Below are 130,000 nucleotides of genomic sequence, written 5' to 3'. Positions count from 1 at the left end.
TAATTAGTAAAAACTCCTAAATTCATTGTATAGTCACCCCAGTTTCAATATATTTGAAACTTTATCTTTTGTGTTTAAAACTTTGGTATTATCAAAATCTAATTTAAACAAAAATATAAAAATGATAAACATAAATGCTATTCCAGTGATAAGGTAATAAATATAACTATTTTAGACTAAATGTATTTATAAACACCTCATTTATAAGTTATATAAAAAATGTCACAAATATATAAAGAAAAAATTATAAATATTTTGTAAGGTCTTATAACTAACATCATATTTAAAGCATTTCTAATTTAATGCAGCTTCATGTGTGTTATAACTAATTCATTTTGAGCGAAACCAAGGAAAATTTTTAGCTGGTATCTTTTTAAAACAGTAAGAAACTGATATATATTAAAACCTTTCTTCTACTCTTTTTTTATTGCAAGAGTATATCCCCCTGCTGATTTTTAAAACTCAGCGTCAATGTAATACAATAAGATTATCTAGCCCTTATTTGAAGGTGTTGTCGTGACGTCATTCCGAACAATTCAAAAAATAAACTTGTTTTTGAAAAATGTATAAATACAGCGGATGAATACTTAGAGGATAAAAATAAAAGTTCGGTACAAGACTTGTTGCATCAATATAGTATCAAAAGCTATATCAACTTTGAAAAAGGTTTGTAGTCTCTGCCTAAAGTTAGGTAACTTTGTCAATTTACAGGTGTATACTAAGTAAAATTTTTAGTTTTTTTCAAATGTTTTTTAATGTTAGTTATCGAAACTTATTTTTCATGTCATTTTGCATACTTATTTGAATAAAATTTAGTTTTTAATAATTGTGTATTATGTGTGTATTTATTTGATTTCCAATTAATGGCGTCAATCGGTGTAGTGTCTTTCTATGCTTTGGTCATATTACCACTTCAGATAACTTTTTATCAACAGTATTTATAAATTTTTCTGACTTCTGGAACCTTTTTTAGCATAAACTCGTTTTTTGTGGATTGAGGTTTGGGTGGTGGTGGGGCAAAATGCTCGTGTAAACCATTTTGGTAACAAAATCAAAAACTTTTTTTTATAATGTAAGCATTAGTCATCATGTTTTTTAAAATACGAAGTTAAAAATGAGGTAGAAAACTATATACATATATATATAATTTTATATACTAATTATAATATTTTTTTATTAACTTAAAGTAATAAAATTATTAACCTGAACCCCCGTTGTCATAGGCGTTAAAAAAGTTACACTTACAAAAATTACAAAAGCATCACCAAAATGCAGCAAAATACAACGTAACAATAGCGTTTTTAATAAATACTAATAAAACAACTTTTAGTATAAATAAAAATAAAATCCATAAATCATGCATATTTAATTGAAAAAGTCGGATTTAAAAGAAGCTGTAAATTTTTTAGTGTAACTCATACTAATTAAACTGAAATGTATTACGGCTAAGCCAATTAAAATGGTTTCTTTTGATTATAACAAAATATAATCGCCATAACAACCTCCGCGTTACTAAGTCAGTTATATCTTTAGTTTGTGCTTCTTGTCACTCTAATTAGTTACTTAATGTAAATAACTTCATTTAAAAAACATAAACTAATTTCGCTTTTCTTAAAATAACCTAAAAGCAGCATCTAATAGTAATAGTAATTAATTTCTTATAATATTAGCAGAGTTATATAGAAATGGAGTGGCATTCGAGTTTAAGCCTTTTGGGAAAATAAAACGTCTAATAGTTCAAAATCATTTCAATTCAAATCAAACTTTGAAAAAAAACTTGATATTCAAACGGAAAGTTATCGAGTAGTTAAACATATTTAAAACACTTATCAAACATTAAACCAAAAAGGTTAATCAAACTAAATCTAAAACAGTGACCAAAATATTAAAAACGTTTTGATTCCACGGCCATTTTGAGGATGGGGGTAGGGGGTAAGGGGGCAGTCGACAAATGTTAGTCAACGAGGACTTTTTTTTTTTTTACAGATTTTAGTCGACAAAATATTTTTTCTCGGCCTTACGCAGCAAAAAACAGATACTTAACCACCCCCTCCGTCTTTAAGAGTTTATTTATTTATTTAAAATTTAGCTAACATAACTATTATATATTTTTTATCTATCTTTGTTAAACTATTATTATTAAAAGCTCATCAATTTAACAAGGTATAAATTTCAGTAATATTTGATTTTATCATTATTGTTGTTAATATTAATAATAAGTATGATGAAAATTTATCTTTTTGGAGCCTTTAAAAAAAAAAGCAAGTCATACCCAAACTGACCGATACCATTTTAAATAAAAAATCCCAATAAAAATGTTTTATAAATTGAACTAATGTCCTTACTAATTCTAATTAGTTGTGTTTAAAATGAAAACATGAGGCCAGGTGAATAAAAAAAGCATTTGCTCTTACTCAGCGTTTTTGGAGTAATTGTTCAGCTTTACGTGAATAAAAATGTAAGAAAAAACTGATTCAAATATTTATTCACGTAAAGCTAAGCAATTTACTCCAAAAACGCTAAGTAATTGCTTAGCTTTACGTGAACAAAAGTTTGAGCAAAATCCATGAAGTTTTTATTTACGTAAAGCTGACCAATTACTGAGTAAAAGCAATTGCTTTTTTTTTTATTCTCCCGGCCTATTAGTTCAATTTATAAAACAAATCTTATTATGCAGACAATTTTTCTATCATAAACTTATAAAGAAATTTTTTCTTGATGTATTTGAAGTTATTTTATCAACAAATAATGATAAATAATAAATATTTTTAATCAACGAATAATGATAGTATATATTTTTAAATATTTAGAAACACTTGACGCATACTGGAAGCTTTACAATCATCACTCATAGGTTTTCAAAAGTAACTCAAAAGTTTACAACTTTACTCAAAAGTTTACAACCATCAAGAAGATATTTCGAGATCTGCAATTTGAATACAAAATATGTGCTTCATAAGGTTCGTTTTATGTAAAACTGGTTCAAACCAACATGAGGACTTTAGCCATCCTGACGACGAAGAGCCAACTGGAGATGATGACGAAATTACTATATAAAAACTAAATATACTACTTGTAAATATTTATTAAATTAAGTAAATGACATTTTAGCGCAATTACATAATAATTAACAAAGATAAAAAAAAAGAAATTTAGTATTTTTTTTAAATAAAAAATGTCTTGGTTACTGGGATAAATGAAAGTGCAAAAACAAAAAAATTTTGTTAACTAAACGCCTTTGTTAATGTTTGGCGATGTTTTGTCCAATGTATTATAAACAAAATTTTTATAGGTTTATTTAAAATATTTATCGGTTTATTTAAAATATTTACAAAATATTTATAAGTTTAGTAGAATTAAAAACTCAAAATGCTTTAACAACTTAGAATGAATCACTAAAAGTATTAACCGGTTCTGGAATGACTAAAGAGTTTAAAAAAAAATTTAATAGGGTTTTGCTCCGATGGAGTAATAACTATGCTCGGATGTAAATCAGACGTAGGCACAAGAATGCGCAATGATTTTCCTAACATTATTATTTGGCACGTTTGAATCATAGATTATAGTAATATACACCTAAATAACGTTTGAATCATATATTATAATTATACCTAATTAACTAAAAAAAAAGTATTAGACACCTTTAAGATTTAATGAACATAAATAATAACAGAAAACGACCAACCAAAACTATTCCACCTATTCCTAACCAAAAAATCAAAATTCTAAAGAAGTAAAAAATCAAAATTCTAAAGAAGAATTTTTGTAATATGTAATACATAAAATAAACATTTATTAAAAATAAATTTACTGGTTGAAGAGAAGTGGTGTATATATATATATATATATATATATATATATATATATATATATATATATATATATATATATATACATATATATATATATATATATATATATATATATATATATATATATATATATGTGTGTGTAAATGTAAATATATATATATACACAAAAGTTCGTATTTTATTCTTTTTTTATGCATCTAAAGTGGTTGAGTGTTTATGGATAAATAAACGATAAACGCGTGTTTATAGATAAACTATTCTAAATCGAGGTTTTGAGGTTACAAAAAAAAAGACCTGATATCATACTGATTTAGGGAGAACATGTAAAGGAGTGCTGATAAATCGACTTATTTAGGGCAAATATGCAAGGGAATCATGCTATGTCGACTGAGGGTTTGGATTAGAACGGGTATAAATTAATCAATGTAGCAGCACTTTCTTACATGGTAGTTGGCTTTGAGAGGGGGTAGACGAAATCATGGGCAAGTGTGTTTACTGCTTCTTTGATGAGATATTTTTCTCATCAGCGAACTATTTAAATGCTTGGATTTGTCTATTTCAATGTCAAAGTGATCTAAGCAACTAAAAAATATTCTACAAAATTATGTTCAAAAGTCGAATAATAACAATATTTTCTTTTTTTCTTTATATATTTCGTCATGTTTATAATAAATTATTTACAATATTTTTTAGTTACGATGTGACGGGGGCAGGTAGGAGACAAAAGTCTTATCAACTAGCCCTGTTGTATCATTTACATATTAAACAAATATAATAATAAGCTATCATAAAAAAAAAATATTACAATCTTGGTAAAATAATGTTAAATACTTTTAAATAAGTAGTGTTACATTTTTTTAACAATAATATATTTTTAATTACAGTTGTCCTTAGAACCATATCATAAAAATGGAAAATAATCAGAAATTTTGTTTAAGAAAACAAAACAAAAATACAAAGGTCTAGTACTTAGGTTATTTTAGATGATTGAAGCGCTTAACTTCACTTTTATCATGGAAGGGTATGGAGGCGTCCCCTTTAAAAATATTATTTAACTCTTTAAATCGAAATTGCAAAAATTTTCCTGGCTTTGAATTAAAGAGTTAACTAATGTTTTTAAAGGGGGTACATTGATACCATTCCACGATAAAGGTGAAGTTAAGCAATTCAATCTTTAAGCTAATAAACCTTCAAAACCTTTCAGCGTCATTAAGTTGAAAAATCAATTTTGAAAAATTGATCAATTGAGTTTTAACTTTAAAAAATTTTAAAAATCCTTTTTAAAACAAAAATCTCTAAATAAGTAAAAGAACGATTTAGATTTTGAAAGTAAAAGAGGTTTCTTAAAAAACAAACTTTATAATATAAAGTTTGTTATTCAAGAAACCTCTTTTACTCTCAAAATCATTCTTCTATTTAATATTTAGAATTTACAGAGAAAAACATATTATATTTCTTGTGGTTCTCTCCCCTTTTTTATCTGCTAAAAAATATACTTTTTTGTATGCACAACCATTAAGATAGAGGGGTGTAGGGACCGCAGAAGTTTCCAGCATGGAGCCCCGTTTCAGGATGTGGGGTTTTGATTGTTACTATACTTAATACGTTCTAGTTAAAACTATTAGATGATTTTTCACTTTTCAATCCCGCGTATACCGGCGTAGAAATTGATTTCTTATAAACATTATAAATGACAAAATGACTATTGTACTTATCTTTTAGATATTTCAAGAATCAACAAGCTCAAAAATTGATAGTTTTTAAAATATGTATAAAAGCGTGGCAAATAAAAATAAACCAATTCATTTGTAAATGAATATAATTCGAAACTGAATACATAATACGAAACTGAACAAAAAACAAAAAACATAAACGTAACTTATAGTTTTGAATATCAAATGTGGGAGAACCATTGCAAGAAATGTGATCTTAATAAACGTATGCTACTAGAAGTATTATAACCAGCTGAAAAGTCTCGCTCGACTTCTATGTTCATATAATTACTTAAACACAATAACGCTTTTTTTTTTTTTTAAACATCTTCGCTTCCAACAAGGCTGCAAGCAACCACTAATTAAAGTTGGAAGTTACTAGAAGAAAAAAGACGAAGACTGAAGAGCAAGATAACGATTGACAGACGACTTGCAAATTATATGATTTGCAAATTATATGACTTGCAAATTATATGATTATTAACGATTGCAAATTATATGAATCACGAAGGAAAGGTGAAGGAAACGAATTCCAAAGAAACTAGACGAATAAGTCAAGATAAATAAGAGTTTTTGGAGTACTTAGGAACAGTTACAGAAAAAGGATGAGACTTAATTGAATGACGAGTAACACGAGAATGAATTTTAGATCTAAACTATTGTGATAACGATTAGCTGAAAAAAATTAAGTTTTACCTGTATTGAAGTTCATTAGCCACTGTGAGCCCCATGCTGCAGTAGAAGTAAGATCCTTTTCAAGCTCAAATATTCCCTCCAAGCAATCAGAGAGTTTTGGCTTCTTATCACAAAAATAATAAATGGTAGTATCATCAGCAAACAATGCCACCTTAGATGTGAGAATACCTGGTAGATCGTTAATGTAAATTAAAAAGAGTATAAGGTCAAGGATTGAACCTTGAGGAACCCCTGAAGCTACAGAGTAAGAAGAAGAGTGCTGTCCATCGAGGATAACTTTGTATTCTACAATTGGAAAATAAGAATTCAATAATTTTAAAGTTCTTGTCAGATATACCGTAAGAAAAAAGCTTATGAAGAAGACCAGCATGCCAAACTTTATCAAAAGCTTTTGAAATGTCAAGAACGATGGCCTTAATCTCTCCACCTTTATCTAATGCACAATAAAACCTACCAGTTATTACTGTTAGCAAATCAGCTGTAGAATGAAAAGATCGAAATCCATATCGATGATCAGAAAGTAAGTTATTAGATTCAAGATAAGAGTTAAGTGTTTGTTAATTAAAGATTCAAAAACCTTGCTTATGATAGTAAGAAGACAAATGGGACGGTTGTTAGACGAATCAGATCGCTCTCCAGAATGTTTGAAGATAAGGATAATAGATGTCGCTTTCCAGCAGGCTGGAATACAAGACTCAGGTAAGAACTTGTTAAATAGTTTTGAGAGTATTGACGACAGCTCGGAGGAAAACTTCTGCAAGACTATAACAGGTATGTTGTCCGGACCACAAGCTGTAAAAGGGTCTAAGCAGAAAATCACTTTAGATACAGAAGCTGTAGTGATACAATGTCAAGCAATGGATCAACCTGTTTGACGGTTATATCAGGTAGAACGTAACTAGTGGAATCAAGAGATAATATTGATAAAAAGTTTTTAGCAAACAATTCAGCTTTGTCTTTAGGTGAGGTGACAAAGTCTGAACCAATACAAGAGAGGTGGAATAACAGATTTGCCCTTATTATTGATACTATTAAAGATTCTCCAAAAGTCACAAGAGCCTAACTTTTGTGATGAAATACGAGATTTCATGACCTGAGAATAGCCGGCTTTAGCGTTAGACAAAACCTTTTTACAATCTGTTTTCTGGAGAACTGCTTTGCTGATAGATACGAAAGTAACGGTTTCGATTGGCAATTGCAACAGCACAATGTGAGGAAAACCATGGAGTAGAGTGAGGCTTGACCTGGAATGGTCGAGAGGGAATAAAAAATTCCATGCCAGTCTGAATCCGCGAAGTTATGTAAGAAGCACATTTGTCGACAGGAAGACGAACGTTTTCTACCCAAGTGCCATTATGAAGAAAATCACGGAAAGAATCCCAGTCAGCTTTAAGGTAGTTGTAAGAGGTACGATAATAAGGGGCTTCTGATAAAGGAGTATAATGAGATAATAGTTTTAGAGAGATCAAACCGTAATCAGAAGCGCCTAAGGGTAAATGTGGATAAACTGAGCACTGACTAGGATCAGAAACAAGACATCGGTTGAGTAGAGAAGGTAAATGATTCGGGCTGTTTAGAAAGCGAGTTGGAAAGTTGACTATTTGAGTAAGAGATTGAGAAAGGCAAAAGTTGAAGGCCTTAACACCAGCAGAGTCACTGGCACTAGAGCCAAGCCATTCATTGTGATGAGCATTAAAGTCACCGACAATAACAACAATATAGACTGATGGATAAAGAGAGAGGGCTTGGTGCACTCATATTATTGAAGAACTTTTTAAAAAATTTTTGTTTACATAAAAATAAATTATTTTTGTACATAAATAAAAGCGAATACATAATAAGATTGTGTTTGAAACTTTCTGTATGCTAATTAATCAAATGGCATTATTGAAGGATGTAAATTCACCAAACAGCAACACACTTTCACAATTTTATTAATAGTCAGTTCCTGGTCAGTCTTCTTTTTTTTTAAGAATTCCAATTTTTACAAATCCGATTATTCGCTCTACGTGTATTCTAACAGAGTCAATTTTTTTCTAGTATTTTCTACTTCTATTGGGTGGAGTTGATTTTTTCCCCCGAGTAATATCAGAAATGGCAAGTTTAGCTCTGTAAAACTGGACTTTGTCATTTATTTTAAATTCTCTATCTGTTATCACAATATCTTCTGGTAACAAATTATTAGGCCGACCACTTTCTTCAATGATATATCTTTCAGATGATCATCCACCCCAACCTTCTGATATGAAACTGATGGTACCTTGGGATGTGATACCTATCAAAAATTTCACTGTCTGGTTATGTTTATATTGCGAGTAAATGTGAATCTGATCTGCAGCTCCAGAAGGTTTCACTGCAGCAACCTAAATACAGTCCACAATATTAACAACTTTGTCATCAAACTCTTTGAAGCACATTGTCATTGTTTGTCTAAGTTCTACTTTTCCAGGCCATTTAATTAAATATGACAACCTTACAATAAGTATGTTTAAAGTTCTGTGAAAGCTTCTGTGAACTGTTGCTTCTAATTGATTTGCAATGTCTTGGAATTGGTAATTCATTTTAATTTCGATTAGACATAATAGAAATTCTTGTTCTTTTGTTATGGATGTTGTTGAATCTGTCACATGTGGACTGATGTAATCCCTGAATTCAAAATTAAAAACTGCTAATGTTGGCAAACCTGTATAAAAATTGACTAGATGGTTATTTTTTACACAATTTTCTCTTTCGTATATTGATAGAATTGTTCGTTACATACAATTCTACAAGAGTTAAATCTGCCTGTACAGAAACCCCAGTAGAAAAACGGTTGTAACTAAAAGCCAGCCCGGCCCAAAAACCTAAAACCCGGCCAGGATAAAAAAAAGTCTTTTTTTTTTTAAAGAAACAAACTTATATAATTTTTATACCAAGTTCACAAGGGATAAAAAAAATTTTTGTTTGAAATTTTTTTAACTAAAAATAAACAGTTTTAAACAACATAAACCGATTGCATATCATTTATTTGTTCAAACGCATTGGCTTTATGAAAATGTCGCGTGAGAAGATTGACGCGGCGCGAAGGCATTATGACGCCAACAATTGCACTGATTGCATTGTGACCATTTTAAACGAGCACCACAGGGTTTAACACAAAACGGAATGTCACATATGGTATAACGCCACATCTTTCGGATCTACAAAGTGTCCACATTGTTAGTAACAGCTCCTGCAAATATTAGCTTAAAACTCCGCAACTATTTCCATTGAGTTGTTGAGGTGAATTAAAAGCAACTTTGCCCCAATTATTTTTAACGTGAAGAAGCAAAAAAATCTTGTGGTACTTGCATAGACGGACTTTTTTATAAAGCCGTTCAAGGGTTTTTTTGGGCCATCGTTGAGCCAAAAAAAAGGTAGTACATAAAATAAATTGCGCTTTTTAGCCTTGTTTAAGTCCACTTGCAGATTAAGAATGTAACCAGGTAAGAATGGATTACAGCATCATTTAACCACCCATCTGAACTTAGTGTTGCTAAATCTTCATTGTTAATTGCGCAACTACCAATAACAAAATTTTCTTGGGGTAACACCCCAGCAACTCGCAATTCAACGTTCAAGTATTCCGTCAAAATTTTTTACATATGTGATGCAATGGCGTTAAATTCTTCATGGTTCATTGAAAAAATTACTATTTTTACATTTTTGACACTCATGTCATCAGGAGCCGCATTGACATCTCAATCTCCAATTATAAAGAATGGTTGAGCATGAACGGTAGGTTCCATTTGGTCTCTGTTATACTCTAAGCAAATTTCCTTCTTGTATTAGTTTCAGTACTTCCTAGATGAAACATTTAAAAGGATTTTTTAAGTTTTGTATAAAATCAACACATCTACTTAATGGTTTCAGTAATTATCTCATCGCTTCTAATAAAAACCGTAGAACTTTATAATATGGACACTATAAATAATTTTTTTGTAACCAATAAAAAGGTAAACAAATGTTTTTCTTTTGCAATTACAAAGATTTTCAGTCAAATAAAGAAAAGTCGGCTTTAAGATTGGGCGGGGCCGGGTTTTATTCTTCTGGGCCGGCCCGGGCTCGGTTTTAGGCATACCTAGAAAAACTGCCTAAAGTATCTTGGTTATGCAATTCTTCACCTCCTATATGAACTTCTACTTCTACATCAACATCTGAAACATTTTCACCTAATTCTTTTCTAATTTTTCACTCTTTTACAAGCAGTATATGTGGACAATTCATCAGCAAATTTTTTCTTTCGAGCAGTCAGTCTTAAATATTTTAATACTAAGCTTCGTCTCGCTGATTCGTTATTACAGCTGGTATACTAAAAAAACGTACTTTCAATTCTTCTGGGACAATTTCTTGAGACTCATTTCTATTACTACAATTATAAATTGAACATATAGGCATAATGAAGGTGATTTATATCAAATAGTCGGAGGATGCTGTATTTTTTTACTGTCGTTACAGAGTTGTTTGAGTATAAATATGCCGCCGAGGTCGACCGCAATTCTGATGACGTCACGTAAAAACAACCAATTACAACAAAACAAAAGACTTAAGTATTTTAGTAAACAATTTTTATGACGCAAACGCGCAAACTTTTTATTTAAATATATTTTGATGGGCAATATTCTAAAAAACGTACACCTAAAGTTATTACATTATTCAATACACAATCTACAATACATTATACAATAAAATATACAATAAAATATACAATAAAATATAAAATAAAATATACAATAAAATATACAATAAAATATACAATAAAATATACAATAAAATATACAATAAAATATACAATAAAATATACAATAAAATATACAATAAAACATACAATAAAACATACAATAAAATATACAATAAAATATACAATAAAATATACAATAAAATATACAATAAAATATACAATAAAATATACAATATACAATACAATATACAATACAACAGGGGCGTGGTGGCACCTGAAAAGCAGGTACGAATTTCCAGAAGAAGGGCCCGGTGAAGTACTTTTAACGAGAGACAAATACGCGATCAAGGAAAATTATATTTATACAAAAAAAAGTTTTTAATGGATACAAAATATTGCGTAACTCATTTGTATCAGCATAGTTTTTTATTATGTCTGAATGCGTCAAATTCCACATTTTCTCATGTTCCATTGGCAAGAGAATACAATCCCCAACATACTCTAATGTCAACCGATTTGCTGGACGAGTTTTGACAAGTTTTAGTTTGCTGAAAACTCTCTCACACTCTGCTGAATTTGTTGTAATTGTACTGAATATCTTGTATAGAACTGCAACTGAGCATCTAACAACTGCAAATACAGCATTTAACATAATCTTCAGCATAAAATTGTAAATGGTGAGGAAAGAAGGCAAAGTTTTGTTATCCTTCTCAGCAGCCTTTTTTTTTTATCTCCACAAAATCAACCATTTCAGTAGCGAATTTATTTAAACTGATACCAATTTTGAATTTTTTAAGCACTGATTGAATTTTTTCTTGTGAATTAGAGTTAAGAATATTATGACTAATATCTTCAATCATATTCCTCAATAAAAAATGTCTATGCTTTCTAAAAATTTCCGCTGTGAAGAAAATTTGTCAACAAGAATTGCAGTTGCTGAATCCATTTCGGTATAAAACACTTCTGCAAGCCACTGATCTTTAGCCTGAGTAAGCTTCATCGAAGTTCAATCGTTTCTTTTTGCGAGTCCTTTTTTCAACAAATGTTTGCTGTTCAAGCTGAGCTTCAGTTGAACAGTAACTAAAATAGCATTTTGGCTAGTACTGTCCCTTAGTACTTGAAGCTTTTCCAGTGATACATCGACAGACATTATAGCTATGGAAAAATCAAGTGTTTCACCTTGAAGAATTTTATTTAGGGGACCCAAGATAGTAAAAACTTTATTTGAAGAGGTATAAGTCACAATTGCTTCTATATGACTGAAATCGGGATAAAAGACCTTGTGCTTCACTTCGAATATTCATTTTAAATCCTATGTCATTTGAAATTTGTTCAAGGCAATCGATTACTGCAGGGTATAGTGTCAGCAGTCGGTCTGTTGCATTTTATAAGGAACTGAAACGAACACTGTGGGTAGCAGCCAGTTCAAGAGACTGATCCACATCCTCAAGAAGAGATTGTTACTTCTTAAATATATTATTTCATTTCCTTGAGTTTCTGTATAAAAAAGTCTTCCATTTCTGTACATCACCAGGCTTGTTTTCTGTACCAAAAAGGTTAACAGAAACAACAGAAGATTTTGCACAAGCTTTCATAACCAGATTTGTTCCATGAGATCCATAATAAATATTTATTGCCGTGGGAGAACACTGCATCAAGTGTGTTGCAACTCATTTGTTTATTCCTTGCATATTGCTTGCAACATCAAAAGGCATACCCACACACTTTTAAATATCTACGTTATTTAATTTGAGTTCATCTTTGATTTTTTTACTTATTCCTTCACCAGTTGTTGTTTCAGTTCCAACCATTGAAATCAGATGCTCCTTTACAACGGCCTCTTCTGCAGCAAGCGTAAAATAACGTAATACAATAGAAGTTTGCTCACAAAGTGTAATATCAGTGGTGCCATCAGCTGATAGTGAAAAGAGTACTGAATTATTTACCTCTTCTGAAATATCCTTCTTGACCATCTGTGTCATAGTATGAATTAGCTTTTTTTGTGTATAATTAGAAAGAAACATAAAAAATTAGAAATTTTTTGCATTATTTGGATTGCTTTGCAAACAATGCAGAAAACTTTGTCTAGTGATATAGAGTAGGTTAGCCATGACCTTTTCTGCACAAATTCAATGTCATTAACTTTAACTGATTCAGTGTAATACTTAGATAACCTTGAATGTTTTGTTGGCTGATTTGGCCCTAATACAATAAATTGCATTTTATCAATCATCTTTGCAATTTTTAGTTCTAGAAATTTAGCTGGATCATTTTCATTGACATTTACAACGTTGTCTGGTTACTTCTGATAATCTTTTCTGCTAGAGTTAGGTCCATCGCTGCAGTTACAGGCACTTCATAATTACCCATTTCTACAGTCACTTACTTAGTTTCAGTAATTTTTCAGTTTCTGAATGTTTCTGAATATTGTAGTTCTACTCCTTTATCTGCTGCAATTATGACATCTTGATTATTGTCTGTTTCTTGTACAGATTATTGGTCACTAATCTCTGTGATTGGCTCTGTTTCAATAATAGGCTTACTTGTGATATTCACAATGGATGTTGATGTTAATTCTACATTCTCTGTTGCTGTAAAAGATGTCCGAGATTTTTCTCTGTATTTGTTGCACTTGCATTGACGCGAGACCTGCCGTTAACTTTTTATTGTTATGGATCATTACAAGCTGCTTTCAATTCACCAGATTTGTATTTCCATGTTCCCTCTTTCTTTTTTTCCCTTTATTTCAGCTGAAACATAAATAAATATAAAGTTAAAAAAATATCCTATGATAGAAACCAGGGCATTGGTTTCTTTGAGTTATAACTATTATCGGTCCATGGAATTTATAAATAGTAGCACTATTTATAAATTCCATGGACTGATAGGGAGTGGACTGGAGCATATTGAGTAGTAGTGAATGAAAGTAATAGCAAAAATTCATTAGGCACACAACTTTATTTATCAAACATATATTAACCATATTTATCAATGCAAAGCAAATGAATTCATGCATTTTATATATTTATTGAATTTTCTCTTTTTTCTGTTCATGGGATGGGTAATTTCATCAGATAAAGAGGAGAACATCGTTTAATCGTTCGTCACTACAATGCTTGTTACCGGTATCTTTTTCGTTTAGCAATACTGCCTAACCTTATTCTGTTTCAACCATCCTTGCGTCAACATATCGTTCTCTTCGTTTTTTTAGCCGAGATGCTCGTTGTTCAGCTGATTCGTTTGCTCTAGCTCGAAATTTCCGTTCTCTTTCTCGAGCAAGACAAGCTAATCGATTAATTTCAGTTTCAGCTTTCTTTTTTATATTTAGCTATCTTCTTTATATTTCTACGTTTATAAGATATTTACTTTAAAAACTTTATTATTTTTAAATACTATTTATAAGTAAAGATTAAAGCATTACTTACTTTTTTACAGTATAAAATCTATCAATTTCAAGTCAACAACGTTTTTTATTATTATTATTTCACAGCGATTTTATTTATTTACGCTAAACAAAGTTTTTTGTTTTTTGTTTGTTTCAATTACTTTCCTTAACGAACGTTTTATTTACGCTAAACTAAAGTTTGGCGTATTTCTTTTATCATTACCGCTGACCTAGTGTTTGTTTTGCGCGGACACCAAACAAACAAACAAACCGACGTGAAAGCAAGTTAAATTAAATAAAGTTGTAAAAAATGTCCTGATAGAAACTTATAGAACTAAAATATTTTCTCTTTGAGGATTGGGGGCCCAATTTCTTTTTAGGGGCCTAGTTTCCTGAGCCAAAATCAGGGCCCAGTACAAGTCCTCGTACCCTCGTACTGGGCCACCACGTCCCTGCAATACAATATACAATACAATATACAATATACAATACTATATACAATAAAATATATACAACAGGCCGGGTGAATAAAAATGAGCAACTGCTTTTACTTAGTAATTGGTCAGCTTTACGTAAATAAAAACTTTAGCAACCTTGATAAAACTTTATTTCACGTAAAGTTAAGCAATCTACTCAGTAATTGTTCAGCTTTACGTGAATAGAAAAAGAAAAAAATTGCTGAAGTTTTTATTCACGTAAAGCTGACCAATTACTGAGTAAAAGCAATTGCTCGTTTTTATTCACCCGGCCTAATATTCTAAAAAACCTACACCTAAATTTAAAACTTTAAAAAGTAAATTAACTGCCATACACAAAAATATTAGTAGTGTAAACAAAAATTTGACAAGCTAAATGAGTTTTAAATAAACCGTAATTACTAGTTTAGTAAATAATATTTCGCTTTTACAACGCTTCACAAACGCAACATTTCTCTGTACTCGGAGTAGTTAAGGCGATTTATAAATTCTCTTATTTGGAATTAACATAATTTTTTCAGTGTATTATGTCCAAACAAGAGCTTTATAATTGAATCAGTGTTTTTAAAAGACGTGGGTTTGCTCAAAACTTCTTGAACAATTCTGCCCTTTTAAAAAACACTGATTCAATTTTTTTTGCTTCAAGTTTTAATAATGCTTAAAGAAACTTTTTTCTTTATAAACAATTTTAAAAACTTTTTTATTACCCCTTATTGTAAATCTTAAAAACACTATTTTTAAGTCTTGATCACGCTGTAAATCAATTCTGCTCAACAGCGTTAACTTAATTTTAAATAAAATTCTTTTAAAAAATACCTTAATCTACTATAGATTCTAGCTCGAATCTGTTCTAGTACATGTTAATTGAATATAAATGTCAAAACACAACATTTCTATCAATTTTCACAAAAAATATTAGAATTCCGACCAAGAAAGAGCTTAAAATTTAATTAATATATTTGTTCCATAAAAACGCTCCTCGGTACCATTTTCGCATACCAAAATTTGTATGCGAAAAAGGTTGTTGGGTAAAGTTTTCATTTCAAGATAGTAAGATAAAAAGGTCTTGATTTGTATAGCATTCCTATATTTCTAGCAATTTTATTCTTTAGGCTGTTACGTGATTTTTCCATGTGAGGTTTTTATCAATGCAAACACCCAAGAAATTAGTAACTTTAGCTCTCTTTATTTCAGTATTATCAATATACAAGGAAGGTATATTCGAAAGAAATTTTTTTTTTGAAGCTGGGTAAAAGAGGATCCATTTAGTTTTTTCGATATTTATTGATTATTTGTTTGACTTAAACTGGTTAGAAATTTTAATGATTTCACTATTCATTTTGTTGAAATAATGTTGGTAAGTTATTTTCAGTTAAAAAAAGATTTGTGTCATCGGCAAACATCGTTTTAAATTAAAATTAAAAACTAAATAAAAAACTTTAAAATTAAAATTAAAAAATTAATTAAACTTAACAATTTCCTCTTTATCGAGCAAATATTTTCACATTTCTTTGTATTGTTGTTTCAAATTAAAGATGTATTTTACGAATGAGTGAAGTTTAAGCATTCTTTCTGCCATTAAAAACTTGGAGTGCACACGAATTTCACTGAGGACTTTCTTTTTTCCAACTTTTTTATTAAATCGGATATTGAAGTGGTGTGTTCAATAGGAGAACACGTATTATTGTTTGACATAACCATTAATTCAAATTCTTATGATAAATTTATAGATACTGTTTAGAAAAACTTTTTATCTAGTATAAGGCATGAAACCATTACTTCTAGGTTTCAATTAAGACATTCCATAAAATTTGTTGTATTGAGAAATTTGTGGTATTGACAAATTTGTTGTGTTGTCAAATTTAATGAACATAATAAAAATTATAATAATTAAATTTATTAGGAATTCATTAAAATTCATCTAAACTTGAGAACTTTCAAAAAATATTTATAACTTGTGACAATTAGGTAATAAAAATGTTTTGCTTGTACCTAATATTTACCCCCAATTTTTTTTTCTGAATTAAATTGCGATTGGTTTTTAAGCAGAATAACTCAATCAAAAACTGCTGATATTTTATACTAAATACATAATTAGTTAATATTATTTTATCTTTTGAAAGAAAAACTAAAGCGATAGTTCAACAAGATATATATTCAAATAAACAATATAAATATAAACAAAAACTTTAAATGTCTAATTTATAAAATGTAATTGCCATCACTGTAAATATCTGGGATTTCATGAGTTTAAAACTTAATAGTTTACTAGTAATTACATTAAAAAATAAATGGAGGTGTTATATAAAGGAAATCCGAAAAAAATTTCGCACGAAACATTTTTTTTAAAAATCTGGAACCATCTATTTTTTATAAATTAGTTTCACATGTATAACATGTACAACATTTTAACAGTGTAACATGTACACCAATTTAAACGGCATAAAGCTTAATGCTGCCAAAACTTTTACTTCCCTGAAAAAGACAAAGAATAAACTGCACAATATCCCTAGACGACCATCAAATTATAACTTATGAGAAACTTAATCATCTTGGCTTTACTTGGGATACAATAAAATCAGTTTTTGCTTCACTTAATAGAATAAATATTGACAGTATGTATCAAATTTCCAGGCAACGACGCAAACTCTGATTCAATCTGGAATCCGGTTTGCACATCCAAGGTCTATTATCCAACTATATAAATCATTAGCAGTTCCGACGCTAACCCACGGTCTAGAGCTCTGTAAAAATAAAGAGTCAATAATGAAAAGACTCGACACACTTGGAAGGAACGCAGTTAAATCGCTTGTTAATATCTCCAATTATAGTAAAGACTATATACACTCTCTATTTAAAATTAAGGAGATGTTAAATTATATACACCAAAACAAAAAAAACTATTTATCCGCCTTTTAAACAATAAAGTAACCTTTGAAATCATTATTTCCCAAGTTAACTACTGTTCACTTAAATCTTCTTTTTTAGATGATATAAAATAATTATGTAATATTCATAAACTGAATATGAAAACATTAATGCTGGTTAAAAAAAAAAGTAAAACTTAAAGACTCAGAGAGTGTAATTCCTGAAGCTACTCTTCATATTTTGGTACAGGCGGTTCAATGTTGGAATGTAAAATAACAGTGAATAATTTTTAAAAACTTGAAGAAAACTTTTTTATCTCTCTAAAGAATACTTTTTTATCTCTCTTTTTTCTTAGTTTGTATTTTTACCTTGTAAATATATTTTACAGAAGGTGATTAATAAAATAATAATAATATTAATAACAATAATAATAATAACATAAATGTTTTGTATATTATATAATTCACTACAATTATAAATTGAAAAACCTTTCTTCAAAAAACTTAAAAACCTAAAAGTCGATGGACTTTAGGGGCAATCCATTAATTATGCCAGCAAAATAGGGAGGAGGGGTCTGAATTTTTTTGACAATTGTTGACATTTGGGAGGGGAAAGTTAACACAAGTTGACGTCAAAAGTGTTACTTTATAAATAAATTTAATTACTTAAAAAAAAGAAAATTAGGTAGGGTTTTCAGTCCTGTGTTACACACTTGTATTTTAATAAAGCTACTAATATTCCTACTTTTTGAAAACCGTGTTGTGAATTAAAAAGACCCGACACATACAGAACTAAATAAGCATTTTTAAAGATGTTTACACGTAACATTATTATTTTTTCAAAGTTGTTGTTGGTAAGTCTATTGTGCAAACAAAAAAGAAAGCGGCAAAGACTGCTATGAATTAAGTACACGGGTAGTATTCTAATAATACATATTACTTTTTCCTGTAACTTTGGCCATGAAACTTGCATGCATTTACATGTTAAATTAAATAAATTTATAAATTTCAGAAAGTTTTATGAATTCCTGCAAAAAGATTTATTGTTTTTAATATGTTTAAACAGGAAGAAGGGGCGTTTTAATTTACCGAGAACTGCACAAGATTCTAAACAAAATATTGTAGGAAAAACTTCAGGAGACAATGCCAATAATATTTATCAAGCACAGACTGACAAAAATTCTGAGGTAGACATGAATGTGCAACTTACAAGCAATGATGAACCAGTGACCAATAAGTAAGTCTAATATATAATAATAATGTTAACTGTACATATGAAAATATGTGTCACTCAACTGTAGTTGCGTGACTTTATCAGTATTATGTATTGTTGCTTTTAATATATATTATGTAGTGTTGCTATTAATCCCTCTCGATCGACCTAGACCTCATTCCCCTCAATCATCCTCCTCTAAATCTTAAAAGCTTTGTAAACTTTTTTGTAAAATGTTTTTTTATTTGTAATTTTTGGTTTGTTTTTACGAAAAAGCAATTTTGACATTAATAGGCTTAGAAATCTACTATTATATCCTTAGTGAACCATTCTTAACCATGTATTGTTTTTCTTCTAGGGATCAAGTTCAACAAACATTTAAGAAAAAATCAAAACCTGAAACCTTGCAAAGTAATAAAAAAAACACACCAAACTAGTAAAATTTATACAAGTCGAAAAGGAAAGCAAATACTGAACAAGGTCATTTAAACCAAAAAAATGTAATGATGGACATTGCCGTAACATAAGTTACGGAAAATTTCATCATTTTACTTTTTTTCGTCTTTTCATGATTCACAGACAAGATTATTTAACGGAAATGTATCCTAGTCAGCATAATATCATACAGACGCTATAATATTTTAAAATCGCCTTAACTAAACCGAGTATATCAACCAATAGTACCAACGTTTTTCAATGAGCGATGCACTTTTTTTTCACTAGCATATTTTTAATTGGATTCGTTACGCAAATAAATTTTAAATTTGATTTTTGCTGTTTTTTTTTGTTGTTGCTTAAAAGGATTGCGTGATTTAAACCCTGCAAATCATGCGGATGCCGTATTAACTGATGCAACTGATGATTGAATGCACTAAAAATAGCGTAGGATCATGCGCGATCGCGGTATTCTACTTTGCGTGATTGCAAACCTTAACTATAAATAAATCATATAAAAGCAAGACAAATAAGAAAAGTAGACAAACATACACAGATCCCATAACACTAATGAAACTTTCAATACTTTTAAAAGTAAATTCCTTGAGTAGATTAATAAAACCAGTCCTCAAGAGGTTATAACAATTAAAAAAAAAATTATGGCTAATATTGGATAAATTAACTGCTGGTAAAAAATATCTAAAAAACAAACAAACAAAAAAAACACTGGTAATAAAAAAATATACAAAAGTTATAAATATTTTAACTAGTTTTTGAAAATCCGTATTTTGATATTCGCCGAATTCGGTTTTTAGATTTTTGATATCATTTCTTTAACGATAGAGTTGCTTCCATTTCGAATTCAATACCAGATGATGATGTCATGCAGCAAAGCACAAACTCTTTTAAAAAATAGCTTGGACAAATACATTGAACAAAATTTAAACTTAAAAATGTAACGAAACTGCAAAATGAAAATGCAGTCCCGAAGTTACTATAGCTTTCTCATTCTTTAGCGTTTGACATTGTTGCCTGCAACAGATGAGATACTTTACACAAAAATAACAATAAAACTTTTTTTGTATGTAACTTAAGTTACTAATAACGACGTTTATGTATCATAAACTCGATTATTGCATCTGCTGATGACAAAAAAACATCTTGTCAACAAAAAGAATCAACAGCTAATTTTATTAATTTAAGAGCATTAACCAAGTTAAATAAAAGGGTGAAGTTCAATTATGTCAGTATATCAACTTTATTCAACTCAAGAACATATCAACTTTATTCTCGAACATTTATAAGACGTCTAACCATATCAATTAATGAGTTCCCTCTTTTTATGTTTAGTTTGAGCTCTAAAGAATGTCCTTCTCCCATTTCTAACTTTTCATTTTCAAAAAAAAATAGCCAATTTTACTTTTTTGATACTTGAATATTTATTATAATTTCAAATTCAACTTTTGAAGAACCAATATGACGGACCATTACCTTCATCTTTATCTTCAAAACAATCTTCTTTGTGACTATCAACATCCTATTCATTTAATGTTGCGTTATCATTATCATCATTGTGTAAATCATTTTGTGTAGGTTACAATTTAAATATATTTTTATATAAAGCCAGAGGGCACAGAACTTAAAAAGACGTCTTTTGTACGCTCAAAAGACTTTCAAAAAATTCAATAGACGTTTTTAAGGTGTTCAAAACTTTTAAGAGACGTTTACAAGACGTTTTTTTACTTTCTGTGCCCACCGAGTTGCAAACAGCTAAATGTATGCCATGGTTGAAACATAGCTGGTAAATTATTGGACTCTCTTTGTCATACTTTATCATTACAGGAGCACCACCACCTCCACCCTCCACCACCACAAGTTGACGCTACGATATCTTTTTTGAAAGAAATGTTACAGCTTTTTAAATAAATTTTAAACTAGATCAACAAAGTCAGATGCAGAACAAGATCCAAAAATTATACATAGCATTTCATCGAAATGCTTGTCAACTTTTCTAGTGTAATACTGAAACTTCTATTTCTCTTCAGATTTTAAATTATTATTGTACTTGCTCTAGCCAAAAAGTCCTATAGAACCTATAGGATTTTGGAACAACAACAACAAAAAGACAAAACTTCGATAACTATAAACATTTTTTTTCTAAATTCTTATATGATCCTATAGGAATTTTTGACAAGGGTAGTGAAACCTTTTTTTAATAATGAATTTTGTTAATAAGTCCCATGGCACCGAACTCATTTAATGGCAGATGTTTTGTGCATTTGGTAAATTAAAACTAAATGAATTTGTGATTGCAACTGTGACCAATATGGGAGCCCATCGGTAACCCTCCGGATCTTGGCCGCGGTTTTCCTCTTGGGTCCATATGGGTATGCCCGCTGGGTATCCCGTATAAGTCCTACTAAGATTAACCATTGCAAATCTTGCAAAACTACGTTTAAAATGTTTAAAACATTATAAACGTAGTTTTGCAAGAATTTTTTTTTTTTTTTTATGTTTCTTCTTTTATTTCTTCACAATAATTATTACAATAAAATAAATGAAAGAAAATGCATATTAATAAAAAGTTACAAATTTTGTTGCATATAAAATAAGAACGCGGAGACTTGCAGAAGATCAGATGATCTTGTCATTAAGAACCGCCTACAATCGTTACGTGTTAAAAGAATTTTATAATGTGTATAAAATAAATAAGGCAGTCAAATAAAGTTTTTGAAAACTGGTTGAAGAAGGAAATTATCATTTCTTAAATTATTTTTATTTTTTTCTATTAAGGAATATTAATTGTGAAAAGAAACCGGAGCTGTACGAGTTTTACATTTAAACATAAAACACAGTACATTAAAAATATTTAGTTGAAATATGTTTAAAATATTCATTTCAATAAAAAGAGGCTTCATGTTTCTGTTGGCGATGAAGAGGTTCTAATTTACTTTTATTAACACTACCCCAAGCTGCATTCGCATAGTTTATGCGGCAATGATTGAATGAGAGGTATAGTTGGGTTAAAATATGTTTATTTAACATGCTTCTTGCTTCATATAATATACCTATACTTTTCGAAATTTTGCAAGTAATGTTTTCGTTATGTTTTTTCCATGTGAGATTTTCATCAATTGAAACTCTTAAAAAGTTTGTACATGTTGCTCTCTTAATTAGAACGCGATTAATAAAAAGAGGAGGAAGCTCGATTGGAAGTAGACGTTTTTTAGAGTTAGAATGAATAAGAGACCATTTTGTTTTTTCAATATTCAGAGAAAGTTTGTTTGATTTAAACCATTGAGAAACTTTCATTAATTCTTTCACAATATCTCGTTTCAATATGACCTGTAAAAAAATTAAACTGTTAGTCTTAAATTTTATAGTTAGCACATGCATTAATTTTAATATATTATAAAACTCTTATGATTTCTCCCCAACACTCCAGATAAAAAATGTAACTTTTACCATAATTGGTAGTAAAATATATTATAAAAAATATTTATAATATTCCTTTAGTTACTGATAAATAAATATAATAAAACTATAATATAAATAGAATGTTATACTTATATTCTATATATATATATATATATATATATATATATATATATATATATATATATATATATATATATATATATATATATATATATATATATATATATATATATATATATATACATATATATATATATATATATAAATATATATATACATATATATATATATATATATATATATATATATATATATATATATATATATATATATATATATATATATATATATATATATATAACGGGTAATAACTTTGAAGGGGCATAACTCCCTTGGTTCATGAGATAAAAAAGAAATAATAGTATTTTAGGTGGGCAATTTATTTGCATATTAATTTTTTTTAAATCAAAGCATTGCGTCTTACATAGTCTAATCGGTGCCGAGTTGACTGAAAAAGGCGCTGTACAAGAGATTTTTCCATTTTAGAACGGCAATACTTTATTCTGTTGCACAATTTCTCGAGATTATGAACTTTCCAATTATTCTTACACACTTTTTCTTTGAGAATACTCCAAAAATCCTCAATAGGACGACATTCAGGCACATTTACAGGGTTATCTTCTTCTATCTTTATTAAAGATTCTTATGATCTTTTTCTAATTCATATAGTTTTGTTCAGATTTTGCGTAATGAAACAATGCCAGATCAGGCCAAAATATGTATTCGCCATCAGAATGATGCTTTTGATAAATGGAATTAGTGTGTTTTTGATGCAATCATTTTTATAGACTTCTTGGTTGATTCCAAAGCTACTTTTTCTGAATATTGGCGAATATATTCCTTTATCGAAAAAGCAAATCCAAACAATTAATTTCTTTTCATATTTTGCAGTGGGGTTGAATTTGACACTTGTTGGTGTTTAAGAAACATCACTTCAATAAATTATAATTAACTTCATTATTTGAAGAGTGGTTAAATGTGAAGTACGACTAGTCGTTGAGGATTAATAATTTATTGGCAGAAATTCAATACAGCTGACCACACTTCGTTCGAGCTGTCTCTATTTGGTCACAAGTTCTTAATCAAAGCTTCTTGTTCTTCCTTGACCTGATTAAAGACTTTGTTTTTAATGTTTTGCTGATATATACTTGGGTCCACTTAAATTTCCGAGCTGCTTGTGTTAGCAATATGCTTTCTTTGTGGTCGAACAAGTCTTTCGATGTTCCATTTTATCATTATTTTAGCAATCCTACCACTTATTATTTTCAGCGCGTTGAATAATGGTATAAATGGTGTTAACAGGAATTTTTTCGGCAAGAAAGTGATCAACTGTAAACTTTTTCCCATTAGATCAACTTTTTAAATAAAAACTGTACAAACATTCGTCAACGGGCTTCTTGTTTTATCTTTAATTTTTCTTTTCAAAAATAATAAATATTTAAAAATAATTATTCTCATTCAAAATATAACAAGTTTTGCAAAGAATTGAAAATACTAAAAACAACGTAGGATTGCAACCATAATTAATATAAAGTATGTTACATAACTTTGCCTTCAAAGTTGTTTCCGTTTTTTAGTTATAACCTGTTTTATATATATATATATATATATATATATATATATATATATATATATATATATATATATATATATATATATATATATATATGTATATATATATATATATATATATATATATATATATATATATATATATATATATATATATATATATATATATATATATATATATATATAGTATATATATATATATATATATATATATATATATATATATATATATATATATATATATATATATATATATATATATATATGTATATATATATATATATATATATATATATATATATATATATATATATATATATATATATATATATATATATGTATATATATATATATATGTATATATATATATATATATTAGGGCTGCGGAAATTAACGATTAATTAATCGATTAATCGCTAATTTGTTTAATCGATTAAAATTTCTTTAATCAGTAATATTTCGATTAATTTTTGCCGGTTTTCCGTTACTTATTTTTTTTTTTTTGCCGTACGTATATATATTTACAAGTTTCGTAATTTATAATAGTAATATCTACAAGTTTCCTTAGTCAAAATATATAAACGAGATTATAATTATAATTAAAATAGTACAGACAGGACTTCAAGAAGATCGTACTGATCTTATCACGAAGCCCTAACAAGTGAATAATATATATTATGTTCAATATAGGTAATATATTATATATTAAGTACAACTAGTTGTATTAAAACTACTCGAATATTAAAGTTAACTTTAGTATTCTTCAATTAGAATAAACTCAAGATTACCTGTTTCTCTTATATTATATTTATTAACGTTATTTATAAAGAAATTATTTGTGAAGTGGTATGGTACTTGGCCTAATTTAAATTTTAGCATGAACAATATATTTTGATATCTGTTAATTTGATAAATGTTAAGCATAAAAATTTATAAAAAAAAATATATCGTTTTCATATAAATCATTCGCAAAGAAGTTATTTTCAGTTTTAAAAGTTTTAAAAACGTCTAAACGCAACTTTTCAAAATCAATTGTTTCAAAGTCATTAGCCGTGACGAAAAAGAGTATTAAATTTAGAATTTTTCAATAGAATTCGATAAATATAAAAATAATTTTGAAAGCGCGTATCTTGAAAATCTCGACTAAAAATTTTGTCATATTTTAAAATACTTACTGACCTGGGAACATTATCTTACATTTCTATATCCGTTTCTAAAGTAAACAAAGTTTGTTTTGCAAATATGGCTGCGGCAACTAATGAAAGCAACGTTTCTGTCAAACATTTAACTGGAAAGTTAAGCAAGCATTTTGTTTTCAAGTTGAATGCTGATGGTAAAGTAGACGAAGGTGACAAAATATACTGCGTTCACTGCAATAAACAGTTTGCTTTCCGTGGCTCAAACACATCGCTGACTTATCACCTTCAGCACAAGCATCCTCTGAAATATCAACAGGTTGTCGACAGTGAACGTAAAATGACCCCTCAGATAAAATCAATCACCAATTTATTTACGTGTCAGTCAAACAAGCCTGTCAGTGAAAAGGTCTCAGCCGACCTGAAGGTGGCAATAGCTCATTGGATTGCCAGTTCTGGACGTCCAACAGCAATTGTAGAAGATGCTGGACTAGAGGCGGTGCTTCGTATTGCCCTTCAAAACCAGACTTATACTTTGCCCAGTCGCCGTACAATCGACACTGTCATTGGAGAGATGTACAACGAGAAGTTGAGTGAGAACAAGAAAGCTCTAGAATGCATTCATAGTATTGCTCTAACTACTGACTTTTGGACCTCCACCAACAATGAATCGTACTGTGGGATAACAGGTCATTGGATTGATTCTGAGTGGAAACTGACGTCTGTCGCTTTAGCTTGCATAAATGTTGAAGAAAGGCACACTGCTGATAATGTTGCCAGTTTCTATGAAGAGTTTGCCGCAACGTGGAACATTGCTGAAGAAATTAGCTGTATCGTAACGGACAGTGCACAAAATATGGTTGCTGCTATAGGACGGACGGATTACCGCCATATACCGTGTATTGCACACTGTCTTCAACTGAGCATACTAGCAGGTTTGAAAGCAGCTGATTCATCTCCTATTCTGGCTAAATGTCGACACCTAGTTGGACATTTTAAGCGCAGTTCAAGGAATACATCAGAGCTAAAGGCCAGCCAAGCCAGTACCTCTAACAGGTCTGACGATGTGAAGTTTCACAAATTGCAGCAGGATGTAGCTACGCGGTGGAACAATACCTACCTAATGTTAGCCAGATTGCTGGAAGTGAAAGATGCCATTAAGCAGTATCATATTGACCATCCCGAGAATTACACTGGAGATAAACTAAGGGAGTTGGACTAGGAGAAAATGTCAAAATTTGTCTCGGTATTGGGTCCACTTGCAGATGCTACTGAGTATATTGGTAGTGAACAGTATGCTACATGTTCGGCTGTACTTCCGTTAGAAGCATTTTTGCGCAGACTTCTGCGGGTTAATGATGACGATCCAGGGTATATAGCACGTTTCAAATCTGCAACACTAAATGACTTCTCAGGTCGCATTGAAAACATTGATGCATTGCCAACGTTGCAAATGGCTGTGGCATTAGACCCACGTTACAAGAAACTCGGCTGTCTCTCAAGAGAGAAACGTGAAGCAGTTTGGACAATACTCTCTAATGCATTTCGGGTGTACTGTAACCAAAGACAGAGAGCTGAACGTGAAACTACTACCAGCACTGGCGAGGCATCAGAACCTGTGCGTAAGAAACTCAAACTTTCTCTGTTGGTCAGCGACTCGGAATCGCAATCCTCATCAGATGAATCACAAACAGTACATGGCTCACTGGCTGAGCTTACACGATATCAAGAAGAAGGTGTAATTCCAGAAACTGAGAATCCCCTCATGTGGTGGCAACTTAACAGGCATCGTTACCCTAACCTGAGCAGTTTTGTGCAGACAATTCTGTGTGTACCTGCCACTTCTGTTCCTTGTGAAAGACTGTTTAATTCGTCAGGGTACATTGTCAACAAACTGCGATCTTGTCTACTTCCAGAAAACGTTAACGTCCTCGTTTGTTTACGTGACTGGCTAAAGTGATGCCTACTTGTACTTGTCAATTAAACTGAATACAGTATAGCAGGCATTAAGTGTCTTGTTTGTTAACGTTTGTGAATACTGTAGTTAGTTAACGTTTACCGATAACAACTTCACCTCACCAGTGGTGAAAAGCAGGTTATTCTGTCGACTTCAGAATTAATCTAAATTAATCGATTAAAATTTTAGACGATTAATCGAACAAAAAAAAATTAATATATATATATATATTAAAAAAAAATTAATATATATATATATATATATATATACATATATATATATTGATATATATATATATAGATATATATATTTACATATATATATTTACATATATATATATATATTGATATATATATATATATATATATATATATATATATATATATATATATATATATATATATATATATATATATATATATATATATATATATATATATATATATATATATATATATATATATATATATTAACCAAGAGCGAGATCTCGTTCTCGTTTCTCGTGAGAAATGGGACTTCTCGTGAGAAACGAGAAATAGAAAATTCTCGCGAGAAGTAGAACGAGACTTAAATATATTATTTTCCAAATTAAAAATTATTATAATTTACAAAATGCTTAATAATTTGTTTTTTAATTATTTAATATTTTGACTCCGTGATTTTAATAAATCTAATTAAAAATTTAATTTGTTTTTGACAAAAACAAATTAAATTTTTAATTAGATTTTTTATTAGATTTTTAATTAGATTTTTTAATTACATTTAAAAAAAAAACTAATTAAAAAATTTTAATTAGATTTTAAATATTTTTAATTAGATTTTAAATACAAAAATTTTGTGTATAAAATGGTGGACTTTCCACTTAATTTCATTAGTTTACCAGTGGAATTCAACTTGACACATATTGTTCATATTGAAAAGAAATATTCTTGCCTCATTTCAACGATCAAAAATGTCACCAAGAAAAAACAAAATCTGGAGATATTTTCAAAAAACAAGTGACGGTGCTAAATGCAAGGCATGCAAAAAGTCTTTGAAAACAAAAGATGGAAACACAAGCGGACTTCATCGTCACCTCGAAATAAAACACAGCCAAGATTACGTTGAGTATTCTGAAAAAACTGACGACTCTCTTCTTCCTCCTCCTAAGAAGAAACAACGAACCACGGTCGAAATGCTTGAAACAAAGTCCAAATATGACAAGACAATTCCATTCAAAAACAGTTTGACTCTGCAATGCTGGATTACTTTTGCACTGATCTGACATCCTTTTCAGCAGTCGAAGGAAGAGGTTTCAAGAAATTGTTTGACATTGCAAACCCTAAACTGAGCCTTCATCACAGAACAACATATTCAAGAAAGCTTTCAATTCGGTCAAGAGAAGTTCAAGCTGGAATGAAGAGCATAATAACGGAGATTACGCCAAATCTAAAAAGTGCTGCATTTACTTCTGACATTTGGACTGCTAGAGCTCAGGACAGCTACATCTCTTGGACTTTTTATGCTATTGATGAAAATTGGAGACTACATCACTGGAGACTACAACACAGGTATCTTAATTGAAGGAAAGCTGGATTCTTTCTTAAAAGAATTAAATCTACCTGCTGATTTGCCAATGTACTGCGTGAACGACCAGGCAAGAAACATGAAACTTGCAGTCAAATTTTCAAAGCGCCTTGACCAATACTTGTGCAACAATCATATTTTGCAATGTGCAGTTGGAGACTCATTTGGAATGACTGCTGGAATGGATGATGCGTTGCAAACATGCAAAGATTTGGCTTCTTTAACTCACCAGTCAACAATTGCAGGTGAGTTGCTTGAATCAGAATCAGACGCTCAAAGAATCAATTTTAGACAGTTATGCCAAATTGTTGACACAAGATGGAATAGTGAACTGGATTGCATGGTTTCTGTCCTACGTCTAAAGAGTGCAATTATCAGCTTATGTGCAAATGAAGATACTTTTTCTTCAAAGACCATCAGTGCATCACAGTGGAAATCAATCGAGGGAGCAGTAGAATTTTTGGCACCACTTTAAGAAGCTACAGAAACGTGGTCGGCTGAGTCTATTCCAACAATTAACACTGTCGCCGATTCTCTTTATTTAATCCATGACAAAATTGATCAATTTATTGAGACGGATGGAAGAAATGGCTACGGTGTCTTGTATGCAAAAAACTTGAAAAGCTGCATTGATAAAAGATTTCCTCTTTGTCACACTGGAAACTTATTGAGTGCTGCAGCAAACTACTTAAATCCTGCTTTAAAAGGACTTCACTTGAAGCTCTTCAAAAAGAATGGTTAGCCTCACAGGTTAAGGATAATGTTGAGTGCCAACCTGTTGCCAGAGTCCTTTCAGTAGATTTGTCCCCTAATTCAAAACTGAAGCGCAAGTTAAACGTCAGACTTGAAACATAAGAGCCAACATCTGAACTGAATCCTATTTTGAGCGAAATGTGCCAGTATGAATATCTCCCTGATGTCAAAAAAGACTTTCCGATTCTTGATTAGTGGAAATTGCATTCAAATACATTGCCAGAACTCTCTTCATTAGCTAGACAAATTGTAGCTATTCCAGCAAGTTCAAATAAATCAGAGAGAGTTTTTAGCTCAGGTGGAAATGTCGTCCGATCATCCAGACACAACTTACACCAGAAAAAGTAGAACAAATCATCTTAATCAGAGAAATTATTGTCTTGTTGGAAAAGCTTAGCAAAAAAATTCTGAATTAATATTTGAAAAAGTTGTTTACATTTGACCAATGTCATTTGTGTCTATTTGTCAAAACCATGTTTACATTTTTTTTTTTTACTTGGATTTTAATAAATTTGTTTTCAAAAATTGTTAAATTTCTCGTCTCGTTCTCGGTCTCACGAGAAGAACTAACTTCTCATCTCGGTCTCGTCTCGGTTTGAAAAAACCTAGTCTCGCTCATGGGTAAGCTGAAGATTTAGCAGAAATGATATCATATATCATTTCTGATATTTTAGATCAATTATTCTAAACAAAAAACAACCATTAGCGAAAAATAACATATTTTCTTTCCTCCTTTAAATTTTCGTTTTATTTTCTCCTTTAAATTTCCTCTTGAGTAAGTAGTTTTTCAAAACAAGTTAAAATTTTCGAGTCTTTTCTTTTGACCAGCCGTGGCGCAGTGATTAGAGTTCTGGTTCAGAACCTAGAGGTCCGAGGTTCGACCCCAGCTCTAGCCTAACAAGCAACATTGGTATAGAAGGAGACGTGAACTTCCTGTTAAATGCTCTTCCGCGGTGCTCTGTGATAAGACCGTAAGGACTTCTGGGAGCACCTAAATAACTACAAAAAAAAATAAATATATATATATATATATATATATATATATATGATTTATTTATTTGATTCAGACAACAAGTACAGTGCAAGGTCCATAGTTAAGATAAAAAAAATAATATTAATTAAAAGTTCTGTTTAATCTATACACAACTGCTGGCACAGGTAACTAACTGATTTGTAAGACTATGTCTGTAATCTAGATACTATGTAAAGTATCTAAATTAGGCAAGTCTAGTTCCATAAATATATTTGTAGCGCTTGAGTACTTGTCATACCCAATAAACATTTTAGCACATTTCTTGTTACAAGAGTCAAGCTTTCATATAGTATTTGCACTAAAATTAGTCCATAGCCACATCATAAAAACAGAGGCAGTAGATCTTAAATAGCTGCACTTTTACCTTAATTGAGCATTTCTAAAATCGTCTGATTAATATGTTTCTACGCGTATAAAGATATTTTATCTCTCGATTTATATCAGCATTATCAAACAAGCCATTTTCTATTATGTGACGCAGATACTTGAATTTTTCAATGAAAACTAATTCACATCGAGCTAAGGTAAACAGTGGAAAATTGCTTGACACAATCTTACATCTCTGTTTTGGGTTAAATAATATACGAACCATTTTTTTTGTATTAAATGACATATTAACGGCAGTGGCTTCAACATTTAATGCAGTTAATAACTTTTGTAATGCAAACCATGACGGAGCAATTGGTACAATATCGTCGACATATGCCAAAAGATTCAAAAAAGTTCCACGTATGTTACATCCAATATGCATATTCGTATTATTGAAAATCAGTGTTCTTATATAAAATATGAAAAATAACTGTGAGAGAATTCCACCTTGCCGTACACCATAGCTTATGTTAAAGCTATCAGAGTTTACTTTCTGCTAGCTGACAAACATAGTTTGACTCTTGTACCAAAATGCAAGTAGACAGACAATAATCTTGGCAATACCTTGATCAATTAATGTAGAAAAGTTTTTAATAATGAACGCTATTAAAAGCTTTGTTAAAATCTATAAAGCATGTGAATAGATGACTTCCTCTAGAAATATAGTATTCAACTGTCTTTTTTAAATAATATGGAATGATTTTTCTTGAAACCAAACTGAAAATCATCAGCATTCTCATGAGATTCGATTCTTTCTAATAAAATACGTTCAAGTATGTTAGAACGAGCGAGAGAGATTGTGATTGCTCTGTAATTATTAACATCTGTTAAGTCTCCAATTTTAGATTTTACTAGAGGTATTATTGTGGCTTCAGAAAATGTTGATTGAAAATGTCCATACAACAAGCATAAATTAAAAAAATACTTAGATAGAGAGACAGTCTATGTCCTCCATATATAAATAATTCCATAAACAAATTATCTGGTCCGGCAGATTCTCTTTTTTTGCTTATTCAAAGCATTTGTAGCATCTAGTGAATAGCTCTAACGGGTATATCTAGCAACGAAAAATACACTTTCTGTACAAACTGTATTCTATGTTGGTTATCATTATATATATATATATATATATATATATATATATATATATATATATATATATATATATATATATATATATATATATATATATATATATATATACAGCTATGCGCAAAAAGTTTAATTGAGATGGTAATTTTAATCAAACTTTTCGGGTTTTTTTTAACTAAAAAAAATCAGAAAATAAATTTAACTAATTATTTTGTTTTTAAAAGAACAATCTATTAGCTATACAATTAACATTAATAAGATAAGTTAAAAAAAATAATTCAAAAAAATTAAATAATAATTATATAATCATAAAAAGAGTTGCGTAAAAGTTTAATCGAGTTAAAGTTTAGAACACAAAAAAATTAAAAAAATGCAATTTTAATATTTAAAGTGTCCTTCTTTGGCTTGATAGCAAAGAAGAACTTGTCTCTGCATCGATTCGATTAATTTCATGCACACCTCATGTGGCACTTTTAACCAGCACTTGTTTAGAAGTTGCTTTGAATACTCAGTTGATTGAACTTGATGGTTTACCGATTGAGTCACGATCCATGACCAAATATTTTCTATTGAGTTGATATTTGGTGATCTAGGACATCAAGGCAACAAATTGATCTTCTGTGTGGTAAACCAGTTTGTTATACTATGTGTTATGTGTACTGGAACCCTATCTTGATGAAAGATGAATTGCTTGCTTCTGCCGTACAATTGCCAATTGTCGATGGAATCAAACCTGTTTTAAGTGTGTTCTTGTAGGTATATTGGTTGATACGGACATTATACAATTCACAAAAACCAAGGTTTTTGTGGGAAAAACATCCCCATACGCCTACTGAGCCTTCACCACCTTGTGGTCTTGCTTGTAAATAGCGTTTCTCACTTGCAAATCTTTTAACGTATATTCTTCCTTTGCGGTTTACAACCTGAAAATTTGACTCATCGCTCCAAATCACTTTTGCCTTATCTTCAACTGCCTAATGCAAACGTTCTTTGCACCATTTTCGTATTTTGTATCGGTCAATGATTGACAGGATGGGCTTTCTTTTTGCAATTTAAGACCCAATACCTTTTTTGCTAATGTTCTTCTAACAAGTTCTTTTGCTTACATTTCAATTAGAAAAAGATTAGTTGAATATTTAAGCTAGCTTATTGTTGCTAAGCCTAGGATTTTTTCTACTGGTTCTGAATATGCTTCTTTTGTCACGGTCACTAAGCTTCAGTGGTCTTCAAGAACGAGGCATGTTAACAACGTTACCTGTTAGTTCAAATGTCAACTACGTTGCCTGTTAGCTCTCAGGTTTTCACTGTTTTTCCCACACAAAATTCAAAAACACCCTTAAGTTTACTAATTTCAACGTTGTTATGATTCTTTTATTTGACCAGTCTAATAATTTGCCATTTGATGCTCTCTGACACTGCTTTTCTACCCATTTGCAAGCAAGTTGAAATTTAAAGTATTGCAGTTTTTCTTTAGATTTTCATTTTTTTGTAATTTTAAAACTATTTTTTTATTTAAGAATCATGAGTACTCTTCATATTTATAATTTATAGCGGTAATTAAGTATTAGAATTAGTTATCAAGTGTGAAAAATATATCATTAACTCCATTAAACTTTTATGTCATCAGTAAAATACACTGTATAAAGTTTAATTAGATTTACGGAAGTAGTATAGTATGTGTAAAAATTTTTTTTTGCAATTGCAAAATAATTATCACCATCATTTGCTGCAACAAAATACTTTAAACCATGATAATTTTTAAATTCTAAACAGTGTCTCAATGCAATGGTTACTAACCCACAAAATGAGGAATACTACACTTCTGTTTATCTTCTTGTACTTGTTTATTTAAGCAACCCTGCGGTCTTTGAACAAGCATTTTTAATTGACAAAAAAAAAATCATATTTAAATGAGGAACATAAATCAAGTACTTTAAATTTAACTGCATCATCTTTTATATGTAATAAAGAATGGAAATTGTAAACTTGTTGATCCTAACTATAAAGTTTACCGAATGACTGCACAAAATAAGTAACTGACAAGCAAAATCAACATATTTTTTCATAAAAAAAAGGCTTAATAGAATTAGAACTGCGACTGAAAAATCTAAAAAGTTCGAATAGATTTTTGGCCTAATCAATCCCTTTAAAACAACTAGCACAGTGTATATTAGATGTTCTGTTGCTTTCTATTTTTTAATATCTAATAAAGACTTTGGTTTTTTAAAAAATTCTTTCAGAATGTAACAACGTATCTGAAACAATAGGTCAGATAAAGTATTGATTGAAATCTGAGACAACTTACAACATTTGTGCTATTTAACCCTAAGTTGGCAAATCTTCGCATTCGCAAGGAAACTTCGTTACCATGTCAAAGTTTAATTCAATTAAACACACCAATAAACACACATTTAATTCCATTTAACACACCACAAAGATGTTCAGAATGCTTTTGATGACAAAAATCTGAATCAGTGCTTAAAACTGATGAAATATGTAGGAGTATTATATTGCCGCACCACTCTCCTTTCTGAACACAACACTCACGTCAGTTATAACCATTGTATCCCTTAATACACTTAACAAATGCTCTAGAGGGGGCATCACATATAATAACAGCAAGATTGATTTCGTACTCAATTTTTTCATAATAAAACCATCTTTTGCAAGAACTTTTAACTCTACAAAAAAATAAACTAGAATCTAGTATCTATTATCTAAGATAATCAAAAATGAAATTAGGTTTTTGAGTACCATTTTTCAAACAAATCTCTAAAAACCCAATTTTGGGTCCCCCAAAATTGCAAGTGCTAGGCCTTGGCTCTGACAGGAACTTTTATAAACAGCAACAACTTTCTGCAAATTTTATTTAAAATTTTTTCATATGTATACTTAAATTATGTCACTATTTTAGATTTTCATTGAAAAATTTTCTACATGTTTTTTTAAATAATATATTTATGGAGTATTATTCTATTTTACTATCAGCTATCAAGCTGATTAAATTGACTTGATCACCTTTAGCTTTAATCTGAATCTGATGAGTTTAAAGCTGAAGCTGAAATATCAGCTGCAACCACTACTTTATAGACAACATAGTTGTTTTGATGTATATACTTAATCATAATATAAGTGTTTTTTTAAACTAAGGTAATATTTACTCTAGCCATTATATTTGTCCCCAAACCTCATGCAATTCTATCATACCTAAGTCTCACACTAATTCTAATAGTTATTAGTTAATGCTGTTATTATCATAACTATATTTACTAACCTGTCATAACTAATATTTATCAAAAATACATTCTGGTTGTTGAAGTAACTTTTACTCATGCAAATATTGTCAAGCAGAAATATTCTTAAACATGCAGCAAAATACAAGATATACATAAGATACAAACCTATTTTTGTTCCTTTAATTAGCAAAATAATATTTTTATCCCAACATTTTAAAATTAAGTTATGGAAAACAAAAACGGTGCTTAATTTATTATAACTCAGTTATAATAAATAAGCATATGGTCATGATCTATATAATAACTATTATCTTTTTTTAGTTATCATTTTTTATGTTATGTAGTTAAATTTTTAATTATAAGTTTTATAATTAATGTTTGAATGCAAAAATCTATATCAATAAATAATTTTTCAGTATTGTAAATATAAGTTAAGTATTATAAGTATTTATTACATAGCGTTCTCTACTACAGGCCTATTCATCGCGCAACCGGATTTTTTTGTGGAGGCCTACTTTTTTACGGCAAAAAAAAAATAACTTTGTTAAAGCTAAAAAAATAACTTTATTAAAGCTAAAAAGTATTTTTAATTCTCTGTATAGCCTAATAATTTTTTTTTGATAAAAAAAGAAAAAGAAAGAAAAAATAATCTTAAGTAATAAACAATGTAAATAAAGGGCAAAGAAATTTTTTCTATATTAAAATTTCACACATTTACATAATTATATACTTTCAGCTTTAGTTTCGGCTTTAACATCTAAATACAAAATTGATATTTTTTTATATTGAGTAGAAATGTTATTAAACCAAACAAAGAATATTAGATAAATTTTGATTAAAATTGTTAACAAAATCTAAAAAAAAAAAAAAAAACTACTATATGAAACTTTTACAGATCTTTTATAAAATAGTTTTATAATATAAATATTTATAATATATATAATATAAAACTTTTACACTATATATATATTATAAATAATAGACAACTAAGTAGACTTCTAAGAGATTTTTAATACTTTTAGTGCAGGTTCTTTGCCAGATCTTGGAGTGACAGTGGTACATAAATTTTTTAAAAAAATGTTGCTCAATATTACACAATGATGTTCTTCCATATCCAATAAATAATAGTCTGATATAATCATAAAAATACTGCTTAAAGATTTTCTGCAAACATGATCTTTAACTATTTGAAAAATTACAAAACAAAAAAATGTCCATTGGCACAAATTATCAGTTGGAATTTTTAATCCACCACGATCCAAAAATTTAGAAAACTGACCATATTTTTGATAATAGAACGTTGTTTGATCTAAAAGTTCATAATCAGTTCGTTCTTTATCATTTCGTGAAACATAACCAGCAATGTAAATAAGTGACATTTTGACATCATCAGCAATAGAAGATTCTAGATCTTGCAAGTTATCAAGAATTTCGCAGCAGTCTTCAGACAATTTGTAATGGCATAACACACATTGATGACCAGACTTCACATTAAAATTGTCAATACCTACATTTAATTTCAAAAGTAAAGATGCATGTTTGATACGTAATTTTTCAATAACTTGTTGAACACTAAGAAAATAAGTACCACCAGATCCTTGACGAAGTATACTATATTCTTTTTCCAGGTGATCTGATGTAAATTGACCCAGAAGTACATAGTTTTGCGTAGTGTTAAGTAAATAAATCTACTAGTCCATAACAAGTTTGATGTATACAAGTTGCAGTATCTTTAGAAAGCTGTTTAATACGCTTACCTTTGGGACCTGCCATTTTAACTACCATATCACCAAATTGTAGTATTAAATTTAAACGGTTGTCATCAGGATTATTGATAACAGCCTGCAAAGGATCATTATGCCTTGTATCAGCACCAATAGCTTTGACATTCAAAATTTTCCACCAAATAATAACTTTATTGATAAATATGGCAGTGTCGTTAACATCACTATGAATCATGTCAGGATGTTGCAAAAGAGCAGCGTAAGTTTTTTCAGAAAATACTCTTAAAACCGTCAATACACACTGTCGTTCAACAGGTTTAGGAGAAATAGAAATTTCATTCAGGTCAGATAACTTTAGAAAGCTTCTGGATTCTGCATTATAAAGCTGCTTTAAATGAGTCCATTTTGCAATCCTGGTTACTCCGTTATCGTCAAATATTAATTCCTGAGTTTTTTCAGTTAACCAAAGATTACGAATATTTTTTATGAGGTGTACAAAATCATAAAGTAAATACTTTCCATCTACTGTTAACCATGGTTTTCCTGGAACGATCGTGTACATTTTAAAAAAAGCCTGATTAACACGATTCCCATCACATATAATAGCTTTTACATTTGCACTGACTGAATCAATTATTTGATTGGTTAAATTAATCTGTTCAAACAAAAAATCAGATCGTAATTTTGATATTGGTATCATTTTAATTAACACCTTTGGACCACCGTTTAAACAAACAGCCATAATCTCTAACAATGTTTTGGACAATTCCACTGGGTTATCCTCCGATCTACCAAAAATAGTTCCACCATGGTAAAGCAAACTTTTTTTAACATATATTTCATCATGTAGTATGATACATAATTTCTGCTTATCCGGAAGAGAGTTAAAAATTGAATAAATAAATTTGTTTTCATTAATATTAGAAATTTTTGAAGTAATTCGAGTCAGTGTTGAAATAGATGGAAGTTGATAATCATTTCTTAAGCGATTATATAATGCCCTTGATGTTGAAAAATATACAAAAGAGCGTATAAGTATTTCAGGTGTATAAAGTTTATTTCCAACTGTTTTTGGTCCCATAACTGAAATATGTTGCATAATTACTTCTTTTTTATTGTCTGTTTTCAAGGAGCTTAAAAAACGAAGTATCTCATCAAACTTAGACCAGGTATCAACAGTTATGATTCGATTTACTGTTAAGCTAGAAATGTGACACTTAATCCCATAATGAAATGTTTCAAAGGTAAGACTTTCATAAATTTTAATTACAAAAAAAGGAATTCCATTAAAAAATTGCAAAGATTGTATAAAAATACAGCCATCAACCATAAACGATAAAATTGGATATTGGTGATCATTGCTATTGATAAACTTGTTTTTAATGTCACAAAAAGTAGCTTTATCCCTTTTAAAAAATGTGTCTAGCTCATCATTTAATGTACTTCTAATGCCACTTAAGGATCTTTTGGTAGTTCTTTCAGTTGGATTAGAAGTTGGAATTTGAGATAAAGGTATTCCCAGCCAAACAGAAGGAGGATTTTTTGGTCGACGTTTTCCTCCACGCACTATAACTGTATCAAAATTTGGAGGCCAGTGTAACTCACAGATAACAGTATACTTTTTAACAACTAAACCAGAGTTTGGAATAGCTTTTATCCATTTTTCACGCTCAACGTTATCACTTGGAAACCGATAAACTGATATTTTATTAACTTTACTAGATATATTGTTTTTTTCACTTTGATAGTTGGTGTGACAAGCATACACACAACATTTATTTGGCATGATGATTTAATCTAAATTTTTATAAATATTTTTTTATAATTTTATAAATATATTATTCGCTTTGAATTAAATCTGAAACTCCATGTTTAAATTACATAAGTTCATTAATATTGTATTATATTTCATTATTTAAATATATATCACAAACAACATGACATTTTATCTGGTCTGAACCACTGATCTCAATAATAACTGATCTCAATAATAACACTGATAATATAACTGATCTCAATAATAACAATAATATAACTGATCTCAATAATAACAAATCACTGATCTCAATAATAACAATTATTATTGAGATCAGTGGTCTGAACGTGGAGAAATAATATTTCTTGCCGTAAAAAAGTAGGCCTCCACAAAAAAATCCGGTTGCGCGATGAATAGGCCTGTAGTAGAGAACGCTATGATTTATTAGTATAAGTATTATAAGTATAAGTTATTATAATGTATATTATGATATTATTGTTGATATTACAAGCGTACAATTTTAAATCAAAGTTAATCAAATATCAATGATTTAAATTTTTTTACAATGTATACAAAAAACATAATGCATAAAAGTTAAATTTTTAAATTGATTTCACGCACAATTCTAATTGTAAATGGCAACCATCGAGTAAGTTTTGTAATGATTTTTTAATTATTAGTTTAAACCTTTTGGGAACTTTATGGGAAACCCGTCAAATCCGCAGATTTTTATTAGATCCTTCTGCCCTGATAAAAACCAGATAAAACCCAATCAAGTAAATTTGCTGGATTTTTTTACCATATGGGACCCGTCCGGAAACCAAAACATTTACTCGTCAAAATCCCGTTCCCGTAAGCCCAGTCAAAAACCATACGGTGCCCGTTTGTCAATGTTGGCTGGGAACTGTAACCTAATTATAATTCCGAAAATCTCACTTGAATTTGCTGAAAATTTTTTTCTATTACCCTGGTGCAGGACTCGATAATGATCTATTATAATGATCCATATAATGATAATGATCCATTAGAATTTAGGAAAATCAACTCATTGATTAAATTTAAAAATAAGTTAAAAATCTATTTTAAATAAGTTTTTTTTAAACATTTTTAACAACTTTATTACTTCAATTGATTTTACTTTTTATTTTAATTTATAGCAGGACATACATTGATAACGGAATGTTAAAAATTCTGAAGTAATTTATCTGTGTCTTTTTCTGTGACTGTTCCTAAGTGTTCCAAAAACGCTTATTCATCTAGTTTTTTCCCTCGAACATCATCTCTTTGGAATTCGCTCCCTTCATCTTGCTTTCCTTATTCATATAATTTGTAATCCTTTAAGTCATCCGTCAATTTTTATCTTACTCTACAATCTTCATCTTTTCTCTTTCAGTAACTTCCAACTTTAATTAGTGGATGGTTGCAGCCTTGTTAGAAGCGAAGATGTCAAAAAAAAAAAAAAAAAGAATATTCGTCAAATAAATAAAAAAAAACAATATTGTATTATAAACTTTATTTTTGATTTTGTAATTAACTTTTCTTTTTTTTCCCTTTTATTAAATTTTATTTTAGATACCCAAGAAGTCCTTAGCAATCATCCATAAATTACGTAACGCAAAATATATTTATAAAGCAGAAGTAGGCGATATTAGGCTCTTTTACGTGGCGATTTTCATTAAACTTAAAGTGCTATTTTGATTTTTTATTTAAATTAAGACTGCGAGGGAAAACTTTTATTTTTTTAATTTCGTTTATTGTGAAAGTTTGCGTGACGTAATTTATAGACGATCACTTACGGTCTTCTCACGGAGTATTTGAAAGGAAGTTCACACCTCTTTCTTACTGTTGTTGTAAAACTAGCCTAGAGGTGGTGGTGTTGAACCAGGGATCTCTAGCTTCTGAGGCAAGCATGCTAACCATTGTACTACGGCTACTCCTTTTCAACAACTTTTAACAAAACTTTAATTTTAACAAAATTTATGTAGCATTTTCAATATGTGGAGGTCAACAGGCAATAACGTTTATATTCATTCTTGCAATTAGTGCAGCAGCTCTTTATCTATCTTTTACTCTTATGTGCTTAATTACAGAGTTGAGTAAAAATAAAGGGTCGGTGAATTTTTTTCTAGATTAAACAGAAAGGTAAAAGAAGGAGAGGATGATCTTAACGGGTAAGTAAGAATTTTTAATTTTATCTGCGCTCTATTTAAATTTTTTTACTGTTTTTTTCTTTCGGTAAATGGTAAAAAATTGATAAACAGAGTAGGAGATTAGGGAACTTAATAATTATATGAATAAGATGCACGGCACTTTTTCTATTTTGGACCAAAAAGATAAAAAAATATTTTTTTCTATTTTTCTCTTGAATGCTTTTAAACTTTTTCCATCACTTAAGTGTTGATATTTTACTAATTCATCGGAACTTTGATTAAAGTTAATCATTTTTTCCAAAGTGTTACTGTTCTTTTTAAAACCTAACTAATGTTTGTGTTCGATAGTTTATTTTTATTTTTTTCAAAGCTGCTCAACTTACCCTTAATAGACTCAAAGTGGGTTGAAAAATTTTGCGAAAATTAATATAGGCCACCCGTGTATTAGTTTTTCCTTCTTTCATTAAGGTGCTCCAACGGTCTTATTACAGAGTACCGCGGAAGAACATTAACTAAAATGTTTATGCCTCCTTCCTTACCGAGTACACTTATTATTATCAGAGTGCATTTCTAAGTTGGTTTTATGTCACTAATGAACGTCATGCATTTAGAAAAAAAAATTTTTTTTCTTGTATGAAAAATAGAAGAAAAAACTATTTGTTCGTTTAAAATCCGGTCAGGGTATGACTCTTGATAACAAACGACTTAATGCCAATATTTAATTTAGACATCCTGACTAAACTATGCCCCACTGTGAGCTAGAACCATCTCATCTACTACAATGAACTGATTTTATGTTGTAAAAATAAAATCAGTTTTACTGTTACTATATCAAATTCTATCAACAATATTTACAAAAAATGAAGCAAAAAAATTAAAAAAGGTATCATTTTTAAAAATAAGGAGCTTATAGAGAACTAGTAACTCAGATTATTTTAAGTTAAGAACTTGTAAAATATAATATTTATACACCAAGCACATTCACATATCCATTCACAGACACCAAGTCACATTCACAGAGTTTCTTTAACGCACATTATACATGTTTACAATATAATTATTGTAAACATGTATAATGTGCGTTAAAGAAACTCTGTGATTATACATGTTTACAATATAATTATTGTAAACATGTATAATGTGCGTTAAAGAAATTCTGTGAATGTGACTTGGTGTCTGTGAATGGATATGTGAATGTGCTTGGTGTATAAATATTATATTTTATAAATTAATGTTACCACGTCAGTTGTTTGCTGAAGTCAAAAACTGAGTTTTTTTTTTTTTGATGTGTGTGCGTGCGTTTGTAATATCTTTATCGATTATGAAACGAAAATAAAACGAACAACTTTCTGATTAAATTAATATATCAACTAAATAATCGATCTTTTACAAAGTATTTATCAGAAGTTTATTTAAAAAAATAAAACCCAGAAATATCTAACACAATTTGACTGTAAGTATTTAAATCACAATAAATTAGAAAACTTTGAAAGATTTATTATTTGAAAAAAATTAAAGAAATTTAAGGTATCCATTAAAAAATTGTTACATTAAATGTTATTAATGGAGTCAATTTTCTATATAAAAATAATAATTTATTTAGCATTGCTTAATATATTTTATGTGCATTGTCATTACATTAGCTCCAGGTAGGCAATTGGAACTTTACCTGATTGGGAACCTCGTTCAGCAATAATCCAATCACTCGCAAGTCCATCCACACTGTAAACGGTTACAATCTAAATTAAAAAAAAAACGGTTACAATCTAAATTAAAAAACAACTGATTTCTAATTAAATCATTAAATAAATAAAAAAAGAACTATTGTATCTAAATGTAACCCAGAATAGAAACTTTATTAAAACACAAATAATTAAAAAATGATTACATTTAACCCATTAGAAAAATACCTCGTCGGCAAGTAATGATAGTTCCGTTGTATCATACGCGTCATAATCGTATAAAACCTTAGCGCGGCGAGTTACTAACGGTCGACTAGAAGGCAAAACCGAATTGTAAGGAGGTGGGTCAGATGGGAGAATAGGACGTGTTGGCCGTTCTAATGGGCTAAAAAATGCAAGCATCAACCATAAAACTAAAATAAAATAAATCAATAGTAAAAAAGTCGAATATATAATAAATAATTAGGTATACATACAGCTGCAATTCTTTCTGTATTTCCGACACATATTGCTGGCATTGAATGTGGTATGCACCAATCGCTTCAACAAAACTGTGTAAAGAACTTAAGTGATTTGCCTATTAAAACAAGCTTCACTTATTATAACATGTATAAACTATGTATGTATGTATGTATGTATGTATGTATGTATGTATGTATGTATGTATGTATGTACAGTATTGGACAAAACATTTGCAACCAACATCGAACAATGCTAAAAAGTGTTCCTAATTTTACATGTCTTAAAAACGAAACGAACTATACTACCACAGTAAACAGTTTAGGAGTCTGGAGTCATAGCATGCCATGACATGAGCAATCAGCTGACAGTTGACAGCACACAGGCAGAATTTCGTTGACAAGTGCCATTTTGCAGTGGACAAAACAAGTGCAACTTTTTTGGTTTGTTTCATTTTCTTAAGTCTGGTCCGTGTCAACGTCACGGAAGTTTTTTAATAATTAAAGGAAGTTTCCAGAAGCATGCAGAAGCTTCCAGAAGTTTCCAGAAGAAGCATCCAGTAGCATCCAGAAGTATCCATAAACATTCAGAAGCATCCAGACGCATCCAGAAGCATCGAAAAGAAGCATCTAGAATCTTCCAGAACAGGTTCACACAGGTTCATTTTACTATATAAGAGACATGTAAATCGACATGTAATTCAGTCAGTATATGGAAGTCAATCAGTCAGTATTATGTTGTGTTCCACAGAGCATTATTGTATCATCGCAAGGTAAATGTAACACGGTAAGCCTTGAGAAGCGTGATTATTTTTATTATTTTTATAACTTCAAGTGCAAAAATGGCTCCCGACAGTCTTGGATTGGAACTAAGAAAGAAAATTATTGGCGATTACGTAAGTGGAATGTCACAAAAAAGTATTTGTGATAAATATCGCGTAAAAAAATGGACCGTATCAAGACTATGTTCCAAATATCATTCTACGGGGAAGTTGGCAGCAGATAACAAAGATGGAAGACCGCGTTCCACCACTTCTAAAGAGAATTCTATGATCGTCAGATCCCTCAAGAAGGATCCCTGGATATCATCAGTCGAGATACAAAAGCAATTAGAGCTGCCTGTATCGGACCGAATAATCAGACGACGTGCTGTTGATGCCAGATTGTTTTCTCGACGCCCTGCAAAGAAACCGCTGATTTCACTAAAAAACCAGAAGAAAAGACTCCTGTTTGCTACATCTCATATTGACTGGAATGTGCAAAAATGGCGAACTGTCCTGTTCAGTGATGAATCGAAGTTCAACATCATTGGGAGCGATGGCATTTGCCGTGTACGTCGACCGGCCGGAAAACGCCTCAACTTACGTTACTGCCATAAGACCGTGAAGCATGGTGGAGGCAATGTAATGGTCTGGGGGTGTTTTTCTGCTAACGGTCTAGGTCAAATACATCGAAACGATGGAATAATGGACCGTTTCATGTATAAAAATATCCTGAAAGATGTTGTTACCTCATGCTGAATGGAATATGCCAATAAAATGGGTTTTTCAGCAAGACAACAATCCGAAACACACTGCAAAAGTAGTCAAGCAGTGGTTTCAAGACAACCACCTATTGGTGATGGATAGGCCGCCTCAATCTCCGGATCTCAACCCTATCGAGAACCTGTGGGAGATCGTCAACCGCAGAATTAATCGTGAAGGGGTTCGTAATAAGAATCAACTGTTTGAACAAATCCAAAAGGCCTGGGCAGCGATTCCACAAAGTTTCATTGATCACCTGATCGAATCTATGCCTCGAAGATGCAAGGCTGTGATTGGCAACAAAGGATTCACCACGAAGTATTGATAGCGAAATACAGCTTGGTCAACATTTTGTCGAGTTGCACTTGTTTTATCCAGAAGGAAATCAACTTTTTTTAATACTTTTGATTAATTTATTAATTTTGGTGTACAAATAATGAACTTTGTGATGAATAAAACTTGAAGAACTTTGTCTCTAAACAGTTACATAGTTATTTCTCTAAATTGAAAAAATGCAGCACTTTTATATAAAGAAACTAAATTAGCATTATTTGGTTGCACTCGTTTTGTCCGATACTGTATGTATGTATGTATGTATGTATGTATGTATGTATGTATGTATGTATGTATATATGTATATATCTACATATATACATATATAACCCCTGGTGACAAAAATTTGGCACAAAATAAACACAGACAGTAATAGTACAACTAAAAGTTTAATGATCAAAAAATATTGTACAGAATATTAAACAATATATTAGTTTTTTATTTTCGGGACTGCAATAATGATTTCTCGCCATTACGACATACGGCATCAACTTTTTTGTATACATGTTCACACATGCCTTGTACAAGATTTTTATCAATTTTTTTAAACAAGAATGGATTTTTTTTGCAGCTGATCTTCACTTTTAGCTTCCCAATTGTTTTCATACACATAGCCTTTAAGGATTGACCAGAAATCTTCATTTGGTCGTAATTTTGGGACACATGCTGGATTATCAAATTTTGTTACATAACAGATATTTTTCTCATCAAGGTAATTGGTCACACTTCTAGCATAATGTGAAGAGGCCAAGTCAGGCCAGAATACATAATTACCATCACTGTGATGTTTGTTGATAAAAGGAATCAATCGCTTGATGATGCAATCATTTTTGTACACTGTTTGGTTAATTGCCAGTCTCGCAGGAACAATAAATGGTTTCAAGATTCCACGAGGGGATATGGTAATCCACACAAGAATTTTTTTTTCAAATTTGCTTTTGCGCTTATATTTTACATTTTTTGGTGAATTTTTTGCGTCATCTGAGTAAAATCCAACATTCGAATTTTTATTTATATGTTTAATTGTAAAATAAGACTCATCGTCAATGACAAAGTCGCGGTTTCTGAATTTGCAACAAATTCTTCCACACTTCAGTTGCAACTGCTTTAACTGTTTCTCAGTGCGATCAGGGATTTGTTTTTTCTTAAAATAACAAATGTTTGTTTTGTTTTTTATTGTTTTTACAATGTATGAATGATCACACTTGAATTTATTTGCAATTTTTCTTGTTGAAGTTCCAGACCAGTTGTTCAAAAGACCTTACAGGCGATTGATGTTCCCAGCAGTCATAATTTATGGCTTTCTGCCTGATCCAGGCTTACGAGACTTTGGCTCATTGTTCTTCCACTTTGCCATATAACGTTTAATGGTTCTTTTGGGGTAATTAGAGGCAACAAAATACTCTACGGTGCTCTTCGTTTTAGCGTTAGGATGCAAATTACAATAGTTGTACACTTGTTCAATTAATGTAGTCGACTTCATTTTTGGATAACTTTTTTATTAATTAATCTAAGTAAACAAAACTTTCAGTAAAAGATAAGTAACACTTTATAAACAAAATAACTAAAAATTAAGACTGGATAACTAAAAATTCAATAAGTTTTAGCTTATCAAAGATTGTGGCAAATTTTTGTCACCAGTGGTTATATATATATATATATATAATTTATATATGTATATATATGTAAGAGTGTCCCAAAAAACACTTTTGAAAAATATATGCTGCCACCCTCTTAATGTGTTCTATATGAAAAAAATAACAACACTGGATTTAAAAATATTTTTAATAAAAATCTTTTTTAGGGATCTTTTTCAAGTCCATTGTTTTTTTATCATATAGAATACATTAAGGCAGCATATACTTTACAAAAATATTGTTTTTTTGGGACACTCTAAACTCACAAGGTAATTAACACAATTATGTATAAATAATAAGTTAATGCTACTTATAGCTTTTCTTTTATCTTTTTTTTTATCTTTTAGCTTATCTTTTATTTTTATGTACACACTTTCATTATTCTCTCAGTATTACCAAATACATCTTTTCCTTTGATTCATGATCTAACACATTTCTTCCAAAAATCTATAAGACTACCTAGGAATATTAATTACAGATTTTTTCTACTTGGACGACTTTTCTTTTTTAAAAGAAAACAAAAAAAAAAAATTTTTTGTCTTAATAAATCCAGATATTTGCATTTATCACAATGTGCTAAACTGACCGCCAGATTTTCCCATTCTGAATTTTTTTTCGCTTACTAAGTAGATACCTACTAAACATTAGTAAAACAATAGTTTTTAAATCATATCTATAAAGAGGTTTTAAAAATATATATAATAATTTTTAATAAAATTATATAAAATTATATATAATAATTTTTTAAAATATATATATATATATATATATATATATATATATATATATATATATATATATATATATATATATATATATATATATATATATATATATATATATAGTATGTATCTTCATAATATACATATATAAAATATTTTTATATTGTATATATATATATATATATATATATATATATATATATATATATATATATATATATATATATATATATATATATATATATATATATATATATATATATATATATATATATATATTAGTTGTTTCTTCATCCAATTTGACATAAATGAATTTTATCCATTTATAACTACATAAACACATAATAAAGCTTTTGCTTCTTTTGCAACAAAACACACCACAATAATAGGCAACCAACTTAGAATTATAAAACACAGCTGAAAATCCCTCCTCTTCTACAACAACAACATGTGGATAAAAAAATAAATCGCAAAAGTTTTGATGTAAAAACGGGCAGCTATGATAGCGCTGAAATTTGTGACCTCATAGGGGACTACATGCTCAATGAACTATCCAATATAATTATAAAAACCAACATAAGGCTTTACCGTGATGATGGTTTGTTGATAATATGTTGATAATTCTAATGGCCAAGAAATGGAGTGAATCGAAAAAACATAATCCAAAAGTTTAAGGATATAGGATTTCAAATAGATATAAAAACAAATCTTTGCACATTTGATAATATACTTTGAATATTTATCTAAGCCATTTGTGAAGAGAGTTATGCTAATATTGCATTTATGCGGTCAATAAGTCAAATATCTGTTTAGCCAATTTAGATATGATAAAATACAAACCGATATTTAATAAAATAGATAATGACAACATTTTGTATTGCTAAATTAAGCAAACATGAATCATCATCATTGGTTTTCAGTTAACTGAAGGTTCTAGTTTGGCCAGGCAATATTTATGAATAAAGGACATTCATAAAAGAAAAAAAAATGAAGTTCAATTTTTAGTATCACTTTATCACATTATCACTTAGTGAAAAAAAAAGTGTGCAAAATATATTATGACAGTTTTAACTTAAATCCGCAGATATGTGTGCATTCAAATTATTTGCATGAATAAAACATTTTTTTAGTACTTACATGCACTGTAGTGATGCTATCTAGAAGTAACTTTGTGAGTTCTTGCTGCCTGTCAAATTCTCCTTGGACAACTCGAAGTTCATTTTCTGCCTATTAAACAAAAGTTATAAAATATTGTTTTTAAATAAGTTAAACATGCTAGTGAAAAAAATATTTTGGTAATTTGATATTTTAATATTTAATTCAAGCAACACTGTATGTAAAGTATTTTTAAAATATTGATAAAAAATTAAAATGAAAACATATACATAAATACCTCCTGCCTTTTTTCATCTGTAACTGCTTTCCTTACTTTATTTTTGCATGCATCCAAATCTAATCTTTTTATGTCTAATGCTCTTTTTTCTTTCTAAATCCGAAACAAAAACTTTGAAAAACCATGAAAAATAAAACAAAAAGCGAGAAGTTCCAAGTTTGATCCCCACTATGTCCCTGATAGTACTGCGCTCAACTTGTTTCTCCGCACAGTGACCTTGTTTGTAGAAGTTCGTGTTTCGTGGTTATAGAGTTGAGAGAGGGTTGTAACCACAAAAAGTAGCCTCCTTGACTGTAGTGTCCCTCTCGGCCTTGGGGAGGTGAATAATTAAAAAAATATATGTATATATAAATAATACACACACACATATATATATATATATATATATATATATATATATATATATATATATATATATATATATATATATATATATATATATATATATATCAGGCCTTGTTAAGAAGCGTTACGCAGCTCGAATTTTGCCTGCGAAAAGGCAATTTGCCTACGCGTTCAGCAGATTTGCGCTACGCAAAAACTAATATCTTTTAGAATATTTAAATTATCTTTTGACGTGACGTTTATTCAGAAGAAATAAAGTCGTAAGTTTTTAACCGCAATTTAACCGCAATTGTAAACTAATAGATTTTTTGTTAAAGAAACAGTTTGTTTCATAATTTTTTTTGTTGTTGTTGAAAATTAGTTAAAAAAAGTAAAGCTTTTTAAGTTTTATCTTAAGGAATTAAATATATAAATTCCTTTTAAATATAAAATTATTTTTAGTCATAATAGTTTAAAAAATGCACGATTTATTTTGATGTAAACATTTTATTAATAAGGTATTTTGTTTATTGTAAATTCAATAACGTAAAGTTTTAATGACGTTCGTTTAATTTATAAAAATAAATTATGATCGTGATGATAAATTATGTTATCGGCAACTGATAAATAAAAAAAAAACAACCCTTTATCGTTTTAAACGTTATTAAAAAGAGTTCACAAATTAAATAAGAAAAAATTTATTAACATTTAATAAAATAACCAAAAACCAACTGTAAAATCATAAGAAAATAAACAAACATTATTTTACGTTTTAAGAAAAAAATATTTTTTTGAAAATAAAATTTAGTTCATATTTGAAAAAAATAATAAAAATGATTTTTTAAATAAGAACTTAGATTTTATTTGTAACTTTTGTTTTAGTGAGAAAAAAACAAACTGTTTGTATGATTTTTAACGCGTTAATAAAATAACTTTAATTACAATGCGTACTTGAAAAGAAGCTAGTGACGCAATATAACTTCTAACAATGCAAAATATATTTGCTGAGTTGCTTAAAAATGCGCTACGCGTTTTCGCTACGCAGCGAAATCTCGTAACAAGGCCTGATATATATATATATATATATATATATATATATATATATATATATATATATATATATATATATATATATATAGTCAGGCTATTTGTCAGTCGATGTAGCAGCACTCCCTTGCGAGTCAGGCTATAAGATAGTCGATGTAGCAACACTTCGCGCATGATTTACAGTAAAAAAAATAAAAACTTTATTAAAAAAATTAAAAATAAAAACATTTTATTAAAAAAAATAAAAATAAAAACATTATTTATATTTTTAAAAACATTCAGAATGTTTTTAAAAATATTCTGGTCAATTAAATTTGCGTTTTTGTGGTTTTTTTAAAAAAACGATTAATTTGTAATTAAATTAATGGTTTTGACTTTTGTCCAACACGCAAATGTTGGACGAAAGTCAAAAGTAATTAAAAGTGACGTATGTGTTGGTGTAAGAATTACTTTTTTCCTTCCGTGCTTCCCAAACGCAACAAACTATATATATATATAAATTTTCCTATAGTTTACGGCTAAGAAAATGTGTTTGAGGTAAAAAAATGGCTCATCGCTTGTTTGTGGTATTAAAGCCGACAAAAATAAGGTTAGATAATGTCAAAATGCATTAATTTAATTGCTGAAAGTAACTAAACCACAAAAACACAAATTAAAAGACTAGAATGTTTTTAAAAACATTCTGAAATTTTTTAAAAACAATCTGAATTTTTTTAAAAACATTCTGAATTTTTTTAAAAACATTCTGAATTTTTTAAAAAACATTCCGAATTTTTTTAAAAACATTCTGAATTTTTTTAAAAACATTCTGAATTTTTTTAAAAACATTCTGAATTTTTTTAAAAACATTCTGAATTTTTTTAAAAACATTCTGAATTTTTTTAAAAACATTCTGAATGTTTTTATTTTATTTTTTAAAAATAAAAACACTCTGAATGTTTTAATTTTTATTTACTGTAATTATTTTTTTTACTGCAAAACATGCGCAGAGTGTTGCTACATTGACTATCTTATAGCCTGACTCGCAATGGTGTGCTGCTGAATCGACTGACAAATAGCCTGATTCGCAAAGGAGTGCTGCCACATCGACTGACAAATAGCCTGACTTGCAACAGACTGCTGCTACATCGACTGACCAATAGCCTGACTCGCAACGGAGAGCTGCGACATTGACTGAGGGTTTGGTTGGGCCAGGCAATCTATCAAATTATTAAAAAAAAAAAGTTTTTCTGGTCTTTAAAAATAGAAAAAACCTAAAACTGACATTTTATGGTATAAAATTAAAGACAACCATGCAAGAGTATATATATATATATATATATATATATATATATATATATATATATATATATATATATATATATATATATATATATATATATATATATACATACATACATACATATATATATATAGAACTCTTATATGTTGTCAGAAAGTTTTTTCCGTATTTTGTTGACAAAAAGTAAAAACTAAAATGCAAGACCGGAATTTTTTTTTTAATAATTGATAGACTGCCTGCCCCAACCAAACACTCAGTCGATGTAACAGCACTCCCTTGCGAGTCAGGCTAAAAGATAGTAAATGTAGCAGCACTCTGTTGCGAGTCAGGCTATTTGTCAGTCGATGTAGTAGCACTTTGTTGCGAGTCAGGCTATAAGATAGTCGATGTAGCAACATTCCGCGCATGATTTACAGTAAAAAAAATAAAAATAAAAACATTTTATTAAAAAAAATAAAAATAAAAACATTGTTTATATTGTTAAAAACATTCGGAATGTTTTTAAAAACATTCTCAATTAAATTTGCGTTTTTGCAGTTTTTTTAAAAAACGATTAATTTGTAATTAAATTAATGGTTTTAACTTTCTGACAACACAATGTTGGACGAAAGTCAAAAGTAATTAAAAGTGATGTAAGTGTTGGCGTAAGAATCATTTTTTTCCATCTGTACTTCCCAAATGCAACAATCTATAGAACTATATATATATATATATATATATATATATATATATATATATATATATATATATATATATATATATATATATATATATATATATAACGTCACTGCAAAGCAAAACTATTTTAGGTTCATTTTTTACTCTTTAGGAGCATAAAAGTCATCTCACAAAGTATGGAACCAAAATTTATTCAACTTTTGAAATTATGAGTAAAATTCCAATATCTTATGTCCTTAAAAAAGAAAATTAAGAGACATCATCACTACAAAACAAAACTATCTTGAGTCCATTTTTTGGCGAAAAAAACGTTTTTTTGGCTTAAAATACTCAAAACACAAAATAAAAGACTAAAAACAAATCAGGGTCATCTATTAGGCTGGCGCATATGTATTTTTAATACATTGTTTCCAGGTTAGGATGTCGAATGCTAGATCTTCTTGACTCAATACATAGGTTTTGCTTGTGTCTCTGTTTTTATGACTAGACAACTCATTCTATTATCTCCTAATGAGGGCACAGCTCTAAAACTCAGTTTTATGGTTATGAGGCCGGCTGGTAGGCAGGTTTCTCAAACTCTGTGGTAGCTCTCAGAGAGGCTGATTCAATCAACAGCTGAAAAATATTAAATTATTAACAGTGCCATGTTGTGCATGGATGGTGTCCCTGTTTGTACTTTTGGTGTGTATTGTCAAGGCCACATTAGGAGCCCTTTATTATGGCTTAGGGTTTATTAATAGTAATGTGGCAATTGTTTGGGCAATTAAACAGTGTTCTGAGTACTATCTATGCTTTCAGTCAAGTTATTCAACAAATTTAAAAATGAATAAAGTACCAAAAACTATAAAACACAAAAAACCATCATCATCACCAAGTTCTCCAAACCTATCAGTCACTAACATTTGTGGTCTTCAAAGTAACTTTTCTTCTGTTGAGTCTTATCTCTTGCAAAGTTCACCAGACCTACTTGCTCTTTGTGAGACTAATTTGAGTTCAGATGTCTCATCTTGTGATCTAAGCGTTGATGGTTATATTCCTTTAATTCGTAAAGACTCCAATAGTCACATTCTTGGCCTAAGCGTTTACATTTGTAAAAATTCACCCATTTGTCAGGAAACTAGGTTTGAATCCAGACTATTCTTTCATGTGCTTTCATTTAGCACCACTTCACTATTGCCTTTCATTTTGTTGTATATGGATTCCAGGTCAAGCCTCACTCTTCTCCATGGTTTTCCTCACATTGTGACAATGCAAATTCCAATCCAAACCATTACTTCCATATCTATCAGCAAAACAATTCTCCAGAAAACAGACACCTGTTTATTAATGCTAAAAACCATTGTAAAAAGGTTTTGTCTAACGCCAAAGCCTGCTATTATCAGGTCATAAAATCTCATATTTCATCCCAAAAGTTAGGCTCTTGTGACTTCTGGAGAATCTTTAATAGTATCAATAATAAGGACAAATCTCTTATTCCACCTCTCTTGTATTGGTTCAGACTTTGTCACCTCACCTAAAGACAAAGCTAAATTGTTTGCTAAAAACTTTTTATCAATATCATCTCTTGATTCCACTAGTTGCGTTCTACCTAATATAACAGTCAAACAGGTTGATCTATTGCTTGACATTGTATCACTTCAGCTTCTGTATCTAAAGTGATTTCCTGCTTAGACTCTTCTACAGCTTGTGGTCCTGGACAACATACCTGTTATAGTCTTGCAGAAATGTTCTCCGGAGCTGTCATCTATACTTTCAAAACTATTTAACGAGTGCTTATCAGAGTCTTGTATTCCAGCTTGCTGGAAAATGGCATCTGTTATCCCAATTTTCAAACATTCTGGAGAGCAATCTGATTCGTCTAACTACTGTCCCATTAGTCTTCTTCCTATCATAAGCAAGGTTTTTGAACCTTTAATTAACAAACACTTAATCTCTTATCTTGAATCAAATAACTTACTTTCTGATTATCAATATTTCGATCTTCTCATTCTACAGCTGATTTGCTAACAGTAATAACCGATAGGTTTTATCGTGCATTAGATAAAGGTCCATTAGTTAAGGCCATCGCTCTTGACATTTCAAAAGCTTTTGATAAAGTTTGGTATGCTGGTCTTCTCCATAAGCTTCCTTCTTATGGTGTATCTGGTAACATCTTTAAAATTATTTAATCCTTCCAATCCTTGAACTCTTTCCAATCGTATTATAAAAGTTGTACTTGACGGACAGCACTCTTCTTCATATCTTATAATTTCAGGGGTTCTTCAAGGTTTAATCTTTGGTCCTATACTCTTTTTAATTTACATTATTGATCTTCCAGATATACTCACATCTAAGGTAGGCATTGTTTGCTGATGATACTATCATTTATTCTTGTCATGATAATAAGCCAACACTCACTGATTGCTTGGAGGCGGCATTTGAGCTTGAAAAGGATCTCACTTCTGCTACAGCATGGGGCTCACTGTGGCTGGTGAACTTTAATTCAGATAAAACTCAACTTTTTTCAGGTAATCGTTATCGCAATAATTTAGATCTTCCTATATTTATGAACGGTAATGAACTCGATGAGTCATCTACTCTTCATCTTCTAGGATTAACTCTTACTTCTGATCTTTCTTGGAAACCATATATCAAATCTATTGCAAAATTAGCATCTGCTAAGGTTGCATCTCTTTATCAAGCTTGACACTTTTTTACTCCGGATTCTATTCTCTATCTCTATAAATCTCAAATTCTGTCTTGTATGGAATACTGTTGCCATATCCAGGGCGGATCTCCTAATGATGCTCTTTCTCTTTTAGACAAGGTGCAAAAACGCATTATAAACATAGCTAGACCTGCTCTTGCAGCCAATCTCCAAGCATTATTTCATTGTTGTAATGTTACTTCTCTTTTTCTTTTCTATAAATATGTGTTACTCGCATTCAATTAAATCTTGTCTTAATTCTGTGACTGTTCTTAAGTGCTCTAAAAACTCTTATTGATCTAGTTTTTTTCCTCAAACATCAGTTCTTTGGAATTTGCTTCCTTCATCTTGCTTTCATGATTCATATAATTTGCAATCTTTTAGTCGTCTGTCAATGTTTATCTTGCTCTACAATCTTCATCTTTCTCTTCCAGTAACTTCCAATTCTAATAGTGGTTGCTTGCAGCCTTGTTGGAAGTAAGAATGTTAAAAAAGTAAATGAATAAATAAAAAAAGATATTCTTGAATCTTTTGAAGAAACTTCATTGAATTCATCATTAAATGGTGCTTGTTCCAGCCCATCAATTCTTTTATCCCACCACAAGTGACAAGTATGACAATTCAATCTTCTTTTTATTGAGCACCAGCGATATCAGTTAAGAGCTTTCCATTCCAATGCAGAAGAAGTGGATCACCAGGAAAGAATTTAACCTTGTCAGCTGTAATCATCACCTCACGTACTGATAGAATTGTGCCTGATGAACCATCACCTGATGAACAGCACAATTCAAAGAACAGTTCACTCCATGAATTGTTTTGTGAATTGTGCTGTACAACAATAAATTTTTTACTGATGCATTTTGGTTTCTATATAAAAAAGTTCTTGAAGGTCAACCTAGAAAATTCCTTTTTTTATTTGACAGCTGTCCAATTTTGATCCTCTGTGTTTTTTCAGTTTTAGATAATTGATAAACAGTTTTTTTAACTTTCCTTCCCCATTTTCAATCCTTTGTGTTGGCTTTGTTCCTCTCTCCCAAATAACAAGAACTGCTTCAGTTGTAGCCCATAAACTTTTAATTATGAACATTTTAAGTACTTGTTGAAATATTTTGAATGTTTATTAAAAAAGTTATTTAAATTTTATTATATACGTTAAAAAAAATAATTTTAAAATGGAAAAATTTGAATATCGAGCATATATTAAAACCTGTGCTCTACTTGGAGTTTCAGCACAAGCCATATCCGATGAGTCGGTTTTAGTTCATGGTAACCAAGCTCCAAAATTATAGTACAGTTGCTAAGTGGGCTACTTTATTTAAAGATGGTAGAGAGAGTCTCGAAGATGATCCTCGCTCAGGGCACCCTCGAATCACATATACAACTGAGAATATTGAACGTGTGCGAGCCATTATTGAAGAAATTAAAGCCCTGACATCGATTAATCCTTTTACAATCAACAAAATCATTCACAACGCACTTAAAAAAAGAAAACTAACATCACGCTGGATACCCCACGAGTTAACCGATCAAAATCGCAAGAATAGAGTTGAGGCATGAAAGGAAAATTTAGTCCTTTTCAGAAACAGCCCATGGAGACTATGTGATATTATTACAGGGGATGAGTCGTGGTTTTATTTGAGACAAGTTGGACACAAGTCCACTAATGCTAGTTGGGTCGATGAAGGTGAAAGTCCAAGAACTATAGTAAGATGCAACAGGTTTCAGCCAAAAAACATGCTTTACATCTTCTTCAAACCAACAGGTGTTGTTCATTTGGGTTATGTTGAAAAGGGAGACACCATTACTAGTGAATAAAATATAAAAAATTGTTTGAAACCTCTTTTATGAGAAATAAATAAGCAAAGACCTAAAACAGGCACTCAAAATTTCAAATTTCTCCATGATAACGCTCAACCCCATTTGATTGAAACTGTCACAAATTGTCTAAACCAAGCTGGAATTACAATAATTTGCCACCCACCATACTTAGCTCCATCCAATTATTGGCTATTCGACTTGATAAAAAAAAATCTTGATGACAATACTGACGTCCAAAGTCAAAAAACTCGCATAACAAAGCTACTTCAAAGTATACCCAAAGAAGAGTATAAAAAAACGTTTGACAAATGGCTTGAAAGGATGCAACTTTGTATAGATAATGATGGACATTATTTTGAACATTTGATAAAATAAAATTTAAAAAAACTCTTCGTTTTTTTTTTATAGGGGAGTTCTACGAACTTTCCTAACGACCTAAGTAAATGATGGAAAGACAACCTACAAAGAACATCACTTCTTGAAGGAGGTCTGGCCATTAACAGAGTTTGCGTAGGTTTAAATGTAAGCCACACCTCAGCAGAAGATTTAGTGGTTACCATATTATTTTCAAATTGAACAGAAAGCAAAATGTTAACAAGAAAATGTTATACAATACAGATAGAGGGTTAAATTGTATTAGGCAAGTTAGCTGGTTTAGTAAAAAATATGTATAACTGTATATAACATGTATTTACATATAATAGTAATATAATATTTAACTTATTAAACATGGCAACCCCTAAAATTGCTTCAATTAATCTATATTTTGGTACATATGGTGTTAAAGGAACAATGACAGAGAATGCTTTTTGTGACCTTTATTTACTTCTATTAATATGCAAATCAAGCCATTCTTTCACCTTTTTATAAGGTATAATTTATTTTTCTCACCTTTTTATAAATCTAATAATATAACAATGATTCGGCAGGATGGTATATTTAATTTACTGAAAACCATCCCATCACATTTTTTTTCTCTCCACTTTGACTACTGTATATATATGTATGTGTATATATATATATATATATATATATATATATATATATATATATATATATATATATATATATATATATATATATATATATATATATATATATATATATATATATATATATTAGTAGAAAATCACTTAGCAAAATCTTTTCCATTTAACACTGTGTCATCAACAAAGATTCAACAGAAATGAATGATCAAATTAATAAAACTTCAATTTATACCAAAAATATTAAATTACAGGAAGTTGCAAATGTCTTAACTACTGTAAATTTTCACACATTTGTGGAACTTGCTGACACTATTATAAAAAGAATTCTTAAGAAATGATTACCTATGCTATTTTTTAAAATGTTTTTTTAAAAAGGGTAGGTAATGTAAATATTATTTGAACTCATTTATTTTTATAGTTTTTAAGGAGAAACTTATTTTCGTGCCTACATTTAGAAATTATTTCCGATCTTTTGTTTAATAAGCATTCTTGATTTGCATGTGTAATTATTTTAAATTTTTCTTGTAGGCATAGTATGCATTTTTTGGAAATATTGTTATATGCAGGCACTGTTTTAAGGATAGACCAATTCAGTATAAAATCATCAAAATTTTTTTCTTTTAATTCCCATATATATATTTTGACAGCATGGTGTCTTTTGAATACTTTTTATTCTTGAAAGATTGCTTATGATTGGCAAAACGTTTTTTCCATTCACCCTCTGTTATGCCAATATATTGTTTATCAGGTACATTCTTAGAGGAAACAACACATTTATATACCACATTTTTTGATAAACAACTTCCACTCATTGGACAATTGATTTTTTGTTTACAATTACAATTTTCTGTAGTTTTTTCATTTAGGATTTCTTTTTTGTTTAACAAAGCCTTATTGTGACCTTTTATAATTCTTTCCATATTTTTTGTGCAACTGTAGCTAACTTTAATTGTATTTCGATTAAAAATTTTATGTAATTTATTAGATCGCGGGAAATGCTTATTGACCAATTTTAAAAACACTTTTCCTATGTTAGTAGAAACATTTTTGCTATATGGGGGGTTGAACCAAATTACATTTCTAGTTCTATTTCGTTTTTTTGTATTCTTTTTTTCAGGGTCAAATTTTAGTTCAAAATTTTCAAAACCACTTTTTTTTAGGGCATCTTCAAATATTCGTTTAGAGGAATTGAATACATTTTCATTTGAGGAGTTTTGATTTAGCCTGTTATTAATTGAAATTGGGATTTGTTTTAGAACTTGGGGTGGATGGTTAGAGTTAATGTTAATATATAATAGTTCATCGTTTGGTTTTTTGAAAGGCTTATATGAATTTTCAGAGAGGTTAAATGTGACATCAAGAAAATTCACAATTTTTAAATTTATGTTTATTTCGATTTGAAAGCCAATATTTTTTAAAATTTTTATAATATCTTTTCTAATTTTGTCGAGCTGTGGACCAAATTTTCTACGCATTACTATTAAACCATCGTCGAGATAAAGGCCTAAATCTTTTATATTGATTATTTTACTTAACAAATCTAAAATATATAGTCCAACAAATTCACAAATTTCTGCTCCGTCATAACTGCCCATTGTTACATCAAAGCAGTCATGTATGTTTTTCTTTTTCCAAGTTTCCTTATTAAAATAAAGTAAGGTTTTTCTACAATGTTTTATTTGTGTCATCAGGAATAACTGTGTGGCTTTTTGCAAATTCAATAGTCTTATCTAAAATATCTGTGGATATTGAAGGGTAAAAATCATTAATGTCAAATTGAATAAATGTACAGTCATTTTTATTTTCAATTATGGAGAACCAATTTATAACATCAGTGGTATTTTTCCACTGTTGCAAATTTAATTTATTTCTAAGAATATTATTAATTTTGTCCAATTTTATTTTGCTTACATGTCCAATCTACCTTTTTGAGGTAACCAATAACCTACAAGGAAGTTTGTTTTGAAAATTTGGTTTATGGTCTTTTAGTGTTACGAAAGCTTGGGCAGGGGCAGTTGATTCGATTCTATTATCAAGGTTTATTTTTTTAGCAATACTTTGCGCTTCTAAATTAATTGCCTTTTCCAAATTTTTAGGGGCTTTTTCATAAGAACTAGTAATATTGTCGCGTAAAATTTTTTCATAGTTTTCTGTTGTGAGTCGGTAAATTCTGTTGTGAGTTGGTGATTTTTACCCCTCAATAACCGCCGATATTTTAGATAAGACTATTGAATTTGCAAAAAGCCACACAGTTATTCCTGATGACACAAATAAAACATTGTAGAAAAACCTTACTTTATTTTAATAAGGAAACTTGGAAAAAGAAAAACATACATGACTGCTTTGATGTAACAATGGGCAGTTATGACGGAGCAGAAATTTGTGAATTTGTTGGACTATATATTTTAGATTTGTTAAGTAAAATAATCAATATAAAAGATTTAGGCCTTTATCGCGACGATGGTTTAATAGTAATGCGTAGAAAATTTGGTCCACAGCTCGACAAAATTAGAAAAGATATTATAAAAATTTTAAAAAATATTGGCTTTCAAATCGAAATAAACATAAATTTAAAAATTGTGAATTTTCTTGATGTCACATTTAACCTCTCTGAAAATTCATATAAGCCTTTCAAAAAACCAAACGATGAACTATTATATATTAACATTAACTCTAACCATCCACCCCAAGTTCTAAAACAAATCCCAATTTCAATTAATAACAGACTAAATCAAAACTCCTCAAATGAAAATGTATTCAATTCCTCTAAACGAATATTTGAAGATGCCCTAAAAAAAAGTGGTTTTGAAAATTTTGAACTAAAATTTGACCCTGAAAAAAAGAATACAAAAAAAACGAAATAGAACTAGAAATGTAATTTGGTTCAACCCCCCATATAGCAAAAATGTTTCTACTAACATAGGAAAAGTGTTTTTAAAATTGGTCAATAAGCATTTCCCGCGATCTAATAAATTACATAAAATTTTTAATCGAAATACAATTAAAGTTAGCTACAGTTGCACAAAAAATATGGAAAGAATTATAAAAGGTCACAATAAGGCTTTGTTAAACAAAAAAGAAATCCTAAATGAAAAAACTACAGAAAATTGTAATTGTAAACAAAAAATCAATTGTCCAATGAGTGGAAGTTGTTTATCAAAAAATGTGGTATATAAATGTGTTGTTTCCTCTAAGAATGTACCTGATAAACAATATATTGGCATAACAGAGGGTGAATGGAAAAAACGTTTTGCCAATCATAAGCAATCTTTCAAGAATAAAAAGTATTCAAAAGACACCATGCTGTCAAAATATATATATGGGAATTAAAAGAAAAAAATTTTGATGATTTTATACTGAATTGGTCTATCCTTAAAACAGTGCCTGCATATAACAATATTTCCAAAAAATGCATACTATGCCTACAAGAAAAATTTAAAATAATTACACATGCAAATCAAGAATGCTTATTAAACAAAAGATCGGAAATAATTTCTAAATGTAGGCACGAAAATAAGTTTCTCCTTAAAAACTATAAAAATAAATGAGTTCAAATAATATTTACATTACCTACCCTTTTTAAAAAAACATTTTAAAAAATAGCATAGGTAATCATTTCTTAAGAATTCTTTTTATAATAGTGTCAGCAAGTTCCACAAATGTGTGAAAATTTACAGTAGTTAAGACATTTGCAACTTCCTGTAATTTAATTTTTGGTATAAATTGAAGTTTTATTAATTTGATCATTCATTTCTGTTGAATCTTTGTTGATGACACAGAGTTAAATGGAAAAGATTTTGCTAAGTGATTTTCTACTAATATATATATATATATATATATATATATATATATATATATATATATATATATATATATATATATATATATATATATATATATATATATATACATACATATATATACAGTAGTCAAAGTGGAGAGAAAAAAAATGTGATGGGATGGTTTTCAGTAAATTAAATATACCATCCTGCCGAATCATTGTTATATTATTAGATTTATAAAAAGGTGAGAAAAATAAATTATACCTTATAAAAAGGTGAAAGAATGGCTTGATTTGCATATTAATAGAAGTAAATAAAGGTCACAAAAAGCATTCTCTGTCATTGTTCCTTTAACACCATATGTACCAAAATATAGATTAATTGAAGCAATTTTAGGGGTTGCCATGTTTAATAAGTTAAATATTATATTACTATTATATGTAAATACATGTTATATACAGTTATACATATTTTTTACTAAACCAGCTAACTTGCCTAATACAATTTAACCCTCTATCTGTATTGTATAACATTTTCTTGTTAACATTTTGCTTTCTGTTCAATTTGAAAATAATATGGTAACCACTAAATCTTCTGCTGAGGTGTGGCTTACATTTAAACCTACGCAAACTCTGTTAATGGCCAGACCTCCTTCAAGAAGTGATGTTCTTTGTAGGTTGTCTTTCCATCATTTACTTAGGTCGTTAGGAAAGTTCGTAGAACTCCCCTATAAAAAAAAAACGAAGAGTTTTTTTAAATTTTATTTTATCAAATGTTCAAAATAATGTCCATCCTTATCTATACAAAGTTGCATCCTTTCAAGCCATTTGTCAAACGTTTTTTTATACTCTTCTTTGGGTATACTTTGAAGTAGCTGTAGTTGAAGTAGATGAATCTTTATTGATGAAACACAGTGTGAAATGGAAAAAATTTTTGTTAAGTGATTTTTTACTAATATATAATTGCTCTGTTCTTTTAAGAACATTGAGCACTCTATTGTGTAGAATACTTTTTAAAGTTGTTTAAATATATATTATATATATATATATATATATATATATATATATATATATATATATATATATATATATGTATACAGTATATATATATATACAGTATATATATATATACAGTATATATATATACAGTATATATATATAAATATATATATATATATATATATATATATATATATATATATATATATATATATATATATATATATATATATACGTAAGTGTATATATATATGATTAAAGAAAATATCTTTATATTATCATGTATAATATTGTATACTTGAAAGAGTGCTCAATAGATAAACTAGAGCTATATAATATATATGCTACTGTTACCCACAGTACCAGGAATTAGCTAAATGCTAATGTTTATAATATAATTTAACATTGCAACTCTGAGTTTCATGTGTTATCACAATCATCAGGCAAGTAGTAAAAGTTTAATAGCAAAATTAAACTTTTACTACTTGCCTGATGATTGTGATAACACATGAAACTCAGAGTTGCAATATTAAATTATATCATAAACATTAGCATTTAGCTAATTCCTGGTACTGCGGGTATTATATATTATATATATATATATATATATATATATAATATATATATATATATATATATATATATATATATATATATACAGTATATTTATACACAGTATACATATATACAGTATATATATATATATATATATATATATATATATATATATATATATACACACAGAAGGTACAGAAGTTTACAAAAAAATGCTGACTAGTTAAACAAATTTAAAAACAAAACAATAATAAAGTTAAAAAAAAACTTTAGAAAATAAAATATTACAGATATTGTTTTCATTTCAATATCCAAGAAATTTTTTAGTGGGTGAAGATAATGAGCAACAGTCTTCTGCATGAAATCTTTTTCAGCATTACCAATTTTCTTTAAACCTGTTCCAACTTTGCCCAAAGCAAGTCCTAAAATATTTTATTATATTTTAAAACAATATTATATCATTTTTTTAAATAAAGTCATATCAATTTAAATTTGATGAATTTTGAAAAAATTTTCTGATTTATTACTTAAATGATCAATTACAATTTATTTGAATGACATTTAAGACTTCTTTTTTTAAAACAAATATTTGGAGTATAATTAAGTCTGCTCATGACTATTTAAAAAATGGCAAAACAGGGTTGAAAAAAAAAAAAAAAGAAGACGCCTGTATTGATCTTTAAGCAAATTTACTTAAAATGCCTACTGTTGTGTAAAATTATAAAAGTTTCAAAAATTCTTTTTAAATGTTAAACAAAACTAATTGAAGGGAAATCTAAACTATTATATACTTTTTTTACTGTATTCACCTCCCAAGATCAAGAAGGACATTGCAGTGAAGAAGTAGCAACTCTTTTTTTTATGGCTACAACCCTTTTTTAACCTTTTAACTCAAAATATGACAAAATTTTTCTTGACGAAAAAGTTGCTTTGCTAAAAAACAGCTTAAATGTAATACTACCAGAAAAGTGGTGGAGAAGGAACTTGGAACTTCTCTCTAACTAAGCAAGTGCTCTATTACTATGCCACTACCCCATATTAAAATAAAACAAAATTAAATAAAGAAAAACCTCAAATGAAAAAACTGTTTTTTTTAATTTAAAGTAAATAGTATATGTGTGTTTTTTATGTTGACAATTCAGCCATGACTCTTTGCAAGTTTTGAAAACCTAAGCATTTAAAAAAAGCGGTAAATAAACTAATGTAAACCTAAACTAAAATTAAAAATAAACAAAGCATAAACTGAAAATATAAATAAAAACTAAAAAATAAAACTAAATAAAAAAAAAAATCCTAATGAATGATAAAATAAATAAAAGATAAACCAGAAAAAATAAAAGCATAAAATTAATATACACCATTTTCTAAATTCTATGAAGTGAAACACTTTTAAGTTAAAATATATATTTTAACTTAAAAGTGTTTCACTTCATAGAATTTAGAAAAGATCGAAGTTTCAAAATTATTTAATCCAAGCTTAATTACTTTGAAACTTAATCATTTCAAAAATTGAAACTTTGGAATTTCTTAATTGGAAAGTCTTTAATGTCTACTAAGAATAATTATCTGTCAATAGGATTTAAAACTTTATCCACCATTGAAGTAACAGTGATTCATAAATTTAACAATTATTCAACTTAGGTTGATTAATTGATATTAATAATTTGTTAGTGTACATTAGCGCTACACTAGCGTAGTGATGTTGGGAAAATGATTAACTTTATAAAATTAATTTTTAATAAAATTAGTTTGGTTGGAACTATTAATTAAGACTCTCCTGAATTAAAAAAATTATTATTTTTATACGTTTATTTTCTTTGGTTTATCAATTATTTATTTTATTTTTAACTTAAATTAGTTTAGTTTTTTCAGCACCTTTTTGAAATGTGCAAATAATCAAAACATGCTAAAAGCGTGGTCAAGTTGTAAAAAAAAATTGTATGCATGGTCATATTAGGCATGTGGTCACACGCATCTCCTGAGAAGGCTTGATAATTATATGTGAATAATTTTAAATGTATTTTAGAAAATGAGTATAAAACTATGTATTTTTTGTAATGAAATTGTTAATTGATACATACTCTATTGGAAAAAAAAAAAAAAAAACTAGGTAAAATTTACATTTAAACATAATAAAATTGCCTTCCATCCAAAATGAGAAAGTTTTCTATACCCTTTATTATTATATCATTAAGGATATAGAAAAATGTATAATTTTTAAATAAGAACTTTTATATTTTGACAATAATAACAACAACTTCATGATATATCCATTTAAAAAAAACAATAAATTATAGTTTGTAAGTTTGCAAAAGTGATGTCAGTGACATTTGGTTTGTTGAGAAAATCTTTTTTTCACTTTGAGAAAGGAAATAAAATAAAGCAACAACATCTGCTAAAAAATATAATCTTTTTTGCACTAAAAAGCAGAAAAAAAAAATTTAATTTAAATTTAATAGTTCAGTTAACTAAAGATTGACAGGTCTGCACAAGGTTCATTTTGAAACAGACCTGTCTATTTTTAGTTTACTGAACTATTAAATTTAAATTAAAAAGTTTATTTTCTGCTTTTTAGTACAAAAAAGATTATAATTTTAGCATATGCTTTTGCCATATTTTATTTTCTCCTTTTAAGTCTTTACAATGAATTATGGTATTTAACAATGCATATTTGTTATGTAGCATTGTTATTATAATGTTGTCATATTATTATTAAATAGCAGTTCAAACAACAAGAAATAAGATGGAAAAATGTGATTAAGTTTCCTAGTAGCAAGCAACATTGGCGCAATATTAGTACAATATTTATCTAAATACTGGCTAAATATTGTTAAAAATGCACCATATTAATGTCAAAATATAAATGAAAAAATTTTGAAATTAAAAGAAAGATCCCTGAGAAGAGATTGAACCCGCAACCCTTACCAGAAGTCTGATATTAAGACTCGCGTCTTAATATCAGACTTCTGTTACACCCATAGGACTACACTACTGTGCCAACTTGGAAAATTTTTTGTAATTTAAACATTTTTTTACATACAAAATAAAGTTTTCATTAGGTAAACCATAATGTTTTTTTTCTAGAAGGTAATGACTTTCTAGAAAAAAAAACATTAAAATTTACAAAAAGAAATCAGCCTGAGGACTTGAACCCATAACACTATCACCAGCGACTCAAAAGAAGAGCGTTATTACATACACAGCACTACGCAAATAAATTGATGACACAACAAATAAAAATCAAACTTATGGACAACTTGTTACTACTAGTTACTAGATGAAAAGTTCTGGCCAAGTAAAAGTAAAGAACAGGTATGTTTCTAAATAAATCTTGTCCAGACCTGTCAATCTTTAGTTTACTGAACTATCAAGTTTAAATTAAAAAGTTAATTTTCCACTTTTTAGTACAAAAAAGATGTTTTTGCTGTATTTTTTATTAAATAATGAATTATTGATAACTATATAATTAACTCTGCCTAGAGCCGCCAAATATCTTGAGCCAAGCCAGTTGATATGCCAATATTGGCGCAAAATATTTTTACCATTTTACCATTATTAGCGCAATATTGCATATCTTGTTTATTGTCATATCGCACCAATATTAAAAAAAAAAAAGAAAAAAAAAATTATTAAAAAAAAAATACAAACCCACAAGTAATTTTGAAAATGAAAAGATTTAATAAAAAAAGATCCCTATTTAAAACAAACCTAAACCTGCAAGCAATTTAGTAGCTGCTTTCATGAAAAAGATTATTTTGAGGTGCATAAAGGACAACAAAGAAAGTTGATGAAGAGTTCATATCAAGTGTAAGAAAAGATTATAAAAATTACATAAAAATGAATCTCAAGAATCATTAAGTACAATATGCATCTATAATTTTTATATGAAATAGGTCACCAGGTGGCAGTTGCAGTGATTATAAACTTTCAACAAATACTAATAAACAAAAAATTAAACAGTTGACAGTCAAAGGTGTTTAATTGGTTTTACAAAAAAATAACAGTGTCAACAACTTCAGATTACTGATGTTGATCTTCCTGTACCAACTCAACAAGCAATCCATATGGCAGTTATCAGAGAAGGTAAAAAGTTACAAGATAAATAGAGAATGTACTTAAGGAAGACAGAAACTAAAGGGTTAAAAGTGAAAATGAGACAAAGAATATATACTGTAAATAAATTACACAAGCCAATATATACTGTAAATAATACTGTATATATACTGTAAAGAATATATACTGTAAATAAATTACACAAGCCAAAATTTTTGGGAAATGATAATGTGTGTAGTATCTGTCATTTGTTTGGAGAGTGATTGTGTGGAACATCATGAGTGCTGGAACTCAGCAGTTTATTGTGCTTTCAAGGAGTAGATTCAAGATTTGTAAAGACCAGGCTTTAGGGCTCGGCTCCAGCTCCTTAGAAATGTCTGAAAAATGAAAACTAACTAGAAAAATGAAGTCTAACTACTTTATTATAAACTAGTTTCAACTATTTTAAAATGAAATAGAACTTAATAAAATACAATAATAATCATAAAAATTTAATAACTGCGTAATTCGCAGAGTGCAAAGTTTCTTTTCTCCAATGAATTTAGTCTCAACAAGATCGTAACCAAACATTAATTAAGCTGGGAGTTAACAATTTAGTGATAATAATTATTATATTTTTTTGCTAAATATTTTCAGATACTTTGTTCATGTTTTGAATAAATAGAGAACTTGACTTAATTATAAATAATGTATAACACCTTGAGCAATATGCTATGCCGTTGCCTCGTACCCACCAAAACCATAACAAAGGCCTTCTTCGGTACCATCGACAATGCACATCAATAGCGCTAACAGGAACAACTACAAAGTGCAACACAATATTGCTAATACTCTATATTTTATAGCTGTTGATGGAATCAGATTCTTGATTATCAGGCAGGTTGTACTAGATTACATGAGGCAAAATTCTGATCTGACTTGAATTCCTAACTCTGATCTGACTTGAAATTAAGAGTTATTAATAAATAAATTTAAAACAAAAAAATAATAATAAATTTTACTTTAGATTTAAAAACATTTAGTTTTATCAAAAAATAATAAATATGCATTAAATACCATAGCTAGTTCCAGGTCCAATATCTTGAGAAGCATCTAACATAGTCTCTCCAAGAACAAAAGAATTTGTTGGACGGGCTGGAGTTTTTTTGTCTAACTTTTCAAACAAAAACTCTTCAATTCTATAACCTAGAACCGAAACATTGGTTTCTAAATTAAAAAATCTATGTAAAAAAAATCTTCATGTTGCAACTAGTAGTTTAGGAGTATGACTAAATAATATGACTGTTTTTTCCTAGTAATTTTGTAACTCAGTGTTTTAAAGAGAAAATCTAACTCTTATTGTTAAGTAGGAAGAGGGTTTGTAGAAGACAAAAAGATGAAAAACAATAACAATTAAAATTTTTTTTTTTTTTACCTGGATTTGGTTGTATCATTGCTTCAGCTTGCTTTAAAAGTCTTTCAGTTAAATGCCTTGTTTTTTCTGCTCGCATAACTTGATTTTCAAACTGAGCATCATATTGTGTTTTCTCTGCACTTCCGACCTGCTCTTCAGTGAACTGAAAAAATTATAAAATTTTTGAGTATCTATTTTAAACAAACGTACTCAAACATTTTAATAATGCAATTGTGAAAAAAAAAATAAAAAAATTGATCAATACAAATGGCAATATAAAGTTATATAGAATTTAACAACTTAAAGCATAAACTGAGCAGATTTCTAATCAAAGTAATTATTTATTAGGTTTAAAACTTAATAATGAAAATTAATAATAACAAAGTAGACTGTGGTCACATTGTCTTGTTAATTTAACAATCTGAGAAAAAATAAAAATGAAAACTGATGTTTGCAATTAAAATTATAAATAAAGTTTTTTTTCTTAGAAACTTTTAAAAAAGAAAATTTTTTTAAAAAATGTTAAAGAATGTCTGTAAAGAGAAGTAAAAAAGCAAAACAAATACTTAGAAAAACTCTGTAAAAGCCAAAAAATATTACACTAATATCAACAAAACCTACACAAATACCAACAAAAAAACCCCCTAAAAAACTAAAAAAACAACTAAGCCCCACCCCCATTCCTAGAAAAAAAAAACACAAAAAAAAACAGGGTTTTTACAACTCTATGTAGTGATAGAAAACTTGCTTGGTAAGCAAAAAAATCCAAGTTTGAAATGAATCCAAGTTCAATCCAAATTACATTGCTGGTAGTACTTGCTCAACATCTACAGCAAAATTTTTATTTATTTCTTATTTGCAAGAATCAGTAGCAATAGATTTTTTTGCAGATTTGAAATCATTGTACATAGATTTCCAATTTTCATATATGATACTTTTCTTTGTATTTACTTCATTACATAATTTGTTACATTTTTTCATTGCAGATTTAGCATATGATATATTTATGCGATATAGAACAACAAATTACTGTAAATATTTATGAATATTTTAAAAACATATACTACTACTAATAATTAGTTCAGTCAACGTTGAAAGTTCAACATTGCATATGTCATTTTTAAGTAGCTTTTAGGCTCTTCTTATTATTCATGTAGTTTTACAAGCAAGGTTTGTAAGCAAATTTGAAATTCTTTTATAAACAACTTAAATATAAACTTATAAAAAGGTATGGATTTCAATAAACCTTAAGTTAAAATATAGTCTTTGCCTAGAAAAGATCATGATTTGTAAGATTCTTTTATGTTTATTTATTATTCAGTTGTAACAATGGTAATATTAATGATAACAGTGAAATTGAAATGGATAATATTAGGCTTAAAGAAGTTATTAGTTAGAAGTTATTAAATGCTAATAGGCAACTTGAAAATAGTTGTTGTGAGCAGAAAACATACTTGCCAGAATTCAGCGTCAAGTGGTGTTAATGTCTGTTAATTTGATTTTACTTTTGACACTAATGTTTGGTTTTAATTTTGTAAATTTAATTTGATGTGAAATTTACACTGTTAATCATTAGTCAGCAGTTAGAGAGAAGCTGGAACTTTACATAATTATGGTAAAAATAATTTTGATTACTGGTAACATAATAAAATCAGTTACTATTTTTATTGCATGTCTTTTTTACTTTTTTTAACATGCTGTTTTGAAAACACTTTCTTTCTCTCCCTCTCTCTCTAAGATGAGAGTTAAATGAGAATTAGTATTAATAAAATTAGCATTAATAAAACTTACGTAATAACTAAGCTCTTACACATTTCTTTAATACCGTAATCGATGAGAAATATTTTACAAGTTACTTGTTATTTTACGATTACTTCAGATTATTTAACTATGATTGCCCCTCGATTGTTTAACTATGATTGCCCCGATTGTTTAACCATGATTGCCCCTCGATTGTTCAAATATTGTAATAAATATAATCTTTTTACTTCAAGTATTTTAGTTAATAAAATATCTTAAGTTGTGGTGTTATTTGCCAGTGCTATTATGTTGTGTTGTCTAGCCTTCTATTAAATTATTCTGTAATAACAGATTTAAAAAAAAACTTCACTGATGTTAAAGCAGTCTTTTTATGTTGTTAACTACAAACAATGACATTGCTGGTAGGAAATCAAAATATTATTTATAGATAAATTTATACTTAATATTATTTTTTTTTAGATAATATATCAAATTCTTAATGTATTTTTATTGTTATTAATAATTTATTTACTAATAACTAGTATTAAGGGTTGCTTACTGCTAGTAATAGATTAAAACAAATATTTGTTGCTGAGTATTATTTATAAAAAAGAACTTTTTTTTTTTTTTTAAACATCTTCGCTTCCAACAAGGCTGCAAGCAGCCACTAATTAAAGTTGGAAATTACTGAAAGAGAAAAGATGAAGATTGTAGAGCAAGACAACGATTGACAAACAACTTAAAAGATTGCAAATTATATGAGTCAGGAAAGCAAGATGAAGGAAGCGAATTTCAAAGAGCTGATGTTCGTGGAAAAAAACTAGATGAATAAGCGTTTTTTAGGGACTTAGGAACAGTCACAGAAAAAGGATGACACTTAATTGAATGACGAGTAACACGAGAATGAATTATAGTAGATGGCACAAGAGATGCTAGCTCTTTAGAGCAGTGCCCATTATAGTATTTGTAGAAAAGAGAAAGAGAAGCAACATTACGACTATGTGATAATGGTTGAAGGTTGGCTGCAAGAGCAGGTCCAACTATGTTTACAACGCGTTTTTGCACCTTGTCTAAAAAAGAAAGTGCATCATTAGAGGATCCGCCCCAGATATGGCAACAATATTCCATACAAGGCCGGATATGAGATTTATAGAGATAGAGAGTAGAATCCGAAGTAAGAAAGTGACGAGCTCGATAAAGAGATGCAACCTTAGCAGATGCTAATTTTGCAACTGATTTGATATATGGTTTCCAAGAAAGATTGGAAGTAAGAGTTAATCCTAGAAGATGAAAAGTAGGTGACTCATCAAGTACATCACCGTTCATAAATATAGGAGGATCTAAATTAATGCGATAACGATTAGCTGAAAAAAATTGAGTTTTATCTGAATTAAAGTTCACCAGCCACTGTGAGCCCCATGCTGTAGCAGAAGTAAGATCCTTTTCAAGCTCAAATGCCCCCTCCAAGCAATCAGAGGGTGTTGGTTTTTTGTCACGACAAGAATAAATGGTAGTGTCATCAGCAAACAATGCCACATTAGAAGAGAGAATATCTGGAAGATCATTAATGTAGATTAAAAAGAGTATAGGGCCAAGAATAGAACCTTGAGGAACCCTTGAAGTTACAGAATAAGAAGAAGAGTGTTGTCCATTGAGGACAACTTTTATGCTACGATTGGAAAGGAAGGATTCGATGAACTTAAAGATGTTGCCGGATACACCATAAGAAGAAAGCTTATGGAGAAGACCAGCATGCCAAACTTTATCAAAAGCTTTTGAAATGTCAAGAGCGATGGCCTTAATCTCTCCAACTTTATCTAATGCACAATAAAACCTGTCAGTTATTACTGTTAACAAATCAGCTGTAGAACGAGAAGATCGAAATCCATATTGATGGTCAGAAAGTAAGTTATTAGATTCAAGATGAGAAATTAGGTTTTTGTTAATTAAAGATTCAAAAACCTTGCTTATGATAGTAAGAAGACTAATAGGACGGTAGTTAAACGAATCAGATTGCTCTCCAGAATTTTTGAAGATAGGGATAACAGATGGGGCACTCCACGTCAAGTGGAACCACCCATCTTACATCACCGACTCGGATTTTGATGAAAATTTGCTCACATGTTGGGCATATGGACAGAAGAAAAACATGTAAATTTTTTTGACTTTAATTATTTTCTGAGATATGACCTTTCAAAGTTTTGACCTTTTCACTTGACCTTGGTTATTTAAAACGTCATAACTTTTTTGCTATTATACTTAGGAAGTTGATTTTGGTGGCAAACAGAAGCTCTTGCATAGACGAACAACTTTGTGTCTATACAAAAAAGTGATAAGTTCAATAAAAAAAAAGTTATTGGTCATTTGCTCATTTGACCTTTGACCCTGGTCGATGGCAAAGGTCAAAAGTCATAATTTTTTTTTTACAGATTGCTTTTTTTATTGTGGATGTCCCATGAAAAAATCTTTTTGGGATTCCCATAAACAGCTTTGGGAATAATATTAAAGTATAAGTAGGTTCTAAAAATTTAATATTTAAATACCTTAAAATTATACAGTATTTTAAGGTAATTTATTGAATGTAGGCCCTAGGTTATATAATAGCTACCATATACCAATATACTATGATTTGGTGATACTTGGCCCATATATATATATATATATATATATATATATATATATATATATATATATATATATATATATATATATATATATATATATGTATATAGTTGAAAAGTAACAAAAATGCTTTATTTAGCAGTTTTAGCTACATAGCAGTACAGTACTGAATGCAGTATAATATTTACACCATTACCATTGCAATACATATTTGCTAATAATAAATTAAAAAAGCTATAATAGTTAACGATGATGCAAGTTAAGTGCTTTGGTTGCTCCTTCAGACTCTTTAGAAGTAATGAAGTATGACCAACCAGTTGTAGTTTTGGGTTCGACTGCTAGCAAAAGATCATTCAAATCAACGGTAAAAATATCTGGAGGATCTCTGAAGGAGAAAAGTTGACTTGGACCATGAGGGTGAAGAAAGTTCATGGTTACTTCTCTTTTTTCTGGATTGCTTTCCAACACACAACCTATCCACCAATGTTCATCATACTCTACAACCATGTAACCAGTAATTGAACTGAAGTTGAGCTGGCAAACATTCTGTGATGTAATTTTTTCAATTCTAGACACAGAACTGGAACTATAATCTTGTACTTGAAGTTCATTCGTGGATAATGGTTTAAAGCAATGAAGTTTTTGGGTACCAGGAATTGTTTTAGCATTCGAAAATCTTTCCTTTAATATTGTGGATTCGATTTGCCAATCATTTGCAGTGAGGTATTCAAAGGAAATTCCATGGATGTATTCTTTAGCAAAAGTATATAATTGATAAGTGGTCATTATTTGGTCATGGTATGGACGTTGTAAGCTTGCTTTTGCTGCTTCATGTTTAACAGTTCCTCCAACTCCATCACAAGGGCCCTTACCATGACTTGTGGCAAAGAAATGCCATTCGGCTGGAATACCAAAATCCTCTTTGTGATAGCACAGATTTATGAAATTCTTGCAGTTTTTGTATTGTGCTGCACAGCCATCACTAAAATATGTTATTTTTAATACCTCAAATTTCACTTTTAAAAAATTAATTAGTTTACGTTGAAAAAGATGAACTGCAATTGTGTCATGAATATTACATTCCAAAAGCAGCACATAACTTCCATGACATAAATTTCCTTCATATTTATAATAAAAAACAAAAGGATGTAAAGTTGCTTGATTATTTGTCCAATGATATTCCTGTGCTGCATCTTGTATAACAAATGCATAATTTTCTGAAAAATCACCAATAACCAGAAATTCTCCATCTGATAAATTGTTTTTCTTCCAGTCTAAATATTTTGCCTGCTCTTGAGCAATAAAATCATGCCTAGTAAGTGTTTTCAAACTCCCTAAAAATCTTTCAATAAATTCATCAGTGGACTTTATAAAGGTTTGAAGCTGGGACATATTTGTTGTAGTCCACTGTTTAAACTCAATTTCTTCAACTCCTTTAATTTCAAAGCATTGCAACAGCCGTTCCTTTAGCATAGCAACTCCAGGGCAATTTTTACAATCGCCTAGAGGACATGCTGGCAAGGAAGGATTGCATTGGATTTTTGCCAAAGCATGTTTGTAGTTCTTAATAGGGGTTTCTATTTGTAAATCATCCATATGTGATCCGACTATCATGAGTTTAACATTTTGATGAATGGTACATACACACACACAGTGAGTACCACTTGCTCCTGCAAAGACACATTCTTTTGGACGTAGCTCTGCAATCTTCGAAAACCCAATTCTGATATTTGGATACTTTTCTGAAAATAATTGATAAATTTCCTTCAAATTACTTAAAACTAATCTTTTCTGAATATGTTTTCTTTCCCCATTTTCAATAACAGATAGAAAATCTTTTTTTCCAGGCATTACACGGCTAACAGTGTCAGAGTAATAAAACTCTTTTACCATATCTTTCACGTGTACATGTAGTGATTTCCCTTTTTTTGGGTTAGGGGTAGATAAAACACCTTTGGTTATTAAAACTTCTTTTGCTTGAGATACAAGTCGATGCGAACAATTAAATTCTCTCATCACTTTTCGATTACTCCATTGAGCAACAAATATTGTCAAAATCATGATCTTTTCACTCTTACTTTGTGTTGATTTATACTTATCCTGAAGCACTTTAACAATGTCATCACCACATGTGTTTTTTTTAGTTGCTTCATATTCATCATCCTCTAAAGTATCAATTGCATCTGAATTAGTAGATAAAAGGTCTAACTTCCTTTTTACAAGTTTTTTAAGCTTTTTCTTTTTATCCGGAATATAACTTTTAACAGTTTGTAACTTGCGTTTATCCAAGGGTGACTCACCCAATAACGACAAGGATTTATTAAAAATAGAAATTTCTACTTCCTGGCACTGATAATTTTCATCTCCCTTGTCACTACAAATATCTTGAGATTTGGAATTGCCTTGAGAATCTGACTCTGTTTTACTATTTGCAGAATTTTTATCATCACATAATCCTATTTCGGAAGGTAAGCCAGTGATCCTCTTTCGGCAAGTATCACATAATTTTGCTCCAGCCATAAGTTTTGAAGGATACATAGCTACTTGCCGACTAGTAGCTACCCTCAAGGTTTTATATTGTTTTTTCTTATGGTGTTGGAAAGGATCATAACAACAGTGTTGTCTCTTCTTTAACTCTTTTACTTGTGCTTGAAATGCCATTTTTAATCTAAATTTAATTTGAAAGTTGCTAAAAACTAATTCCTAAGTTTGTTCTATTAAAGTTAGTGAATTAAAATTATTACGTATACGTGGTAAAAGTCACGTAGATAAACGTGATGAAAGTCACGCATTCATTTATGGTTTTTAATGACTATTGTTGTTTTATAATTGTCATGGGAATTATAACTTTGTATTTATATACGATTTTATGTAATAAAACAGAAGGTTGAAAAACGCTCAGATAGTTGTTTTTAATATATATATATATAAACGAATACAAGAATGCAACAAAGTTGTCTTTTGATGACTAATTCAATGGAAATGAGTTGATTATTTTAATATATATATATAGCTTTAAGCCTCATATAATTTAATACTGACTTAGTATGTATTTATAGTACTAGTAATTAAATTACAACCTAGAAAATAAAAGAAAAAAAAGGAAATAGTTAATAATATATATTTCCAATAGGTTATTTACAGAAAATGACCTCAAAATATCGCATTTGTAAGGCAAATAAATATTAAATTTTTAGAACCTACTTATACTTTAATATTATTCCCAAAGCTGTTTATGGGAATCCCAAAAAGATTTTTTCATGGGACATCCACAATAAAAAAAGCAATCTGTAAAAAAAAAATTATGACTTTTGACCTTTGCCATCGACCAGGGTCAAAGGTCAAATGAGCAAATGACCAATAACTTTTTTTTTATTGAACTTATCACTTTTTTGTATAGACACAAAGTTGTTTGTCTATGCAAGAGCTTCTGTTTGCCACCAAAATCAACTTCCTAAGTATAATAGCAAAAAAGTTATGACGTTTTAAATAACCAAGGTCAAGTGAAAAGGTCAAAACTTTGAAAGGTCATATCTCAGAAAATAATTGACCTAAGTCAAAAAAATTTACATGTTTTTCTTCTGTCCATATGCCCAACATGTGAGCCAATTTTCATCAAAATCCGAATCGGTGATGTTGAATTTGACCAAAAAGTGGTTCCACTTGACGTGGAATGCCCCAGATGCCGCTTTCCAGCAGGCTGGAAAGCAAGACTCTAATAAGCACTTGTTAAATAGTTTTGAGAGTATAGACAACAGCTCCGGAGAACACTTCTGCAAGACAATAACAGGTATGTTGTCCGGGCCACAAGCTGTAGAAGAGTCTAGGCAGGAAATCACTTCAGATGCAGATGCTGGAGTGATATGATTGTCAAGCAATGGATCAACCTGTTTGTTGGCAATATCAGGTAGAACGCAACTAGTCGAATCAAGAGATGATATTGATGAAAAGTTTTTAGCAAACAATTCAGCTTTGTCTTTAGGTGAGGTGACTAAGTCTGAACCATACAAGAGAGGTGGAATTATAGATTTGCCCTTATTATTGATATTATTAAAGATTCTTCAGAAGTCACGAGAGCCTAATTTTTGAGATGAGATACGAGATTTCATGACCTGAGAATAGCGGGTTTTGGCGTTAGACAAAACCTTTTTATAATTGTTGCTAACAGTAATAAACAGGTGTCTGTTTCCTGGAGAATTGTTTTGCTGATAAATATGGAAGTAATGGTTTCGATTGGCAATCGCAGCAGCACAGTGTGAGGAAAACCATGGAGGAGAGTGAGGCTTGACCTGGAATGGTCGAGAGGGAATAAAAGATTCCATTCCAGCCTGAATCCACGAAGTTATGTAAGAAGCACATTTGTCGACAGGAAGACGAAAGATTTCTACCCAAAGGCCATCACGAAGAAAATCACGGAAAGAATCCCAGTCAGCTTTACTGTAGTTGTAAGAGGTTCGATAATAAGGGGATTCAGGTGATGAAGAAGAATGAGATATTAGTTTTAGAGAGATCAAACTGTGATCAGAAGCACCTAAGGGTGAATGTGGAGAAACTGAGCACTGACTAGGATCAGAAACAAGACATAAGTCGAGTAGAGAAGGTAAATGGTTCGGGTTGTCTGGAAAGCGAGTTGGAAAGTTGACTATTTGAGTTAGGGATTGAGAAAGGCAAAAGTTGTGGGCTTTAATGCCTGCCGAATCACTGACACTAGAGCCAAGCCATTCAGAGTGGTGAGCATTAAATTCACCAACAACAACTATATTAGCTGTTGGATAAAGAGAGAGGGCTTGGTCAATATGATCAGAAATAACGTCAAAAAGTGTGCAGTCTTGAGATGAAGGAGAGCGATATAGAACAAAGAGAAAGGCAATAGAGTGAAGTGGTGCTAAACGAAAGCACATAAAAGAATAGTCTGTGGATTCAAACCTAGTTTCACGACAAATGGGTGAATTCTTACGAATGTAAATGCCCAGGCCAAGTATGTGACTATTAGAATCTTTACGAATTAGAGGAAGATAACCATCAACACTAAGATCACAAGATGAGACATCTGAACTCAAATTAGTCTCACAAAGAGCAAGTAGGTCTGGTGAACTTTGCAAGAGATAAGACTCAACAGAAGAAAAGTTACTTCGAAGACCACGAATATTAGTGAACGATAGGTTTAGAGAACTTGGTGATGATGATGGTTTTTTGTGTTTTATATTTTTTGGTACTTTATTCATTTTTAAATTAAATTGAAGAACTTGACTCAAAGCATAGATAGTACTCAGAACACTGTTTAATAGCCCAAGCAATTGTCTCACTACTACTAATCAACCCTAAGCCGTAACAAAGGGCTCCAAATGTGGCCTCCGCAATGCACGCCAAAAGTACAAACAGGGACACCATCCATCGCAACATGGCACTGTTAATACTTTGATATTTTTCAGCTGTTGATGGAATCAGCCTCTCTAAGAGCTACCACAGAGTTCGGGAAACCTGACTACCAGTCGGCCTCAGAACCATAAAACTGAGTTTTAGAGCTGTACCCTCATTAGGAGATAATAGAATGAGTTGCCTAGTCATAAAAACAGAGACACAAGCAAAACCCATGCATTGAGTCAAGAAGATCCAGCATTCAACATCCTAAACTGGAAACAATGTATTAAAAATACATCTGCCCCAGCCTAATAGATGAAGAAGGGGTGCGAGGCTGATCAACAGATAGAAACTGTTTACCCCTTAAGTGTTTGCCTAGGAGGCCTTCTTCAAGACAGTACCTGGGTGCATTTAACATCTGCCCAAGAAGAGCCCCAAGGCAGGGGGTGTTTTAAATCGGAGTTGGCATCTCCTAGCCTTTGCCTAAAAAGGCGTATCCTACAAGGCAGCAGGACATGAAGCAGATTGTACTGGGTTACATGATACCAGTAGCAGAACTACTACAAGCAGTTCTGTAGCAGAACTACTACAAGTAGTTCTGTAGCAGAACTACTACTTACCAGTAGCAGAACTACTTCTGTACTTCTGTAGCAGAACTTCTGTACTTCTGTAGCAGAACTACTACTTACCAGTACCAGAACTACTACAAAATCATTAATAATGATCATGCATAAAAAATTTTTAGACTGAATATCAAATCATCATAATTTATAATCTGCTTTGAATTGGGATTCAAATTTTTTTTGTTTCAATGATTGGTATCACTTGTTAAATTTTAAAGAAAAGGTGGTTAAACAGGTTTAAATCTAATAAAAATGTACTTGGTGTAGTTCAGGCAGTTTACAAATTATTTGAATTCTTTTTTTTGAAATTAGCATGATTTTATTAGCATATTATGTCCAAACAAGAGCTTTAGATGTTATAATTTTTTTTGCTTCAGGTTTTTTTATTTAAAGAAACTTTCCTTTTTTTTTTAATATAATTTTCAAAACCTTTTTACTAGCCCTAATAGTGGATCTAAAGAACACCATTTTGGAGTCTTACAATCACTTTTGCTCATTGGCGTTAACACGAATTTAGTTAAAATCTTATCAAAAAGTTCCTTAACCCACTATAGATCCTAGCTCTAATCAGTTCTGACATATATTAACTACATATAGTTGTAATAGATACAATATTTCTATTAATTTTTACAAAAAAATACTAGAATTCCAACCAAGAAAGAGCATACAATTAAGAAAAATTGCCAATAAAAGATCAGAACATATTATTAAACTATGATGTTTATTTTAACTAAAAAACATAAAAATCTTATTCAAATTTGGACAAGCAATCATGATTTTAAGATTTTTTTTTAAATAAAAGAATCTTCGGTCTGGGATTTTTTTTTAAATAAAAGAATCTTCGGTCTGGGTTTTTCACTATAAACATGTATATTTTGTGATACCGCAAAATTTATTATTTTAATTTTTTTCGTCTTTTCATAATTCACAGACCTGATCATTTAATGGAAATATGTCGTAGTCAATAAAATATCATACAGATGCTATAATATTTTAAAATTGCCTTAACTACACTGAGTAGGGAAAAATATTATCCTCTTTTACATGGAATTTCTCAGAACTCTAATAACAAACAACAACTATGGTTTAGTATAGTCTGTGGGAAAAAAAATACTTGAAGATAATTAAAACTGTGATAAATATTCAATGCTGGTCAAAATTTTAGTATGGGTCCAAGCAGGTATTACCTAGATATGATGGATATTTATTCAAGGATGTAGAGTTGGAGTCCAGAGCCTCAAATAAACATAAATATTTTGGGACTCCCAAGTGGTTTGAAGTCCCTAATAGAGATTTTTAGAGATTAAAGTACATACACCAAAAATTTAGAAATTTGACCCCCTCCCCCTGTTGCCATGCATACTTTGAAGTCCCCCCCCCTCCTAAAAGGTATGTACTCATTTGAAATATGGCCACCCCACTCTTCTTTTAAAAAAGTTTTCATTTAGAAAAAATTGTATACTGTAAAACTTCCTAATTCTGGATACAACCTTATTCCAGATGGTTTTAATAAAAGTTTCATAACTCATTTATTTTAAATGAATTTATTTTAAATATTTTTTAAATTAATAAATGCCTAAACAAGACAAATCGAACAAAATATAATAAAAATTATATAAAATATTGCAATCATGAAGGATTTCAATTTGAAATCTATCATAAATAAATTAACAAAAAAAAAAAAAAAAAAAAACACTTAGATTTGCAATGAAAAAATTAAAAAGTAAAAACACAATTTTGTGCAGAATTATATGCTGATTATTTTAATAAATTTTTTTTTTATTATTTGTATTCTTTGAAAAAAAAAAAAATTACCTGCCAGCATAAAAAAAAAAAAAAAAGACCCTTAAATCCAGATACATGTAATTATTATTTTATGTGCATAGAAACATAAAGTAAATTAGCCACCAGCAAAAAGAAACAACAGACAGTTGAATCCTGATAAAGATATTTATTATTTTACGTGCATAAAGTTAATGCATAGGTGTTAATTGTATTATTACAAAAAAAGAATATGAATAAATTTAAACAAAAAGAAAAGTGAGAGTCGAATCCAACTAGATAATCAAGCTATTGAAAAAAATGTTATATGCACAAGCAGCTAAATGTTATGCAGCAAAATCTACTCTTTTTGACAGAACAAAAGCATCATTTAATGACCAAGGAGCACCAAGAAAAATGAGCAGCATCACTGAAGTTGTTATTGTTGATTTATTAAAATTTATGATTGACAGGCTAAGGCTTGGATAGAAATAAAGTGTTGACTGTTGTTGAAAATTATTTAAAAGAATCAAATCAAATTAGCTTATTCAAAGTCAGCAAACTGACTAGAAAATGGTACTCTGGTTTCATGAATATTGTAAACAAATTTGTTCAAGAAAAGTAAGCGGCATGCAAACTATTAGAGCAGTAGTCACACAGCCAGCTATAATTGACAATTGGTTTGAACAATTTGCAGCAGCATGTAAAAAACATAGTTTAGACGATAAGCCCTTTCATATATTAAATTGTTATGAGTCTGGTTTGCAATTTTATCAAGGCGAAGTTGAAATTATTTGTAGAAAAGGAACAAAAAATCCTAAAAAGTTAGCAAGATTGAATGAAAAGCAAATGACAACAATCTTGACTTGTTGTGACACTTTCAGCATTTATTTACCCCATTAAGTATATTATAAAGGCCAACTTATTGTGAAAAACTGTTGCAAAGGCGGTGCTAAGAATATTTAATATAAAAGTAGTAGATCAGGCTGGATGGAATCTGAACATTTTTTAAAATGTCATGATTTAAAACAGTTTTTTCGCCTCACGCAACTTTTTAAAGTTTTCACGCAGGTTTTAAAATTCTAATTCTTGATGGCCATGCTTCAAATATATGATTAGAGTTGACAAAAAAAAAGCTTCAAATATATGATTATAGTTGACAAAAAAAAGCTTCAAATATATGATTAGAGTTGACAAAAAAAAAGCTTCAAATATATGATTAGAGTTGACAAAAAAAAAGCTTCAAATATATGATTAGAGTTGACAAAAAAAAAAGCTTCAAATATATGATTAGAGTTGACAAAAAAAAAGCTTCAAATATATGATCATAGTTGACAAAAAAAAAAAGCTTCAAATATATGATTAGAGTTGACAAAAAAAAAGCTTCAAATATATGATTAGAGTTGACAAAAAAAAAGCTTCAAATATATGATTAAAGTTGACAAAAAAAAAGCTCTAGAATATTTTATTTTACTTTGACATTTGCTGGCTCATACTAGCCATTTATTACAGCCATTAGATATTTGCGTTTTTAAAACGGTAAAGGCGAATGGAAACAAATAGTCATTATTTGATTCCATTCGCCTAAGTTATTTGACTAAAAATGAGCTTTGAGGCTGGACAAATTTTTCGGCCATGTTTAAAGATCTAATCCAAAATGGTGGATTTAAACTGAAAATGCTCAGAGTAGTTTCCAATACAGAGTAGTCTCTAATACTTATGCTTTTCTTCTCAAAAAATTTCCATCAGCGCTATGTTTCAAACTGTCAAAAACAACAATACTGAAAATTTATTTGATTCTTTAACAGTATCTAGTCCATTAGTTTTAGGAAATGCAACCAATATTAATTTATCTTAAACTTTATTTATAATTGATTGCATACAGTAGTTTAAAAAATATACTAATTAAAATCAACACGATAAACTGCATAAATAATACAAACACGAATACTGTAAAAAATGCCATAAAAATTGGTAACAACAAGCATACCAACGTACTTGAATAAAATATTGTGCATAAATATTAAAAAAAGAAAAAACATCTTCATAAATACTGTAAAAAGATCAAATAAATTTATAAATTCGTAAAAATGACATGGTCCATAATAATAATAAATAAATTTAAGTTCTACAAATTTTACAAAAATATTTTCCCTCATTCCAATGTAAGATATTTTTTTTAAACACCTGGAGACTTTTTGAGCAAATGGTTTTATTGTCAAGAAAATTTTAGAACGAGGTGGCTCTATATAAAATATTATTTATACTTTTATGATTAGAGCCTTTAGGTAGTAGCATTAATTTATTGCAACATCTAAGTTGAAATTTTTTTTTGTAAATAAGCCCTTCATAAATTCAGGGTTTAAACCATTAAGGGATTTAAAAACTCCAATCATTAGAATCGCAAGTTTTGAAGATGAATTCTTGGGTCTAATTTTAACATTTCATCCAAAGACAAACCAAATCTTTAATGGACTATGTGGAGTGCCTTTATATAAATTTTATTAATAATTTGTTGTCATTTTATTTTGAGAAAAACATCCAAATCAAAGGATAGTATGAAAAATTAGACAAAATATATGCGATAAATTATCAAGTAGTTTGTTTATAAGATAAAAAAAATTTTCATTCGAGAAATGGCAAAGCACTTACTATTAGCTTTTCTGCATAAAACTTTAATGCGATCACCAAACTTTAAATCTTAATCAATTGTCCATTAAATCTATATCAATTCACCAAACACACCACCAAGAATGTCAAATCATGAGGTTTTGCTTAAAAGCTTTGATACTTTGAACTATGCTGTTCAACAAGTTGGAAAAGACTTTTTTATTTAAAATTGAACTTTTTTATTTAAAATTGAGTCCAATTCTAAATAAAAAAGTTCAAAAAGGTGAGAAAATATTGCGACCAGCAAATTACAATATGACTTCGGCAAATGCTATAGCTTCGATGAAGCTGAACAAGCAACAAAAATACAAAAATTAGACAAACAAGTTGCAAAGAAATTGGCTAGAGAGCAAAAAAAAGTCGATACTGCTACTCAAAAAGCATAAAATGCATATAAAATAAAGGGAAAAAAAAAGTTGAAACAAAGTCATTCGGCTAAACCACCAGATAAAAAAAAACAAAAATCAAAAAATGAATCAGAGGACCCACATTTACCTTAAACTTCATATAACATTTTGGTATACAATGATTGTTTTTTTTACTCTTGTGAAAGTCATTGGGTGAGTAGTTTAGATAACCAATGGCTTGCATGTGAGCAGTGTTCTAATTAGTCATGTATTGCATGTGTTGTTGATTATCGTCCGACAATGGAATTTATTTGTAATGAATGTGAATAAAATAATACATATATATTTTTGAATTATAACTATTTCATTTGGTTAAAAGCTTAACTTAATTAATTTACTGTTAGTATTAATTGTGTTTTTTTATACTTTATACAACCATCTGAATTCGGGTCGGCATTCAACAATGCAGGGAAATAATTAAGCGTCTCACGATCCCAAATCGGAATTGCTTTTCACACCATAACGATTAGTTCTTTCTTAAAAAAAATATTTTTTTTTGCGTTTTATTTTTGCTTTTTTTTGGTTGTTTATTTTTTTATTTTCTAATTTAGCTTTTTTTTACAATTCTTAAAAGTAATGTTTTTGTCTCAGCTTTTTATTAGGGTTCATAAAGTACGTCACACTAAATTTATCTTTTAAATAGAAGCATGATTATTTGCTCTTTCACGCGGAGATAATAATTTAATGTAAAGGACTTTTGAATTTAAATTACTTTAAATTTTTGCATGGAAGCTAATAATAATTTAAAAGGTCGTTAAAGCGAAAAGTTTGAAAGGGAAAAGAAGTTACAGCCATTTTTTCTTTATTTTTTTTTTTTTAACAAATCGGCCTGGTTTAACTTTGTTTTTAAAACATTGTACCAAATTAACTTATTATTGATAATTTAAATAATAATTTTATCAACAATTTTATATTATTAATTTTACTACTTTAAGTATATTAAAATATATATTAAATTTTTTTATATTAAAATTTTTTTTTAATAGTTAATCAATGCTAATATAAACCAGTAACTTTTTTGCTTTAACATTTTTCGCTTTAATGACCTGAACCTTTTAAAGTTATATTTACTTTGATTTACTGAATGGATAAAGTACATCATAGTAAATTTACTTATAAACTAAATCAAAACAATCAGTTAAGTTACTACAGTAACTTACTTACAGTAACTTACTACAGTAACAGTTACTCATTGAGTCAAATATTAACTTATCAACTATTTACTTAATATACTCAAAGACTCGCAAAAGTTAGTCATACAAATGTTTCTATTTATATCTTTTATGTTGTTAACACATAATATAAGAATACTAACTGAAAATTATTTTAACTAGAAATGTTGAATAGAATATAACAAACACGATACCCTTTTTTTATATTTACATTTTATTTAAAGCCATATCAAGATTAAACATTTTCTATAAATATACAAGTTGTTTTTAGGAGTTTTTTTAAAAAGAAATCTATTTAAACAAAAGAGCTCTTCTAAAAACAAATCTTTTAAAACTCTCTCATTCAAATATTTTTGGGATTAAAAATTAAAAAAAAAGAAAAGGAAAAATTGAAAAAGTTTAGCGTTCAATAATTATAAAATTAATTGCAGTGGCATAGCCAGGGTCATTCCTGAAAGTTAAATGTATATCTAGCTACAGTAACAATATCAGATTTAGAAGATAGTGCAAGTGAGAAATAAAATTTTATTTAAATTTAAACATTTTGAATAGTTAATTTTTTTTCGTTTCTTCAAATTAGTTTTTAAAGTAGAAACAATCTATTACAAAAATTAAACCAGTGATTATTGCAAAAGTTGAACAAAAAATTAAATTATAAAAAATTTAAATAAAAAAAATAAATTATTTTACTTCTGTTCAAAAAAATTTTTTCCAAAAAAATAATTTAAGCAAATACTTAAACTTAACGATACAATTGATTTATTAACACATTAAACCAATTTTTTTTCTCACTTTTTATTAAAAAACAATTTGAACAAAAAAATTGAATGAAAACATTAACTTAAAAACCATTTAAATAAAAAAATTATTTACACTTAAATTTTTAACAGTACGTTTATTATACTTAGATTTTAAATAGTAATAGCAATAAATTATAAAAAATGTGGCATTTAATGTTTTTTTTTTGCTTTGATCTTACTTGTTTGGTCTACGGATGTGCATGCTTATGCATTTTTTTTTTTAATTAAACATTTCTATTATTAAATTTGTTTTATTTTAAACGCATTTTATGTTATTAATTGTTATAAAAACTTAACTTTATAAAACAGAAACACGATCAGCATCATGAAATTGTTATATATTAACACAAGCTCTTTATATTGTCAAAACTTTGCAGTTTGTTTAATTGTTGTTTTATAGCTTTTAACAATAACAATTCAATACTCTTTAAAAATAAAACGTGTTTTATTGTCAGCATGAACGTATAAAATAGTTTTCTACAACTAATGAGTGGTATACATAAATAAGTGGTTTACATATTGCAATATTTGCATTTTTACTTTTACTTTTTTAAGGATTATGTTAAGTAAAATCAATGACTAAAAGTAATATTGTATTAAATACTATACTTACTCATTACTTCATAACTTGCTCATTACACTATAACTGCAACTTAAACTTTAAACCATAACTTAAGCTGTAAATTATAACAGTAAACTACGCTATTTAAAACTTCGCTAAACTAGAAAATTATAAGATAGTATTTAAATATAAGAGATAATATGTTTAAAAAATAACAATTACGAAGTAATGTTTAAAAAATACAACTTTGTACCAATGCGACCCCCCTCCCTTACCACAGAGGAGCACCAGGGATGAGAAGGGAGAGGATGTAGAATTTTTTTTTTCGCGATTTGATTTTTTTGTGTTATTTTGAGCTTTGCAATGGCAATCTAACCGCTGACCTTAAAGTGTTTGAGGTCGGCAATTTACAGCCAACCTCATTTTTCCTAGTTCCAAGAGTTGTTTATATGCATCAGGATTTAGGGACATAGGCCCCTAATTCTGCATAAAAACAGTGCTTTTTAAAAACTAAACAATATGAATATTAAAATTACAAAATTAAAGTTTGTTATATTGTCTGATTTGTCTTGTTATGACGTTTATTTATTTAAAAAAATTATTCCAACATTTACACAAGATGACTAATATTAAAAACAATAAAAAATATTTATATTGATCTTGAATTATGATATAAAATCTTATTATAAAATCTATATTATTACCATTATTTTTATTATTATTAGAAACTATGATTTAAACTTTAATATTCTTATTCAGTTTATATAAATCATCAGATTAATATAAAATGAATACTAGAAAATAAAGCACCATAAAGTATGATATAATTATTAAAAAACATCCGTTAATCACAACAGTCTAATGGAATTTAGTGATGATCAAATATTTTAAATAAAAAAAATCATGAAATAAGATATAAAATACTTTTACATCTTATTTAAATCTATGCTCATAACTCTTTTGCAAATCCGTATACAAAATAAAAAAGACAGAGGAGTTTAAAAATATATAAAAACTAATTGAAACTTTATATATTAATTTTAAAACAAAACAAAAAAACTCTAATGACTTATTTTTAAATATACATTTTTATTATCATTTTTATTATCAATTAATTAGTATCTAATTTGAAACATTTAAATTTTTAAATAAATAATTCCTCAAACTTTCCCCTTAAACAAAAATTGATCTCAATGTTTCATACAATACGCAAATAGTTTTGGCATAACTTTTTATTGGTTGATTTTTAAAATATTGTACAAATTTTTCAGACCTTTAGTAATTATTTTTTAACAATCCTTAAATTACCTGGTGTTTACAAAAACAATAATTAAAAATATGTATAGTTTGACTGTTATTATTTTTGCAATGGTAAATTTATTGCTTTGTTTTTTCATTAATTTTTTCATTAATGATAAACTGATCATTATTTTTTTAAGTTGTTATTTCTTCAAAAACATTTAGTTATTAACAAGCACTTGCTAATTGTGATATTGTGACCCCTCCCCCCTTTGAGCACACATACTTCGTATGTGTGTTTAAAGGGGGAGGGGGTTACAATATCACAATATCATCTTACGTACGTACACTAAATCACATTTTTAACCTGCAGATAAATTTTTAATGCAGAACTTTATTCTAAAACAAATGGTAACATGCAAAATGTCATTTAAACTATGCTTTCTAAAATAACAAAGAAAAATAACTAAAAGTGCGACAAAAACAAATTTTATAATAACAAGGTTACATATTTAAGGTCGTAGAGTGCGCCATATTACTTCAAAATAAAATTTTCTTTTATAAAAGTTGCCCCAGATGGTTTTTACTACACTTATTGAGATATCAGCAAAACTTTTTTTGAAATTAGTTTTTGATGATGGGGATTAGCTTTTTTTATTATCATTGTATACCACTGTGTTTAAGAATTAAAATTAATCATCCACTGGTGTAAAATATTTTGGGAAGATTATGATGATCAACAGCTTTAGAACTAGTTTCATCTTTATTTCAGTAAGAGATATGACAAATGGAAAAAATCATGCACAGAAACTCATATTGAATTATAACAACATTAGTCGCAAGCTAGAACTTTTTTTATTCCAAACTCATTATGAAATAAAAAAATACCAGCTTGTTGTTAATGTTGTATCAGGAGTTAATTTTTAAGTATTATTTTTTTAGTGCTGCCATGGCGCAGTGGTTAGAGTGCCTGCTTTATAAGCAGGAGATCCAGGTTCGAAATGAGCTTTGGACATATTTTAGCGTCACAGACCTAAAATATTGGACATATTTTAGGTCTTCTTGGGGCACCTAAAATTAAATTAAAAAAAAACAAAAAAAGTAATATAAATATGCTTGTAGTATTATTTAATATTACTTACATAATAATAAATGTTTTACTTTTGTTAATAACAAAATCTTTTGTTAATAACAAAATCTTTTGTTAATAACAAAATCTTTTGTTAATAACAAAATCTTTTGTTAATAGCAAAATGTCAATAACAATGATTATAATTATTGATTGTAATAATAAACAAGACGTCATTTACATTATTTATGCTTCATATTAAATTTGTAATTTAATTTATTAAAATTCAAAATTATTTGTCTTTTAACAACAATTGTTAAATCCTAGGATTTGACAATTGTTATTAAAAGATTTGCTATTGTGGGATCCTACAACAACAGCAACAACAGCAACAAAATTATAAAGATAAAACTTTATAACTTTTATATGACGATATACATAAAAGCCAACTCAAAAAAATTTTTTTTTTCATAAATATAGTTAGCAATTGTATGCTAAATAAAATCATTAAATATATGATAAAATATATGTTGAGTAAATTATGTTACCCATTACTAATAAATATATTAAATATCACTTATATATACGTATATATATTATATATTTATATTGTTTATGTTGATATCAAACTAGTTCATTCTTCTTCATGTATTTTATAACTTCCATTTCTAATTTCCTCTTATCAAAATTCTTCATCGAATGTGGCATAATATTATACAACTTAATTTCTTTGCATAATATAATAACAGTATTTACCTTGGAGAATAAAATAATAGTATTTACCTGTCTAGCACGACTCCAGCCAATTTTACTAGCAGATATAGCAGAACTAGCAATCTTAAGAATGGATTCCTTATAATCAGGGGCATTGGAAGCCATTTTATTTTATATACTACAGATCGACAGACTAATTTGTAATTTAAGTTTGTTTATTATAATTAAGCAATTCGATGTACCAAGTGGATTACAAATTTTTGCCGGATATAACTTATAATTACCTTTTCCAACCGGATACCGAACATACCGAACTTTTTTTCTTTTCCGGTTTTTTGAAGGTTCTCTAAGAAGATCTAATGATCTTAGTGCTCTAAGAAGGTGCTCTAAGAAGATCTAATGATCACTAAGTGGTGACAGGAATAATGTCAAAAAATGAATTTCGGAATAGTGTCGAATATATTAAAAAGGCCTAATGTCGCAAAAAAAAGGAATAGAGTAGCAAAAGAATTTAATAAATAGTGTCGAAAACAACAGAAAGGAATAGTGTCGAAAACAACAGAAAGGAATAGTGTCGCAAATAGTAAAAGGAATAATGTCGCAAACAGTAAAATCGGAATAGTGTCAAAAGCGAAAAAAAGGAATAGTGTCGCAAATAATAAAATTGGAATAGTGTCAAAAACATAAAAAAAAGAATAGTGTCTCAATTAGTAAAAACGGAATTGTAAAGAATTAGCAAAAAATAGGGTCAAATCCAGACAAAAATAGTTTAATGCTGAAATTTGGCAGAGAGAAAGTGCACAGTCTTTGGGTGGGCGTTAAATACAACCCAGTTGATTGCGCTAAGTAAAATTTCTTTTGGGGCAATTTTAGGGGCAAAAAAGGGTCCATTTTGATACCTCTAAAATCTTATAAACTTTATACGGTTGGATAGAAAATTTTATCTTGATCAATATTTATATAAGAACTATGATTTATAAGCAACTAATTGAAAAATTATTCACGTTTAAAAGTGTAAAAGTTCAATTCGACGTTTTTGCTGCGATAAACAATTTGTCATGATGTTGTCAAAATATTGTCAACATTTTTGTTTGATATATATATATTTATACGAATATACGAATATATATTTATTTTAGTTTTATTTTAACCATATCTATTGTTTCCAAAAAAGGTAACTTTGATTCCGTTTTTTCTTTTCGACACTATTTCTTAAATTCATTTGCAACACTATTCCGTTTTTTTGTTTTCGACACTATTCATTAAACTCCTTTGCGACATTATTTATTTTTCTATTTTCGACACTATTCATTAAATTTATTTGCGACATTATTCTTTATTCTGTTATTCAACAATCAACCATGCGACAATTTTGTGGCACTATTCCTTTTTACATTTTCAACAATCAAATTTGCGAAAATAAAAATTTTACGACACTGTTCCGCCACCCCCACTAAGTTCCAAAGAAAAGCATTTAACTAAGAAGCTCACGCCAAAATTTTTACTAAAGTCGCATATAGACCAGAGCAGGCATCAAACGGTGGCGCAGAGGTTAGAAACCATTGCTCTTGCCGTTGCGTCACGGCAGCTACCATTGTCAGAGCCGTAACAAGGGCGGGGCCGGCCGGGCCGCGGCCTGAGGCGCCAAAATTGGGAGGGCGCAAACTTTAATAAATTAAAAAAACAATAATCAGTTTATGAAACTAATTTTTACGGCGTCGCTGCTGTTGATAAGAAAATTAATTAAAATTCCGCCTCTTGACACAAACTCTTAAATATTAAAGCTCATATACTGAATAAAAAAGCGCCCTATAACACTAATATACTTTTGATAACTTTTGAGCATTATAATTCTATTATGAGTCGAACCCAAAAGTTATCTGGTGCTGAATTTAAGAAGAAAAGAAAACAGCGCCAAGAAAGTGACGAGAAACTACAAAACTGTTTCAAAAAGTGGTTGGTAACAAACTCAGAGGAGAAACAAATTATTTCAGAGGATATTTGTATTGAAATTAATGACAATTCAACAGATCCTATAATTGACTTTAATTGAGTTCAGATCATCATTTGGAATTAATTGAAGAGGAGATTTTCATCAGCCAAAGTCAAGAAGAATTTTGCACAACTGATTCAGAACCAACCAGGGAAGATGAAAATGCCTAGCTTTCAGGCCCAGCTGAAATGGACGAGGATGAACTTCATTCAGAAATCTCAGAAATTCCAGTGGCCTCGGAAGAAAATTTTCAACATAGGGATCCAGCAACATGGCCTAAAATAACGGACAAAACAAGATGCTTTTTGATTGAGCATAGGCCAGAGCAAGACAGAAGAGAATTTTTCCCAAACACGCTGTGTGATTTTGACAACAGAATGCGACACTTCAGCTCAAAATGGTATGAAAAAATTCATCTTAATGGTAAAAAATTTGTTCGCACTTGGCTGCAGTACAGCAATAAAAAAGATTCTTTATTTTGTTTTTGCTGTTTGTTATTTTTAACAACAAAAACCAACAATTTCTCAGAAATTTCTAAAGGGTTTTGTGACTGGAAAAAACTAAACCCAAGAATTCCTGAGCATGAAAACAACAATGAACACCAAAGATGCTATTCTGGTCGAAAAATTCTTGAAAAAAACATCAAGGAAGGAAAGACCCTAAATTCTGATCTGTAGAGAGTTATTAGTGGAGAGATAAAAAAGCGGAAAGATATCTTAAAAGTGATTGTTGATGCAATTTTGTTCTGTGCCAAGAACAATCTTGCCGTTCGGGGAACAACAGAAGACATCGGTCAACAAAAAAGTGGCATTTTTCTGAGCTTAATTGAGTTGATTAGACATTATTATCCTTTAGAGAAGGATGGTCTAAGCATTTCCGATTGCCGGGGCCAAGGCTATGACAATGGAGCCAATATGTCTGGAAAATACAATGGCGTCAAAGCTCACATTCATTCTCTTAATGAGTCAGCAAGATTTGTTCCATGCGCAGCTCACACTTTAAATCTTGTTGGTGTTCATGCTGCTGAGGTTTCCCCACTCATGATTACATTTTTTGGAAAGGTTCAAGCCATCTTTAACTTTTTTTCAAGCTTCACGCCAAGATGGGAAAAACTGATGAAAACGTTGACCATCTCATTAAAGGGAAATAGTGACACAAGATGGTCTACCGAAAAAGAAGCAATTACACCATTGCACAGACAAATCAAAGATGTTCTTCAAGTTTTGGAATCCATTATCCACAATCCCATGACAAATGCTGTCACAGTTAGCAGTGCAAAAGAACTTCGCATTCATATTGATTTCAGTTTTTTGTGTTTGTTGGATTTCTGGTGTCAAATTCTTTCTCTAATTGACCGGGAAAACAAACTGCTTCAGTCAAAAACCATTTCAATTGACATTACCGTAAAAAAAATGAAATGGTTGAAGGCTTTCATTCAGAATTTTTGAGATGTTGGGGTGGACAATATTATCTACAGAAAAAGCTAACCAGAGCGGAATTGATGGTGGCTTTCCAATTAAGAGGAAGCACAAAGTGAAGCGAATAGCTTTTTATGAAGCTGAAGATGACTCTCACCTTCTCACAGCAGAAACAGAATTCGGATCTCAGTGCAACCTTGTGTTTGACAGCATTATTACACAAATCGAGTGGCGGTTTGAGGCTGATGTCTGCTGTATCCTCTGATTTTGGCTACCTCAGTGGGCATTCACTCTCTAAAAGTTCAGTGGTTGAACTCAAGAAAAAAGCTGCAAATTTATCTCAAATTGACAAGGCAGATTTAGATTCTTCCGATTTCCAGTCAGAAATAGCAAGCTTTAAATATCAAGCTGCCGCAATTATGGACAACTTTGAAAAATCTAGCCCGATCGACATTTTGCAGCTCATTTATAAATATTCTTTGATTGATGCTCATCCCAACACAACAATTGCTATATGCATCTTCCTCACCATACCAGTCACAGTTGCTACGTGTGAGAGAAGTTTCAGTAAACTTAAGCTCATAAAACACCATATGAGGTCAACAATTGGCCAACGTTTGTCTAGTTTGGCTATGATTTCAATTGAAAATGAAGTGGCAAACAACATTGATTTTGATGATGTCATTAGTGAATTTGCCTCAAGAAAAGCCAGAAAAGTGGCATTGAACTAAAGTTTGTGCAACCTTAATGACAAATTTTACTTATAACTTGATGTGATAAATTTTGTGATCAATAAATCATTTTTTTCGTTTAATTTTCTTATTTTTTTTTTTTTAAGGAGGGGGAGGGGAAGAGGGGGCGCAATTTTCTTTTCTTGCCCGAAGCGCAAAATTGGTACGGTACGGCCCTGACCATAATATATATATATATATATATATATATATATATATATATATATATATATATATATATATATATATATATATATATATATATATATATATATATATATATATATATATATATATATATTTATATATTAGTATTAGTATTAGTAACTTAAGTTACACACGAAAACGTTTTATTGTTATTTTTTGTGTAATGCATTTTATCTATTGCAGGCAACAACGTTAAACGCCATATAATGAGAAAGCTATAGTAACTTCGGGACTGCATTTTTATTTTGCAGTTTTGTTAGAATATTAAGTTAAATTTTTGTTCAATGTACTTGTCCAAGCTAATTTTAAAAGAGTTTGTGCTTTGCTGTATGACAACATCATCTGGTAGTGTATTCCAAATCGAAGCAACTCTTTTGTTAAAGAAATGATATTGCTTAGCACAATTGTTTATGATTTCTCTGCGGTATTGCAAACGTTGGTCAGCTCGTGGAGAGACCTTCAAAGGTTCTTTGTTCCAGTCTACTTTATTTTTAAAATTCTCTAGTTTTTAATTTTGAATTAGATCTCCCCGATGGCCTCTCTTTTCAAGTGATGAGCATTTAATTGTTGAACAGCGAATAGAGTAATTAAAGTTATGAAGATTGTGTGGTATCTTTGAAGCATGTTTTTAAATTTTTTCTAAAATTTTAATAATCTTTTTTCAAATAAGGCAACCATATTGACACCACATACTCAAAATGTGGTCGCACATAAACGTTATAAAAGTTTTTTTTTATATAGTACCCTTTCTATAAAGAATGTATTTTTTAGAATTCCAAGCATTGGATTAGCTTTATATGATGCTTTTGTGACTTGATCATCAAATTTAAGATCAGATGACAAAACTATACCTAAATCTTGTTCAGTTGTTGTTACTTCAAGCTTAATTCTCTGGTGTGTGCTAAGGTCATTTATATAATAATCAAATTTTAGTAAATTAGAACTCCCTAAAATATGCATTACTTTACACTTACTTTCGTTGAGTTGCATTTGCCACATTATTGTCCATTCTGTAATCCAATTAATATCACTCTGCAGTCGTTCACAGTCTTTTTTGCTTTCAATTGTGGCAAGTATCTTTGTGTCATCAGCGTACATTTTACAAACATTGTTTATCTTATCAGGCAGATCATTAACGTATATAATACACAAAGTAGGTCCTAACACAGAACCCTGAGGAACACCGCTAGTGACAAGAACTCAATCAGATATTGTTTCTCCTAAAACAACACGTTGTCGACGATATGAAAGGAAAGAGTTTATCCAAGAAGAAAGTTTACCAACAATTCCGTATTTTTCCAGTTTAAATAATAAAGGTTTATGTGGTACTTTATCGAAAGCTTTAGCATAATCAAGGAATATAACATCTGTCGATTTTTTATTTGATTTTGCAAAGGTTATAAAATCCATAGTTTCCAAAAGATTTGTGACACTTGATTTGTTTGTGACAAATTCGTGTTGACAGGTAGATATAAGATTATTATGAGATAAATGTTCTGTGATTTTATTTCTAATTATTTTCTAAAGAATTTTACACGTAACAAAAGTGAGGGAAACTGGTCGATAATTTGCTGGATCTGTTTTGCAGCCTTTCTTATATAATGGAGTAACATTGGCTTTTAACCAGGACTCTGGTAATTCAGAATGATCAATTGAATGTTGAAAAATAAGCGATAACGGTTTGGCTAATGATTTTGCACACTTTTGTAGAACTGATGGACTTACGCAGTCAGTGCCAAATGATTTGTCTGGATCTAATTAGAGTAAATGTAATTCTACTAGAGATTGATTTATTTTTAATGAACTGATTGTGTTTGATGTTCTGTTTGGGAAATGCGGTAGTGTGTGTACATTTCCGGTTGTGAAAACGGATTGAAATTGCAAATATAGTACATTTGCTATATCCACTTTCTTTATGCTAATATCTGATTCAGTGATCAATGCATTAATAGGGCTTGATGATGAACATTTAGAATTAATATAGTTAAATAGCCTTTTTGGATTGCGTTTATCATTTGCTAAATCTTCTTCAAAGATTCTAATTGCTGAACGAGTATACTTTTTGATTTGATTACGAACTGTGTTATTAAGATTAACTAGTTATGGAACTTTACATATTTCTATTTTTGTACCATAGTTGGTTTTTTGTTTTACTTAACGAAAAAATGTCAATTGTGATCCAAGGTTGATGCTTTTTTTGTGTTTGTTTTGATATAGGAGGTATGAATTTAGCACATAGTTTATGATATATATCTGTCCATTTTTTGTAGGATACTTAAATTGATACTTAAATTTTTAAACATAGCAATCCAATCATAACTATTAAAAGCTTCCTTTTAATAGTTATGATTGGATTGCTATGTTTAAAAATTAGTTTAGTTACCTTTTTTATAACATAATTTTGAGAAAATAAATGGGGTTGAGTAATTTGATTTTTCAATGATGAGATTCCATTTGAGCAGTAAGTGACCTTGTGTTGCACATCAAGAGGCGGATCAAAGGCTATTTTACTTATTTTATCTGGAAAGTCTGTTATATCAAGATCCAATGTGTTAATGCATTTATCTTTCTTAATTATAAATGTTGGTGAGTGTATGCATTGATACAAAAATGAATTTTTGAGTGTGTTAATAAAATTTGCTTCAATTGGTTTGCTTGGTCCTTTGAAGTTTGTTGAATAGTCATCATTCCAAACAATGTTAGGATAATTAAAATCGCCTGTGAGTAATAGTCCCGAAAAACGGTTACCATCAATAGATTTTTTTGCTAAAGTTATACAATTGTTAATTTTTTTAGCAGTTTTCTCCATCATTTTTGGTGGGTGGTATATACAATCAGCAACTTGTTACTTTTACTGATTGGGAGTGAAAGCCATAGTTGTTCAGAATATTTAAAAGTAAAACAAGAATGAATTTGAGAAAAGCTTAATTCAATTACGTTTAGGCAAGTTCTTGAATAAATAGCAACTCCTCCTCCATGACCATTTCTGTCATATCTGAAAAGATCATAATTTTTTATACTCATAGATGATATTTCATTAAACCATGTTTCGGTAATAATTGTAATGTCTATAGATTTTGAGAGAGCAATATCAGATAGTTCAAGTAGCTTTTCTTTGTTTAAAGATGTAGAATTGGTATAAAGACTTTTAACTTTGAGCAAGTGATTATCATTTAGGAAGTTATTATTATTATTGATAGAATTTATAAAAGGTTGCTTTTTATTGTTTACTGTAGAATTTTTGGAAAAAGTTTTGTAGTTGATGAGGCTTTCGAGCATTAGCTGCTGTTTGGTATCAATGAATGGATGTTTTTCTTTTCCGTTAAATAAACGGGTCTGTGAGACATCAACGCAGTGGACCCGGTCACCGCGGATGACAAATCTAAAGGGCTGATCAAGAATATCATTTTTGCGTAGATCTTCATTAGCCTCCTGTCTTTCTTTGAATAACTTAACAAACTCAGCTTGCTCAGCTATAGATCTTTCAGGTCGAATGTGGATGTTTTTATATATACCTTTACAAAGGTATTTAGCAGCTGCAATTACTTGGTTGCAAGTAATGGTTATTTTCAAATTCAACTATAACTGTTGGTTGCGGCTGTGTTTTTACATTTATTTTTCGGTTTTAACTAAATACTTTGACATTGGGATTGAGACTTAGTGAATGCAAAATATCTTGAACTGTCTTAGTTTCTTCTTCTTTTTTTTCAATTAAATTAATTTTGTTTGATGAGATGCCAATAAATATGGCTTTTCTGGACTTATTTTCGCTAAGTTTAGAGTTTTCTGATACTGCTTTTATAATTGCAAGATTTTGGGGGAAACCAGGTTTGGTAAATGATGAGGCAACATCCAGATATGAAGGTTGTGTAGATTGAGTGGTACATTTTGCTGTTAAACTTTCTAGTTTGGAAATTTTATCATTTAGTTCGTTTATAACATTATCCTTCTTTGCATTTTCATTACAAAGACATTCAACTTCAGATTTAAGTTCAACCACACATTGTTTAAACTCAAACAACTATTCATCCAAAGGTTTGATGGAAACATTTTCCATGTTCCTAGCTGGATCAACTGATGGACCATTACCATTTTTAGATCCACCAGTATGCACAAATACTTATTACACAGGGACTAAAAAGTTTCAGTATCTGTTTTTTTCCACACATATATATATATATGAGCCCATGAGATGCATAGTGGTATAAGTCACTTTTTTCAATATTTTGAGTTATTGCCACTAATGGTTAGCATTTTGTTTATTCTATTACATAGCAGAGTGGTATTAGCCTAATGATATCGATAATGATGCTAGTTTTATTTACTTCCTCTAAAACAGTTTGATGATTTATGATATGATGTCTACTAAATGCCTCTGTATCTCAAAACTAGATATGATATATATATATATATATATATATATATATATATATATATATATATATATATATATATATATATAACCTTATCTCGTAGTCGAAAGAGACTTTTAATGTAAAAAAAGACTCTTTTAACAACAATTTTGCTACCTCGAAAATTAAGCTACATTTTATTGTCGTTAAAAAGATCATTGAGAAGACCTTTTAAATTGTTAATGTAAATGTGGTAAATGGTCCTGTGGAAATTGTTCTTTTTAGTAATTACATAAAATTTCAATTAAACTATATGTTTTTGAATTTAAATGTTAGAAATTGTTTTTGATATAAAAATCCAAAATTAAATTAATTGTTTTATATAATAAAAATAAAATCCGATAATAAAACGCATGTGCGTGTATGTGTTTATTTTTTTACTATTAAAAAAAAAGATTTCATTTTCAGACTTTTTATTTTTTCTATATATATATAAAATGGAATCCAAATAAACGTGCATCGCATGATATTTCGAATTTTTTTAGTAGCATTTTTTATAACAAATTTGATAAATAAAATATAGAAATTTTTATTTAGCTCGTTGAGCTCTACAAAAATATGTAAAAAGTTTTTTAAGATTCAAAAGATTAAACGTAGTTATTTTAATTCAAAGAAAAAAAGTCCGAAATATGCATAACTCACGTTACAGCTGGATATAGATATGCATTAGTATTGTTTTCAATTATTTAAAAAACTAAACATTAAAAAAACCCCATATAACAGGTTGATGAACATTTATACAAATTTTAAACAATACAATATTGGATTAATTTTGAAAAAAAAATGTCACACACAACTTTAATTTTCCTTCAACAATATACCAGTGTTTTCAAGTAAATCAAGAAATTGATATACAACAAGAAAGGTTTTTGCAAAGAAAATGGAAAACTAGTTATACTTTTTGATATTAGACGATTATAATCGGCAGTCCTAAATCTAAAAATTAAATTTATCAGTCCAAAAACTAAAAATTACAATCAACAGTCCTAAAACTAAAAATTACAATCAACAATCCTGAAAATAAAAATTACAATCAACAGTCCTGAAACTAAAAACTAAAAAGTAACAGCTCTGAAACTAAAATTTTAAATAGTACAAAGTCGATAAAGAATGTTTATTTAAATTGAAAAAGTATTAACATTACGTATTGTTGTTGGACAAGCAATTAACTTAGCAAAGTTAAAATGCTAATAATGTTTAAAATTCTCAAGGATAGACTTTCATAGGGCAGCCAATAGGCTTATGTTTCTACACAAATCAGTGTGGTAAAGTCTCTTTTGTAACTATAATATGTGATACTATATGATCTGCTGCAATTCTACCTTTATAGTAGACTGCTTATGATAGCTTCTGCAAGTATTCTTATAAGGTTTTTGACAGGAATGCTAAGACAGTGTGTACATTATTTTGTACTTTTATTTAGTTTACTGATATCCATTTGACTCCCTTTAATCAGATTAAGGATACCTTTACATCTTATTTTACTTACTTCTTATTTCAATGCGTTGTAAGTATGTCCGAATTACAACGTCAAAAATGATAATAATATAATCGCAAAGTACCAGACCATACGTAAGTACCAGAACCACCAATGTTTTATATACCTGGAAAATAGAGCTTGGATGAGCAAAGAAGATTCCAAACTGAATAAGAGTTTTTTTATGTTGAATTTAAGCGCTATTTACTTATGAAAAAAAAGTTAGATATAACTAAAAATAGAAAATAATTTAAAAAAATTTCTATTTTAAAAATTACATTTTTTTTTAAATTGGACTGAAAAGGAGAAAATAATTTTTTTATTAGGTTTGACACATTTTCTTTCGATTTGACCCATTTTATAAAACTGCACCTCGAAAGTTCTAAAATTTTTTCATCTTCTAAAATTAATGAAACGCAAGAACACTAAAAAGGTAGGGCTTTTTTCCTATAAATTGTTCTACCTTCATTATCGTTTCTTATTTGTTTGATTTTCTCCTCAACTAACGAGTAAACTCCACCTTTTTAGTGTTCTTGCGTTTCAATAAACTTAAAAGATGTAAAAATTTCAGAATTTCAAAGGAACAGTTTTATAAAATCATGCTCAAACGGGTCAAATCTAAAGAAAAAATTATTTTCTTGCTTTTTGGTCCAAATGAAGAAAAGGTGTTTTTTTGAAGAAAAGTTTTTTTAAAATAATTATTATTACATTTTTTCTGTTAACTAATTTTTAAATTTTTTACTCTGAATAAGTTGCAGTTTTACAGTTAATTACATTTCATAACATGCAAAGCTCATTTATGAAAGCAAGTTTTAAACAATAGAAACTTTTGTGTTTTTAGTTTCAATCATTTGTGAACGTCATTTAGATGTCATTTGACGAAAAACTGTGTAGTTGCATAATATCTTTTGCTTTACCTAAAGCAAAAGACTTTTTTGCAACAGCAAACAAATGTAAAGTTAAAGTTTATCATTTTTTCGGAAATAATATTTTGATTAAAGTAATTGAAGTTTTTTGACAATAGGGATATAACACTTTCATAGGAAATAGGTGTCATTCTTTACACAATATCTAGCTTTTAACTAGACACGGGCCAATCTAGACTATCAGATTTTTAATGTTTTGGTGAATTTAGACCATCTAGCAAGAAAAGAGAGGGCAATTTTTGGTTTCTTTTTAGTTATCCTAACTCTATCACCAATTGAAAACTTTGGTTTAACAGGCTCTAATCGTGCAATTCCATTTAGATTCATCCAAACAATATTATTTTTATCGCTAGCTTAAACTGGTCTCATTTTAATTGAAGAATGTCTTGTGTTGCTGTATTTATTTACCATTTCATCTAAAACGTCAATATGTTTTCTAGTAGAATTTGCTGAAAAGTACTTAAACATTTTCTCTTTCATTGTTCTATTCCAACGTTCAACTACGCAACTTTTTTATTCATTTTTAGTTGAATACAACTTAACACCCAAAGCGTTAACATGCCTATTATAAAATTCTAAGCCTCCACCCACATTTCTTTAAAGATTCTTTTTAAAGCATTATCAACATCAACTCCAGTTTTACTCTTCAATGGAACAATCCATCCGTACTTTGAAAAAACATCTATAACCATTAATAAGTATTTTATACCGTCATTGAATTTGTAAAAAGATTGCATGTCAACTAAATCAGCAACCCATATTTAATCGGTTCTATTTAAAATAACTTTACTTTTTCTGAAATGTTTTACAACTGGTCTATGAAGTTCGTTTGCAAGTTTGTCAGTCCATTTTAATTCTTAATCCTCGTCTTTTTTACAGGTCGTTGGTAGTTTTTTTGAACACCTAATCCAAACTTTGTTTTAGTTGATATAATTGGTTTTATAATACCTCGTTCAATTCTTTCACGTATTGTTGGATCTTTTTAAAGAATCCATTTCTTCAAGTATAATTTTATCAGCTTGATTTCTTCTTGCAGTATCTTGAAAATATTTATACGCAAGATCATGATGGGAGGCTGCATTATCAACTCTATCTACAGGTTTATTTCATTCTTTATATGTGTCAGTAGAAGTTAATCTTTCATCTAAGTTAGTACCAGGACCTGCAAAGTTCATACCAGGTAAATGCATTTCACCTGGGAACTTTGACCATGGTAGTTTTATTTTATTTGTTGCTGAACTAATTGAACTAACTAAATCACCTACTGTTTTTGATGCAACAAATTTAGTTTTTGTTGTTCCACAAATAGCACAAGTTCCGCGTAGCATATTTCTATTGATTTTACTCACGACGTTTTAAGGGTTTAGTGTATTTGTTTTGTTTTTACATTTAACACAGTACATTAATATATATATAGAAGTTCTTAAATATATAAAACGGATATTATAGATTTATCATAGAATGTAAATAAAAGTAATCGTAATAATAATAAGCTAATACCTAAAAGTATAAGAGGAATTATTGTTGGAAAGTCAGTTTGCAGAAAATCTAATTTATTATTGAATTTACTTTTAAGACCTGGTTGGTTAGACTATAATAATTTACAAGTTTTTTGAAAATCTCTTTTTCAACCAGAATACAAAATATTAAAACGATCTTTTGAAAAAAAATTACCAAAAGAAGTTATTCTCGAACAATATAAGTTACAAGACAAAATAAAAAAATTGAATGCTAACCCCGAGTTTATAATTGAGAGCATTTCAAAAAATTTAAATGAGAAAACAGATATGGAGTGCAAGTTTTTTGAAACAGCAGAAGGTGTACAAGATCCTGAAGATCTTGGTATTAACAAGAATAGTTTGATAGTATTTGATGATTTACAATTAACAAAGCAAAATAAGTGTGAAAAATATTATATAAGAGGAAGGCATAGTAATGTAGATTGTTTCTATCATGCACAAAACTATTTTAAGTTACCAAGGAGAACTATAAGAGAAAATGAAAATTTTATATGTTTATTTCCGCAAGATTCAAAGAATTTAAATCACATTTATTATGATATTGTTTCAAGTGATATGTCAAAAGGTGATTTTAAATTTTTTGTAAGAAAGCTTGGTCAGAGCCTCATGGATTTGTTATTATAGATCTATCTTCTAAAAGAGGTTATGGAAAATATAGAAGTGGATTAAATTGTTTTTATATACCGACTTGTGAATTTTAAAAAAGTTCTTAAAAATTTTTTTTCTTGTATATAAAAAACAAAAATGTCTTGTATAGTAATAAGTGAAAATAGCAATAACATAAAAACTACGTTTGCTCCTATTCTTATTCCACTTAGTGAAGATAAAGAATATGAAATGGCAATTGTTAGTTTAAAGACATATTACAGTTTTCCTAATATTGATTCTTCAAACAACAATACTAGATATAGTGCAGATAATGGAACAACTTGGATTGATATAAACATTCCAGAAGAATGTTATGAGATTACTGATATAAATGATTATGTTATATTTGCTATGTCTCAAAACAGTAGTAACGTCGCAGAAGTTGCAAATATTTCAATTGAAGCAAATAATAATACATTAAAAATAGTTTTAAATATTGCATCTGGTTTTAAAGTTGATTTTACAACTCCAAACTCAATTAGAACTGTTTTAGGTTTTAATAGTTAAATATATTCATCAGGTTCTTATCAATCAACTAATATTGTAAACATATTGAGAGTTAACAGTATACGAGTAACAAATGGTATAATAGGATCATCATATGTAAATGGAGGAACACAAAACATTGTATATTCATTTTTCCCAAGTGTAGGTCCTGGATTTAAAATTATTCAAGAGCCGTTAAACTTAATTTATTTACCAATAACAGTAAAAACAATTTCAAAAATGGATACTAAAGTGATTGATCAAAATGGAAATCCTTTAAAATTACGAGGAGAAGAATTGTCTATTAGATTTCATATAATAGAAAACATTTTTTTTTATAATATAAAATGAGTAAATATACTAATATTAAAATCAATGTTTCGCAAGGGCAATTAGAAAAACTTAAAAAAGCAATTGAAGATGGTTATGGAGCTAATATTAAATTATCACATTCAGATCTTAATTGTGAACATGTATTAGCTGTAACAAATACATAATTGAATAGAGCTAAAAGAGCATATGAAAAAGGTATGGGTGTAATAATTAGTTTAAGTAAAACACAACTAGCTCACAATTCTCAAATAGAGGGAGGATTTATTGATGCACTTTTTTTCTTTACTTGGTACATTTTGATGGAAGATTTTTATTATTAGGCGTTGCTCCAGCACTTGGAACAGGACAATTAACAGGAGTAGGTTCAACAGCTGGATTAGTTATAGTTGATAAAATTGCTGGATGGGGTGTTGTGTACTTAAAAAAAGAATGGACAAGGAGTTAAAATGACAGCTGCAGGATCGGGTTTATATTTGAAACCATGGAGTAAGTGAGGTTCTGTAGGTGATGGATTGTACTTATGTAGTGGAAATGGATATATATCAATAGGATCAGGTTTATTATTAGGACCAAGTTCACCATTTGCTAATACTCCATTTTTAAATATGATTTTTTGAAAATCTTTTTTTTACATATATAAAATGTCAAGAAATAATGCACCAATACATAAATTTATAAACAAATATAAAAGAATTGAGCTTCCTCAAATGTTTTTTAAGCCACACAAATATTTAGAATACCCTTCATTCTTAATAAATGAGTATAGATATGAGATATTTGCTCATCATAACATTACAATAAAATCTCTATCACATCAAAATATTATTTTAAAGTTTGGTGTAACAATTAATGAAGGTGTTGCGTTAGTTTCACTAAAACAAGAACTTAAATTAAAAATGTTAAGTTTACAAAACTCTTTAATATCAGAGACTGTTGATGATATTGTAGTAAATATTGTTAATAATTCAGATTCTGATGTATTAATTAAAAAAGGAGATAGTTTATGCTTTGTTAATTTATTGAAATAGTTTTTTAAAATCATTATTTTTTCCCTTATTAAAAATGGAATATAATGAAATATACCCAACTCTTCCAGATGCGCCTGCTGAAAATCAGGTGATTAGTGGACATATATATCGTTTAAACAAAATTAATGAGATTAAAAAGAAATAAAGAGTGCGAGAGAAAAAAGAACTATGTTAAGTAAAAAGCATCATAGAGCAGTAAAAATAATTTCAGCAGTTGATAATGCATTACTAGCAAGCCATAGCACTATGCCACTTGGAACTATTGGAATTGGTTTTTTAGCAACAATAATTGCAGCACCAGTAGTTATTGCATGTGAGGGTGCAGCATTAGGTGCAGATGTTTTATCAATAATACGTGGACAAGTTAATAAAAAACTAAATTTAAAAGCATGTAAAGATTAGGATACTTGCTGATTCAAAATTAAATACAACAAGTGATTATATTTCTAAAGCTTTAGTAGATGGACATATAAACGACATAAAGATAAAAAAACACAACATAACAATTTATGCTGTGTTTTTTTATCTTTTTTATAAAAAAATTAAATGTCATTTCTAAAAATTAAAGATCCTGAAAAGAGAGATCAAATTGTTAAAGAATTCTTAGATTGTAAAAAACGAATACAGCAGAAAAATTTATATGAAAAGATGGGTGAAACTAATTTACAGTTAGACCTGACGAAACTGTACAAGCCATTAAGTGATATTCAAAATGGAATAAAAAAAAACATATCTAAATTGCATGATCAAGCTAATAAATTTGCACTCACTTTTTCAAACGTTTATCTTGAAATAAAACATATTATGGTGCTCCTGGTCTTTGGGAGTTGATAACAAAGTTTTATCCTTATAAAGAAATATATACTAAAGATGATCTTAAAAATTATAAAAATATATTAATACAAACGGATGCAAACCCATACAAACCAAAATCATCTAGGAGTGGATAACACAGAGAAATAATAGCTCTAATTTGGAGAGATAAAAAGTAAAAATGAGAAGCGTGGATCAAAAGAAACAGGCTTACAAACTATAATCCTTCCTAATGATCCTAACGCTCTAATTGAAATGCTTGAATTACGTATAGCTGCATTGAAAGCAGGTAACACTGGAGCAAGAAATGAAACTGTTGCGATTTGTGATGAGTTATTTCGGCAAGGTGTTATAAATATTGAACAGTATAAAACAATACAAAACAATTTATAAATATATCTCAACGCATATAAAAAAAAAAAAAGTACATAAAAATTGCTAACTACTAATAATAAGAGATATGTTATTGGAGGAAGTGGAATATTTGAATTTATGAAAAATTAATTTAAACGTATAGCAGCATCAAAAGTAACAAGAGTATCATCAGCTATGTTGAAGCATTTGGCTGCAAGCGATTTAGAAAAACTGCGATATCTGCTTCTAAATCAGCAGGAAAAGAACTTTCAACATCAGCAATAACTTCTGCTAGAAATGCTGCAGTTAAAAAAGGAAAACGATTAATTGATAAAGCATCTTCAAAAGTAGTTTCACAACCAAATACTCCTAATAAAAAAATTAAAGCAATAATTTCAAATTTGATAAATAATGGATCTAAAGATCTAATGAAATCTGGATCTAAAGATCTAATAAATAATTGAGATTAGGTAACAACAAATATAAATAAAATAATGATGGGGTCTGCAATAAGGTCAGTATAAAAAGTATAAAATGAAAATGCTATAATAATAGAAGTTTTAGTAAAAAAGGAACGCGGTCTTAGACTTGCGTAATTTTTTACACAGTTATTAGGTTTTTAGAATTGTCTAATAAATTTTTTTTTTATATTGCATATAAAAAAAAAAAATGACAACTTCTGAAGATTAAATATTACAGAAATCCCAACTGTGGATTAAGGAATTAAAAGATTTGAGTTCCATGAGTATGAGCCAGCGGCTTGTACAAATCTAAGTAGTGTTGGATAAATAAGAATCAACGTTGAGCAACAAAATTTGTTTACACTTCCATCTGAAGCTTTTCTCTTGTTTGAAGGAAGACTTCTTAAAGCTGATGGAACACCTTATGAGAATGCTGATGCAGTGTCACTTACAAATAATGGTATTATACACTTATTTATTCAAATATCATATCAATTATCAAACCAAGAAGTAAAAGCTGTTTATCATCCAGGTCAAGCAACTACAACGTTAGGAATGTTTAAATACTCAAACGACTTTCAATTAGTACAAGGATTAAATAAATTGTGGTATAAAGATTCTGTAACGACAGCAGTACTTGATGATAACTCAGGGTTTACAGTAAGACAAGCATACATAATTCAGAAACCGACTACAATAGGAACTTTTTCTTTTTGTATACCTTCAAAGCACATTTTTGGATTTTGTGATGATTACGACAAAGCTATTTATGGATTTAAAGATACACTAACTCTTGTAAGAAAAAGTGATGATGGTGCAATTTTTAGACTTGCTGCTGCAGATGCAGGAAAAATTGATCTTAATAAAATATCATTGTTTATTCCACATGTGATCCCATCAGATTTAGAAAGGATTAATCTTTATTATAAAACTTATTTATAAAACTATTGAATCAAAAGTGACACTTACAGTAAGTTTTCACGCGCAGCAGTGTGATACTATATCTGTTCCACAATCTACTACATTTTCTTGGAGATTGAGCGTAAAGACATCTCATGAAAATCTATACATATTGTTGGATATCAAACAAGTAAAGATGGAGATCAATTACTCAATCCTTCAATACTCGATCATTGCAACTTGAAAAATATGTCTATTATGCTTAATCAGGAAAGATATTCTGCTGTTGATTATAATTTATCATTCCCAAATCACCAACTTTCAAGAGCTTATATAGATGCCTCTGTGTTTAGTGAAAAATATTATGGAATGAATGAATTAATCACACAAAGCAACATAACTCCTTCTGACTATAAAGATTCATTACCACTTATAGTTTTTGATATTAGTAGACAATCAGAAAGATTAAAATCATCAGTAGTAGATGTACAAATTAAAGCAAAATTTAATGCAGCTGTTCCAGCAGATACTGAAGCATTTGCTGTTGTGTAATCTGATAGATTGTTACAATTTCAATCAGACGGAAATAAAATGAAAATTGTTTATTAAAAATTTTTTGAAAATAAATTAAATTTTTTTTCTTTATATATTAAAAGAATGAGATATACAAAGAAAAGTTTAAAAAATCTATTCGAAGAAATAGTATTTCAAAAACATCTGACAATCTCATTACATTGCCAATGATTGGTATGGATAATAGGTTATTAAATAAAGTATCTATTATGACTGATGTGAAAGAAGTAAGTGAGAAAGGATCAGTTGGTAGACCTAAAATACATCCAGTGAAAGAAGTAAATGAGAAAAGACCAGTTGGTAGACCAAGAAAAATCATGAAACAAGAGAAAAAGAAGAAAAATAAATAGATCCAAAAGTTAAAAACAATAAAGAAAAAACCAGTCACTGTTAAATTTACTAACATAGAAACAGGAGAAATTAAAATATATAAATCATATATAGTGCTATGCGTAAAACTAAGCATGGATGGAGATATCTTGAATTACGTGATGGAAAAGTCGATAATCGATTTAAGATTGAAATATTAAATTCTGAAAAATTAAAAAAATAAAAGATATTTAAAAAATATTTACAAAAGCGCGTGTAAATATTTTTAGTAAAATAAAATCTTGTCATATAAAAAATGGAAAATAAAATTCTCAAAGAATTACAACAAAATATACTCGATGAACCTATTCCAGATATAACATCTTCAGAAATTTTAACTCCTACAACTTCTGTATATAAAACATTGACAATAACAAAAGAGCAGCAGATAGCAAAATATCGAAAAATTAAATATTTATAGAATACGAGGATGGGGATGTATTTAAAAATTAAATAAGAATAAAGATATAAAAATAAAAAATGCAACAAGATTTTTTATTTAAAAAAAAAATCATTTTAAGAAAATTAAAATTAAAAAAAATAATCTTGCTATATAAAAAATGGAAAATAAAAATGTCAGAGAATTACAACAAATCGGAAAAAGAGCGAAAAATTAAATATTATTATAGAATGCGAAAAAGTGAATTATTAGAAGCACACACCTGTTGAGCACACACCTGTTGAGGACGCACAAACGCAATCTACACCAGTTGGGAACACACTGATTGAACAAAAACCAACGCAATCTACTGCAAGTTGGCTAAATAGAAAATTTAATTCTATTGCAGATTGGATTGTGTCATACGTACCTGATGCAATTAAGAATCCAGTCAATCAAAAAATCAACTCATTAAAAAATTTATACAATAAATTAGTTGTAAATAAAAATGAACCGGATGATAAAGTTGAAGAGAGAATAAAAAATGAACCTGAAAATAAAGTTGAAGAAAGAAAACAAATAGAATTCAAATTAATGCAAACATATGATGTGACAAAACAATTTAAAGCTAAAAGAATAGAAGGTTACGATCCTTTATCCTTCATAAAATACTAAATAAAAATAAAAATTCAAAAAATTTTTATAGATCTCTATTGTGAAATGGAGCGTACTTTTATTCTAACAGGAGAAACTATAATCACAACTAGTATATTTAGAACGAATAATCAAGTTGTATTAGAGTCAACAAATTTAGTTGAGTTTTATGAAAAAGTTGAGCAGAAAATTTTAAAATCATTATCATCATATCAACAGTTGGGGTCAGGTTGGAGGTTTGCTTCTATCAAAAAGATAGAAATAAATATTATTGAGTATAATCCTATTAAAGCTAAATCATACATTCCACTTGATAAAAATTTAGCAAATAAAAAGGCGATAATTAATATAAAAAATGAAGATAATCAATGTTGTGTGTTCCTAGAGCATTAAATCCATCAGATAATCATCCTGAAAGAGTAGATAAAGAGTTTAAAAATCAAGCTGAAAAAATAAACTGGGATAAAATAGAACTTTGAGTATTATTAAGCCAAATTACACAATTTGAGAAGAACAATACAGATATCAGTGTTAATGTATTTGGTTATGAAAACTCAGAAGTAAATATTTTGAATGTGTCTAAAAACGATTGTCGTAAACATTTAATAGATTTATTATTATTCTCGAATGGTGAAACTAATTACTAATGTTTAATAAAATGTTTAAGCATATTACTTTCTTCACAAACATTTAGACATCATGTAAAGTGTATTATTGTAGGAATTGTTTACTTGGGTTTAATTCTAAAGAATCTTTATCTAATCATAAATTGTATTGTGAAACACATGATTCAGTACGAATTGAACTTCCACCACCAAATTCAACTATGCAATTTATTAATCACAATAGATCAATGAGAGTTCCGTTTGTAGTGTATGCAGACTTTGAAAGTTTTATCAAACCAATCAACACTTGTGCACCGAATCCGAATGATTCCTATACTAAGCAATATCAAAAACATATTCCAAGTTCATTCTGTTATTATATTAAATGTTTTGATGAAATTATTTATCAAAGTAAATAGTTACATTTACTGCTAGTAGTGAAGCGGATGATGTTGTGCAAATTTTTGTTGATCAATAAAATGAAAATATCAGGAAAATTTATAACATGATTAAATTTTTAAAAAAGATTATATTTACTCCTTAAAACAAGCATGATTTTAATTCTGCAATATCATGTCACATTTGTGGAGAAGATCTTGATAAAGAAAAAGTACGTGACCACTCTCATATTACTGAAAAGTATAGAGGCGCTGCTCATCAAAGTTGCAATAAAAAGTACAAAATTCCAAAATTCTTTCCAGTACTATTTCACAATTTATCAGGTTATGATTGCCACTTGTTTATAAAGAAATTATCAGGAGGAAATTTAAAGTGTATACCAAACAATGAAGGAAAGTATATTAGCTTTTCTAGAGAAATTAAACTTGGTGAGTTTATTAATGAAGATGGTAAGAAAGTTAAAATTAAGCCAGAACTACGTTTCAAAGATAGTTACAGGTATTTTATCAAATAATTTAACTAAAGATCAATGTAAAAATATACGAAAGTTATATTTAGGTAAAAAATTAGATTTGTTACTAGGAAAAGGTGTGCACCCATATGATTGGGTTGATTCTATTAATAAATTTAATGAGACACAATTACCACAAAAAGAATCGTTATTTTCAAAATTAAATGATGAAGATATAAGTGATGATGATTACTCACATGCACAAAATGTATGAAATGAGTTTAATTGTAAAACATTTAGAGATTATCATGATTTATACAACGTATAAGTATGACCAAAGCAAACAATCGACATATATACAGTATCTAGATGCTAATAATTTATATAAGTGGGCAATGAGTAAACCACTTCCTACACATGGTTTTAAATGGATGGATGAAGATGAGTTGATGAACTGGAAATCACTTCCATGTGTACTGGAAGTTGATTTAGATTACCCTGAATATCTACATGATGATCATAATGATTATCCACTTGCACCTTAAAAGGATAATCGTTAATAATGTTGAAAACTTAGTGCCTAAATTAAATAATAAGAAAAATTGTATAGTACATTATGAAAATTTTAAATTGTATAAAAGATTAGGATTAAAGATTAAAAAAATTCATAGAGGTATAAAAGTTTGAAGAAAGAGAATGGCTAAATGAATACATTGAACTAAATACAAATCTAAGAACTAAAGCAACTAATGATTTTGAAAAAGACTTTTTTAAAGTTATGAATAATTCAGTATTTGGAAAAACAATGGAGAATGTTGAAAACAGAGTTGATATTAGATTAGTAACAGACAGAAATTAAATTAGCATTAAAACCTAACTTTGAAAGTAGAACAATATTTGATGAAAACTTAATAGCAATACATATGAAAAGAACAAAATTAAAATATGCTAAACCAATTTACTTAGGAATGTGTGTATTAGATTTGAGAAAAACAATTATGTATGAATTTCACTACAATTACATAAAAAAAAAATACTCTGATACAGCAAAACTATTATTCACAGATACAGATTCATTAGCATACGATATTAAAACAGAAGACTTTTATGCAGATATTTCTAAAGATATTGAAAGTAAATTTGATACAAGTGAATTTGACTCAAAGCACCCAGCAAATAATAATGTAAATTTTAAAGTTTGTGTTAATAAGAAAGTAATAGGTATGTTTAAAGATGAGTCTGGAGGAGCATATATTGAAGAATTTGTAAGACTCAGAATAAAGCTGTATTCTTACAAAGTACACGGAAAAGATAACAAAAAATGTAAGAGATTAAAGAAAAATGTTGTTAAAAAATATATAACACATGAAGATTACAGAGATTGTTTATTAAGTAAGAGGAATCATATTCGGAAAATGAATGTAATAAAATCCCATTTACATGAAATTTACACAGAAGAGATCAACAAAATAGCATAAAGCGCAGAAGACGATAAAAAAAGCTATTTTAGAAGATGGCATACACACATTAGCATATGGGCACTACAAACTAAAAGAAGAAAAGTATAATTTATAGCCCAAAGAGGTCAATTAGGCAAAGAGGTCAAGGAGGTCAAAAAGGTCAAAGAGTTATTTTAGAAAAAAAAAACAGTTTTTAATTAAAAAATGGAAACGGTTAATAACAATTATCATTAACTTATCAATGTTGAAGGAATAATTTTACCAAATGAGCCCCCAACAAATTTTCAATTGATCAAAGCAGTAAAAAAACTAAAAATAAAACATTTTGGAGGTATATTTGTAAGAGATAAATTACCTGAAAATACACAAAAAAAGAATGCGGAATATTAAATACAGGAGATTCAAGTACGCAGGGATTTCACTGGATTTGCTGGTACAAAGAAGAGATAAAAAAAGTTTTGACTCTTACGGACTACCACCAGTTGAAATTGATAATTATTTAAAAGGTCACTGTTATTATTATAGTAACAGAATTCAGTTTGGAAATACCTCATTCTGTGGACATTTGTGCCTATATGTTTTAAAAAAACTAAATGAAGAACATGATTTTGAGAATATTATAAATAACATAATATTCTCAAAATATAATATCTGTGGTAATTTTAAAAAAAATATATTGTAAAAAAAATAATTTCTTTTATATTGTATATAAAAACAAAATGCCTGTTGATAAATTCGCACGCATTACTGATTCATCTACAAAACAAGTAACAAATGGGTTAACATTATCTTAAGCTAATAATTTGTTTATTAGAAGAGATGGACTAAATAATGCAATTAATAATATTGACATGAATAAAAACAACTTAATAAATATAGCAGAACCTACGAATCCAAGTAATGCTGCTACAAAAAGTTATGTTGATAAAATGATAATTTCTTCTAACAGTTTAGAAATAATGTCAAATTCAAGTTTAACATGCCATCTTCAACCACATAGAGGTACTACTGGATTATTAGTATATAGTATAACCTTTAACAATAACTCTGGTGTTCTCAGAAAACTATGGTTAGCACTTCAAGGAACTGCACCAAGTGGTGAATCTGTTCCAGGTAACGTATTTATTAAAATATATGCAGATAACAGACTTGCATATGAGATTATTCTCATATTACAGATGCTATTGGAATAGATACTATAGTTTTAGCCAGTGTTTTTTCCAGTGTTTTTTGTTTTCTCCACTTGGAGGACCATTTTATTATAGTTCTTTAAAAGGTTGTGATAGGTTTGATGCTATTTTGATGGGAGGATACTTAACATTTGATTTACCATTTAATAACAATCTAGCAATTGAACTTAACAATAATACTGGTAATCCAGTTTCATATTGAATACAACTTTTGTTTCAAGATCACTACCACCATACATTTCATTTCTTAAATTATACCCAGCAATATTTAGATATACAAACTCAATTTATGGTAAAGAATATATATTACTGAACACTGCAGGAAATGGAAATGGTGTTTATTTAAAATATATTAGAATGCATGTTGTTGGCAAATCTGGAGATTGGTGGTAATCAAGAGTACGCATGTATGATGCCTTTAATTCTTCTGTTCATACTGACAATATGATACAACCTTGGACATCGTATCACTATAGTAGTTATTAAGTATTTCCTGGATTTGATGTTAATAGTACATGTATATTCTGTTCATCTGGATTAGAAGATTTTTATCTTTCTTCATGGAACGGTGCTAGTTCTACATCATTTAGTAATACAGAATCTGGACTATTGTATCAATCAAAAGCAACAATTAATTCTACAACAACTATCTCATTTTACAGAAATTTTAATCAATCCAAATCTATGCCTAGTGTTAGTAGTGGAAGAAGATTAATAGTTACATTAAACTCTGGAGATGCACAAGTTGGACAATCTGGAAGTTTTGGTGCTATAATAGGTGTACTTTACTATTATGCGTAGCTATATTACATTTATGCTTAGATTTCTGTTGTGAGATCAATTGAGCTATACTACATTTACTCTTGAGCTCACCTTATAATTATTATTTCTTTGTTGAAACAATAATTAAATTAATACCATGTCATGCTGGTTTATGAGATCCCAAAATATACGTGTTGAAAAATAGTTAAAATAATACCATACTTTCTAAGCCACACACTTTTTTTGAAAATACACTTTTCTTTGCCCAGAATCCACTTTTTATACTACTGTCATCTCTTTATATTAATGCTGAACTTCATAGTATAGTAGTTTTATAAAGTCTTTTATTTATTAAAACATATTATAGAGTTGGTTAGATTGTAGCTTGTTGCTTGCAAGAGTTGGTAAGATTGCAGCTTGTTTTTGATTAGCACTGCTGTTCTTCTTATCCTTACGCTTATTATTATTTTTAAATTTTTCGAAATACAAAATAAAACATATATAAAGTTCTATTGACATCAAATACATAAGGAATGTAAAGATATTATATACTTTGACAAACGAAAAGGAAACAATTTTAAAAAAAGCTTTTTAAAAAAACCGGGAGAAACTTGTTGCTCATATGCCTTAGAGATACTTGTGTTACTATGTGCTTAGGTCATTAGTTAAGTTTGAGCGTTTAACTCACATCAAACAGGCAACTTCCTTTCTTATATGAAAAAAGATTTTTCATTTAAACTTTTATTTTCTTTAAAGTTAATAAATAGGGCGAGGGTCCTAACAAACTGCGGATGGTCTGAAACAAAAACTATGATCTGAAACTTAACAAAAAAAGGTTTAATAAGCCTATCCCCCTAGGAAGTTTACAACTTTACAATAAGAAGGTATAATGAATTGAACATTAATCGTTATGTTAATTTAAAAGATTTTTATTTTCTACTACTTACTAAAAATTAAAACAATATATAAAGAATAATTATAGAAATGATTAGTGTGAAATAGATTTACCATATTATACGAGCCACGGTAAGTCCATTATTACCCGTGTTTTTAAGTCTATTTCTATATACATATATATATATATATATATATATATATATATATATATATATATATATATATACATATAAATATATACATATATATACATATATATGTATATATATATGTGCATATATATATATATATATATATATATATATATATATATATATATATATATATATATATATATGTACATATATATACATATATATGTATATATATCTATGTGCATATATATATATATATATATATATATATATATATATATATATATATATATATATATATATATATATATATATACATATATATGTATATATATATATATATATGTGCATATATATATATATATATATATATATATATATATATATATATATTATGTATATATTTTCTATATATATATATATATATATATATATATATATATATATATATATATATATATGTATATATATATATATATAATATATATATATATATATATATATATATATATATATATATATATATATATATATATATATATATATACAGAGGCGTAAAAAGAATTTTTTGGTAATCAAGATAGGTAACTTCCAGACATGGAGCAAACTTCAAACATTTATATGTTTATACCTATATCAAATAATGAGGATTTACAAAAAATTGCGATGATTGGAGGCTGGGAACAAAAAAGCCCCAAAATTTTTGCCCCCCTGCCCCAAACGTGAGAGCAACAAGTTGATGAAATATTTTTTGTACTATTCTTAACTAGACTTATATTCATCGATAAATTTTAGATTTCATTTTAAAATATTTTAGCGTTTAAAAATTATGACCATAAAAAGTTTAAACCCCCCTCATTTTGAGGGGTTGCAAATTTTATATGTTAATAATTTTTAAGCGCTAATAGATAATACTATGAAACTTAAAATTTATCGATGAATATAAGTCTAGTTAAGAATAGTACAAAAAATATTTCATCTACTTGTTGCTCTCACGTTTGGGGCAGGATGGGGGCGAAAACTTTGGGGCTTTTTTGTTCCCAGCCTCCAATCATCACAATTTTTTGCAAACCCTCATTATTTGAAATAAGTGTAAACATATAAATATTTGGAGTTAGCTCCATGTCTGGAAGTTAGCTATTTCAAAGACCAAAAAATTCTTTCTACGCCTCTGTATATATATATATATATATATATATATATATATATATATATATATATATATATATATATATATATATATATATATATATATATATATATATATATATATATATATATATATATATATATATATATATATATATATATATATATATATATATATATATATATATATATATATATATATATACATATATATATATATCGTCTACAAATGGTAAATATATATATATATATATATATATATATATATATATATATATATATATATATATATATACATATATATACATATATATATATATATATACATATATATATATATATATACATATATATACATATATATATGTATATATATATATATATATATATATATATATATATATATATATATATATATATATATATATATATATATATATATATATATACATATATATATATATACATACACAGAGGCGGATCCAGCTTTTTTTAGTCTTTGAGATAGCTAACTTCCAGATATCGAGCAAACACCAAAATGTTTATATGTTTATACTTATGTCAAATACGGATGCTTTGCAAAAAATTGCGATGATTGGAGGCTGGGAACAAAAAAACCCCAAATTTTGTGCCCCTGCCTGCCCCAAACGTGAGAGCAATAAGTTGATAAAATATTTTTTGTACTGTTCTCAACTAGACTTATATTCATCGATAAATTTTAAGTTTCATAGTATTATCTTTCAGTGTTCAAAAATAATGACTATATAAAATTTATAACCCCCTCAAATTGAGGTGGGTTTAAACTTTATATGGTCATAACTTTTAAAAGCTAAAATATTTTACTATGAAATTTATAATTTATCGATGAATATTAGTCTAGTTAAAAACAGTACAAAAAATATTTTATCAACTTGTTGCTCTCACGTTTGGGGCAGGGGGGGCACAAAAATTGGGGCTTTTTTGTTCCCAGCCTCCAATCATCGCGATTTTTTGCAAAGCATCCTTATTTGACATAAGTATAAACATAAAAATGTTTGGAGTTTGCTCCATGTCTGGAAGTTAGCTATCTCAAAGACCAAAAAATGCTGGATCCGCCACTGATATATATATACATATATATATATATATACATCGAAAGTTTCTCTTTAGCACAAAATGAGTAAATATTCTAATAAATAAGACAATTTTTTAAATTTTTGTTAAAATCATTTGTTTTATAAATGAATGTTTTGACTATATCATAGCCATCATCAGTTAAAATATTTTAAAATGCATTGAATGCGTAGGCTGTAAATCCTGTTATATTGGCGAAACTACTCGCCATTTAAAGACACGAATAATCGAGCACCAAAATCGAGCACCAAAAAAGGGATAAAAACGCACACATTTATAAACATATTCATTCAAATGAAAGCTGTTTTAATAGTTTTAATCATGCTAATTTTACAATTTTGAATTCAGCCTGCAACTAATTTATATTAAAACTCAAAGAAGGCATGCAAATAGAGTCGGAAAAACCCACTACTAATAAACAAATGTAATTGTTTATAATGACATGTAAAAATGACAATTTTAATCTAGTTCCTTTTAACATTATCGGTTCTTTTATCTTTTTAAAACATTTCTTACATTATTTAATTGCATTTTTATTGTATTTTATTGTATATTATTGTATTTTTTATTATAAGGTCTATATTAATTTAATTTGATTTAAGCATTTTAATATATTTTAACTGATGATGGCTACAGTATAGTCAAAAAATGTATTTATAAAATAAGTGGTTTTAACAAAAATTAAAAAAAATTGTCTTATTTATTAGAATATTTACTCATTTTGTGCTGAAGAGAAACTTTGGATGTATATATATATATATATATATATATATATATATATATATATATATATATATATATATATATATATATATTAAGGTGGGCTGAAAAACTTAAAAACTAGGAAACGGCAGGGCGCGCAATAGTTGCTCCAAGACCTTGTCGATTATTGTACAAAATATTTTGAATTTTGGTTGTCATCTTGTGGTGCCCCAGGGCGTCCCAATTTTATGACTGCCAATGGCCCAATTTGGTTTTAAAGTGGTACAGCTTCCAATGAAGTACTACCAAAAGCAACCTTAATTATAATTAAGGGCAGTGAAACAGAGTCAGATAGTTAGGTAATGCAACTGTTGTAAATATTCTATGCTTTCTCTATTATCACTCATTCATAACGAAAATAAAGTAAATACTATACAATTAACTTAATGTACTTTTCAGTAAAACAAAGAATGTCGGAAGTTATTATGACACTCAGTAGCAAACCAAAGAATCTGACTGATGCTCGGGTAAGCAGTACGACTATATTTATTACATTATTGCATTATTACATAACCTTAACCCTATTATTATTACGTGACAGAACTTAGCAAATCATGCTAACTTGAGAAGAGTTAGGGTTAAAGCTAAAGTTAAATTTGGGGTTAGGGTTAAGTTTTTACATACATCGGCCGCTTCTCAGCAATAACTGAGTTCGTGTTGTTTATGTTTTCAGGAAACGGAAAAGTGCAATACTACACCCCGCAGCACATCGAAGAAGCCGACAAGAAAGTCCCAATGCTGTCCGGGTTTTGGTTATCCGTCCAGAGCCAAAGAGAACCAGCTGCCAACAAAGTCGGATACAATGCGAACCTTTTTGCAAATATGACGAGAGATAAAAGTGCTCCGGATCCTGCAGTTTCTACAGTCGCAGAAAGAACAGCGCAACAAATCGAGCATATATGGATCAAAGCGTCAATCCCGGTAATATCACACAAGAGAATTGTAGAGAAAATCAGAATGCTCCACAGCAATTACAGAAACTTGCTAAAACCATATAAATCCAGACAATGTGTTCCGGCATACACCGAGTGACTTAAAAGATTTGCTACCGAAACAGATCTGCAACTATTTGATATTACAATCTGCAAATGTATCGATTTTTTAAGTTGAAGATGCAAACTTGAGCATAAGGTGCCGCCTGCGGAGAGAAGCTTCTTGACGAAATCAACAAAAAATGATGATCGGCGGCGTTGATGTAAGACCTACAAAGAAACTTGTGTTACGACAAAAACGCCAAAAACGAGTTGATGATTTCATAGAAAAACATCGCAAAGGTATCAAAATTGATGAACAAGTTTACGATGTAAATGTTTCGGTAACATCTGATGAGGATGACTCAAGAATGGATACAATGGATCCTGATTTCAGTGTTACCACTGACACTACTAACAGTAAAGTATTGGATATTGATAACAAACAGCGCAAGAAACAAATGCGACTAGAACTACCAAATGTAGCTAAGATGTGCGACAGATATAAAGTTCCAGGTCGTTGTGCTGCAGCTATTGTCAGTGCAGCATTACAAGATGTGGGTCTTATACACAAGGTGGACATATCAATGGTAATAGATAAGAATAAACATGGCAGATAACGGCAAAAAGTCAGAAAGCGATTACAAACCCAGCAAAAACTGAATGGACTCTATTTCGATGGCCGCAAAGATAAAACCAGTGCAAAGTGCAAATTAGAAAAAAAACAAAAACCATGGATTAGTGAATCCATTTTTTTGTAAAAAACTGAATTCCGGATTTTCGGAATTACAGGAGATGAAATCCGGAATTCCGGTTTAATTCCGGAATTATTATAGAAGAATTTAAAAAATATAAAGAAAAGAAAGTACATTATTTTTTAACATAAATGTATTTAGTTCAAAACAATAAAATTAAAACAAATTACAAAATAAGGAAATATTTCATATTAAAATATTTTTGAACTACATAAATAAAATTGCAAAATGAAAGTTCAATTTTTATTATGATTTTTGAAAAAGCTTCTTAAAAAGCACAAAGTATCCAATGTTTTGTCGTTGAGCCTTGATCGAATTTTTGTTGAAAATGCTCCTGCAGCGGAAAAAGCGCGCTCTGACTCCACACTAGTTGGTGGAATTGTTAATAAACTTTTGTAAAGATCTTCCAAAAGTATTCCGCGGGATCCCCCTTCATCCCAAAATTTCGTTTCACTGCGAATTTCGGAATGAATCGATGATTTTTGTAGAACTTTTGACCGTAATTCCGAGAGTGATTCCTTTATCTTTTGCTGAAGAATTTCCTGCAAGGATAACTGAGTTTCCAATGATTCGATAGGTTTATCGTCATCCATTTTAGTAGACTCAGATACTGTCGGGTCTATTTCTAATGCTACTTCACCACTAAGTCTTTGGATTAGGGATATGATAATTTTGGTTATTTCAGTTTTCGAGCGACGCAAAATGTTCTTGTGAATTTTGGTTTTACCCCCATTATGCAAATATTGAAGAACATCGGATACCACAGTTCTTCTTCGATTAATTTGAACTTCAAACTCTTTTTTCATTTCACGGCCAATTTCTTCATTCTCATCAAAATTTTCTAACACAAACGTAAATGTTGCATCCGCAGAAAGTAAATTTGCATCAGCACGGCATAACGCGTCTACGGTTAATTTTATAGGCTTCAAATTTCTAGAAACTGTAGATATTATATTCCATTCTGAATCATTCAAAAATGTATCCGCTTTGATATCAATTATTGCCTTTTTTATTGAAAATTATTGATATCAATTATTGCCTTTGATATCAATTATTGCCTTTTTTATCAAAAGATTAAAACGTTCTAACATGGACATCAGGCTACTCCATCTAGTCTTCGAATCAAGCAATAGCTGCAATTCCTTTCCATGATCTTCCTTCACATGTTTTTGCAACACTTCATTTTTTAAAGTGGAACGTCGAAACATTTGAACAATTACCCGAACTTTCATGATTACATTTCGCAATGTAAACTTTTCAGTAATTTCTACATCACATTCATTTCTCGTCCCCACTTGCATTCCTTCATCATCACTTAAATCTTCTTCATCAGAGTCCAGATCTAGGAGACTCTCATAATCATCTTCATCTACCTCTTTCTCTGTTTGTTTGTAGATCACATTTACAATTGCAATCTGAATTGCATGAGCAAAACACAAAATTTGTTCACATGGTAATAATCTACCCACTTTTTGCATCATAGAAGCACCATCAGTTACAATACACGAAATATCGTTCCTTATATTTAACTGAAATGATTCTAACTTGTCCTCTAACAATTTTACACAATTTTCAGCCGCAAATCGACCATTTATTCGAGAAAGACCCAATGATCGTGTTCGTTTTTCTGGTTGTGCTCACAACACTATCGTTACTGTCAGATGTAGAAGCTGTTGTATTTTCATCAAACTTTCGCTTGTTCAAAACTGTGTTGTGTTTAGAACGAAGATGTGTGTGCATGGGAGTTGTACATCCACCCAATATCTTTAAAACTTGCTTGCATTGCATGCATTTCGCCACCTGATTTGCTTTCCCTCGTAGAAAATATTTCCACACTGAATTTGATGAGCTTTCTTTTTAAAAATGTCCATAAAAGTTTCTTCAGATTTATCTACCATACTTGGGTTGGGATTTAAAACAATAACAATGTAAGTCTACAAAATTTTTGAAACATAAAATTAATATAATGACTTACTTTATCTGCTCTGCATACAATTTAATTTCTTAATGTTAATATTTCATTTAAAAAAAAAAATTTTAATGCATTTGCAGTAGCCTAAGCCTACTAAAATTTAAATTTTTTGAATCTATAACAATGAAAGTACACAATGCTGCCATCTATAGTAAAAGTTCTTCTAAATTCTAAATTCTAAAAATTTCAAAAAAAAACTTTTGTTTTGTTTTTATATTATGTATTTATTCCGTTTTAAAAATTTTAATTTTTATTACTAAAAACTGTTGTATTATACTACTGAGGATGACAACTTTGTTGTTGAAAAACGTTTTTAGTAATAAAAATTAAAATTTTTAGAACGGAAGAAATACATAATATAAAAAGAAAACAAAAGTTTTTTTTGAAATTTTATAAAAACAGTTTTAAATAACTTCAAAAATAAAATAAGAATTAAATAATCGAAATTCTAAATTCGAAAAATCCGGAATTTGCGTTTTTGAATTCCGGATTTTTAAAAATTCAAAATATGACGGAATTTCGGAATTCCGAAATTCCGAAATCCGGATTTGGATTCACTACCATGGATAGATTATTGTAGAAGAACATGTGTGTCTATTTCGCGAGCCAAATTCAGAAAACCTAGGCTACATTACACCTTCAAGTGGAGGATCCGAGAGCATAGCTAGAGGTATCTGGGACTTTCTAAAGGAGAATAAAGTCAAAACAGAGGACCTAATGGCTATTGGGTGCGATGGCACTAATGTCAATACCGGCACACACCGAGGTGTGACCCGTTTACTCGAAAAGCACCTTGGTAGACCGCTGCAGTGGTTCGTCTGCTTATTACATGCAAATGAATTACCGGTGAGGTATCTGATTACTCATCTTGACGGAGTTACGAGTGGCCCAAAATTGTTTTTTGGACCAATTGGAAGTTAATTGCCGACATGTGAAGAATGTACAACTTGTGGATATAAAGTTTGACCGTTGTCCTCCCCTTGGATTGTGCTGACTTAGAGTAACAGTAGAGACTGGGCAATGTCTTTAAGATCTTGTGTTTCAAAAGCCCGGGCCGGTGGTACATTCAAGATGTTTGACTACCGCTAACAGGCTGCTTCAGTTATATGTAGCAACAGCTATTCCTTCCTTCCGAAAATCCTGTGGAACTTGTCACGTATGCCATGACTGTGTATGCACCGCTATGGTTCCACATTAAAGTCAGGTAGGCGTGCACGGAAGGATCGCGACATATGTGGAGACTAATACAGTTTTCCAGATACATGAAACCGGAACTCAAAGTGATTGTTGATCCCGTAATTGCCAGAAACGGTTACTTTTGCCATTCTGAGAATATCTTGTTGGCAATGCTAGCAGATGAAAAAGACCACATCAGAGAGCTGGGCTGTAGACGGATTCTTGCTGCACGGAAGGAGAACGCATCAGAAGCACTGCAACAATTTCGAGTTCCAAGTTTAAACTTCAATGCCAGAGATTACATTGACCTGGTAAACTGGAACAACGAAGACCGCTGCGAACCTCCGATGACGAAACACCTTGCTGAAGCTGAGCTACAAGACTGCGTTAAGAACAGGAACAACCAGCTTGTTAGGAGCCTGCCGCAATTTCCCTCCCACACCCAAGCCACCGAGCGACATATTTGTCTAATGACTGAGGCATGGGCGGCAGTTTGCACTGAACAACGAGACAGATTTATCCGCTCTGGTATTGAATCCAGAAAGAAAATGAAAACGTTTGGCAACAAAGCGCAATACAGACTTTAACATTTTATTTGCATGTGTAGTGTGTACTTGTGTACTGTGTAGTACGAGTATTTTAAGTTACTAAATTAAACATTGCTTAGTTGTATGTAAAATGTCAGAAAATTACAAAATTGCATAAAATTGGTGATATTTCAAGAGTGTTGAGGCACCCCAAGACCAACAAATTTATGAGCTCTACTTTTTTGTTTTCACTTATGCTACTATGGAGAAACTATTCCGCCCCCTGCCAATTATAGATTAGCAATTATATATATATATATATATATATATATATATATATATATATATATATATATATATATATATATATATATATATATATATATATATATATATATATATATATATAACCTGATGAATTACTTAAAAACAATCTGAATTTATATCAAAGTACCGTCATGAAAACAAATATTTACTTAAAAATTACATAGCTAGCTACAAACCTAATTAACTAATAACATGGTGGCCGGTTCTAGACAAGAATTCAGGAAAGCCTTTCTAGGAAATAAACATGAAAATTCTTGCTATGATAAAAAAAACATGATTACTTTTTAGGATAGAATAATTGAAGGATAGAAAAGAAGAAAAAATACATATATCCTTTCTGGCAAAGAAAAATGAAAAACTTGCTAGCAAAGACTTTTTTAGAATAGAAATCGCACAAGTAAGGGTCATTTTCTTTTTAGCAAAGAAAATTGGAAAAACGTACTAGCAAAGAAATTTTAGAAAAGAAATTTTAAAAACGTGCTAGCAAAGAAATTTTAAGAAAGAATTTGCGCGCAATTTGGTAATTACAATTATGATTTTTAATTGAATAAATGTTAAATAATTATAATCGCATTAATTTTGCAAGTTTTTTTTGGATTAATGAAATAAAATTCTGTGGTAGCAAGTTTTTTAGATTTATTAAATAAAATTCTTTCCTAGCAAGTTTTTCGCATTTATTAAATAAAATTCTTTCCAAGCAAGTTGTTTACGTTTAAAAAATATTCTTTCTTAGAAAGTATTTCAAGTTTCTTTTCAAAATTTCTGCCAAAAAATATTCTTTTGTAAAAATTATTTTCTAGTAAAGTTTCTTTATTTCTATCATAAAACATTCTATTCTGAAATTATTCTTTCCTAGTTTTCTATCCTCATTTTATTCTTGTCTAGCATGGCACACCAATAACATTCACTAATATTTTTTTAATTATTTTTTTTAAATCTTAAATTTTTTATAAATTATGAATTCAACATAAATTATTTTGTCACCGTTTCAACTTTAAATATGTAAACATCAATTATTATTTTAGCAGTCTAATTAAAATTAAATAACCTAAAGTAGAACAATTATAACCTATGGAGTTTTTATCAGTTTTATTTTTTAACCAGTTATTTTTATTTAAACAAAAAACACAAGTATGCCATCATAGACAAATACTTCTCCTATGATGGCATAGGGGAGGACGGGGCTGGTTAACATCAAGGGTAACTTGACGATTTCATTTGACAATAGAGTCTTCCCTCAGAAATGCCAGAAATTACGCGTAATCACCCTAGTTAACCCTTTCGTGCCATACAGCAGCAGTGTAGAATTTCGCGCATGCGCATAAGAGATATTGCGTTTTATGTGTTTTTTGAACGAAAAATTTTTTAGTAAAGTAAAATTTCATTTTTAATTCAATAACTAATATGTTTTGTTTATAAAAAAAAAAGATTTCTCCACTTGTCAATATTGCAACACACTTAACTCGTCAGTATGCCATCATAAGAAGAAGTCAAAATTTTTATTTAAACAAGCCTTGTTTGTCTGCCTTGTTCAAAAGATAAAATTAAAATAAGTATTCCACTAAATGCACAAAACTTATTTTATTATATATTAAAATTTTATTTCTGCACAGTTAATAATAAAATCACAATCTTAAATATTCAAAGGGATTAAAAATACAACAGCACATCCGAAAATCGATTTTTGTTGATTATAAAAACAATATTTGTGCACAAGGAATGTATTTTTACTAAAAATAATTGTCGCATGAGAATTATAGGGTTCTATCTGCATTTTTTTATGTTGTGAGAACTTAACTTTCGATATTTAATTTTAAAATGTTTTAATGCTATTATTCTTTATAGTTATAAATTACAAGTCGTTTATATTATTATGGTTTCATTATTAAAAATATATTATTATTGATAATATTTTTAAAGTTGTTTGTTTTTATTATTAATTATTAATTAAAACTTCAATTGTTAGATTTTTTTAACATAAAAAAAAATGCAGATAGAACCCTATAACTCTCATGCGACGTAATGAAAATTCAGTATAAACATGTTGGTCTAATCACTTTTTCGCCATAATTAACATTTATGAAAATATGACCGGTATGCCATCAAAGGCGCCCTGCCATCATAAGCGCCTTTCCCCTACTAATTATCTTCATTTGACTCTTTAAGCTATTTTAAATGAACCGATTATAAAAATGACTTGAAACTTTCTAGAAATGTGAAATACTATTATAAAATTTAATATTCAAAAGTTACGTAACTTTTGCTTACGCGCTAAGTTGATGCATTTTTTCAAAAATTAACTCCACGTAGCGTGATAGTCGTAACGCTTTTTTTAACACTTTTGAACAAAACAACTGTCAGATCTAGTACAGCGAACGGCATGGTAAAAAAAAAATCATTTCGTGTGTGTATTTAGCACATCGTGACGTTAGAATAATAGTGTTCTATCTCCATTTTGTAACGTTGTAAGAATTTAACTTTCGATCTTTAATTATTTAAATTTATTACAGTTTTTGTTGTTTATATTGATAAAATATACGTTTTTTATGTTACTTATGTTTTATAATTAATCTTACATTATTATTTTCATAATTTTTAAAATTGTTTGACTACAAATTATTTGTTAATTCAAACTTTATTAAATAAGGTTGAAATTGGCAATGAAAAAAAACAACAACAACAACTTTTAAAGTTATATAAATAATAGTAAAAAAATTAATATATTGAAATTATACAATTTTGAACACAAAAATTATACTTTAATTAAAAACATAAAATTATATTTTTTTACCATGAAAATTTTGGAGATAGAACCTTATTATTCTCATCTTCCGATATGCTATTTTGTCTTATACCATTTTATATTACTTAAATAATAAATAATGTGTATTCTAAGCAATAAAATTAACAAATATAATATTTTGTTCTTTTAATTTAATGAATTTAACAAATTTTTATTTTTAATTTGAAAAATTTAGGAGAATTTAACAAATTTTGTTAAATTCTCTTAACAGTACAAAGGGAGATAGAACCTTATTATTCTGAGTTTCATAGTTTTTACTTAAAGTTTTACAAGCATTTTTATGTTTTTTTCGTGTTTTTGTGTTTTTATCGTAACGATCGTAACTAAAAATCCAATTTTAAAAACAACAAATAAAACAACGCAGTCAATGATGTAAGAAAAAAAAGTATAAATGATTATTAAAAGCCATGTATATTATGTTAAAAAAATGCATTGTAGCATTATCAAAGTTCTCAGTTATGGTTTTACAATACGACTTTTAAACGCTACACAACAGGACTGTAAATAAACGTCAAAACGTGTTTATACAACCTTTACAACTTTAAAACCATGCTATAGTATGATAAAATGATTTTTTTTTAAATAACTTTTTTGCTTACAAGTATTTTTAGATAGTTAAAATAAAGAGTTATGGAGTTTCGTAAGTGTTTTTTTGCTTCTTTTTTTCTTCCTCTTCCTTGTGGAATATATATATATATAGTTCTATAGTTTGTTGGCTTTAGGAAGAGCGGAAGGAAAAAAGTGATTCTTACGCCAACACATACGTCACTTTTAATTACTTTTGACTTTCGTCCAACATTTCCGTGTTGGACGAAAGTAAAAACCGTTAATTTAATTACAAATTAATCGTTTTTTAAAAAAACCACAAAAACGCAAATTTAATTGACCAGAATGTTTTTAAAAACATTCTGAATGTTTTTATAACATTTTGAATGTTTTTAACAATATAAACAATGTTTTTATTTTTATTTTTTTTAATAAAATGTTTTTATTTTTATTTTTTTTAATAAAATGTTTTTATTTTTATTTTTTTTACTGTAAATCATGCGCGGAGTGTTGCTACATCGACTATCTTATAGCCTGACTCGCAAGGGAGTGCTGCTACATCGACTGACAAATAGCCTGACTCGCAAGGGAGTGCTGCTACATCGACTGACAAATAGCCTGACTCGCAAGGGAGTGCTGCTACATCGACTGACAAATAGCCTGACCCGCAAGGGAGTGCTGCTACATCGACTGAGGGTTTGGTTGGGGCAGGCAGTCTATCATTATTAAAAAAAAAAAAATTCCGGTCTTGCATTTTAATTTTTACTTTTTGTCAACAAAATATCGAAAAAACTTTCGGACAACATCTTAGGGTTCTATATATATATAGTATATATATATATAGTATATATATATATAGAACCCTTAGATGTTGTCCGAAAGTTTTTTCGATATTTTGTTGACAAAAAGTAAAAATTAAAATGCAAGACCGGAATTTTTTTTTTTTGATAATGATAGACTGCCTGCCCCAACCAAACCCTCAGTCGATGTAGCAGCACTCCCTTGCGGGGTCAGGCTATTTGTCAGTCGATGTAGCAGCACTCCCTTGCGAGTCAGGCTATGTGTCAGTCGATGTAGCAGCACTCCCTTGCGAGTCAGGGCTATTTGTCAGTCGATGTAGCAGCACTCCCTTGTGAGTCAGGCTATAAGATAGTCGATGTAGCAACACTCCGCGCATGATTTACAGTAAAAAAAAAAAAAAATAAAAACATTTTATTAAAAAAAATTAAAATAAAAACATTGTTTATATTGTTAAAAACATTCAAAATGTTACAAAAACATTCAGAATGTTTTTAAAAACATTCTGGTCAATTAAATTTGCGTTTTTGTGGTTTTTTTAAAAAACGATTAATTTGTAATTAAATTAATGGTTTTTACTTTCGTCCAACACGGAAATGTTGGACGAAAGTCAAAAGTAATTAAAAGTGACGTATGTGTTGGCGTAAGAATCACTTTTTTCCTTCCGCTCTTCCTAAAGCCAACAAACTATAGAACTATATATTATATATTATATATATATATATATATATATATATATATCTATATATATATATATATATATATATATATATATATATAATATATATATATATATATATATATATATATATATATATATATATGTTAGGGTGTACTAGAGTTGTAATAGAGTTTAAACATTACCCAATGACTACGTTAGAAATGGTTGAAATTTTTAAGAAAATGTTTAAATTTCTTTAGTTGCCGCTAGAGGGCTGAGTTTTTAAGAAAAAACACAATTTTTATTTAAAACAAAGTAATTTTAATTATGTTGTTGATGCTTTCACTTGTCGTCGCTGTCATGATAATGGAATAAAAGTAATTAAAATGTAATTAATTCTATGCCAACAGTTCTTCAACAGCTTATTCAATGGCAACAGTTACACTGGTGGTTTTTAAATGTCATTAAAGTATGTAAAATGTCACAAATTATTATTTACCTCAAATTATGTCTTTAATCAAAATATATATTCAGATAGCAAAAAGCACAGGTTTTAATTCATTAGTTCTAATTTACATCTGTTTATTATTAAAATAAATTGAAGTCAAAAAAAAATTTAATGGCAAAAATGCTTCTGCTGCAGTGACAACAAGAAAAGTCTACTTGTCCTATCTTCGGTTCACCAGCAGACTTACGCGAAAATGTCTTGCCAACATACAAACATGTCATGCTAAGTTATCTTTTCTCAATGCAGAAAATGAGAGTGGAAAGTGGTGGAAAACAACCTAGTTTGAAAGAAATATCGGTTGAAATTTGGCGCACAAAATAGAAAATTTGTGGAGAAAAGCATCGATACCTACTGTGACTCATAAAGGCATTGTAAAAATGTTTCTTGATTACAATCAAAAGTATAAAAATATTATGAAGTCCGTTAACAAAACAAAACATACTGACAAGTTTAAGTCCAAAATAATAACTTTTCAAAAGCATGTAGAAAATACTTTATTTGACGTTGCAGCATTCAAATGTCTTGATTTTTCTAAATGTATCTGTTTAAAAAATAAAAAAGGTACCAGAAAAAGAACATAATTTTCTCAGCAATCAGAGATTTATGAGGGCTATGTATAAGGAAGGACTCGATATTCAAAGTATTATAAGATTACGGTGAAAAGAAGCAAGAAAAAACAGAGTAAATAGTCCCTTACTGTCTTACCTATCAACACAGTCTTGAGCTATTACAGGTGTTGAAGCTCAAGCAGTATCATCAAGCCGCATTCAAAATTCAAGTTTTTATTCTATATCTCAAGATTCTGACTCTGATGACACTGTGATTTGGAATACTGACCCAAAATCAGATGCTGATTGTTTAGACACAGCTGATAGCCGCAAGCAAAAAATAAAAAAATAAAACTGAACAAATGTCATCACCGTTATTAATCTTAGCACAAACCTGCGATAGAGTAGGTGTTTCAAGCGGAGGTGCTGCATTTATAGCATGTGCTGTGCTGGAAGATATGAACATAATTTCAAAAGGAGACCAATCTAAAGTAAGTGATAAAAACAAGATTCAAAAAGAACGAGAGAAAAACAGACTTAAAATGTGACATTTAGACCATGAAAATATTTAAAT

At 29.1% G+C, this 130,000-nt stretch overlaps 7 protein-coding genes across 10 annotated transcripts; 5 read left to right on the top strand and 2 right to left on the bottom strand.

Moving 5' to 3' along the window:
- Nucleotides 1-25,607: 25,607 nt before the first annotated feature.
- On the top strand, nucleotides 25,608-26,723 carry LOC136076240 (E3 SUMO-protein ligase ZBED1-like). Its single transcript, XM_065789714.1, has one exon. The coding sequence runs from the start codon at nucleotides 25,608-25,610 to the stop codon at nucleotides 26,721-26,723; it is 1,116 nt and encodes a 371-aa protein (XP_065645786.1).
- Nucleotides 26,724-26,729: 6 nt separating this feature from the next.
- On the top strand, nucleotides 26,730-27,461 carry LOC136076239 (E3 SUMO-protein ligase ZBED1-like). The gene has a single exon (XM_065789713.1). The coding sequence runs from the start codon at nucleotides 26,730-26,732 to the stop codon at nucleotides 27,459-27,461; it is 732 nt and encodes a 243-aa protein (XP_065645785.1).
- Nucleotides 27,462-31,189: 3,728 nt separating this feature from the next.
- Nucleotides 31,190-31,561, bottom strand: LOC136076238 (uncharacterized). The gene has a single exon (XM_065789712.1). The coding sequence runs from the start codon at nucleotides 31,559-31,561 to the stop codon at nucleotides 31,190-31,192; it is 372 nt and encodes a 123-aa protein (XP_065645784.1).
- Nucleotides 31,562-42,483: 10,922 nt separating this feature from the next.
- On the bottom strand, nucleotides 42,484-89,496 carry LOC100200409 (endophilin-B1). Of its 4 annotated transcripts, none has more exons than XM_065791697.1 (9): nucleotides 89,300-89,496; nucleotides 68,512-68,653; nucleotides 68,154-68,282; nucleotides 63,333-63,466; nucleotides 48,886-48,978; nucleotides 48,630-48,719; nucleotides 43,296-43,396; nucleotides 43,048-43,204; nucleotides 42,484-42,876 (listed from the first exon to the last, which is right to left on the bottom strand). In XM_065791697.1, exons 1-9 carry the CDS (start codon nucleotides 89,393-89,395, stop codon nucleotides 42,772-42,774), a joined length of 1,047 nt encoding a protein of 348 aa, XP_065647769.1. In that variant the 5' UTR covers nucleotides 89,396-89,496; the 3' UTR covers nucleotides 42,484-42,771. The 4 variants fall into 4 exon arrangements, with proteins under 4 accessions (XP_065647769.1, XP_065647771.1, XP_065647770.1 ...); XM_065791696.1 differs by having other exon boundaries at nucleotides 42,673-42,876; nucleotides 68,154-68,303; nucleotides 89,300-89,493; XM_065791699.1 differs by lacking the exon at nucleotides 43,048-43,204.
- A 1,915-nt stretch (nucleotides 89,497-91,411) lies between these two features.
- On the top strand, nucleotides 91,412-91,900 carry LOC136076237 (zinc finger MYM-type protein 5-like). The gene has a single exon (XM_065789711.1). The coding sequence runs from the start codon at nucleotides 91,412-91,414 to the stop codon at nucleotides 91,898-91,900; it is 489 nt and encodes a 162-aa protein (XP_065645783.1).
- A 237-nt stretch (nucleotides 91,901-92,137) lies between these two features.
- LOC136076236 (uncharacterized) lies at nucleotides 92,138-92,671 on the top strand. The gene has a single exon (XM_065789710.1). The coding sequence runs from the start codon at nucleotides 92,138-92,140 to the stop codon at nucleotides 92,669-92,671; it is 534 nt and encodes a 177-aa protein (XP_065645782.1).
- A 13,402-nt stretch (nucleotides 92,672-106,073) lies between these two features.
- On the top strand, nucleotides 106,074-106,979 carry LOC136076235 (uncharacterized). The gene is made up of 2 exons (XM_065789709.1): nucleotides 106,074-106,090; nucleotides 106,370-106,979. Exons 1-2 carry the CDS (start codon nucleotides 106,074-106,076, stop codon nucleotides 106,977-106,979), a joined length of 627 nt encoding a protein of 208 aa, XP_065645781.1.
- The last annotated feature ends 23,021 nt before the right edge of the window (nucleotides 106,980-130,000 follow it).

This window comes from Hydra vulgaris, chromosome 02 (genome assembly GCF_038396675.1).
Source record: "Hydra vulgaris chromosome 02, alternate assembly HydraT2T_AEP".
Classification (NCBI taxonomy): domain Eukaryota; kingdom Metazoa; phylum Cnidaria; class Hydrozoa; order Anthoathecata; family Hydridae; genus Hydra; species Hydra vulgaris.
Note: the sequence above shows the minus strand (reverse complement) of the source record. Positions and strands in the feature narration are given on the sequence as shown.

Excerpts from the sequence above, each read along its gene's own strand:
- LOC136076240 (XM_065789714.1), top strand. The coding sequence starts at position 25,608 with ATGGCTGCGGCAACTAATGAAAGCAACGTTTCTGTCAAACATTTAACT.
- LOC136076239 (XM_065789713.1), top strand. The coding sequence starts at position 26,730 with ATGTCAAAATTTGTCTCGGTATTGGGTCCACTTGCAGATGCTACTGAG.
- LOC136076238 (XM_065789712.1), bottom strand. The coding sequence starts at position 31,561 with ATGCATATTGGATGTAACATACGTGGAACTTTTTTGAATCTTTTGGCA.
- LOC100200409 (XM_065791696.1), bottom strand. The coding sequence starts at position 89,395 with ATGGCTTCCAATGCCCCTGATTATAAGGAATCCATTCTTAAGATTGCT. Across the intron at positions 68,304-68,511 it reads AATGATACAACCAAATCCAG|AAACCAATGTTTCGGTTCTA; the intron begins GTAAAAAAAAAA and ends TTTTTAATTTAG. Across the intron at positions 63,467-68,153 it reads TGGACCTGGAACTAGCTATG|GACTTGCTTTGGGCAAAGTT; the intron begins GTATTTAATGCA and ends AAAATATTTTAG.
- LOC136076237 (XM_065789711.1), top strand. The coding sequence starts at position 91,412 with ATGGACGAGGATGAACTTCATTCAGAAATCTCAGAAATTCCAGTGGCC.
- LOC136076236 (XM_065789710.1), top strand. The coding sequence starts at position 92,138 with ATGTCTGGAAAATACAATGGCGTCAAAGCTCACATTCATTCTCTTAAT.